The 121896-nt window shown below is 39.2% G+C and overlaps 3 protein-coding genes across 3 annotated transcripts; 2 read left to right on the plus strand and 1 right to left on the minus strand.

The window, feature by feature from the left end:
- The first annotated feature begins 13281 nt into the window (after positions 1-13281).
- Positions 13282-45254, plus strand: htr2cl1 (5-hydroxytryptamine (serotonin) receptor 2C, G protein-coupled-like 1). Its single transcript, XM_042512686.1, has 6 exons — positions 13282-13483; positions 27952-28152; positions 40998-41161; positions 41258-41411; positions 42720-42955; positions 44682-45254. The coding sequence occupies exons 1-6, from the start codon at positions 13282-13284 to the stop codon at positions 45252-45254; spliced, it is 1530 nt and encodes a 509-aa protein (XP_042368620.1).
- Positions 45255-53827: 8573 nt separating this feature from the next.
- Positions 53828-99985, plus strand: zgc:109889 (uncharacterized protein LOC553542 homolog). The gene is given in 14 exon segments (XM_042512408.1): positions 53828-53863; positions 55304-55585; positions 78865-79009; positions 81946-82080; positions 89299-89452; positions 90234-90351; positions 92025-92093; positions 92565-92609; positions 93966-94099; positions 95353-95643; positions 96659-96735; positions 96738-96898; positions 96900-97069; positions 98750-99985. Coding segments are annotated over 12 exon segments (1647 nt in total). The 5' UTR covers positions 53828-53863; positions 55304-55585; positions 78865-78876; the 3' UTR covers positions 98910-99985.
- A 17182-nt stretch (positions 99986-117167) lies between these two features.
- gpr185b (G protein-coupled receptor 185 b) lies at positions 117168-121104 on the minus strand. Its single transcript, XM_042512788.1, has 2 exons — positions 121083-121104; positions 117168-118410 (listed from the first exon to the last, which is right to left on the minus strand). Exon 2 carries the CDS (start codon positions 118406-118408, stop codon positions 117338-117340), a length of 1071 nt encoding a protein of 356 aa, XP_042368722.1. The 5' UTR covers positions 118409-118410; positions 121083-121104; the 3' UTR covers positions 117168-117337.
- Positions 121105-121896: the final 792 nt, after the last annotated feature.

A 121896-nucleotide genomic window follows, 5' to 3' on the forward strand; every position in this document is an offset into this window, starting at 1 on the left:
TGCTGTTAACCAAAATCCACCATTTTCCAAACATATTACGCCAACATCTGAAACAGAATTGCATCGTTTAGTCGTAGGTATGGAGAACAGAATGCAAAATAATCTCCATAATTTAATCGTCCAAACAATGTGATATTCTGACATTGTTAGACTGACTGACTTTCATTACAACCAAAATTTGATGAGTCTGGCGATGATTTTTCCAAGGGCCTTTCTTAAGAACAAATTTAAGAGAAAACTTTAGGCCTAATGTTCTTTGACACCCCAGGTTTTAGGTTAAGTTCCTGCAAAGAATAAAAGGCTTACAATAAATGTTAGCATATACTGTAAAATAAATAGGGATGTGGACAGGTACTACACAGGGTACCTGCATTATGAAAATCTAGTTTGAATTTTAGGTTTGGAAAAACATTCATTTAAAGTTAGTGAAAGACGGTCTGCATTATAAAAAAGAAACTAAAGTTGATTGTTACTAGAAAACAGAATATCGAAGTCCAGGCCGCCTCCTTTTTTGTGCCATAAAAACACATAATGCCATTTTGCCAGTGACTGCAAACATATTGTCATTTTTCAGGACGTGAAACTCATTTCTCGCCCAACTGCAGAAGTTCATAAATCCAATAGCTAATTGGAAAATTACCTCCACCAACATTTAAAAAACATCCCTGGGCTTCAATGTGTAATTTGTCCCTGAATCATGATAATAATTGAAATTAGAAAAGCAAGGTGGCAAAAATTTGTGATCCAATTTTCTCAAACACTGCAAAAACAACATTTACATTCACTCTCGGTGCAACTTGTTTTGTCAATGAATAAATTATGTGATAAATGTCGATGGAAGTGCAGCCGTTAGATGAATTATAATGGTTGGGAGCGTGAATAAATCAGACTAATTGTATAACAGCTTAGAATTGGCTGAAATTCCTTCTGAATTATTGGTCATTGACTGCAACCTGCTGTATACCTATTTCACAAAAGCCTTAAGGTAGCAGATTACCATAAAATCTCTAATTTCTTGTCTGTAAATCCATACATCAACTGATCTTTGAGCAATGAAACTAAGTTATGATAACAGATTATTGAATTGTACCTTTTCTTTTGTGTTTGGTAAGTCTGTGTTCATTCCAGCTCGTGGAGACAAACCTGATTTGCATTTTCTTTCTTGACATTTTAAAAGTTCAGGCGTAATCCGTCTTCTGTCTCTTTCTATCTGTGGCCTAATTAATCTCTTTCGGCAGGAAGGTGCCTCTAAGATTCCTATTTCATGCTCACTTAATACCTTCTCCCTTTGTGTTACGTTCACTCCTTACAGTACGTGTCTCTCACGCTCTCTTAGTTGAGTGATACCGGCTGATAAACGTACGGGGGGGTCTGCGTCTGATTAATAGCCGAGAGGCCTTTCAGGAAACATAATGAGTTTCTCCCGCTGATGTGCGCTCGTGTGATGCATGGTTGAGTGGTTATTTTTCCTGTTTGCGAGTGTGTATTTCTTTCTTATTGTACAAGCGGCGCTGATAGCAATGAAAAATGCTCCATTTTCATTACCTCACTTATCGACTCTGAGTGACATTTTCCCATTTCTTCCTCCTTCCCTCCTGTTCTCCCCGTGGTGGTAAGAATTCAAATTGCACAGTGGGACTCCAGCTATATGAACTTAAAGGCACTAATTAAACACCAGCATGTCTTTGTCAAATTTACTTGGGGACCACAGTTGATGTAATGTGTTGCCTGTTTATTCACTTAAGTTGTCCTTTTAATCATTGATTCCTCTCCTAAATTCTTCTCTATTTCCTCTCTAACATCTTATTCTTTCCCTCTCATAAAACATAACCGTAAATCCCTGTTCTACCGATCCATTCTCTCTCTCTCTCCCTCTCTCCGTCTCTCCGGCTTTGTCATCATCTATCATTTGTATCCTTTGAATCTTTGACTTCTCCACTCTTTTCTCTCTGTCTGTTTCCTCTCTCTCTCTCTCTCTCTCTCTCTGCGGCGCCCCGCAGGCTTGTCTTTCTCCTCCTCTTTGGCTTTATGTGTGTGTCTGAGTGTGTACTGTGTATAATCTCAAGTCTCTCGACTGATTTAAGGAACGCTCCGCTCTGTTCTCCATTGTGTCTCAGAGCGAACACGCTGTGATCCGTTATCTGTCTGCCCAGTTTTTACACGCTGCATCGTAATGCCTCTGACGTGTCCACACACACACACACACACACACATTCATAATAAACACGAGAGCAGCATCTCTTTCACTATGCTGCACATTGTCCATCGTCTTTCTTTCTTACTGTCCTTTATAGCAGTTGACAAACTCAGTGTCTTTTAGTTAATGTATCACTCACTTACCCATCCCCTCCTCTTTGTCTCTTACACACACACACGCACACACACACACGCACACAAACGCACACACAGATGGAGGGATTATGTGGTATCACATTAGCAGTGTGGCTTTGTGTTAATGGCCTTTACATCATCCAGCAGAGAATAAACTTTGACTCTTTAAACACATTCGGCTTCCTCTCTCTCTCTCTACAGTTTCTGTTTTTTCCATTAAACTGTTGCACAACAGAAGCAACTGTACCAAAAACTTTAGTTAAATCATTCCACAACCAGGAAATGTGGATTACCGGGACCATCCTGGATCTCAAAAACGCACGCACAGCAGCCAGTCTAGAAACATGGAGGATTATAAAGCAGCAGCATATAATCAAAGAAAATGGCTTAAAAAAGAATAAAATTACAGTGTATAACTTGAGAAAGCTGACAAGGTCACATTTCACTGGAGTTGTCCCTTGTATGATTTCATGTGGCAAATAAAAGATTGATTGAAGCAGGTTTTTGAATATATTTCAGCTCAATGAAACATTAATATTCATATTCAAGACGTGCCAGGATTAACAATAGCATTTCATTGCTGCTCGCCACCGAATATTTTTTGATTGTTCTTAGTTTAAATGAATCAATTTGTCTCTGCTGGGTAAAATGACCCAAAAATGAGATAGATTGTTAAAGTTACTCACCTCCCTCAGCTCTCTGTGATCCCAGACAAAGTATTCCATTGAGCGGAGCTCCTAAAAAAAGTATATCAGTAAACAGACTTTAACAGAGGCCAAACAAAAGGCAGCACAAAAGGTTGTAAAACGTTTGAAAAACTGAAAATTCCAATGCACCAATATCCGAGGAAATCTAAACACAGCTATTTACGCCAGACTTTTGCTTAATAAAGAATTTTCTAGCTCAAAGTCTGTGAAATGCTTCTTTTTTGTCGGGCACTCCACTCTTCTTAACACTGTTAGATAAAAAACATTTTCTGGTGAACTATTCTCATAATACATTGAGAAATTTCACATAAAAAATCTCCTCTTAAAACAATGTCACATTTTGGGAAATACACTTATTTGCTTATAGAGGTGTAGGTTGTCTTGGCTATAGCTTAATATTTAATAATAAGACATTAGAAAGTTAAGAATTTCTTCGTTTTTCTTCATCAGAAAGCAAATGAGTGAATTTTAAACTGTCAAACCAATTATTTTGTGGGTTAATTTAGACTTCCAGCTCCTTCTCCCCAATAATGGCCACTATAGTTAAATCTGCCTTCATCTGGAATCTATACAACATGCCAAAACATCAAACTGCATGAAAAGAGATGATGGTTTTATGTTTTTTGTTGATGTTTTTTACTTTATCTCTATTTTTTCCCAATGTATTTTTGGTCTTTTACTCTGTATTTCTCTTCATAACCCTTTCCTTCTTGATTTAGCAAACATGTTCGTTCGTCTATTCATTGAAGTTGCACAAATAATTTTTAAAAAATCCTTTTGTTTCCTCTCCTCCTACTATGAGCGCAATAAGTCTGCTGTTGACTCTCCCTCCTCACTCTAATGAAAAGTTATGACGCTGCAGCTCCAACATTAACCAGCTTTGTTTCTCAACTCACAATCCCTTTTCTCATTAACTCTGTGTTCGTTTCTCCCCCCTGCCTACTACTCACTTACTCTCATCTTAACACCTCTGTAGTCAACTTTTCAAATTTCCAATAAAGAGATGAGGTGCATGGAGACAAAATTACCTGACGGGTATCTGAGTTAAAGCTTAAAATTAGATTCATTGTTATGAAAAAGTGCAATGCCCTGCTGTCTTGAATAATCATACAACAACTACCAGACTTTAGAGGCTGTTGTAAATACACAAACCGCCCAATTAAACTGCAGCAATTAACTTCACTCGAGGTAGTGTAAGGCCTACAAGCCTCTGAATGCCTGTTTGCAGTTGAATGAATTCAATAAAATAGTAAAATTAACAGTTAGTTTAGGATCTTAGTATTTTGAAAGAATATTTTTACTACTTCTTCTGACGTTCTATAAACTTGAAGCCAAGTAGGTTAATCTGTAAATGCATTTTTATACAGTATGCCTGTTTTGATTCAACCATCCTCCTCCATCAACCACCCCATCCCGCAAACCCCACCTAGTCCATCCCTCTTCTTCCTGTAATGGCACTCCATCTGTGCAGTCCATTAGGTGGCCTCATGGCTAAGTGCCTCCTCTGGTGAAAATGACCCCCGTGACAGAACAACACAATCCATACTCTGAACCTGCTCTTGTGGGCATCGCTTGCCACCAGGCCACAAAGTGTGTGCTTTTTTGTTTTTTTATACCAGACCTGCATCAAATGTTTGTCACACTGACTCACGGGGGCTCTTTCTGTACATGAGTATCACCTTCTGGGGGCTTGTTAAACGATATTGCTCTGAAATCCCTCCTGTCAGTGTGTTTGCATGGCATTTTATGAAAGAAAAGCATGCAGTGGTTGCCCGAGATGAAATTGCTTGAGGTAAACATGTGAACAGGACTGCAGAGCCAGTTCGATGTCACATTAATATAGTTCCTCTGTCAGTCATGTAAGCTGTAATGGGAGACTTTGTGTGATTGAGATTCTAAACCTATTTTTTTATATATATTTAAAAGATGTGTGCAGTGTTCATAAAGTCAGTTTGTGTATTCCTATTATTTATTTTACATTTTTATGCTGTTATGGGTCATTTTTTAATCATTTCTGAAAAAACTCAATGGAAAAAATTAGGAATTTCCTAAGGATTAAAGAGGAAAATGAGGTAACGTTCAAACTGGAACACAGAATTAGTGATACCCATGGTTACCGTGGCAACAAGTGTGATTTAATACTATAGCAAATACTCTTTAAACAGTTACTTTTTCAGAAATACAACAAAATGACTACTATGTCTGTTTACAGTGCAGCCAAACAAACTCATATTTTAGGCATGTGTTAGTGATTTAAAGTCAGGGCAGCAATGGCGGACTCCACCACAAACAATAAAAGGGAATTACACTATATCCAACGTGTAGGATTTAGGGGCATTAATTGGCAGAAATGATATATAATATTCATAACTATGTCTTCATTTGTCTTCTGCAACCTCACCACTAGATGCCATGAAATTCTACTTCTCTGACCTTTAGTGGCTACCATAAATACTGTCAAAAATTGGCTTTAATTCATAATTATCGTAAGGATCATAAAGTTATATCTGAAAATAATTTGTCCATGGGCTAACATACTATGAGGACTAAAGTTTCCAATGGTGCCTGAAATAATACACGAGTATTTAATTCTGTATATATTGAGCTTTACTTTTTACGGTCATTTTAATTTTCTCTATAATTGATATCAAAATATATTAATTTCTGGAAAGTTCATAGGAAATAATTGCCCCAGGCTTCATGGATTTATACTGTAACAATTTATACAATAATACTATAACCATTTAGCACACGTTTGCATATTTCTCATTTATATATTCCACACAACATTAGCTCAATTTGTCATCTTAATACTTTGCTAATTGATTCAGTTTTTCCTGCTGTGTCCTGGTTTGCTGCTACAAATAGGGATCATTTATCTAATCCAACCATATGATGTGGAGTTGTGTTGTTGTTGTTGTTGTGTTGGATGAAAGAACTGAAGATTAATGACACACTCAGTTGTGTTGTTATTGTTGTTGTTCCATGTGTGGGTGTGTGTAGGAGCCACTGTGGTTTCAGGAGGCTTTCAGTCACATTTAACCTCAGTTTGGATCTAAAATGTCGTACAAAGAGCATCAAAAGTCTCTTTTTTTTCTCTTCCTGCTTCTTTCTCTGTAGGCAGATGGATGATGCTGATCCCTCGCTCCGGAGGTGTGGAGTGACAGATGACAGAAGGATTGATACAGCGGGAGAGAGAGCGAAAGAGAGAGGTAACGTCAGAAAGGGTCACCGCCGCCGGTAATGGAAAACAGCAGCAAAGGTCAGGCTCATCGATCGGGAGGCGAGAAGAAGTAAGTGACCAGATTTACTGATACTGAGATGACAGTGTTTCTCACTCACTTTCTCTCTCTATCTTTAATTCTGTGCCTGTTGCTTTCTTCTCTCTTTCTCTTTCTGCACCTTCATCACTTTGTAAAACAGTCACATTTTGTTTGTGACACTTGCAGCGTTCAACCTGCCCGATATATCTCACTAAAGGAGCTTCAAAGTTGCTCTTCCAATGCAGCGCAGCTCTTTCTTTAAAGCTTTTTGTGCCATTTCTCACAGTTTAGTTGTCTTATCTTTAAACCTTACGGCTGAGGAAGATGTGCTTATTGTGCTATATTACCACAACAGGGACTTACCAGCTTTATCTGTTTTAATTCCTTCTATGTGTCTGCTCTTTCTAGGAAAAAAAAAAGCCTCGTCTTCACTTGAGGCAACGTATTTTACTTTTCATTCAGGTGCAACTGTAGTTTATTTAGAGCAGTCAGAAACATAAACTGCTAGCATGAGTGCTAACCAAATCACAAAATCAGATTTTATGTTTCTGTTGTTCTGTAGCGCTACATATATGCAGGGGTTATCAGATTCTTTTTGATAGCCTTGCAAGCTAGCCATGCTAATACTGTAGGAAGGCAATTCGTAGAGGAGTGCAGATTGTAAAAAAGGTTGTAAAACTTGCAGCAATTGAAGTTTTTTTTTAATCAATCTGCTGCATTTTCTGATGTTTTTCATAATTTAAAAACCAAATTTTCTCCCTGATTTAGATTTAATCAATGCAGAATTTTCAAATACAAACACAACAATTATTAAAGTGGAAATAAACCTGTGTCAATAATTGTGCAGATAACTCTGGTTATAACTCGGTCGCTATCCCCAGTTACCAAGGAGTATCAATGCAAGTCATTTGCAGAAATGGCCCACAAACAACGCAAGTGACTATGGAAACTGTTATAGTTCTCTTTAGCTCTGAGAGAAACATAAAGTGATCTGGTTGTCTTTGCAACAGTGGCGCCAACAATAATACCACTTGTTAAAGGTGAGGAAAGTTGAAAAGTTGTCTGCTTCCACTTTAAGGGAGACAGGAACTAAATAAAGACCTGTAGCAAACCAGCATCCCTCCAAAATATAATTTTGATAACACACATTTTACGCTCCTTCAATACAAATATTATTATATGCAACTTCTGTATTGCAGTTTTATTATCAAAGAATTTTCTATCAAATAAATGTCAATAAATGACTTTCACCAACTCTGATCAAGCCTCAAATACAACAACACTACACAAATACAAAAATTCAGTAACCACATTATACTCAAATTTCTCCAGAAAAAATAACTTCAAATGCAGAGCCACTTTGCAATCTCTCCTGTAAAATCCACCAGACTCCATATTAATAAGCATTAATTTTATCATCCCAAAACACATTTCATTCAAAGTCTACAGAAACAAAATGAAACTCACAAAAGTCTTTTTGGTTTGTCTTTCCACTGTTCCAACATTTACCAACTCTGGTTTGGTTGACAGAAAACCTCAATTCAACCAGTTAGATGTGAAAATTTACCGGCTGTATAAACACCTAAATTACTATTTATTTAAAAGGAGTCTGGTGGTTTTGGCAATGGGGACATCAGAACTGTTTCTGGTTAAACAAAAAGGACATTTAAAAAAAATGCCTATGTTGTCAGCCTTTCTCATTCAGTAATCAGACGGTTTTAAATATTGTTGTTCCCAATAGTCACTTTGACATAAAAACATAGAAAATAGGGTCCATTTTGAAAAATACTAAACTTGATCTTTAAAAAAATATATTACTTTGACATGTCTGCAATTATATTGAAAAACTGCTGACCCAAAACGCTGCAAGAGTTCTAAATAAAAGGTTTATTCCACCCAAAAATATTAATGTACCAAAGGGTATCATTATACAGCTTAATTACAATGAATAAATGTTAATATAAGTACTTAGGCAAAGCAATAAAAAATAGCAATTATAATTAAAGTTTCAAAACAAAATAAGCATGTGTATATGAGAAGCAAAATTAAGAAAAAGATCATCTGTTGCCTGAATACAAGGTATTATTTCACAGCAATTGGTATTTAATAATTTACCAACATTTATAGCTAGTGGTGTGTATGGATATGAAATGTAAACTTTTGATTGTTAAGCTTTAAACCAAACATTAAAAAAACACCCAGCTAGTTCAGTTTGCCTTTGTGGGGGCAGTTTAATAAGAGGAAAATCCCTCCATCCCATTTCCCCGCCACCCTCCACTGTTATCTCGCAGAGCAGAAATGGCTTAAACAAACGTAAGTGCGGCAGCAATTTGTCCCCGCGGTGAAAAGCAAAGCGACGGCGGCAACATCTGTGCCTTAACTAGGCTTCTGCTGCGTGATCCTTTGTGAGTCTCCAGCCGTATCCGTGTAACGCTCTCTAAGAAGCGCTTTACAGTCACAACACCAATTATAATCTACAGATGACGTGACTGGTTAGCTGCGTGTGGAGACACTCTGCGGGCCCTGTGTAGTCTTTGGTTTGAAACTAGTGAACTGTTTTCATGCCGAGTTTATAACTATATGATTAAAAGAAGAAAAAAAGATAATTACTGTGAGAAGTTGCTTTCCTGTAGAGTTGAGGGATTTTTTTTGTTTACATCTCTTTCTCTTTCTTTCATCTCTTTCCTCTTTTCTCAATCACTTTTCCTTTATCTCCCCATTCCCACCGTTCCTCCTCCTCCTCCTCTCTCTTCGTCCTCTCTCTCTCTGTGATGTATCGCTGCTTTATCAGACCGGTTAAATGGCTCGCTTGCAGTGCTGTTTAGTTTCCTGTGAACTATGCTGATAGTCTCCCTGAGAGGAGAAGATAGGAAGCAGCCTGTCTATTACACACTGAGCAGTGCAGAGGTGATAAACACAAACACACACACACACTCTTACATGTGCGTACACACACATTATTCCTCATCTTCTGTTCTCATTTAAAGTCATTTACACTGTTTTCTCATGCTTCACTGATCTTCAACCCAGACCTAATTCTATTGTTGTTTACCGTTATTTCGAATCATGTATACAGCGACCTCATCAACGGCTTTACTTTTACAACCACTCTACTGTTTTATTGACTTTATGGTGCACAAAGCCTTGTTTTTTCCAGTGCAGCCAGGACAAATAATCAATAAAACCTGACAGAAAGCGTGGCTTGCAGACTTGTTTTAATCGGCTGAAGATACAGACGCTGACTATACTCTGAGCTTCCTGATTTAAGAAAGATTTATCCTGACCCTGTTGGACTGAGCTCAAGCCCAAAGAGAAGCAGCAGCAGAAGGATAGACTCTTCAGAAACTAAAGTCGTTGGTGAGGCTTGATTACAAATGTTGTGATGGTCAATAAAATTCAAATAATTCAAATAATGATTACCTTGTGATGTGCACACGAAATGATCCGGTTTACATTTGCTGTTTTTTTGCTTTTCGGCGATAATGTCAAGAACAGCATGTACTCGCACCCATGCTCATTGTGTTTTTTCCATCATCGTGACTTTAAATACCTATTTCTAACATCCAGTGTGATGTCATAGACTATAATGCCTAAACTGCCATCTAGTGGTCAAATATTGTAGGCTTTACATACCAAACTATATAAAACAATATAATATCAATAGACATGCTAAATGGCTCCCACAACAAAGGATTGAAATGAAAAAAATAACCATAAGTATATATCAGCCTTCTTATTCTGCAGTAGTTAAATACCGCTGCTTTGTCAGTGATTTCAGCATCATACAAAGACGCCAAACGCCTCTTTTGTGGCAACATCATACACCATCGGACGGTGTCAGTTTGTAACGCGACTGGTTGGAAACTCTTACAGTGTTATGATATGCAGCCTGTTGACTAGAAGGCACCTGGCAATGTTAGGTCATTACGAAGCAAAACGGCACCAGTCACAGCCGTATGATCCATAGCTGGACGGCGTCAGGTTGTAACACTTCCGGTAGCAGCATAATATAAGTAGCTCAAAGGTCCCTATAAAGTTTGTGAGAAGGGCACTGGATAGGTCAAACAAACCCCAGACTGTCACCGGGGGAGCCTGGTTTGTTAATATTTTTTCCACACCTAACCACATATTTTTGTTGCCTAATCCTCACCATGTGCTTTTGGAAATTAAACTTTTTTTGACATGCAAGAATATTCTTAGGAATTAAGTAAGTATAATTTCACATTCAATTAAGTATGATTCCTTTAAAGAGGAGGTTTAACTCTTTTTGTTGTAGTCCTGTATGGCTTCCGTACACCTGTAATAAAAAAAAAAGAGTGCTGCTGTGCTGTTATGTTGGTAAATGAGCAGATGGCAGAAAAACGCTGTTGTTTTACCGTTCCATCTCAATGCAAAAAAGGTCTCCCATCTATCTTACGGACATTGTTATTAACATAAATAAGTGAAGACATGAAAGGAACAAGATGAACCGCAGATGGCCACAGTACGTGCTGTAACTATTCCTTGACAAACAACAGCTGGGCACAGTGACTTCCCAAAGTCTTGTCATCACAGCGATGTTGGGAAATGTTCCCAACATATCAACTATTCCTTTAACCTTCGAGGTTACACATCGGTAAAAAGTCATATGAATCATTTCTGTGAAGGTTATACGGGTCATTTTGGAAAAGGCTGTGAAAAATGTTTTTTATGTTGTCGTTTAGGACTTACAAAGTATCCACCCACACACACACAAATAATCTGAATTGTTTATTCTATTTGCACACAATCCCACCTAGACCTTGAATTTATGCATACGCAGTCATTTAAACAAACAGAAGCACAATCACGCTTTGAGATACAATACATTCACATTAAACAATACAAACGTTAACATGCCCACACAGACTTAAAAAATGCAGAGCAGGGCTTTTATTATTGTGCTTTTAGCAGAGAGTAAAATATATACACACACACTCAGAGAGTCTATTGTATGCTGCTTGATTTTATCGTAGACTCACCGCCCACTAAACTACCTCAGCTGGAGGCCTGGGTCCGTCTGGAGATGTGCCGGTTTTTTATCTCCAACCACACACACACGGACACAGAAAAGGAAACACATACACTTTTCATTCTTAAACATCTGCCCACACATTTCGAAAAATGTCTCATTGGTTTCCACAGTCTTCCATGCTCTGTCCTACTGTTTGTTACATGCAAAGACATTTGTGCGCACATACTTTCTCTCACACGCATACACGCATCCAGAAACTCAGACTCCTCCACATATCCTTGAGGACATTTATGAGGTGCTAAATCATTAAGCCGTCTGAAAGGTAAGGGTAAATAGAGAGGTCAGCCAGTACGTTTGCGCGCACACAGTGATGTGAGGGTGTGAACATCAAAGCTCCCGTTTCATTTTATCTCCTTTTTTGTTTTAAATGGCTGTAGTGTTTGACACTGGTAGGTATTCTCCTCCACCTAACTTGTATTGGAAGTGCAATTATAACTTAGTGTATTAAAGGAAAAAGAAAAATTGAGCAGCCAAGCTGATGACTGATTGAACAGGGATGAAAGAGATGCTAGAAAGGTAGAAGGGAAGGAGCAAAGAAGGGAGTTTAGGGCGTAGGGATGAAGCAAAGCCCCAAAAAATGCAATAAAAAGTGAAAAGGGGATCCAAAAAAGTAACAATGGAATGTGGAAAAAGGACCGAATGACTTATGACCACAAAAAAGGGTAAATAGAAGGAAAGAATTGATGTTGGAAAAATCAATTACTACATCTGAAGATGGACCGACGGTTGGTAACCCTTTGAACCCTGAGCAAATTGGTTTGATTTCTTTTATAAACGTGGAAAAAGGCAATGTGAAACGCAAAAAATGTCCCACAAATTTCAAGAAATTTGTAGATTTAGATGTTTTTTTTAAAGCTATAGGGAAAAAATCCAGAGAACTATATTTATAATATCATAATTACATACTATTATGTAATACTTCAAAATTGGGTGCAGGATCCAAAAATGGAACTAGTTTTCAGTGGGTATGTTGGTGGAAAATAGATAAAAGTGAATATGAATGGTGCAAACAGGAAGCTGAAAAGAAATAACCTTCCCTTTTCTGTCAATGGTTTCTTCCACAGATCAACCTGATCATCAACTTTGACCTGAATGAAGAAACTTGCAACACCTTGGATTCAACAGCAGAGACTCAAAGCTGAATGCAGATATTAAAAGTGATCGACATTCATCTGCAAACGGGCAAAGATTTGGTGACTGGAACAGACAGCCGCCATGGATATGAATAAACCAACTTCCAGCTTTAAATTTGAAACTCTCAAACACTCTCTTCCATCAAGAGGTGGATGTGACTGAGCACCACAAAGCAACAAGGGACATTTGGGCTCAGTGCACACTGTGAGAACTCTTTGCCAATGGTTTATTGGCAAGAAATGGAAGATTCAAAACTCAGGGAACAATTTGAGGCCGTTTGCAGCTAGCAAGACTTTATTGAAATACAATATAAACTCAAGAACGCTTGTAGCTAGGTCCTCCCAATCCCCTCTCTCCTCTTTCCTGTCACTCCCCATCCCCAAAATTGCTCCCTCCCTTTTTTTCCTCTTCCTCCAAAATCTAATTGTGTTTTTTTTGTAGTAAGAATCCATTTTGGCAGGCATACTTAAAACAAGTCTTGATGAATGACGAGCGCATCTTTCTCTTCACCTTCTTCCCTCTGCTGGCGAAGAAGTTGAATTAAAACCAGCCTCCATTAGGGTAAGGGTCTCTCTTCAAGATGGGAGGCCCAGCAAGGACTCTTCTTGGCGGGTTCAGCACCACAACTTCCTCCCTGGAGGTTGGAGGTCGGATGGCTTGGCCAAGCATGAACCCGCTGGACCTGAACCAAACCCTGTCATGGGGGTTAGGGCTTGGTGGCAGTGGTGGAGGCGCCGCAGCCATGAGTGCGGGTCTGGACAATTTCACCCAGGAGTCTGTCAGTAGGTCAGTGATGAAGGAGAAGAACTGGCCTGCGCTGCTCATACTGGTCATCATCGCGCTGACGATCGGTGGCAACATCCTGGTGATCCTGGCAGTGTCGCTGGAGAAGAAGCTCCAAAACGCCACCAACTTCTTCCTGAGGTCACTGGCTGTGGCGGACATGCTCGTAGGCATCCTAGTCATGCCGATATCCCTCATCAACATCCTCTATGGTGAGTTTTGACTATTCTGTTATTTTATAGCAGTATAGCAAGTCATTACTGTGTTTCCATTGGTTTTTTGGGCTCCAAATTTAAATGTTTTTAAGCAACCTATGAGTTGTTTTTTTTCCTCCATCAGCTTTTTAGGCTTCAAACATGGGTGTTTTGTAGCCACCCATTGGTATTTTTTCATCAACTTTAGGCGCTAAACGTGGGTGTTTTGTAGCCGCCCATCAGTACATTTCCATCTGCTTTTAAGGTAAAATAAACTTGAAAGTTTTGTAGTGACCCATAAGCAGATTTCCATTTGTTTTAAAGGCTCCACAGTTGGGAGTTTTGTAGTATTTTTCTATTGACTTTTAGGTTTTAGACATGGGTGGTGTCATTGTTTTTCCTACGACTTCTTAGGCTCCAAATATTGCATTTTGTAGCAAGCAGTCAGCATGGTTAGTGATGTGAAAAGCCATAAACATGTTTTTTTCCTAACGTTAACACAGCATTTTTTGTGCCTAAACATTATCACACATTAACCACAGTGTTTTCCCTAAATAATAATGTGCAAATGTACCATATCCATGGTTTGCAGAAATATTCAATGACAATATTCTCTTGCGATTGGGTTGGAAACATTCAATGGTAAACATAGGAAGCATTTACATTCTGCCCCTGAGTTTGCTCTGTCAGAAACAAGTTTTAAGTAGACAGAAACACAGATATGCATCATTCAGGGACACACTTTTACCCACACAATTGCTGTTCAGTTCAGTAAGAAAACAGACCTGTTACAGGTGCTTTTAAGTTGTGATTTTGTTAATTACAGCTTCCTCCTGAAAAGACAGGTACGTGGCTGCAAATCTCACCCAATATTTAAACAATCTTTGCTGAAGATTTCTACCCCTAGTCTCGGTCACCCACCCAATCACCAGCTGTTGCCAGCACACTGTGACATGTGCCCTGTCATTATTTCAAAACATTTTCCAGTGCAATTGTTGAAATGATTATTACCTCTCTGAGACATCGCTCACTGTTACATTGCAAATGATTTGAGAGCCGGAGAATGCCATCCTGATAATTGCAATATCATACCAGCTATCAGCTGCTGTTCTTGCTTACAATATCTGTGCCAGGATTCTGCATGAACGCCCACATTAGCTTAATAGGATGCCGGGTTGTTATACGGTGGGCTGCCTGTTGAATATCTTTTCCAATGTTGAGTAAAAACATTAAATCAAAGGAAGACTGTTTCATACTGTGTACCTGTAAATATCGCATTTACAGAACTGATCACAGAGCTGATAGTGAGTAAGCAAATCTTTTGTGAATCTGCAGACAAACATGAGCTGGGTCGAGCAGTTTTTGGGTCTAGTAGCTTTGTGGAAAACAAACGTTTTCCACAAAGCTTATTTTCTGCAATAATCCAAAATCCAATCCCGTAGGCTTTTTGACGAGGGAACCAGGGTGAACACACTGTCATCCCTGTACCACTCTATTCTCTGTGGGTGAAAGTGACACCTCTCATACTACATACCTAGTAATTAGATTCATTATGCATATAATACTCATATTACTCATATTCATAAAGTCATCAAAAGTACTGATAAGTGCAGTTTTAAGTGGTCAAAACATCATGGTCCAAACAATGCTTTGCATACAGGACAATCATTTTTATCAATAAGGTCATGTCCCAACATTTTTAGACAAGTATGCATCCAAACTTTCATATTACACATCGTCATTTGACCCATAAATGTTATAAAAATGTTGAGTATAGCAGCTATGACAAACTATTTTAAAGTCTATCTACATTTGAATCTAAATTGAATGCTTATGTCAAAAATATCATTTATTTTCAGCCACCATCATGAGTAGTTAATTTGATGCAGTATTTTTCTATATTCTCTGGGAGTGCACAGGAGCGAGGACATCAGGGCAGAGGATGACAGAGCACACACTGTTCAGCCAAATTTGAATATGTTGACACAGCCATTATCATGACAGGCCGACAAATATGGAAAATAGACGTTTTGGCTCGGTTGGTGCCAAATGATCCGTGATTTGATTTAGATTTTTGTGCATCTGACAGTGACGGTGATGTGAGAAGTCTCCGTGGTTATCAGCCCGTGACACCTGTGGTCATTTTTCCATCTCTCTGAGAAAAGTTTAATTAATTAACTGAGTTTGGGTGCAAACGGTTTGGGCAAATGAGCCAAACTGTGTTGCCTGGAAGGAAAGTGTGTGCCATTTTAACAGTGTGACAGCAGACAAAGACAGATTCAGAAAAGTCAGCACAGATGATATCTTGACAGGCCAAAAATGTATTCAATTTTGGGGGTTTTGAGCACATTGGTTACACTAGTCAGGATTTCCAGACAATGTGCCTTATTTGTGAAGGCTTATCAACACAATGAATTTTACCTGGACCTTTTGCTAAGAGTGGACATCATATTAAATTGCTTGCAAGTATAAAAAGTATTAACACAGCTCTGAACACAAGATGCTCCTGGGGCTTCTTGTCTAACAACATTTATTGGCAATATTTTTCTGAGAATGGTAGAAATAAGATTTAAGGATAAGAAGACAAATGACAACCAAATGGCATTATGTAAAAACTGTGCTGGGTTGCATCATTGGAAATGCAGTAGTGCAAGATTTCGAGCTTAACAGATTTTATGATGTCTCTGTATCTTGATGGCAAAAAGAAATATTTTTACTTATATCTTTAGTGGTATTTATCACTCTGTTTTGGTGTGAGTTGCCGAGTGTGATGTGCCTTCTCTCAAAAATATTGGTATAAGATGACATTCGGCTTGTAGTGCTCCAATTGACAATGAATACTTTTGAAAAACTCAACGTGTCTTTCCACAAATAATGACCAGGTTACTTACAGTAACCCACAGACCATATTGAAACCAGTTAAATATCAGAACTTTTTTCTTTCTACCAAACGACGCCCACCAACAGTATCACTGCACAGAAGGAAGAGTGCATCTACTTACGCTGTAACATTAGCTAGCTCATTTGTGCTCGGTAAGATAGCAGTAGATGCGGCTTCCTCCTGCACAGTGATACAGTTGGTTGGTGTAATTCGGTCAAAGAAAATAGTTCCGACATGAAACTGCTCCCAACAAGCTCTGTGGATTATCTTAAGTAGCCAGGTCATGATTTCTGGAAAGAGACATCGCTGTTGAGTTTTTCAAATAGATTTTTTTTTGCCGCTTTGAGCACCACAAACTGCATACCATCTAGTTCCTTTATATTGGAGAGAAAGCAGACATCTTTACAGCTTTACAATCTAGACTGATCAAAAGTGCTACAGTTAAGAGGGGAAATATGTATTTTTGATTTTGGGGTGAATGAGAGAACGGAAGAAAAACATAATAATGAACAGATTAAGAGATGCTAAAATAAATCTTCCCAAGCTTGAAAGATACAGGTATTGATCTACACGTATGGAAAGAGTACCTACATCAAACATCTATATTCCCTCTTCTTTCTTCTTCTATTTTGCCTTGCAGCTCTTTTGTATCCTCGGCACAACTTGGACAAAGTTACTATATTCATGTCTCTGCTTTGTAGCTGGAATCCTTCAGGAATACTAAACAGGACAGGCAAGGTTGATTGCTGCTTAATGGGCCACGTATGGTCAATGGACACACTCGCACGCTCTCTCTGTGTCTGTCTGTTGGTTCGAGCTGCTGATTGCTCACTGCAGTAATCAATGTCTCGCACAAACAAACAGCAAAACAAAAAAACTGACAAGTCCATCTTTTCTTTTCTCGGTTTCACAAACAGATGCACACACACACACACACACACACACCAGGGAAGATAGACAGTGTGTAATTTAGATACACACCTTCAAAAGAACACTCGTTCCCTGCATACGCACACGGCCTGGATCTATACTTGCAGTGTTATCCATCAGACTGCTACTTGACTGCATTGATCGCCATGGCTGGCTGAGTGATAGACCAGACCCACACACACACACACACACACACACACACACACACACACACATATACACACAGGCACGTCACAGAATGTTCTCACACCATTTAACTTGACGATGATTATGGTGATGATGATGAGGACAATCGTGATAAAACATGATGTGGATGGTAATTTAGCAACTTTTTTTTATCAGTTGTGCACACACACTCGCGTGCACACACATATACACACAGAATCTGCTGTCGCACACACACACACACACACACAGACAGAGCTTTTGGCAAATAAGTTTGAGTTTCTTTAATTGGAATTACCAGAATGATGATTAAATATAATTGGCGGAGTCGAAGCTTCCAAAATAACCAACAGACACACACACACACGCACACACACAGAGGCTGGCTATTTATAATGGCTCCAGAACAAAACAATAATGAAATAAATGTTCTTTGGACATGAAAAATTATTCCAATCATCCCAAACAAATCATGCTTGTCTAATAAATCTCTGCAAATGTCACAATTCCAGTCGACCTCAGCCGAGTTCACGCTGCCATACTGACCTGACTGTGTCTTGCGTTGCATGTCATGTAACACAATGTAATGTCTGTGTGCAGCGTGTAAATGACAGGGGCAGATGATGCTAGAGTGCGAGAAAGATAATAAACCAACTTGTCATTCCCAGGTCGTCAAATACAGATGCTTTGTCACGCATCTCGGATACCTCTGATACCGACGCTCAAGGCGCACTCTTTAGTGCCAATATGAGATGCATCTGGTTTTCTGCTATTTCCAATGTAAACCCATCAGCGGCAATGTTTGACACTCAGGGTAACAGATATAGTATGAAGAGCAAAAAGTCTATGTAGGGAGAAGGTCAGATAGTGGAAGGGTCAAACAAACCGTGACCTTTCACACAGGAGACTGCTGGTTGTGTTCTGTGTTAGCGTCAGCGTCACTTAAATCTCACTGGGTAAGTTTTTTCTTTGCAGAAACATGCATTTTCTATAAACACAAAAGATTATTTTGTAAAATGACACTTAAAGCATATAATCAATTAAAACTATATGTTTCCTATGAACACAGGACTTTCACACAGGAGACTGCTGTTTGTCTCCTTTGTTTAACCAAGAGTCAATGTTACTTTAATTTAACTAAGTAGTTTTGGTGCAGAAACCTATATGTTTCCTGTGACCACAGAAAGTTATTTTTTAAAGATTATTTTTCACAAGGATTTTTTCCCTTTATTGATAGGATAGCTGTAGAATGACAGGAAATGTGGGAGAGAGAAGGGGGAATTAGACGCAGCAAAGGGCCACAGGCTGGAATCGAAACGAGGCCTCTGCATATGAGGCACACACTTTAGCAGGTGAGCTAGAGGCCGCCCCACAAAGAAATATTTTGAAAAGACAGTGTATGCATTTGACACATCCAAAACTGATGCTTGAGGGATATGTAGATTTTTAAAGCATAGGACCACAGACAAAGCTGCTGCATTTGAAGAGATGGAAGTAAAAATGTGTTAAACAAACACAAACATGCACAACACCCCCCCCCCCCCAACTTTGTTACTGTGTAACAACATGACCTGAATTCTTTGCTCCATAATTACCATGGCTGGTGGAGGGCCTTGTCAAGTGGATGTACATTTATTGTTTTTAGGCTATTGCTGAAAGGACTTATGTTGTTGCTTTGGGAGGACAGTTTCTTTAAACTAAATGAAGCCAGGAAGTCTTTCCTTTTGAGGGTGTTCATACAGCATGTAGCTTAATTTCAAATGCAGACTGTATTCTAAGAGACAGGGCATGTGGGCAAGGTGTTAGCTTTAAAATATTCAGCTCATTAAGTGGATTTCTGCTGCTTCACTTCGCAGAAAAACTAACTTGTAAAACCCAATTCATTTTGAATCCTGCATGAAGATTCTGCTGCTGCAAAGTGGTATTTTCCTTTGCGACACTCCAGCATTTCTCTCTCACAGACAAAAAAAGAAAAATTGCAGTTTGATCTCCCATAATAACGAGGTGTCTAGAAAATAAGTTTTATTGTGCGGCAATGTCTTAACTTTCCATATCTGTTTGTATTATTCACACTAATCTGACATCTTCCATTCATTCAATATGTGGCCATAAAGGGAGAGGGATTAGATAACATTTTCAAATGAAAGAAATTATATTTATTTGGCTTCTTTCCTCCCTTGGCTTTTTGTTCTCATGGCGATAAAACAAAGAAGTGGTAATTAAACACTGGTAATATATGAGGAGAGTGAGGAAAACAGTAGATTTTTGACATTAAAAAAAAACTGGACAAAAAATATATATATCACCTTGAGTCTTACCACCAAATATAAAGTAAACAAATATCTATGAATATTTAATATAAAGGGAAAAAAACAGAAGAGAAAAGGACAATATGGAAAAGTGAAGAAGAAAATGAGGTGCAACAATAGCTGCAGAGAGGGAGATGAGATCTCATAGACTCAATTAGACCTGGAGTAGATCTCACACACACAGGAACACAGCCTTAAAGTATACGACCTTCAAGGCCAACTCAATCAAAGTTATCGCTTACGGCTATCTCTTTGCATGGGGCTCAAATTGGAAACACTCGCTGACAATGCGCACATGTAAAAAAAACATCCACACACATTGAAGCTGGACTTCTTTCCTTTGACAGCAAATTAATATGAGTTGTGTCATCGCTGCTTTAATGAATTAGAAAGAGGAATGAGAGAGGCTTTAATATGAAATACAACGAGAGAGAAATGGATCATTTAGTGGGAATAGTGCAGTAAATTGAACATTGCTCAGGTCGGTGGCTCGCTGCCACTTACCCTCGAACATATTAGAGCAACCTGGACTCATATAACATCACAGAGGACACCTTTTATAATGTAAAATCAAGGTTAAAGTTGCTCACCTGGCATTGATTAAAGCTCTAAAACTCACCTTTGTTAATCAAAATGATATATTTAGAGGATTTTTTATGCCTCCCCACCTTGATAGCCGAGGCTGGAGTTGTTTTCAGGTTATCAGTTTGAAGTTTGGCACAAACATCGACTTGCAGTCAAGTATGAACCGAATTGATTTTGGTGATCACAGGTCAAGGTCACTGTGACCTTGTCTGTCTTATTCTTGTGAGTGGGATATCTCAGCAACACCTTAAGGATTTTTTTTTTAAATTTGGCACAAACATCCATCTTGAGTCAAGAATGAACTGATTAGAATTTGGCAGGCAAAGGTCAAGGTCTCTGTGACCTTGCATCTGTGTTATTCTCTTGAGCACAATGAATCAAGAGAACCTTAGGGATTTCTCCAAATTTGGCACAATCGTCCACTTGAACTTAAGGGTGGACTGATTAGATTTTGGTGGTCAAAGGTCAAAGTCACTGTGACCTCATCTGTCACATTCTTGTGAATGTGATATCTGAGAAACTTCTCTGATATTTGTTTTACAAGATGACAGATTGCTTCCTTAGATATGTGACCTATGAAACCCTGGCTGTCTGAATCCGTATTTTTGAGACTGTCTTAGTAAATCATATTTCCAAAGTGGTAATGCTAAGCCATGATGTTGACTGCTTATTTTGCTCATGTTATGTCTTCTGGGGCGGCTGTAGCTCAGTCCATGGGGACTTGGCTTTGGAACTGGAGGGTCGCAGGTTTAAGTCCCCATATGGGCCAAGCTGGGGAGCTGCCAGTTCACCTCATAGGCACTGATGAGGTGCCAAACCCCTAAACTGCTCAATCCATTCACGGCATACCCTGCATTAACTCCTCTTTGCATGTGTGTACTGTATGTGAAGGGAAGAATTCTTAAAAGGATACATTTCCACTGCCAATTGCCTGAATAGCTGTGTATATAAAAAATAATAATAAATTGATTTAACTTATAGAAACACCATATGGACTTGTTAACAAGGTTTAAATCTGATTTGTATTTGAGGGAGTCTTTAATAATCCTCCATGATTCATAAAACTCTACATTACAGTGTGAAGTTTCCTGCAAGGATTTCCTCATCGTGCTCTGGCTTATTAGCATTTCCAGCTGCTGCATTATGCATCAAATTCATATTTTTTGCAGTCCAGTCTCCCTCGGAATTACATTCATATTAGAGAAGTCAGACAGCGTACATTCAGTGGTAACATTCAGGGCCAGAACAGGATGTGGTGTGCCGTCATGTAGCTATGTGCAGGAGGCCATTAAAGGAGGGGATGAGGGAGGCACATTTAAATGACTTAAATGTGCCCACTTAACCTGCCATCCCGCTCTATCTCCACCAGTCATCACCAAAAGTCGGACTGTGGTCCACGTCTGAACCCAGGCAGTTATCCCAGACCTTGACCTGTGACTGATTAATTATTGGGAATTACTATATTTTCACGGAGCGCCTCTATTTAAATTGGCATTTGTAGTTCTGGTTTAGCGAACATGAAACTAACAGCTTATTTGCATGTGTAAAATCGTCCCACGTGATGCTCCTTAGCCAATCAGATCTTTGCATTCTGAGAGGCAGATTGAGTCAGTGAGTGAAAAACATATATAGAGAGATTTTGGCGTCAAAATGGGCATTGATTTTAAACGTGATAAACAGAAGAAATTTGCTTTTTAATGTAGTTTTTATTAGCGGAGGCTTTTATCCAAGGTTAAGTTTAATCTTGTAATGATTTGGAGCGCCCCGTTCATGCATGTGTCACAACCTGTTTGGATTACTGTAATGCACTTTAGATTGGCGTCAGCCAGGCCTCTCTCTCACGCTGACAGTTGGTCCAAAATGCTGCCGCTTGTCTTTAAACAGGAAACAGGGACACGTAAGCGAAAGCACATTTCCCTCATTCTGACCTCCCTCCACTGGCTCCCTTGTACATTTTAGGATTCATTTTAAGATTTTATTGTTTCCTCTTAAAGCTTTAACTGGGTTAGCTCCACCAAACATCTCTGACCTTCAACAAACTTATGCCCCTTTGAGGCCATCAGGGTCCACTGACCAGTTGCATCTTTTCATCCTTAAGACAAGTCTGAAGACAAAGGGCAACTGAGCTTTCTCAGGTAGAGCCCTCAAACTTATGTTAGGATGGCCCCCACAATGTCTGTTTTTAAATTATGTCATCAAACTCATTTACACTCCTTTGCTTTTAACCCAGAATAGGAGTTGGCATTATTGTTTCTTTTTTGTGAGTTTGTGACTTTGCTATTTATTGACAGTCTGACAAATTAGTCAGAAAAAAAGGAATTTCACATGACTTGTTCTAGTGAGAGAAAAGCAGTATGTCTTATATCAGTAGGCGATTTGAGGGGAGATGACGGGGGATACCATCCCCTTGTTAGCAGAATGATCAAAATGCATGACCCTTGTTAACCTGCCATTCCCCCTCTCCATCCCCTTCGAGCAGGGAGTGTGCAAGGGCCGAAGGTTGTCTAGTTGAATATATTAGTCTGGTCTGCCTGACTAATCAATGTTTTATTTGACTGAGGTTTGTGCCGGTCAGAGTGTTTGGCCTCGATCATGTCTCTGAAATATCAGTTTCCTAATACTGATAAATCCATGGTGCTGTCCATGGTGCTGAAATAGCCAACGGATTTGTAATTCAAATCCCTCCAGCTTTCTTCATACACAAAAGCCTAGTTTACTGATCATAACTGCAGTCTTTCCTTAGCTTTATCTATAGTGATGTTACAATGCACAGATATTGTAAAGAAAAATGTAAAAAGTAATTCTAAAAAACCTGGCCTTAAGTATAATCTGTGGTTTCCAGAATGACTTTAAATTTTATCATCTTTTTGGATACTGCTGTTCACTTTGTGAACATAGAGATTGTTAAAGTTGTCCATGAGCTACAACGACAATTTTGATAGCAATTCAGTTTAAATAGCAGAAAGCATGAAAATATCTTCTCAAAACCAAAAAATCAAAGTAAAAATGTTTAAAAATTACAAAATCAACAAGTGTAAATTGCGGTCCATATACATGTAGGAATATAGTTTTGTTTTATATGTATTTTTGTTTGTTTTTATGTTTTGTTCTGGGTGGGCCTTTTTAGAATTATTTATTATTGTTTTATCTTATGATTTTTTTATCTCTCTCTATATTTACATGAGACATTTGATTTGATGACCATAGGTGACATTTTGTGGAAAAAAGTGTTTTTTTAAATATTGAGAAAAAAAATGACAAAATCTTCTAGAACAGTTCTTTTCTCCTGTCTCTAAGATATTCTCTCTCGAGGTTACCCTGTCCACATTCATAACGAAATGAAATATGATAAAGAACATCATTAGAAAGTGATCGCACCCCTCCTATTTCCAGCTGTGTCAGCTTTCTAAAGAGGGCATATACTGCGATGTCTGTCTCTCTGTGTCTTTCAACGCCTGCAGCTATTTATATGAACAGTCCTTTCTTCACAGAGGACAAGACCTGCAGCCACATACATACACACACACACACACACACACTCTCCTTAATTTCATCTCTGATTTGCAGGTTGAGCAGCACGTATGTGATGCATGCAGAGTGAATCACGCGCTTGCTTGTGTGTGTGCGCTGAGTGGGAGGCAGCTTGCATAACTTTTCAGAGGTCAAACACTTATTGGGGGCACTGCATGACACACACTCACACACAAGGTGTTACTCAGCTGGCTCGCGGGTGTGTTGGATTTTGTGGTAAATACACTGAAAGACTCAAGTCTGCAGTTAAACACTGTTTATGAAATACTTGACAGCATTTTGAGGTCATTTTGTTTCTTTATGAAGATGTGTTTTCAGTTCAACCAGTGTGATATTAGGATTCAAACATACAAACAAATCAGATATTAAAGGTCCACTGTGTAGGATTTAGGGGCATCTATTGGGAGGAATGGAATAAAATGTTCCTTGCTATGTTTTTTCATTAGTCTAAAATCATCTGAAACTCAATTTTTTGGATACCTTGGAATGAGGTGTTTGTATCTACATTTGGAGCAGTTTGTCTTTCAAGGAATTGCCCATGTTGTTTCTACAATAGCCCAGATGGACAATCCAAACATTATCTCCGGAAAGGGTCAGTTGTGTTTTTATGTCGGCCACCATCATTTTCCTACATGCTTGGCACACAGGAGAAGTTTTTTCGTTCTCCAACCTCAATGCTAGATGCCACTAAATGCTTCTCGCTGGACCATGTCTCCAAGTTTGGAGTAACACTGCTCTTAAATCTATAAATAGCAGGGATTGTTTTGAATAGACTTTTTTTCATGTTATATACTATTAAAGCTGAATTGCTTGGTCCCTCCAGGATTTTACGGGCTGTTTTTGTGACTGTTGCAGCCTGAAGTGCCTGATTTTGCAGCAGCTTTTCTAAAAAGTTGTGATGAAAGTTACAATATTTTTAGGCATCGTTTTATATAAAGAGTTGGGGTTTTTTATTACAATTACATAGGATGCACATCATGCTACAGTGCATTATCAGAGCCAGTATTGGTGTAAAACGAAGCAGATAATTTAAAAAATTTTACCTTGTCCAAGGTTTTCTTTGACACAGCCTGTAAGTCAGAGCAGTCAGAAAGATTTAGAAACAGGGAAGTCGATGATTGTAAAGACAGTGATCTTACAGGGAGGCGACATTACAGATGAGCGAGTGAGAGCGCTGTGCGCCTCACAGCTTCATCATCAGGTGAGAGAGAGTCCAGTGTGCCTCCAACAGCTTGACAGCAGTTGTGACATTAACAGTTTGTAAAGTTGTAAAGTTCCAACAGTTAGTCACTACAATAAAATGTGTCAAGTGTTCTAAAGTGGTCTCACACGTTTGCGTTTGACACCGAGATGGCTCAGTTCAGTGGTTAAACCTGCTAATAATCATTGTGTAAAATTTGCCTCGTGCTGCTTACGGTTCTCCCTGTCAGTGTGTGTGTGACAGGCACAGCAGTGTCATGATAAACAAAGAGAGGTCGAGAAAGAGAGGAGCTGAGCAATCAGTGCGCTGTGCGCAGCTGTTCAATGAAATGAATCAAATTTGTTGTAAAGTTGTCCTGATAAAAACTGCAAGGCTGTGGATAACGCAAAATCGGGAGACTGATTGCTTTTAAAATTACCTTTCTATCTCCTTGAGATATTGCTCTTGGACCACTTTAGCAATCTCTATGTTCAGAGAACAAATAGATCCAAAACGGTAAAATTTGAAGCCATTCTTGAAAAACAGAAAAAATTCAAGGCTGAGCTTTTAGAATTTTTTTTTTTTCTGTTTTATCTGTGCATGGCAACTTTTCTATGGATCAGACTACAGAAATATTTTGAATCATACTCCTGCTGCAACATTTCCAGCTGTCTTGTGAAGCTTTAATTTGTCATGGTAGAAAGTGTCGCTTTTCTTTCTTTACTGTCATTCGCAGCTGCAATGATGGTTAAAGGTCAAACAGAGGGTGGATGTAGTTACGGCACAGACAGTATGAGGAAAAAGGTGTATTTTGAACAATAAATAAAAATGTTGTTGTGGAAACCTTAAAATTAGCATAAGAGGTTCCCTTTAAATATGCTCTTCTCCTTCGATTACCTTTCCCTCTGGTGGGTAAAATAATATCATTTTAGCCTGCTTAGCGGCCAACTCTCCAAGCAAGCTCTTTAATTTACCCAGTTTAAGGAAAGGTTAACCTGTTGATTTAATTCTCTGCCAAAATGCTCCCAGTTGTATTTCTGTTAGTTACATCAGCTTCTGTACCATCGTCCCAGTCGGCACACTGGCCGAGCGCTGAGATAATTGAGGCTGATTTTATTCCCCATGACCAAAACTGTTCCCCCTGCAGAGCAGTGAGCCAAGATGCTGACTCACTACCAGCTCAACACGGTATCACAGTATGTCTGGCTGTGACCTTTGACCTCCATGTAGAGGGGCAGGGAAAAGAGGTATTGCGCCGTCGGGTACCAACAGAGAGTCACCAAAAAATGACAAATCTTTGTTAGCTTCACAAACTGTGAAATTTATTTAATAACATTTCTCTTAAAGCTGATGAACAAGTATGACACTCACTGCGGTTCCTGAACTGAGTCAACAGATCTAAATTTGACTCAGTTCAGGAACCGCAGTGAGTGTCGTACTTGTTCATCAGCTTTAAGAAAAATGTTATCTTTTAACCTGAAAGGGACAGTTCAGTCACAAAAAATACACATTTTTCCTCTTACCAGTAGTGCTTTTTATCAATGTTGATTGTTGTGTTGTGAGTTCTCTTCGGCCGATCTCTTCAGCACTCTGCAACTCACGTCAAAACAATTTAAATTTATAAATATTACTACAGGTAAGGGAAAAAAACATCTATTTCTGATTTTTTGGGGAAACTATTGCTTTAAGTCTTTGGTTGACAACTGAAAAACATGTACAGACTGATTTAATGACTCCCATTTTCCCAGTGTGGGTGCAGACTTGTGCCACATTAATCTTTATCATTATAATCAGCCTCAATCAGCATTGTGTTTCATTATTTCCATTTTACTCTTTTGAAAGAATCAGCAGGTTGCACCAAAATTTGAGACTTTCAAAAAGAGCAAACTTTAAGCAACTTCACACAAACACACACAAACCTTCCAAACAGCCCTCCCTTGAAAAACGTCTGTATAAGTTGTGTGTGAAAGCTGCTTATGACCCATTTGTGCTATTAAGTTAACTCTTGTGGCCATAGCAATTATGACAGAAGCAAAACCAGGGAAGTCAGGTGACATAGTATAAAGAGCAACACAGTCTATTTAGGTTGGAAGTCAGGATGGATCGATGGATTGGTCAAAAAGCACAAGACTTTCACCCAGGAGGCCGCTGATTGTATCTAATGCAAAAACAAAAGTTAACACTGAGTTGTTTCTACCTTTGAAACCTGGAGTGACATAACTTTTCTTGTGCTGCATTCAGACACCTTTCACAAGAGTTTAAACCTTTGAACCCTGAGCAAATTGGTTTGTTTTCATTTGAAAACATGAGAGAAAGGCACAAAGTAACTTACCAGGAAATGTTTTTCATATTTAGTAGATTTAGAAAATAGTTTTTTAAAAAGCTTGAGAAAAATATTCAGAAAACTGTATTTATAATTACATGTAAAATTATGTTGCAATCATTATTATTTATAAGCACTATTTTCAAATCATTTCCTTGTTCGTTTTTACCTTTTCTTTTTTTTTTTTTTTTTACTTTTTTGCAGATTTTTACTAATTTCTTTCTTGCTATTTCTTATGGGGGTCTAATGATCTTAATCATGATTATCAGAGTAATACTTGTAAATGTTATAATCAAACTATTGCTTTACCCTGATTACTCATGGGAGCTGGGGAATTTAGTGCCTGTAAAGTGTGCTACACTTTGATGAACTCTAATTAATTAAGTTTAGTCGACCTGCATCTTAAGCCTTCACACTCGGCTGACCGTGATGACTTTCACTTAGCGTGGCCCTCCAAACAGATTAAACACATCTGCATCACTGCTTATCAGCTGCGTATCAAAAGAGATATATCATCAGCAATAAAACATTGTCCCTCAACCCTTAATTTTTTGCCTTTTGTCACCTCTTTACTCCCTCCAGACTACGCCTGGCCTCTCCCCAGCGCCCTGTGTCCGATCTGGATCTACCTGGACGTTCTGTTCTCCACCGCCTCCATCATGCACCTGTGTGCCATCTCTCTGGACCGGTACGTCGCCATCCGCAACCCAATAGAGCACAGCCGCTTCAACTCCAGAACCAAAGCCATGATGAAGATCGCCGCCGTCTGGACCATTTCTATAGGTCAGAATACATTTTATTTTACTGTTTCATGTGTTAAAAGATTTTGCCGGTTCTATCTGCATTTGGAGCAGTTTTGAAACATTTAGCTTCAAAGTTTTGCATTCCAAATAAGAATAATGATATGAACCTTTTTTTTCTACATAAAAAGTCCAAAACTGAATATATCTTAAAGTAACACCTTGCATAATGTTAATAAGATATCACAGAATAAGACTGCACATAAGCATACTCAACTAGTTTACACTGAATCCATTATGGCCAGATTTGCAGAGACACTTTCAAGAGAAAGAAGCATATTGATTTCAGAGGTAGTCATGACCTTTTCTCTGACAGTCACATCGTGCCACATTGTCACTAAAAATGTCCTCTATTTTTAAATTTGCAGTAATTCATAAAATCAGCTAAAAATAGACACAAACACCTGATTTTTTGTCTATTTGAAACATGATGGAGGCTTAAAGAGTCAGTTCATCCAAATCACAAAAAGACATTTCTTGTTTGTTTGATTTTTTCAACTATTTTGGAATCTAGCTATGCAGATGATGCTTTTCTTAAAGGTTGTTGGTAACTATAACTTAAAAATGTGTCACCTAAAAACATTTCCATTTTTATTCTGGATAATCTAGCAACTACTTTTTGAACTACTACTATATTTTTTCTTTTACCAGTAAACCTGTGTTCGGAAAATTGGAGTACTGAAGAACAGCTTTAATTTACTTCTTTTAAAAGATCAAATTTGTATTTTTTGAGCACTTTTTTACCTCTACTAATAACTTCATGGCCAGTTGCTCTCAGTTGGAATTTATTAGTCTCTGGGCAGTTTTTTTAATTAATTAAGGCAATGAGAATGGGTCTCATTCATGCAAAGCTTTTGAATTGAGATACCTGTGAAGATGTTTTATCGTCAGATTTGAAGCTTTTACAGACTTTTTCTTAGTAACTTAAAGAACAGAAAAGAGATTGAAGTTGTTCACAGTGAGGTTTTAGGATTGTTCAGATTGACCAGCATATTATTTTGGAAAGCTGATCAATTTTTATCTGTAAATTTTGTTGTTTTTAAGCAAAGATGATTTTGGGAGGGGCAAAGATGACACATTGCCATAGATATTTATAACATTTGCATTTGTTCCCCCCAATAAAAACACGAAAGTAGCAGAGGACTTTTATTTTGACAGAATTGAAGACATTTACACAATGATTTGAGGCAGAAAATGCAATCATTGGTGCATAAAAATCACCAGAATGTGCAGTATTAAGTGTTTGATGCTTAAAATTTTCTGGCAGTTGACCCCCAAACCCCCTTTTCATTTATGTTCACCCAGTATAAAAATGGAATTACGCCCTTGTTTTGTTTTGGGGTTTTTTTGTTTTTTTTTAGCACCACATCATTCCATTTACTGCCACTGTATTGGATTGGGGTTTTTTTGTATTTTGTGTGAATTCACTCTAGTATGGGACCTCTGTTTCTCGTGTCAGAGACGATTTGATTGATCTTTATGGTCATTTCTGACAGTGGATTTGAGATGTTTTATTGGATTTCCTTTTTGTGTACAGTGTTGCTGTTAATTTGTCCACCTCTATAGACCCACACAGAGAGCTGGCAGATTGATGGCTGTTATTAAATTTAATGACTTTTTGAGGATCCCTTGGCAGTTTCTCCGAAGGTCCGCCCAGCACACCTACTGACTCTGTGAATCACTGGGAAAACAGTCGGCTTGTTGACGCTCAGAGCGTCTGACAGCTCACTGTTACAGTTGGAAATGATTTGCATCACATACCTCTAAAATCCCCAAAGGTGATCGCAGCACTTTCCATATTCATCTTTATCACTTACAGAAACAGTTATGCAAATTAATGAATTATATTATCTTGAAATTAATGGCAACTATTAGCAATAGCCAAGAGATAAAATGCTGCACACACAGACACTAAACAACATATATACTGCAGCCTATACATTTAATGTTAATGTGACTTTTTGTTGAGTAACTAATGTTGTGAATTGGACAGGAAACTCAGATTAATGAGGCTGAATGAAAAATCTTAAACTAGGATTTTGGCTTCATATTTAAGTTAAATATTATAGGAAATCATGTAAAATGCACTGGCACTGCCCTGCAGGGCTTCATGTATATGCAGAAGTATATCAACCTCTGTTTTATGATTGTTTTCATAGTTTCATGTTAATATTTTAAGATTATTTAAGGGAAAACTTTGGTCATTTTTACCCTTGACCACATTTAACCATGTTTTTATTTCTGAGTGACTAATTGGAACAAAAACATTTTGAGATTATATGTGACAAGTGCACCATCAATATAAGTCCATTAAAAGTGCTTGTTTTGGATAAAGGAGAAGTCTTGTTGTATATTCATCTTATCTAATCATGTTGTTGCAGACTTTTCTACATAGTCGAAATCAGCTAGTCTTTTAGGTAAGAGTAACATACATTGTCTGTATTCCATTACAACAAACTCTTCCCAGCATTCCTCGCTCCAACTCCCACTAATGTTTCAAACAATTTTCATTTTCACCTCATGCAAGATTGCAGAACGAGACGTTCTGAAGAAGTGTTAAAGTGCTGAAGACACTTAATGTACATGATAATTATCTGAGCCTGTCGGTGGTAAAAATAAGCACTTTTAATGGAAGTACTTAAAGGGGCGCACCTGTCCAGAGTAGTTACATCGTAGCCTGTTTTGCAGGCTGGCTGTTTTCATGAATCACTTAGATACAAAAACATGGCAAAATAGGGTCCATGTTCAAAAAATACAGAAATTTCCATTTATTTAAGTTTACAATAAGAATGAAACTGGTTGTAAGACTTGATAATAGCTGAACCATCAATCAGAAGTCTTAGGGAAAAAAATTTCACCTTAAGGTCCATTCATTTGATGTGGTGGAGCTTTCAGTCATATCATATGATCTTCATCATTTCATGCAATTAGATGAGTTGTCATGGGAAAATACTTTCTTTTTTTTTAACACTTTAAGGACATCTTGTTCAGAAGTTTAGACTTTCTTGTTTTTAGGACCATGTCCATGGAAATTGCATACAAGGTCCTAACAATTCTTTCATAATCTTATAGTATCCGTCATTTTAATTTTCATGTCTAATAACATTTAATTTTGATTAATTAGTTTTCTACTTTAAATTAATATTCAGAGCAAGCATATAAATTATGAGAAATAGAGAAAAAGAGAGAGAAAAAACGAACCAGCCATGCAAAGAAACTCGCTGCTGTGACATTTTACAGTGGTATGTAGACAATGAGGTAATTTAAATGAGATTAAAGACAAGACTAGACAATTAATAATTACTATCAGCACAGCATCAGCTGAACAGGGATGTTAAGTAATTGCTTTCAGATCTTTCCATCAAAAAATGTCATTCAGGTCTGGAAAATATTCAGTAAACATGAAACCGGATACTGTCCATGTTTTCTCAATCTTGAGGTTTATTCTTGACATTCAAATAATCGCTTACATCATAATCCCAGCCATCGATCCTAGAGAGCAAAAGTTACTTCACTATAATTTCCTTTATGTCCTGTTTCTAACCTCCCTGATCACTTGTCACTGGAGTCCCTTCCTCCCCTTCCTCCCTTGTTAGAGCAATCTTTTCAGCCGTATAATAGCCTGGGGTAATCAGTGTGTTGAGTGTGTGTGTGTGTGTGTGTGTGTGTGTGTGTGTGTGTTCTGGAGGGAGAATGGTGCCTCCCTCTGAGGAAAGTGTTGAGGGATCAGATGACTTTTAAAACTTTCCTCTCAGACCTTCTTCTGACTGTCTGACCTCCGGCTCCTGTTGATGTTGTTTCATGCCCTTTAACACCCAGGAGGGCCCCCATGTCTTGATTCACACACACACACACACACACACACACACACACACACACACCAGCAGACTTGTGCATACACATACAGAGCCTGAGCTATATCATTAGTGTAACATCCTCTGACTCTGCAGTAAGTACTCCAAGTCATTGCATTAGCACATAAACCCCTCAGGAAATCTCCCAGGAAAATTCCTATATTTAGGATATGTATTTCTTTAATCTGACCCCTACTGTAAAAGGGATTTACTGTTAACTCACCGCCCCAACTGTAAATAATCTCACTGTAAAGAGCTGGCAGCACAGATGCCAGCAATATACCATAATTTCACAGTATTCATACTGTAAAATGACTTGACAACCCATTACTGTAAAACAGAATATGGTATATTTCTGTATTTCTGCAATAAGATTGGCTGTAAATTAATAGCAACTGCTTACGCTGTACATTTGGTAAATATCTGGATTATTGCTGAACAGAATAAAAGCTCACTTATTGTAAAGTTAGGTATCATATGTTGGTTGAGATCAAAATAGCCAAAAATTTGCAAACAGTTTGCGAACAATGGGCTATAGATGCTAGCAGAGTCATATTTGCGCAGAATTCTGTATTTCTGTATGTTGGCAGTCGACATGGCTCTTTGGCCTCTCACAGCATCTTTGCCAGCTCAAAGATCTTCATTCGGCACCAAAGCACACTGAACCGAATAGCTAAATTATGTGGATTTAATCTGTTGCATTTATAAACTCAAAATTTTGACTTTGGACAGGTCATTACAGTTTGAATATTGAAATTATTCCCACATTCAGATGAGGTTCAAATTTGGAATCAAAAGCGACTCATTCAGTGTCATTAGTCAATTTCCATTCCGTTATGCTATCGGTTTTAGATCGAAACTTTTCTGCTTGCTTGCTAAAAATGTGGTTTTCAAGAAAGCTAAAGCGCACACGGACACTTGGCTTTAAGCTATAACTAACTCAGGTTGGAGAGAAAGACAGTAAATATACTGTAAATATAAGACAGTAAATATACTGTAAAATCAGCCTCACACCGATAAGCTGAGCTAACTTTTCCAAGTACCCCCTGGTGATTGCAGATGTACCTCCTGGGGCACAATTATAATGAAAATCTGCAGCATTTCTTCTTTGCGCTTTTTCCTAAACAATGAATGCACCGTCATCCAACTCACCGACACTGTGAGATTTTCCTTAGAAGTCCATTTTCTCCATCTGTTGTTAACTTGTTTTTCTGCAAGAGATTACTTCTTGAAAGCACCACTGACAGATGGAGATGATTGACACCTCAACATACCACAGCTCACACTACCGGCTGCTTTTAAGTCGTAAGAAATCCCTATTTTCCTGCTGGCATTTCCTTGACCCCTCAATACCACAACATTCGGCAATGATTGAGGTCTGAGAGGGCTTACAGTGATCAATGCTAAAGGATTAGCGAGGGAAACATCCAACAGAAGATGTGCTGCACAGTATTAACATACCATGAAGAGATTTCCAGCCTCTTTTTAGTATCTAGTTGGTTTCCTCCCTTTTCCTCTTCAGACCACTTAGAAGTGATGCATCTGCTCTTGACTCAACTCAAGTACCAATACAGGCACAACAGTTTCCTCTTTGGTGACAAATTTGAAATGCAGAGTGGCGATCATGCTCAAATTACCTCGGCGTGTTTTGGCCGCACTTTTACAGGCCTATGTTGTACTTGCCAGTGGAGCTGCTTTTAAGTCTTTTGGGATGAGTCAAAGTCAGGGTTCATCTTTTAGAAATGTGCAGCTGAATCAGGATTCTCAGATCAAGGACGAAAAATACTGGAGCACAGCATACTGACTGCTTTGCAGTCATTAGATATTCAAGGGCATCTGTTATGCTTTCCTTATTATCCATATTTTCTGTCAGTTATATAATGTTACAGTGTTGGGTGGTTACATTGAACGTGAAGTTTCAAATAACGAGTTAAATGTAGGTAAAAGTCATCCTGTGAGCAAAAACCTCAGGCTTCAGACTTTTCTTAAAACTCTCTTTCTAAAGTTTTTTTCTAATTCACAGATTCCTGTATATGGTCATGTGCCACAGGCATATTACTGCAAATGTTTGAATTACTTAGCATTCACTGCTACATGTAAGTAAGTAATCTTTGTTGGTGGTTGTGTTAAATTTTCCATGATTTTAGATCATAGTCCTGCTGGAACATGTCCAGGTGTGAAGATTTTGTCAAGATGCTTTTATTGCTGATTTCTCATGGTTAATAGGGCCACTAAACTCGGGTACAGTCATTTCCCAGCCACAAGTACACTGCTATATGTAGCATGTTCATTTTCCCCCAATTTCCAACCACATTCCTGTTGAACATATCAGTGTATCCACATGTCCATGTATAGAAGCTTTTATTGGCAACTTTTTTATTGGTAGAAAGTGGCGCTATACTTACCCAGCTTCAAGTGCACTGCTACATGTAGCTACATGCAGCTACATGCTAACAGCAGGGAAACATGCAAACGTTTGGATCATATTCCTGCTGGAACATGTCCAGTTATGAAGATTTGGGTTTAGAGGCGTTTGTTTTTTTGTTGTTGTTATTTTTACAGTAGAAAGTGCAGCAATGCTGCAGGTACATTGCTACTTGTGGCTACATGCTAATGCACTGAAACATGAAATCTTGCTTTCCAATGTTGTATTTTTTCTTGATTTTGGGTAATATTCTTGTTAGAACATGACAGAATGTGAAGATTTTGGTTTCAAGTTTTTTACTGGTAAAGTGCCTTTATACTCTGGTGGACATTCAGCGGCTGCAAGTACACTGCTACATGTAGCTATATGTTAACATCAGGAAAATGTGTAATTTTGTTTCCAAGATATTGCAGATTCCTGAAGATTTAAGCTGGTTTAAAAGCTTTGTGAGTTTTTACAGTAAAACACGCCGCTATACTCTGTTTTAGTCATTTCCCAACTGCAATGATGCTGCAGAGTTGCAGAGAGGACAGATACGGAAGACATCGACCAATAAAAATGAGCACAATAGTTCGCCTTAAATCTTCCTTCATCAGAGTCAAAATTTGTCGAAACGGGACACTTGAATATCTTTGCTGTCAAGAAATCTTAAGTGAGACAAGTTACACAGCATTCAAGTAAAGTCTCAATTCTTAATTTGATTTATTTCTGACTCAAGTTTTAATTATGAGTTCTACAGTTCTGTTCATCAGCGTCTGAATTAACCACAGTGACACTTGGCAGGCCCTGTGTGCCCACGCCATGTCTCAGTGGAGTCAGTGCTGGAAATAATCTTAAATTCCTCACTTTTCCACTGATTCATTCATACCTCCCCTTTACAAGCCAAACGGCTTTAAGGGGATGAAATCAGTGATGTGGATCGTAGCTTTCATTTAGATTCACCTGGCTGGGCTAAACTTGAAAAACAGCAGATGGATGTCATTATTTATTCTCTTTGTGTTATGCATTTTAAAGTATACAATTACTCTCTTCATCAACATCACACCCTGCAGACGTGTTTATTAGCTTGAGAACATCTGTCAGCAAACCTTTGTGAAACTGCCGTAAAGAAATTATGAAACTTCAGAGAGGTAATAACACAGACTTCCGCTTACAAATAAAAAGTTGAATTTACATGTAATTAAACACATTATTGCTCATTTCTATACATTAAGGTGTTTTGCAACTACTTGGTCTGGCATGACCAGTTCCTAAAGCAAAATTAAGATGCAAACTTGAGATGCTACTGCTTTGTAGCTGACACTTTTTGTGCTACATTGTTTTAGCATTTACCATTTTCCTGTAACTGTTACCTGTGGCTGCAGTGGCCACTGTGTAAAAGTTGCATAGTCCAACTTTTAAGTATGATATGTAACCTTTCTGCATTAAAATGTCTAAAAACCACGAGACCAATGTTACATATTTTTTGAGTTGTATACCTATCTTATCCCGAACTTTGTTCAAACCCAGAGAAATTTATCATTTTAATCAAAGACACAGTCTGTCCCTTAGTTGCTGTTGCCTGTCAGTGGTGTCATATCCCCATTGCATTGTTTGCTAAAGCTGTCATAAATTTACATTTAAATTAGCACATTTAAATAAATATGCATGAAATGTGAATTGGAAGACGAATACTGTTTGTTAGAGGTGCCAGGCGATAGATACATTTATTGTCAGAAAAGCACCCAATTAATCTTTTAATGGCAAGGCAGAATAACTATATGTAAAATCATCACATCGTGACTAATCTAGATTCAACGTGTTTGCCTAAATAAAAAATCTGCTGCACACTTTGGTAACTTTTCATCCCACAGAAAGTTACATTTTAAAACTCTGGCATTTGAGCTGCCAAGGGATTGTGTGAAAATTATTTAGGTGGGAAGTAGACTTAAAACTTATATTTCACTTTTTAAAATTGCCAGACTTATTAATATTTTATTTGGATCCTAACATTGACTTTCAAAACCTGACTTGGACCCTCCCCAGCATATGAATATTTTATGTGTATCCTAACCTTGACTTAAAAAAAAAAAAAATGCAGTCCAATACATGCCCCCTTTTCTGAGCTCCACTCCCCTGGACTAATTTGTGTACAGTCCCTACCCTGCACCTCTAAATTAATATTTACAGTCACTATCTCTCCTCAAGATCACATTCACTCTGTTGACCATGTATAATAAGCATACAGGAATTTATTTTGGTGTTATCAGTGCGGGAAAAAACATAAAATGTGTGCAGGGAAGCAAGAACAAGCGGTGCTGATATATATCACTAAAAAAACACATACAGTTTTTGAATTGAACTAAAACAACAGAGTACTTGAATGTTGTTTTGCAGTGACACTTTGGATCAGTACTGACGGATAAAGTTAATCAACACTTTCAGAAACCAGGTGAAGTTTAGCATTCGTTCTTCTCCCTCTGCAGGCCTTCACAACCAGCAGCTTTTGAATTGTAAGAAATCCCGTGTTTTCCTGCTGACGTTTCCTTGACCCCTTTAAAGGCTCTGCATGGCTACATGCTGCTGTGATTGAGGTCTGAGAGGGCTTACGGCGATCAATGCAAAAGGATTAGCAACAAAACATCCAGCAGAAGATCCTTGCAGGCGTTCCCTCTGGTGTGATAACACTCTGTTTGACGTAGAGGTGTTTTCAATCAGATCCCATACCACTGCAGCTTAAATAACAGGACATTATATATCTTTTTGTACATTGTAAACACTATACTTTTGGATTTTGTTTACCCAAATCTCTCTGCAATGGTCACTGTTGATCTTTTGAAATTTAGCTTTAACCCAGACACCTCAGACACCTTTGATAAGCATTTAAAGCCTCTGACACCTGAAAGAACTGGTTTGATTTTTTTTTAAAGCACAGGAAAAACATTGTGACCAACTTGGCATGAAATGTCCCATTGATTGCAAAAGAATTACCTGAAAATTAGCAGAGGGGTATTCATTAGATATAATCAAAAACTAAAATGTCCAGGGATAAAGGAAACTGGAAGGGATGGAAGGAAACAGAGTGAGTGAATGAAAAAAGGAGGGAGAAAATAAGGAAGCTAAACGAGGTAGTCTCAATCAGAGAAATTAATGACAAAATGTGCGTTAGATTTTTTTGAGTGATCATGTTATTTTGTGGCACAGTATGCCAATTCTCTGTTTTATCTAAAGCAATCAAAACCTCTTTTTTATATTCTCGTTATTACTTTTCCTATTCCCTCCATTATTTTTCATGACCTATGAGGCGTGTAAAGTAACTTCCTTGATCATGTCTCTGGTGGCGGCTCTTGGGTTCACAGAGGTGTGCAGCGCTCACGAGGGAGTGACATTTTTAGAGTAGCTCACACCCTGATGATTCTGCAGATCCCTCTCTGCTGGTACAATATCTTCCTCCAGCAGCAGCGGCCCTGCAGCCGAGCCACGCTGCGTCCCGCCACAGAGTGAGCGTGTCTGCGCTCTACGGTTTTGTGTCTGTTGTGGGAGAGCAGCTTTGGCTTCAGCAGATAACTCTTATGACCAGGGGCAGTGAAATCTGCTGCATTTTAAAACTTAAACTGATAAGTGTGACGTAGAAGCTGTGTGTGGCTGCCAAAAGACACACTGTAAATTATGTCACAAAAAGTTACCCATAAGGCACTGCTCTACCTCAAGGGTTGGTCCATGATAACTACAAAAACACATTTTATCTCACTTTTCAATAGTGGCATCCAGCCAGCCAGATTATTTATTATTTCTGCTTCGGTCATACTAGCTGAGTGTTCATTAAAAAATGTCAACTTAAAAAAATCAACAGCAACATCTTTCATCTGCTGGAACTTGTGTGTCTCAAATCACATACTTTTGAACATAAGTTTGCTATTTTGAGTGCATGAGTGCGTTCACACCATATATAAAGATGGTCAACGCGTCTCCACAGTACAGAGATGAAGCTAAAATATCCCGGGTGAGACAGCTGCAGTCTTGCTCTGGTGACGTCACTCGGAGCCTGAGTCTGCACGGTAGCGATCTTCACGGTATCATATTTCCCGGCCATACACCCATCTGATCAATCGCAGGCAGCGCGGCTGTATGTGAGCACACCACCCACTTTCGTCGCCCATTTTGAGTTCAGATGCAGAGACAGATAACGGTCTCCTCACTCATCTTTAGTGTTTATGCATGTTGAATCATAGTCTTCTCTGTAGAAAATTGGAGTATTTGATTTGTGATCATTGTACAGCCACTGTATAGCACGTATATATTTTGGAGCAACACCGCCAGAATGCGAATTATACAGTGACAATTTGTTCTCGGGGGCCTCACAGGAAGTCAGTGCAGAGCAGGCGCGTGCTTCGGTGAAAAGAAGTCTTACAGTCCTTACAGTAACTGTGATTGTTCAACATAATGTCTGCAGGCTGTAGATGACGTCAAATCAAAACCAGTACACCAGTTCACAGGGAAAGTACCACACAACAACTTCTGTAGTCAGGGGTCACTAACAAAGTATTCTGGACCAAAACTGATAGCAAGACCATCATCTCCACTCGAACACAAACCTACACAATGGTGTACCAAAAGCAAAGAATCAGTCACCATGCCAAAGAGGTAGACAAGTCACAGCCATGTTAAATTTGAGATAATACTACCTTGTCGAAATTCATGCATGATACCACTGAGTACATTGTGCACGCATGGTTCTACATATAACTGTGCTAACAGAAGTATCCAATTTGAGACGCAGCACTGTACTTCCTGCAGTGTGCGTGAACCAGCCCTTTAAAGTCTCCTCCATGCACTGTTTGAAACAGTATGAATGAATCATGACTCGATCCAGACCCCCGGACAGTCTCATTAGTCACAACGGTTTGCACATCACAGGTTATTTAGACATCCACAGAGGTAAAATGTTTACAATCTATGCAAACAAATTCATCCTCCTGGGCAGCGTCTGTGCAGTCGATTGCAACGATTGCATTAAGGGAGCTGCCACTGCTCCAAATTGTGTTTTGATGTTAGCCTGGGCACCAGCTGCGCAGGAGAAAATGATGTACCTTTGCACTTAAATGAATTACGGCAGCCCACACTGTGGGCATGACACAGCTCAGAGATGTCCCGACTGTGAAACACTCCTGCTGCCAGGAGCTTGAGAGCTGTGAAAACCTGGAGTCGCTTTTCTCCTCAGTGTCTGCTGCGCTGAAACAGATCCCAGGTCAGCGGACACTTTGAACAGAAAAGCTTTTTGAAATGAGACGCAGCATGTTAGTCGGTGTTATTATCACAGGCCAGAAAATCAGCTCGGCCTCGAAAGGCTCCCTCTCACCTCAGTCTTTTGTCGGTCAGCGTCCTCTAACAGCACCGAAGCAATATCATAACACCGCGAGCATCCTTTACACACCGATAGATTTTAACAATTAGGATTCATAACAGCTGTTGCTCTCATTTCCCGTCTAGTATGTGTTATTCCACCAATAATTATTTACTCTGATGATAATAAAAAAAAAGATTAAGTCTTCACAGGATGCACACCTATTCCCATTTGTTAAAAATTGGTGGATAATGGAGTGTTTGTGAAATGTGTTTGGGATCAGTCATGAGGAAATGATTAAGCATTTTCCAACCATGATTTTCTGACTATTACACTAAAATGACCCTCTTTGTTCTCAGGAATTTAACCATAAAATTATGTAGAAACAGGTGGTTTTCCCCTCCCTGATTCATGGTTATTACCTTCATGGTGCATGGTTAAATCAATCTGTTTCCAGGCAAGAAATGGCACTATTTGAAGCAATATTACAACAGCAAAAGATGGGATGTTTGGGATGGTGACAGAAGGATTTCTTGTCATTTTTGATGGCGTTTTGTTGCTGTGGTGAATTGTTGTGATAGTGAAATGAAAATGGAATTACACCAATATTATGCCAGGAAACCATAACAATAACTCATCATTACCTCATCATTTTTGGCATGTTGCCCTATTATAAAGACATTATTCTACCTTTTTTCTTAGTAAACTTTCAGCATTTTTATATTGCCCCCTTGAATTAAGTACGACATGCAATAGAGGTCCCTGGTCAGTTACGATGCAAATTTAAAGTGATTATTTTGAGCTGATTCAGCGAAATAAGCAGTCTGTGCTTAGGTCCCCCTCGTCTCTGGGGCACCCTACAATTTTATCTTTTATTTTTTAATGAGCAAGAGACAATAAGCAATTTAACAACTTTACAACTTTGTAAAGAAGAACTGACAAGGCAATAAACTGGCAAATCAGGTAGGCTAAGTAATTAGTGTCCCTTACAAAGCAGGCACCCTAAGGATTGCCCCATTATTATCCTATATATTTCTGTATTTTTTGGAATATAACCTGGATCATCTTGTGTTTGCATTACCATGCGAATCAACATCAGTTTATCAAAAGAAATTCAAAATTAAACGTGGCATAAAATTTTTTTTTTTAAAAATGGTCCAAAAGCAAGTTCTCAACAAAATACTAAAAATGACATTGATTCATTTTGGCCCTCCCTCTCCCTCAAGGTGTGTCGATGCCGATCCCAGTGATCGGCCTCCACAACGAGGACAAGGTCTTCGTCAACGGCAGCTGTGTCCTCAACGAGGAGCGCTTCATGCTGATTGGCTCCTTCGTGGCCTTCTTCATCCCACTGGTCATTATGGTGGTGACATACTGCCTCACCATACAGGTAGTCGTGTCAGTGTGTGCCTTCCAAACTCTGTCTATGCTCCACAGCTCCCTGCCTCTTTTTCTTCATCCTTTATTCTCTCCCTGTCCACGCCAGGTGCTCCAGAGGCAGGCCACTGTCTTCCTGTACGAGGCAAAGACTTCCTCCCAGCAGCCTTTGCACACACCAGCAATGACAAACACGCTGCAGCCTCCACCCAGCACCTTCCACATCCCTCAGATCAACACGCTCTCCCCTTCAAACTCACAAGGTAAAAAACGCTCAGCTGCTGAATTTGAGTTCATTTTAACAGAAAAATCACCCTGAAAATCAATGAATTTATGTGAATTCATTCAAAGTCATAAACTATCAGCAATACCCATATGTTTTTAATACTGTTAAACGAAGGTTGAAAACAACCGTTGAGAGTGGTTTTTATAACCCTTCTGATGTGCCTTATGTTGGTATTTTATCTTGTTTTCCTTCGCTGGGGATTTTAATCACTCCACAAGCCTTAAAAATTCCCAAATTAAACCATGAGAAGCACAAAATAGCCTTTGCTGTTTGTGTATTTTTGACTCTTGCAGTCCAAAAACTGTTGCATATTTGCATTTTCAATAATAAAAGATGGTTCCACCACAACCCATTACCAACAGTCTGCTCCATGCATACATCATATCAGCTCATTCAGCAGCAGTATATGATGGTGCTGAGTGAGCACACAGAAGCTATCTGTCCCATCAGTGTGACGGCTGGTTCCTGATTTCAAGTTGAGCCTTAGCTTCTCCAGTGGAGATCAAATTACATGATGTGGTACCTGCTTACCAAACTTACAACCTTGTGCACCACCACATAGCTTGGCTGTATCAGTGGTGGCCCTGTAAATCCAAAAGCCACAATTAAATTTAAGGAATGCTATGTGCCTGAAAGATACACTTGAGTAAAAGTACAACTTTCTTTATTTTAACATATATTTACTGGTTTTTGAAAGCATAAACAGAAAGACAGTAGTAGTATGAAATGAACATATACCCACATGTGTACATAAACACATGTTGACACACACACATACAGAAACGTTTTGTTTTTTTTGAAAGATTTCTTACCAAAAATGCTTGTGGTAGAAGTTTAGGTCACCTATTATAATATTAACAGTTAGTTCTAGCAGTTTGTATATTAACCGTTTTTGAGGCCACCTTTGGCCTGCGGGTCACACTTTGAGCAGCTATGCTCTGGTGTCTGAATCAGGGAAAAGTGTGAATGAAACATTCTTGTGTTTAGGCCTCGTGCCTACAAAATGTCAGCAGCCTTGTTAACACACAACATCTGACACATTCACTGGTTTGCTGTTCTAAATGAAATCTGCAGCAGTTTTCTTTGGAACTCCTGGTGAAAATCCAATCTTTCACTTTTGCAGCTGACACACTTTATAGAAAAAAAGGTGCATTTATACACAACATCTTTTTTGTATGATGTTAGAGAATCATTTTTTTAATCTCTTTTTGGTGCAGTTTCATTTGTTTAACCATGATCCATTTTTGGTAATGCAGATCATTGACTCCTCTTCCCCTTCCTGCAGAGTTGAAGCCCCCGCCTCCTCAGAGCAGACGGAACACGTTGAGCTGTCTGAAAGGAGCAGAGCCCAGCATACTGCTCAGCGCCTCCACGCCAGACAGCATAAGCATCATTCCCAGCTCGGAGGTGGCGTCTCAGCTCAGCTCTCCGGCCGCGGGGCCGGGGCGGAGCGACACGTCAGGTTGCCATGGGCGACGGGGGATGATGCAGGCCATAAAGAACGAGAGGCGGGCCTCCAAGGTGAGAGCAAACAGTGGAGCTGAGTGCTTGTCGGGTGATTTAAGGTGCACTTCATCCAGGGCTGCTAGAAATAACAGCTGCAAGATAAACAGATAAATACACTTAGAGGTAGGGCTGGGTATCTAAACTCACAACTTATGTGGTGTTTTTAAATTAGATTTCTTAAGTGGCCACTTGTGCTCACACAAAAAACAACTTAACAGTGGCTGAAATACTTATTTTTTTCCAAACTTGAGTGGTTTAATGGCTCACCTTGCTGCCCCAGGTCATTGCGTTGTGACATCACTGGTGGGTGCAATCACAGGCTCAACAAAAAACACATCTGACTACCCAACCACACCCAGCAGTCATGTTGGGTGTCGTCAGAGGTGCAACACCCTTTAGACTATCAACCAGAGAGGGCAAGGAAACACTGCTTTTTAACCTTGTGATACGTTTTGTTTTATTTTATTTGGGGTTTTTTTTTGTTTCGTAAGGTTTTATACAAAAATATATTTATAGTAGGAACTAAAAACATTCTTGGTTTCACTTTCAAATATGGTTTTACTAAGGTATCATAGCATCGGGTATCAAAATAATGTTGATGATAATGATTCTCAGCCTTTCTTGAGGGAGGTGCAAAGATGGTAATGTCTAAGACACAGATTGGATGGCAACATTACCAATGCTAGTGTGTATCAGACAGCATAAGCATCATTCCCAGCTTATTCCCACATCAGTGGTTAAATCCGCCAAAGGTAAAATTAAAGTATAATCAAGTAAAACAAACCAATCACAACTCTCAAAACAGTCACATACAGTTGTTGGCACCTAGCTATTGCAAGATTGTGATCTTGTATCCTGATGTTCATGTCAAAGGCTTACACTGATATTTAATTCTCTGCGTGCAGCATCATTATCACTAAATGTATTGAATTTCTCCTTTGAAGACCAAGAAATATGTTACCACACAGAAACTTTTACGTCTGCTCTGAAATGGTTAGAAGAGCTCATGTTATCAAATCCAGCCAGACGCTTAAAGCAATGTCAAAAACCCTGAAGCGTTGCCAGAGTCAGAGTGCTCAGAGGTTGCTCTGTGGTGGCTTTACTGAATTCAAATTCATGTTGGATGAAGACCAAAGCACTTTTACACTGTATCAAAAATTACAATCCCAGTAGAAGAGCCACACTGAAAGTGATATTAAAGGTGAACCATTGATGCTCAATTTCATACTTTTATTTTGGGTTTCTGCGAGACTATGTTTGCATGCTTTATTGCTCAAAAACACTTTATTTTCCCGATTTTTGTTGTTTTTTCTTACCCCAGAATGAGCAAAGCCATTTATATCTACCAACAGAGCCGGTCCTTTTTCACAGAGTCCACCATGATATTTCTACGGTGGCCCAGAAGGGAAAGAGCCATTTGCATTTTTGTGTTTTCTCCTACATGTTTGGCACAGGAGAGAAGTTTCACTTGGTTGCAGTTCGCACCTGCACAGCTAGATGCAAATAAATATCTCACCCAAGCCACTGTTTTTTTCCACTGAAAGAAACCTTTTATGTTAAGGGATTTCAAACCTCTTCCCCTATTTTTTTTCTTTTCTTTTCCTTGTTTCTCCTACATAATATTGCACATTTTCTTTTTTCTCTTTCATTCAATTTCTATGCTGACTCTCTCCTTTATTGTTCAATTTTTCTCCTCCTATGTCACTTTTACATCTTATTTCTATCATCTCTCTTTCTTTAGGTCCTAGGTATTGTCTTCTTTCTCTTCCTCATCATGTGGTGTCCCTTCTTCATCACCAATGTCACCTTCGTCCTGTGCCGGGGCTCCTGCAATGAGTCCTTGCTTAATGATCTCCTCAATGTCTTCGTCTGGGTGGGCTACATCTCCTCTGGAGTGAACCCTCTGGTCTACACCCTCTTCAATAAGACCTACAGGAGAGCGTTCTCCAGCTACATCAGGTGCCAGTACAAAGTGGGGGCCAACGCAGCTGGACAGAGTTGCAAAACCCTCCTGGTCCCCCCACCGTGCCCATCGCACGCCGTAACGCCTCTTCTCATGGGCAGTCACGGTAAAGATGGCATGGACCGCAATAGTAACTGTCGCAACGGTGGCAGGGGGGATAACGGGAGGCTGACGGTGGACCCGGACGACATGACTGACGACGAGACACAAATCGGAATAGTGTCGCAGAGCCTCTCCGAATGCCACAACATCGGCATGCTTTCGGAGACGGAGCCGGAAACAGAGGTGGAGCAGGAGCTGTCACTCATCAGCTACAGCCCCGCCTCCAGAGAACACACCAGCAGCGTGTGATTGCGTGCTTTTTTTTTTGTCGTCTTCTTTTTTTAACCTGCAGACGCTGGGCCGTTTCGGCAAGCTGGTGCTGGAAGCCTACCTTTGCAGCCTTTTATTGGCTGCAAACCTGCAGTGGGTAATTTTATTGTGAAAGGACTAGTCTTGGTTGAAGAGCCTTATCCCCCACACTGAAGTGCACTACTTACAGCAATGTGTGAAAGAAATCAGAGAGAAGTTAACCTCTAAGATGAAAAAGTTTTGGAATGAAAGCCAATATTTCAGATGTGTTTATTTTTTATTTGGTGTGAAAATGTTGGTTTTCAGACCACAAATGGAGGACAAAAGCGTGAAGATGTGCTCTGCAGTCACAAAATGTGGTGTACTTCATGGGGACTAAGGTACCAGACAGGGACAAAGTGGGTGTGACAAGAAGCAATGATGAGCTTACTCTCGTTGTTAAGCTTGTATGAAGTCAGGCGGCCCTCGACGGAGTCCCACTGATACAGGTTACAGAGTCGAGCGCCGTCCGCTGAGGTCAAATGACGACTTCAAGCCTTCAAAGAGTCCAAATGCAGTCCGAGCTCTGGTTCTCTCTACACCAAGCAAACTAAACCAAATCTATTTTTGTGCCGATCAAGCTTGACAACAGTCATAGAATATACCCCAATGAACCTTTCCAGCATGTATAATCAAACCATTCAGCCAACAGAAATGGGATTTTTCTGCAAAGGAAACTTTCTGGAGGCTACAGCAGTCAAAGTTTGTCTTCGAGGACCAAGATGAAGGAATGTACAATGGCCACTGGTCTCTGGTGGACTCACAGTGCCATCTGGTGGTCAAACGACACAGAGAGGGCACTTCCCTTGGATTGAACAAGGGGATAAAAGAGCTAAATAACATGGCGCAGGCCTTTGGTCCAACACAACAGTCAGGCTCTTGCTTCTGTTGACCAATCACTTTAAAAAGTCCCAACTTCTAAAAGTTTTTACTAAAATCAGTCAACAAAATTTAGAATAAAAAGGGAGCAATTTAAAATTGTAAATGTGATTTTTTTAATACAAGAGTGCACAAATGTTCCACAGATGTCATTCTTAAAAGGAACAACATATAGAGATTTTATTTATCAGCTACAGCTTACTATCATTACTTTCATTTGCCACCCTCATAAATCTTATAAAATAATTTCAAACTTACTTTCCAAGATCTCACTAACCCTAACCCCTGATTGCAAACAACAGTGGAATTTCATGGATCCAATGTCACATTAATTAAGAAAAACTAGCTATATTTCCCTACGTCTAATAATGCAAATTCAGCATATGCATCTTTGTGATTGTTGCAATGCGTCGAGCCAACAATCAGCAATCTGCTTAATATTTATATCATATTATCAGAATACATATCAAAGTATCAACCTCATCCATGGGCATAAATCTGGGCTTGAGATTCAGAGCACATTATGAAGGACACATTATTGAATGAAAAGGAAGTTTATGTTTTGTGAAGGATTTTTATTCAGCCATTGCGTCAGGCTTTTTCTCTCCAAAAGCCAAACCAGCCAAAATCTGCTCAGACAGCCCAGTGAAAGCCAGAGAGGACAGAGGGAACATTTACAATTACATTTAGGCAATAAGCTTTGCGTTTGACTAAGCTGCTACTTAGCATTGCGGTCGTATGTATGCTCCGATGATTGGTTCTAAGGTGAAAAGCTTACCAATATCTCTAAGAATTGCAGTTTTGACCTCTACCTCGATGGTCACAAACGTTAAAATCAGACTCCTTGATCTCTGACTGCTTTACAGTCTGTTCGGCCCGAGTCACCAGAGTGTGACTCAAGGACCAAATAGCTTTAGATTTCATCTGTCGCATAAAACGGACAGAAAGTCAATACGCTAAGAGACAGACCCCTGACTCTATCAAGACAGGTCACCAACCCTCACAGCTCTGTCACGCTGATTTTCTCGCCCTCCCTCCTCCCACGTTTTATCGACATCTGAAAGGCGGCACGATTCCTCCACTTCCATCAGCTGAAATGTCTGCAATATACTGCCTTAGAAAATGATTCAGTGTTGTGTGGATTTTAAAAGGTGGCAAATTTAGAATTCTTAGCAACAGGACCTAATGTAGGAGATATAACCTGAAACTCGTGCGCATATTGTTATTAGTTCAATAGAGCTTAATGGTTGTGTTGTAAAGGACATACATTAAGAAAAGTAATGCTTTAAGGCATCCTTTAAAGGGACACTCCAGCATTTTTACACATCAAGTTCAGTTTACTCATCTAATGTCTTCGGTAGTTCTGAATAAGCTTTCCAGTGTCATGGAAATTAACTTGATGATGTAATAGTGATGTCCAACATGGTCACACAGAAATATGTGAAATGGCCTCACCCTTTTACACTGATTTATGTAGTGATGTCACATATTGTGTTGGAATTACGTGAAAATGGTTGGTCAGATATCTAATGAAAGTACGCCACCAGTGATGTTTCATACTATCGTAAATGTATGTACTTAACAGAAAATGATATACTTGCAGTGAAGTTATGTAGGTCAGGTTTAGGAAAACAAACATGGTGATGTCGTACCTTAAAATAACTTGAAGTTGACTCGGTTTTACATGTTTCTGAACACCAGTCTCCTGTCATAATGATGCCCAACATGATCTCACAGAAGACTGTGAGATGACCACAGCTGAATCACATTTTGTGTTGGAGTTACATGGTGGTTGGGTTTAGGCAACAAAACTCTATGTTTGTTATGTACGGAACATAAGTACAACATAAGAGGAAACTAAGTGATACAACTATTTAAAAGATGTAAGTAGGTTAAGTTTAACAAAGTCAATATTGACTTTGAGTTTCTCAAGTGACACACAGGTGGAAGTCTGGTGTTTGTTTGATCCATCCACCATCCCAAACTCCTTCGACACAGACTTTTGTGCTCTTTATACTACATAGGCGCGTAAAATTACCCACGGCCCAATGTGTACATTGTTGAGGTCACTGTCATTTCACATGTTTTTGTAAGACCAGGTTGTGATGTCATCTTGGTTATCTCGCTTTGGGCTTGAGAATAAATATGTTTACAGAAAGCCTTTCTTAAAGGTGGATGTCTGAGGATTGAATATGTGGTCATTTTGGCGACAGGAACATGCATTGCATTGTGGGAATTGTAGTGTTTGTGGAGACTGAGACTAAAAGTCAGGGTATCTCAGCCTCTGTTGCTACAGTTTGTGCCAGTCTTTGTTTAATCTGTCTTTTTTTTAGTTTCTTGATATTTTGGGAAAGCAATACTAATTTGCTGGAGTACCCCTTTAAATGCAAAAAAATACTGATAGCTACAGATTTAATTACTGCGTTTCCTTACAGCCTAGCTATTATCTTATCAAAATAGATGTCACTTTACTCAGTGATCAATATTTCATTTTGGTAATACTCCCTTCAGCCCCAGGACAGCCAAAATTACAAACATTTGAATGTAAACCCCCTTTATATTACCCATAATCCCTTTGTCAAGGTCAAAGAGCAAAGGCGAAGCCTGTAGTGGACCAATCAAATCCAGAGCCTGAGGTCTGCAGCCACCTCTGCATACAATTAGAATGAAACATAAGAACTGGGAGTCGCTTCATTCTAATTCTGTGCATCTCTGTATAATTTATCCACTATTTGTATGCTACAGACTTACACAGTGGTCACTTGCCACTTTTCTCTCCACGAGGAGAGGTCTACATGAGCTAATGTTGGCAAGCCGGCAAAAACCGAGGCTCGGCCCACAAATATCGTGCATGTTTGAAGTGATGTTCAAAAGGTCCTCTCTGCCTCACTCTGTTATTTTTTTTCTCTCTTTAATATTCGGAAGGAGCGAAACGGCACAGGAAGGATAGAAGGAACAAACAAAGAGCAATCGACAAAATGCAAATTAGAAACTGCTTGCAATTCCTGCAGGCATTTCATTTTTATCAAAATGCAAAATAACCAACAATAAAAACAAAACGGAGAAGAGAGGACTCTCTGAACGAAGTTGAATGGGTCATGTTTGATCCGTCCAGGTGTGAGCAAACAAAGAGCTACAGCCAGGCCAGCCAACTCAGTATGTCGCAATGTAATAACTATATGTTTCCCGTGTACCTGTGTGTGTACCAGACCTGGCTGAAATTGCTATCTGAGATTGATTCAGTAACTTTTCTGGGTTTTTATCGATTGTGTCAGGCACAACGGATTGAATTGGGTTGTCCCCGCAGATGCCAATCCTGTCCGACTCGGGGTCCAGACAGATGAAAGCAATCACTCTGTGAAAGTATCTGGAGGGATTTCAACTAATAATTCGCTCCAGGTCTGGTGTGTATAGAAATAGTAGGAGTCGTTTATTGACAGAGTTTCACACTAATACATTCAAAGAGGGCTGATTTGGGCTTTTTGCCTCTCCAGGCCTTCAGGCAGCAATGTTTTGTGCAACTGCTTTAGAAAATTCATTAGTGTATTGGTGTATATGCACTAGCTTAAAGGAAAAATCCATCCAGAAATGCTTCAGCGCAATATTTAAGCTCGTGCTAAGAGATGGTTAGCCTATCTTAGCATGAACACTAAAAGCAGGGGGAACGGCTAGCCTGGCTCTGTCCAAGGCTAAACAAAAACTTACAGATAGAAATTACCAAACACTTTCTGTGTTAATTTTTAAACCACAAAACAACAGACAATTTGAAGTTTTGAATTTTTTGCTGGAACTATTTTTCTTTGCCATGACTTGTGGCTTCCTTTTAAAACCACAACTTGTCAACAAGATATAACCATGCAGTTTGAGCTTTAAGGTCGGAGGTTCACAAAAAATAAAAAGGGAAATGTAATGTGTACAACAGAAGCTTTGTTTAAACCAAAGTTAATAATCAGGATAGCAGCAGGTGCATTTCATATCCAAAATAATATGCCCAATTACCACAGAAACCGGACTCAATACCTCAACATGCAGATTTCCATAAGGCATGGCAAACTTTTTCATACTGACCAGTGAAACCTATAGTCCAAACTTAACCCCACAAGCTGTCTCACTTATCTTCCCAAACATGTAACTCTGTCACTAAACGTCTCTGAGAATAGCCAGAGCTGCAGGTTGTTCAAGAGTTTGGCAAACCCAACTTCTCCCAACGCTCCTTCCCTGCATTAAACTTTGACTCTTGAACCCAGACGTGTCAGCATCCTCCAATGCTCGTCTGCATTGACACACACCAGTTGTCTGGTTTGTCTCGCTCTTGTATGATCCGGCGCTCATGGGTTAGCTACCTTTTTTATGTGTTGAACCTTCTTCTGTTATGCAGTGGCTGTTTTTTATACCATTTTAATTGTGAATGTTTGTCTACGACACATTTTAAGTTTATACAATGATTATGCCATCATCCACACAATGTATATTTTCTTTTTTTTCTGTGTGATGCTGCTATTTATTTATTAAAATATTATTCTAATGTGTGGACAATTGTCTTATCATTATTACAGTTATAATTATTAATATCATTGTTGTTGTTGTTGTTGTTATTATTACCACTACTACTACTGCTACTACTACTACTATCATGTATTTTATTTGATTTTATTTGATTTTATTTGATTTTATTTTAATTCTAATTTTCTTTTCACCTTGTTCTGCTTAAGTCTCCAGTGGACCAGACTCTCCTGTAAATCCTCTTCTGAATTTACAAACACAAACAAGTTATGGAATCAGTGTTGAGATTTAAAAAACAAATAAGAAACGGAAACAATGACTGCATTCAAATTTGACTGAGCATTTCTTTCAACCCACCACAGAGTAACAGTGCAACAACCCTCCTGTTAAAAGTTCCTGCACTGCTTAGAATTTCTCCCTACTGATGATTAACAGCTACACACCTAGCTGTGAAATTTGGGGAATTTAATAATAACAGTATAGGTCCCAGCTCCCTGCGATGGCTGCCCAGTCTGCTCTACTATTATGTCCTTTTATTCTGCCAATCAGTGGGAGCTTTTATCCCAAAGTGCTTTACAGTGCCATGAAAAGAGCTGAACCTGGAGCTCATTAAACTCTTAGCCTTGGCTGTGTTTCAGTGCCGTGCTCTGCCCATTGAGCCATGCAGAAAACCCTCATGATATGAGTACTATACCCACTTTTTTTTAAATCGTATGAGTCACTCAGTGTGATGCAGGTAGGTAGAGCTTAATTGCACAAGATGACCATGAAATAGGTCTGCACATGGCTTGTTGCAAATGACTAGTTCTGATATTTCTCACAAAATACACTCCATTTGAAACTACACATGGATTTCCAGCTCTTTAGTGATAAATGATGGTACTCTACATGAGATAAGAAGGCCTCAAAGCCCAAAAGGTAATGATTAAATGCACTATTGTTACATTTTTGTGTCATGATACACTGTTAAGTGATACTAGATCTGTGCTCTGATTTGAGTAGCTTATGCTGAAAAAAATCTATACATGCACTTCTACTGTGTGGTGAAAAGTTGACCTCATTCAAAATTGAAATCTGTTTTTATACACTTTTATGCACAAGGAATTTTATATTGGTGTATTGGTGCATAACATAAACATAATAAAAGAAAATCAAATTAAAGATGAAAACAAGTATTGCAAAAATCAGGACACATATGATCGAATAAAGTTAAAATGTATAAATTGTCCAAGGAATGTGAAGACTTTAACAGTGAAAAATATAGAATTCATCAAATTTCGGAGAAATTAGGGACTGTTCCTTATTTATCAGAGAAGGGGGGTGGCTGGGGTGCATCTTCATTTCTTTTAATTGCTTGACCCTCCCTGAAACTACAGATATTTTTCCTTGCGCTTCCCTGAGTGACTCGGGGAACATGCATAGACCTCCCTCCACCATAAATAACTTTATTTTCATGGTTTCTGGCTATGATAAATAGTGTGACTTTTTAGATTTTTAAAGAATAGCATTCTTTTCAAACCCACTAATGTTTTGGGGGGTTCTTAGAATATTAAAAAGAAAATACAAAACATGACCATTTAAAGTTGAATATCCATCTCCTATGCCAAATAATATTTTTTAAAAAACATAACCTCCCTCCCCAATGCTTAAAAAATACATGAAGTGTCTCCAAATTTGTGTCACTCCCTCCCCTCTCAGAAATAAGGAACAGTCCCTTAATCAACAGGCCAGAGAAAGTTGTGCCACAAACTGACTGTTTTGCTGTTGTTTCAATTGGATGTGTGAATAGAGGTTGATAAAGTTAATAAGTTACTTACTGCACCTTTAAAATAAAAGCAGAGATCCTGCAGCCTCACCCAACTGGATAGCCATGTGTGATTGCCACGCAAATCCACAAGGTGGCGCCACAGTAGGCTAAAGCAAATAATCACAGTCTGTAAACTATCAAAGTCAGTAAAACCCACAAAGTGAGACAACAAGAGCCCCAACGTGACAGTTTCTTACAGTGCTTTGCCTCTTATTTTAGGTTTTTTGTGCATGCTTATGTTTTAAAACCAGGTTGTCTCCCTCTCAGCGTTTGTTTGCAGCATCTAAATCAGCACCACGGACAGCAGCCTGCAGGAGGAGAGTCCTGCCTCAAATACAAAGCAACAGCGCCGCTGAGCGGTGGAGCTGCAAAATAGCAGAACTCTGTGACTGCACTACACTGTATGTTGGTCTTATTACACGGGGAAAAAATACGGCTATTATAGACTTACAAGTTGTGCAAATTGTCGGGAAGATATGCATGAAAAATTGGCCTAGATCAAAACCAACAAATACTGTATTTAATGTAAACTAGTCTATTATGTTTTGTTCTACTTAAGAGTTTTTTTTTTCTTTTCTTTTTTTGTAATGTATGATTATGGTTATTTATAGAGGAGGCATCTCCATGAACTATGTTTGGCTTCTAACCTCTCCTGCATAGTATTTACACTTTTTAATTGTCATAGACTTAACTTTTCATGATAAAAATTACGTTACATTTCTACAGATCTGACAGTATCTTAAAATGATCCCATGGGGCTATTTTTAAATGTGTCCAAAAATAGGCTATACAATATAATAAAGAAAAGCAGGTTTTATTCTATTATCTGTATTGGTAAAACGATGCCTGTGAAAATTAACTTGTGTATCTGAATTGTAAAAAAAACCTCTTCAGTTCATTATTCCACGTGTTTACATGTAATCTGTGCGTGTTATATTCCCAGAGGCCCGCAGCAGCACTCACCCATGTTACTCGATGGAGTGGGTGGTGGCCTCGGCTATCATCGGCTGAAGTCGGAGCACTTCGGGTACGCATGCGCCGCCGATTTGCTGCAGCTCCCTGATTTGTTTGAACTGCGTCAAGCTAGCGCGAGGCAGGACCACAAACGCCAGTAGTAAAGACATTTAACTTTCGATATAAAGTCACTTAAAATCATTTTTGCACTACTGAACCATTGTACTTTTATATTAACGTCGACAACGACAGTAATACCATCATTTGGAGTGATATGTTATTGTCGTTTTAGCCTTATGTGCAGCGTTTGCGCTTTGTAGTTTGTTTAGCTAGTTGACGTTACAAACAAATCTGGTTAGCCTCTTCTTCGACAGCATTGCGACAAAATTACAAACATTTTCAAGCAAAAAATGAAGAATTAAGTGAGGTAAGTAACATTTCTTTTTCTTTCTTTTTTTAGTGCTACTTGTGACCAAAACACAGCACTTTTGTAAAACTTACATTGTAAAGTTTATATGTGTTTGACTCGATCAACTATCAACTATCAACAAGGAACATCCATCCTTGTCATCGTCTTTTTGTCCATATTTAATGTTTTACATCGAAAGTTAAACCCCTGGTACACAATGCTTTATAGTATATAAGCAAGGGTAGAGTCAATAATAAAAACACAAGTCAGTATAATGTAATACAATTCAAAAGCACATCAAATACAGCCTGTGGACTTCCAAAATGTTGACGCAACGCCTCCAAAAAAGTTTCCACAAACTTAGAACATTATTACTTTAATGAAAGCGGGCTTTATTGCCGGGCTGGGCTCGTCTATTAAATTGCATTAGGGACTGTTCGTTATTTTCCAGCGGTGCAAATGTGGGGAGGCACTCCAGATAGTTTTTTGAGTATGGTGGAGGGGCTCTGTTTTTGATTCAGCAGCAGGGTGGGACATTTCATTTTAATGGTCGTATCAGAACCACAAAAAGGGTTGAAAAGCATGTTTTCCTCTTAAAAGTCTCCAAAATCACACCATTTATCATTTACAGAAACTGTGAAATTTGGTTATTTATGGTGAAGGGACGGCCATGCGTTTACCCCCAGTCACTCAGGGAGGCTTTCAGGAAATTATATTTAAAGTATATAAGAAAGTATATATTTTTTTAAAACAGTCATACACTAGCCATCTCCCTGTTCCCTAATCCCTTAGTTTTACCTAGTTATACCTAACTAGCAACTAGGTTTATTTTGTAATTAGTAGAATATTTATATGTAGGCTAAACTAAAGTGTATAGTTTAAACACCAATGCATGCATGTGTCACTACACACTAAAACTTTAACCAACAGCTCTTATTTTGTATAATTTTTGAGGATTGTCTGATTCACTTCCCGTTTGAAGGGACATTTGTTGCATACAAATTAAAAAGCGCATCCCATGTTAATTTTACTGCACAAAAAGCGGTAATAAGTAGAAAAAAAGTAGAAATTGCAATTGTGGCAGGAAAGCCTTTGTAATATTAGTATTGTATATTTAATGTATTTACATTTTTAAAAAAATGTTTATTTGACAGACAGTTAAGATGTAATGTAGGTAAAGCATCTAGCTGATACATATTTTGCTGCTATCATCAGTGGTTATACCTTCAAATTCAGGCGAATTAATAACACAAATGTTGGATAAAAACAACTGAAATAATATTTTTTTTAAAAAGTAATCTAAAAAACCATTTTGAAATATCTTTTTTTTTTTTTTTTTTTTTTTTTTTAGAAATCATTTCTCATTTTTAGGTCTATCTTGTGTTTCCCCTTGTTTAGGAAGTTAGCGTAAGGCTTTTATTTTGAAAGTAATGCGGTAGTGGCCTTTCTTTACGACAGGCTGCAACTTGACGCTCGTCAGGACGACGGACGCTGCCTTGGAAACGACATAAATCCAGTCCACGCAGCTGGGTCGCGAGCAGGGACCCAGATTTCCTCACTTCAAAGGCTTCCGCTCCTCTTCCTCCTCCTCCTCTTCCTCCTCCTCCACCACCTCTCTCCATCCATCCATCGAGCTGCGAACATGGGCGACCTGAAATGAAATGCAGAGCAGCAGAGAAGCACCGGAGAGACGCATTTAACTAAACGAGAGAAGGAGGTGACGGCGGAGACCGCAGCCAGGTAAATGTGATTTTAAATCCGCTTTGCATGTGACAGCAACGGTGTGCCTCCTGTGGGAGCACGTACAGGGAGGGAGGGCGCGTTTGTTATTGTTATTGCATCGCGCACACACGCAGAAAACACAATGCGCCCGCACTGATGGAGAGGCAGCAGGTTGAGCTGCATGCGTACTAATTAGCGCCCATTTATCTGCAGCCTTGAATGTCCCTCACTCCATTTTATTCGTGACCGTCCGTCGTTTCCAGCGCTCTGGTCAGGTGTGTCTCCGTTACCGCCCGCAACAAAATGTCACCAGCTGGTTGGATGTGTCATAGGATTTGGCAGGGAACACGCTTGTGGCGGGACTAGAAAGAGAGCAGTAGGGCTTAAATGGGGAGGTGTGTGGAGGATTAGTCTGTGCCAGGGTCTCAACATACTGCTAAAATAGCGTGTTTTTCACGTGGGGTTTGGTGAGGAGATGTGTCTTGAACTACAGGCTGAATAGCCTCAAATGCACCCTATTCTGCGTCAGAAATTCCCATATTTGACATTCAAAATGCATCAAATAAACAGCAAATACTTAAATGCATCATGAAATATATATTAAATGGTTTAATTTAGAGCATAGATATGTAAAAGTCCGCTCTTTTGATTTCTGCACTCATTTTGTTGCTCCTGTTGCTGTTGCTAACCTCTGCTAGTTGATTCCCTGTCCTCAGTCTGTAAAAGGCCAGTTGAAATCTGAATTTGTGCAGATTATAAGAGCCACAGCATTTTATGAAAACAAGGGGCAAAATATTGATATTTCAAACACTTAAATTGTACAGGAAAAACTGTGAGGAATCAATCACTTGTTTGTTTGAATTCCTAAAAGAAGCGATCCAATATTGGGTCGATCCAGCATTATTGTCATATTTTGTGTGGCAATTCTATATTGATACCCGCATGCTATGTATCAATTATTTTAATTGTGTAAATTAAAATTTATAATGAAATATACGTAACATTTTTTATTTTTGATGACATGTATGTGATAGTCAGCTCTTTTTGCACTTATTTTTTCTTATTTTTGCACTTGCCCATCTTTATATTGTGGCCCATTTTGCTGCCCTTGGCGTTGCTCCTGTTGCTTACCTCTGCTTGTTGATTCCCTGTACTCAGTTTGTGAAAGGCCTGCTGAGATCTGAATCTAGGCAACCTTTTCGGGTTTGTGCAGATTATAGTATGTATATGTTGTTTAATGTGAGCAACAGTCAAATGATAATGGTACAAAGACTGAAACTGTGGTGGAAAATTGCTAGAAGTCAAGGATTTGTCTGCTTGAATTCCTAAGGGAAGTAATCCAGAATTGCAAGAAATTATAATTAATTCAGATGTGTCTTATCAAAGTGATCATCAGCAGTACAGGAAGTTTATAGCAGAGCCCACTTGTCAGATTTGATCATTCAGACTCGATTATTCAATCACTATTAAATTACTCAGCAACCATTTTGATAATTGCTTTGAAGTATGAATGTTTAAGCCCTTTATCAAGCAAAAACATCTGATTTCATTTTCAAATGTGTAGTACTATTGCAATATTTTGCATGTCTTAACTGTCAATAAATCAACATTAAATATCTCTTTATTTGATAAATTATTAATATTGCAAATTAAACTTTTGATAGCCTACGAGGATAATATTAATTGCTTTTTCAGTCCAATATATACATTTTGCTGTACTAACAATGACTGAATTAAGATGAACAGACTCAAAACCTATTAGATAAAACAGATGTCAAACTTAATTGAAATAATTTGCAGTTGGGAAAAAGGTAATAATTTGCAATATATGCTATCGTAATACTCAGCATATCGCAAAACGTTTAAATTGCAGAATTTGTATGTTGTGCCTTAAGTATTGTGATAGTATTGTATTGTTGGGGCCTCTTTTGATCCCCACCCCTATTTCATGGTAATGTAAATTGAATATATTTGGGGTTTAAACCACTGATTTGATAAAACAATTTCAAGATGTTCCTTGGGATCATGGGATATTTGGTCCAATATTTCCAGACATTATGTGGACCAAACAATTAATAAGATACCCCAAATTATCAGCAGATTTGCCATTTTTTATTGTTTGTTTCAGCTCAAATTGGAACATCAAAACAGGACAGCAAACAGGGACGTGGGGGTCTTGGTAGTGTTGCACACTAATACTGTAACATACCATATACCTTGGTGAAATTTCAATATCATAAGAAAAATACACATTGCCCAAGCCTAATATAGATGTTTAAGAAAACGTGCACAAACATTCATGACACGAACCAGAGTACAGACAGAACTCTCCGTTCATAGGCTGTATACATGTCTTTTGGTAATCCTACTTGGTTGTTGTTCTTGACCTCTGATAACCCTATTTTTCTCTTAATTTTAACTTTTAAACCAATCATCTGCTTTCAAGGCCCATAAGGGAAAACTGGGGAATAATTGCCAGACTGCTAAAACAGCAAATCCACAGGGCACTCATTAGTCTTTGTATGTTTAATTTCTCAAATTTACTAGGACATACACGCCACAAAGTGAATCTGACACAACAATGTTCTTACTGTATAAACTTGGTAGTAAATGTGAGGGCCCTGCAAATCTAAACAGTTTTTCAACCAGTGAAAATAACCACTCTACCATTAACAAATGTACTGAGTCCAATTCTGTGAACAGCAACTGAGTCCTTTCAAGTCTAGACTCCAGCCCAGGCGAAAAGTGATTAGATAATAGGTTTTCTTTGTGTGTGTGTGTGTGTGTGTGTGTGTGTGTGCTAGAAGCTGCTGTACAGTACAGAGTTGTATTCATGAGAGACAGTGCTCAGACAAGCTTGCGCTGATTCCTTACGTAAGCGAATCATCGAGGAAGGAGGGCAAAGACGGCTGAGCGCTAAACAAGCATAAACGCTCAAACACGCATATGATGCATAACTATACATACACACATTCAGTTACACAGTAACTTAATGTCAGGAAGTGAAGCAAAGACAAAGTGGGGTGATGTGCTGGTAGACAAAGACATGTTTTCTGCTGAGGGCACAAAGGATATTTTTGGGGGCTTTCTAGTGCTTTTTAGATGCACACTTCCCATTTTTTTCCCAGAGGGATTCCTAGTTTGCTGATATTCACAGATTTTTTTTTTCCTGCCTTGTCCACAGTCTCCTCGGACTCGAGTGATAACACATTTTTAATGAGTAAATACACTGAAATAAGGACTTTGTTTTGAGGAAGTTTGTTTCAAAATGAGAATAAATCTGCAGAATACTCGCAGGCATAAATCCCACTGTTGACTCTGGTCCCTCAGCTAACAGTTTTTCCCAATTAATTTTACGAAATTATGTTTATTAACTTGCCTAAGTTGTATGAGAAGATTGACACCCATCTTATGTTTGTATGGTAAATATTAAACTACAGCTAGCATACTAGATTAGCAAAACCACAAGTAGTTTGGTGAAATCCCAATTTCTCTTTTTATAAATCTGTTTGTGTGCAGATTAAACAACCAAGACAGGTTTATTATTAAAGTTTAGAGCTGCATGTAGTTGGAGCTGTAGCCAAGCTATTAGTTTGCTCCCACTTCCCAGTCTTGCAAGGCTAAGCTGATGGCCTGCTGACTTCGTATTTAGCATGTAGACATGAAAATGGCGTCTTTGCATCAAACCTTTAGCAACACAATTCTGTCCTGTAATAATCAGCTTTTTCTTTAAACGATTAAATTTATTTTAAAAAGCGCTGGAAATAATAAGAAAGCTGAGCCAGCAAAACATCTTAAGTTACTTCTATAGACAGACCAAAACCAAAAAAAGATATTAACTAACAATCATTTAAAAAGTGATTTGGCAGTTCCTTTTTTGCTTAACTCTTTCATGCATTTATTATTAAATCACAAAGCAATATTTTTTTTGTTTTACTCTTAAACAAGAGAATAATCCCAATAACAGTGGACACGATGCATCAGTGGCATAAAAAGTGATATGATGGAAAATATAGATTCAAAAAACAAATAGTTTTTTAAATATTCACTTACAGTAAAGGGGAAGCATACACATAAAAACAATAAATAACAAAAACAGAGAGGGCACTCAAAATGATTAACCTTCCTTCACAAATAAAACAGTTAATATAATATTGTTTATTTAAAAAATACACTTACAGCCAACTAACATACTGCATTTTGTTTTTTCAAAAGCTGTTAGCCATAATTGAAACTGAGAGTGCCTCTTAATAAATGACCAATAAACTGGAATCCATATATCATCTGTTGCTCATGTAAAGGAATGAAACTTTCAGATAGCTGTTTTAGAGCTACTTTGGGATATTTAATAGATGTCGTTATACTACAGAGGAGATAGCTGCTTCTAAATACTGACTAACATCAGATAATATCCGTGTTTGTGGTTTTCTATTAATTAGTATGCCCAACGTTGCCAGTCCAATACACCTAAAGTGAGCACCACTTTCTGTATGTATACTATTTTAGAGTATCAAAACAGTCGGATCACTTTGGTCTTCCTCTTTTTGCCTCTGTTCTCTGTTTTTTTTTATGCGTCTTTTCTGACGCAAGATTTGTTTTGAAGCTGTGGTGTAAACAAAACGTATTGCCTTTGTGCTGCACTCTGAAGTCTGAATGTCGCCTCTGAAAGTGAGGGTTGCTGGAATATCAGGGTAATTTTGCTGCCTGTACATGAGGTGTAGGCTCCCAGTTTCATCACTAAAGGAGAAAATACATAAAATGTCCACTGTCTGATTTGAGAAATGGACAGCCGCCAACCCGAAAACAGCCTTCCATCTTGCTTTGTATATTTTTGTGTGCCAGCACCTTGCAGAGTCTTTGCTAGAGATTTAAAGCTGCTGCTTTATCCTGTGCTGTTTCTCTGCTGAAGCACTGAGGATGATTAGGATTCCAGAGGTAAGCGGTGTGTTTTCACAGTAATCTGTATTTCAGGAGTCGTTCGCACTCTGTCCCTGGGTAGAAGGTATATCATGCGTATACGTTTTCCAGATGCATGGACGTTTTCTGCTCTCCCTCCCCGGAGGAGCTTGTTCTGTTACTGAGCCTCCAGTCTGTTCCTCGGCCTCCTCTTTGAACCAGATTTTTTTTTTTCATTTTAAACGGTTCCAGGTGAAAGGAAGTGGGATTCGACTGTGTTATTCAAACAGATCTCTGCCTTCCTTTGGATTTTCCCTGGGACACATGTTCAGTACGTCTCGTTGTGGCTAATGGTTTGAATTAACTCTGAAGATACTCAGCAGCCTCTTCAGGGTGCACTCAGACTGAGTGATGTGGCCACTTAGAGATCCACTCCGGGGCTATTCATAGTTTGAATAACCATCTGACACATTGAATAGGATCTGTCTGTCAGGAGTCTTCCATGCAGGATTTTTCACTTTGTTCCCATTGAAGGATGGGATAGTTATAGAATGATGGTTGCAGTAAAAGCCGCTAAGTATAGAATATGAAATTTGATTAAACTGTGATGAATGGGCTGAAAACAACATACACTTCACCTATGTTCATTAGTGTTCATAGTGCTAATAAAAATTGTGCCATCAGAATAACTTGAAAGATGCTATTAAATGTACACAGTGATTTTAAAGATAAAATATGCTAGCTGGAACATTGTATGCAGATATTTTGCAATTTAAACTCAATTTATAGTGTTTACTTTGAAAGTAAAAAACAAAAACATGAACAATTAGCGATGATCTATTAAATTTGACTAAACTTTAATATAACTTACTTTCTCAGTTGAAAAGAAGCCTATACTAACAGATATGAGCAGAAACCTTGATAATATTATGGTTATTTATAGGTATATGAATAGCCAGGGTTCTCTATAATCCATGTAGAGCTGCAGCTAACCATTATTTTCATTATTATTCCTCTGCCAATGTTTTCATTGATTAATCAGTTAATTGTTTGGTTGATAAAATGTCACAAAATTACAAGAAATGAAATTGACATCAAAGATCAGTTCTTTTTTGTATTGTAAGGTGATGTAGACTGTGGGTATAAATCTTGTCATAAGCTGCCCATTTAAAATCTAGTCTTTCATAGCTGGGCCTTTCTACGCACTTCGTTTAAGAGCTGTATGTGAAACGAAAACAACCATTTCTAAGCTTGCAACTTACAAACAAAAATATCTTTTAATTCTGTGAAACTTGAGCAAATTGGCTTGATTTCTTTCAAAATCATGGGAGGAAGTTACAAGTCACAAACCAAAAAGGAAAAATACAAAAAAGGTAAAGCAAAAGATAAACATATAAAATAATCATAAATAAATATATAGGTTAAAATAGTTGATAAAAATTGTAATAACAATAACATGAATGCAGTTATCTGGACTTTTTCCCAATTTTTTGAATATTATCTCCTTCTGATAGATTGTTTGATCATGTTGGCTAAATGCCACCAAGCAGAATGAAGCAGAATATTTTGTTAGATAAAAACTTTATTAAAAAACTTATTAAAAAATTTGACTTTTGAACTGCTACTGTGGAGTTATTGGAAATATTTTAATCACACAAGTGAGAAACAATCCAATGTGGCCTCCACTGAAATCTAATTTCACAAATAATACTAACATATATCTGCAACTGTGCAGACATACCAGGTGTAAACAGAATTAAAAAAGACATTTTAAAAAGAAGCTAAGTAGCATTTAAATGTTGATTTAGAGTTTGATTTACAGCTTACGAACTCATGTTTGAAGTCTTGACCTATTCAGTACAGTTTTAATTAGGATTAGACTCAAACTTGGGATAATCATACAGTTTCACTGTCATTCAACAGGTCAGGTACAAAAAAAACTGCTTCATAAAACATGCAAACCAAGCTACCTGATGATAACATAGATTAAGTATTGCCATAGCAGAGAAGTGATATTACATTTTCGATTATTTGGATCGTAGTATTTACAGAAATCACTATTATTGCAGTGATGAAAGAGGAGGATCTACACAAGTAATAGTGTCGCAAATATACTGGAGAATACATTTTATAGCAGCAGTTGAGTTGCATGTTTTAGATAAATGATTCCACTAAGATTTAAAATAAATTTATGTAATTTTTTTTCTTAAATCTTTTTGCTAATATTCGAAATGTGTGATTTCTATCATGATTTCCATTACTTCCATGTCTCCTGCTGGCAGTGCATTTATGCATTTGTCATAAAGTTAGTTCTGCATCACAACTCCTCGGGTACAGACAGGAACGGGAAACTGTTCAGCATTATTGCCGTCAGTAAATATACATTTTCTAAAGCATTTAGTCTCCTGCTGCTGGGAACGTTGCCAGGCTGTGTTTCCCCCAGAACTGTGCATCATCGTTCTTCCACCTGGTCGTCTGACCTCGCTGCTTTACCCACGTCGGCTTTTGTTGTCTAATTCTCAGTGGGATGATGCAAAGTGCAAGCAAGGCCAGTCTATTGACGACGCACCGGCGTGGGTGTTACATCGTACAATGACACTGATGGGCTCGCTGTGTACCTCAGTCTGCTGCTGCTGCTGTGTGTGTGCGTTTCCTTTTGTGCCCGTCTGAGCCAAAAAGAATACTTTAGTGCCACTGATTTATTTTAAAAAGGCGCACGCACACTAAATTCTCTGTCTCAACATCCATGTTTTCATCTGTAATTTCTACCCCACCCGAGGAAGTCAGCCTTACTCAGCAATTTCCAGGCTTGTTCATTGCCAAGTTGATCGATAAGGCTGCCTTGCCGTGGCGACGGTTGCTAGGAGCAGTGTTTGGGTGTTCACATGCGAGTGTTGCTGGTGGTTTTTATCCCAAGAAGCTATCGATCCAGTGTCGACCCCAAGCTTCAATCTCTGGCCACAGGCCTCTGGGTGAAAGGGTGATTGAGTGCGTGTGCCACGTGAACTGGTGTGATTAAAATGAATGAAATGTAAGTCATAGCTGTTATGACCACATCTTCTACATGATACTTCTATCAGGTCCTGTGGTGAAAGTAAAATCTCCATCCACAGGGGGGTCAGAGATATGGTTGATGGCTACAGATGTGATGGCTTTAACACTTAAAGGAATACTTAATACCCCCAAATGACCATTAGTTTATAAATTGCTCACCCCATGTTGAATTTGTGAGGAAAACCCAGCTCAGTTTCCCATGGGAAAGGGTTGTGTATTTGGGAAGCACTGAGCTTATCTGGATAAATAAGACTTGGATTATACTGCACAAGTTGTGTGACTTTGTAAAAAGATATTTTGATATAGTTTTGCTGTTGTTAAATATCGCCTGTCACTTAAGTTCCTCAAGAATTTGAAAGTTGGATTTTTTGTTCACCTTTGGGGCATGTGAGAAAAACAAAGTTTTCTTTATAAGTTCACTGTATCACTGAGTAAATAAATGATATGCAAATGATCATTTTTGGGGGTCAGGTATTCCTTTTAAACCCCCTTATAGAGCTTCAAACCTTTTTTTAAGTCTTTTGGTTGAAAGATTGTCTCACTATCTTTGAGTCAGTCTGTGTGTATTTATCTGTATGATGATTATCGAAATGTTTTTTTTTTTACATTATAAAGATCTTAATCCGGTCTCCGACCAGAAATGCTAATTGAAGGAGCACGACACTAATTTTGCACATCAAAGTCTGTTTAATCATCAGTACAAATTTCTGATAGAAAAACCAGTGACGAATCGGATGTGGAGTTTGAAAGATGAGAGATTTTGGTACAAGAAAAAATGCTGAAATGTTTTTGGAAATGTAGGATCCAGTGGGGGTTTTTTTAGGTTGAGTCATACTGGGGACTAGAAGTCCTGATTTCTTGGTCCCTGCTGTTTCTGATTCTGACTATTCTTCTTTTAAATCTCTCTCTTGCAAGATGCTCAGCTTTTGAAAGTACATACTCCAATTTTTACTCCAGCTTTTACAATTTTACCTTCTGAAATGTGAGGATTTGATTTGTTTATTTGTTTTAAATCTTTGTAAAGTTAATATCTTTTGGTTTTGAACTGCTGGAACAGAAGAAGCAATTTGAGGTCATCACCTTCGGTCTTTGGTGCTTGTGATGGGCAGCCAGTTAAAGAAAAATAGATTATTCATGACGAAAATAGTCCTTAAATATACCTGCATTGAATCACGATAGCCTTATTTACCAGAAATCATGTTACATGATGTCAGTAAGCTTGGACAGTCTGTGGTGCTTTATACCACAGGGAAAGGACAAGTGAAAGATATAACTTTGGCGAGTGGAGCTTCCTCTGGACGGAGCCTCCCTCACTGCTGCTCAGCAGACAGCTTGGATTTCACTCAAGTTTCAATTCCTTACTTCCTGTGAGCAGAGGAGTTTGTGCCTACTCTGCAGCAGGATTTCATTTGGACAAAAGGAGCAAATCTGTGGTTGGTTATTTGGGGGAAGGACAGTCTTCTTTGTTGCTGCAGTGATTTTTGACGAAGTGATGAAGTATTTTTAAATACAACTTATTCAGTGCAGATTTAAGTTGCCTCACACAACATGTTGAGGAGGAAATACAAAGTTGTTTGTTGTTGAGCCCGTCACAAAGAACAAAGTGATCGGAAACTTGTTGAGGAAATACCCTTTGGAATAGTCAGAGCTGTGCTCATCTTGTCACCTCAAGGCAAGGCAAACACAAATATAACACACTGCCATACACCTTCTTTGTAATAACTGTCACACTGCTGCAGCTCTGGAGGGTGTAATGAAAAATAGTGTATGAAAAGAGATATTACTGTTAATACTGGCTGAGGAACCTCTGCTTCCCAGCAGCTTCTCGTGTAGATTTTTTTCCTGTCCAGTTGTCACATCCTACACATTTCTTAACATGATGCGCTTGCATTAGTCTTTGCACTATGAAAAACCTCATATTTTCCACACATTTTTTTGCCCACATGTGGATTTCTTTAGCCCCTCACTGCTAAGCATTTACTGCTAAGGTCACTAGAAAATGTTGCTGCATTCAGTGAAATATTGTGAAGCATTTAGCGTATTTATATACCCATCATAAATAGTCGACAAATGTGCCAACATCACTTTTAGACAGCAGGTTTCCTCACATTTTTCTTAAATACATAAATCCAAACCTAGTTCATTTTTTTCTTTTAGTGGCATGCAGATGTTAGCTCGAGCTAGAAAAGATTTATAAAAAAATATCTAAAAATAACCTTTTTTAGGCAAATATTTGTGGATTTTTTCCCAAACTGAAAAGGATTTACTCTGGCATCTTTACCAGCCAACAAGCCAGCTTTTGATCAGATCCAGTGATGTACTCTTTGCGTCTTACTGGTTTCTGTGTCAAGTCTCTGTCCTTATCCGCCTCACCAGTTTTAACTGGGATCAAGGAAACTGGGACAATGTGACACATCATATCACAGACTTACTATGACTTGTCTCTCCATGCCTTCACCCCAGTGCCCAGACCCTACTGTCCACTAACCCCACACCAGTAGATCCAGTTTGAAGTGTATGTGTGTGTGTCAGGTCACATGGTTCTGCCGGATGACTTGTTGCAATCGTGCTGAGGTCGACACATTTAATTGTGAGAGACGGGGTCGCTGAGGGGCACAGGGGAGTTCTCACAACACACACACAGCGTAGAGGGCTGAATGCTGTTCAGAAACATTGCATTCATTCAGTGGCTGACCTGTTTACTAACCACATTAACACAGAACAGAGCAGAGCAGAGTGGAATAGAAGAGATCAAGTTCTTTTTCATTTGCACAACAGAAGCAGCCATTGGCAATTAAAATCTTAAGTCTTCGGCTTAAGTTTGAAATAAGGGGTAAAACAAAACGTAAATAATATGTAAAATATAGTAAAGTAAAAATGATTTTAAACATGAATTTATGTTTATGTATAATGTAATGTATAACAGAATAAAATAGTATAAATGTAAATAGCTATTTTGTGCAGATATTCAAAACATTTAGTTTTGACTTGTTCAATGTTGTGAATAACAATAAAACCCTAGGAATGATTTGTTTTATTTAAGTCACATCTTTGTTAAAAAAAATAACATTTTCTGACCTACCAACAATCATTGATTTCTATTTTTAACAATAACTTATGAAAATCATCCTGCAGACTTACCCTCTTAGCTAGCTTTATAGTCTGTAGGACATTCATCACAGCAAACAGCTCAGCATGTTTATTTTAGGGTAAGTGTTATGTTTTTCTCCAAACACATCAGCTCCAATGTCAGACTGTCCTTGAATGCATCATCAGGGGGAGTTTTTTTCTTTTCTACATTACAATTGCAAAACCATAACATTAAAAAAAGAGAGATAGGAAATGCTCACTGATGGATTACCTGCTGATATTTTGTACTCTGGTGCATTTAATTGAAACAAATGGCTAGGAAAAATAGTTGGCACTGATTATAAAGTACACACACGAGTGTGTAGTTAATGAGCTGAAACAAGGAAAAGTTATGCAGGTTTTAATCCATGTTTTATGGACCAACAGCTTTCAGGCTGTTGAGTAAAAACAGATCCTCACCATTATAATAACATTAGTCTGACACTGACTGTTATTTAATATAAGACCAATACAGAAGCACAAAGGGATTAATATCACTTGAATTAGTTCTTATACATTATGTATTAAGGCCTGAACTGAATGGTTAAAAACAGTTTTTTTTCTATGTCTTTTTGTCTGGATCTCAGTATTTGTGGTAAACCCCACCCGTCTGACACACCGAGTAGTTAAAAACAAATACCACTAATGAATTGCAAATAGCGTTCAACTATCAGGATGGTAACAAAGTTAGTGTGTGTGTGCATGCCATTGTGCCTTTGGCTCTTTTGTCTCACATGTTTTATTCACCGTTCATTAAAGTGGCTGTTTCATAACACTTCATCTGCATTCACCCTCAGTTAAGAGGTACTGTAGACACACATACACACACACATCTGAGACAATGAAGTGACTGAGATCTCTAGCAGAACTTCACTGCCTCGATCTAAACGCTCTTCTGTCTCTCTCCGTCCTACTCTGATCGCTTCATTATCCAGCCAAAAAATGAAAATACTTCCAAAGAAACCATGACAACAACTCCACAGAGCTCGCTAAGACTTCTTCCAAAAAAAAAAGAGCAAGAGAGTGTAAAATCTCTTGTGTCTTCTCTCACTCCATTTTGCATAATTTGTTTTTAGGGAGGATTAGTGCAAAAGGGGGGGGGGGGGGGCATCGTAATTGTGATCATTTTGTACAATGGCTCTTCACCCAAGAGCATCAACAAATACAGACATCAAAGGGAGACGAGCTGGAGTTGGGCGGGGGCATGAGGGAGACGGAGAGTAGTTTAGGATGGAGGTTTAAAAGGAGGCCAGAAGGAAGCAGGAGTCAGCAGCGTGTGGGGGGTTGGGGTGAAGATGAAGCTGTAACTGGAATCGTAGCGCTTTAAATTTGGATTATAAGTCTGGTTCAAGCGGCATCAATCAAAACCAGTTTCAAACAAAGAAAGGCAGATTTTTTTTTAAAAAAATGTGTTTTTCATACAGTTCAGCACTCATTGCTGTTTTTATTTTTTATATCAGCTCTGTTCTGTTCTTCACTTGCTGATGCTTTTGTTAGCTGACATTTGGCGCACGACCAAGCACAGAGCTTCCCAGGCCTGCAGAGCAAAACCAGAGTAATCCTGACTACGAATAAAACATTAGCTCTGTTTCACTGTGTTGGCTCACTCTCCTGTTTTCATAGCTGTGTCCTCACCGACTGTCAGTCAGGTCTGGATTTACACTCTGCTCTTTTATATTACATGGATTTCAAACTGTTTGTTATTAACTCTGCGGGGTGCCAGACAAGTGGGCTTTACCTGATCCAGGAAAGCAGTGATGCATAAAAAGACCTTTAAAATATTCTCCTGTGGCTTTTAGAATGTTTAAGGAGGTTTGGCAAGACTGACATCTGAGAGAAGGAAAACAAACCATGTTTTGCACAATCTTACCCATGGATACACAATATCACCTGAAGCATTGTGAGTTATGGTTAAAATATAATCTGTGCAACTGTGTTTGTTGTAACAATTGTTGTTTTTTCCAAGTTCTTAACTTCTCTTTAAGCAGTAGACAGCCATTACTAGTTTAAATTCTAAATTATCAATATTTTTGAAAACATAAGTCATTACTTTTGCATGCTAGATATTTAAATATTTTAATTAAAGGTGCATTGCAACAATTTTACACATTAAGTTCAGTTTACTCATTACTAGGAGTACTCGCTTCTATTACAGTTGTACAGTTGCATTTTGAAGAAAATAACCCAGATGATGTCATAGAGATGTCATCAGGGTTATCAGGGCCGATAACACAGACGCATTGCTGGAAAAGTGTTGCCAGCAAAACCATGGTCTCCCTATGGTAGAGGTTGTTCCATAAAATTGTATGGTTGAATGTGTGCTCATTCAAAGGTAGTGAAATGGTGAGCTAAATGATTTTAAAATGGTTCATTTTTTTTTATATAATGTGGATTTCTTTCTTTCCCTGGCACAAAATAACACTAAAAAATAGAAACAACAAAAAATCAGAAGTATCTGTTATCAGCCAAATTGTTATTTTATACATTGGTATCACCCCAGAATTTCACAATCTGTGCATCCCTAGTATTTTTAACATAATATGCTGATTTTATGTTCTAAATAGTACAATTTGTTTCACTGGAAAAATACCCTCATATTTCCTGTGCGTACTACCTAACTGCTACACTACGTTGTCTTGAAAGAAGCACAAATGAACAAACTGAACTAATGAGAGATGTGCCTCAAATTATACTCTAATTTTCAGCTTTTATGTAAAACAATAGCCCAATCTTCAGTAGGTGTCACAGCACACGCAGTAGAACCCTCCATTAAGCCTCTATTGTGCTGCTGCTTTTAATTCATTTACTTTAGCAAGTGACCTGATAACCCTTTTAATTATACGTTCTTCTTCCAGTGTTATTCTTAGCATCCGTAAGCTTTACCTCTTCATTCACACATGAGCTGCGCTGCAGTGCTAATGAGCCTGCATGTTTTACACAGCACTGTCAGGGCATTATAGAGAGAACTCAGGACATACAGATGTATCTGTTGGTTGGGGTTTCCTCATGGCTCAGGGGTTAAGATGTCAGCCATGAACTGCAATGCCCTTATCATGTTTTTCTGTTACCTCAATATTTGCAAAAAAAAAAGAAAAAAACCCTACAAAGGCATGAAACTCACCCTAAATTATTTAAAAAATAGTTGTAAAGGTGTAAATTAATAACATAGATAGGACTTATAAAGCACTTTTCTAGGTACTCAAAGACGGTTTACATAAATGCAAAAGAAAAACAAAAAAAGGAGCAGAAAATAGAGAATACAAAACACATGAACAGAACAAATACAAATACAGCAAACTGTATGCAAAATGAAAAAGGTACAGACATGATTTGCACTATGGTACCACCCCAGTGATGACTTATTTTGTACCTTTCAGAAGCATTCAGAGATATTGATTATATGGAATATGGAGAGTATTTTTGGTCATAATCCAAATTAAAAGTCCAAATAGAAAATTAAAAAAAAGAAACAATTAAACAGATTATTAGATTACCACACCACTATGAATAATCAGGCCATAATTAAACTTGAAAAGGAAATTGAAAAAGGTTCAATCTTAGAACAAAGCTGTTTTTCATCTTCCTACTTAAAAGCTTAGACTTTTTCCAGTATCATCTTTGCATTCAAGTTTACTTTAAAACATTTGATCAGTGTCAATTCAACAGACTGTCACTCAGAAAAGCTACTGAACTTTGCAAATGATCTCCTGTAACTGCACATTACCCCTTCAAATGCACATGCTTCCATACAGTGTGTCACATTAGCTTTCATACTCACGCAGCAGACAACACCATCTAGCTGAGGGAATATAATTTGGTCCCTCATGCTGTATATCATCTAATTATATCATCTTAAAGAATCAGTGCTTTTCATTTCCATTAGTTACTGTCGAACGCTAATTAACTGTGATTATACAGGTCCCTCCTATGGAGCAGGAGGGGAGGAGGAGTGTGAGAGGGGCGATGTTGGCGGAGGGATGGTTGCTAACCTTTCTCAAAACAGACGGAGGCCGACTTTGCTCGGCGTAGCACAGTAGGAGAGGTGCATGTGTGCGTACTTAAGTGTATGTGGTTGAGCAGACGGAGCAGTAATAGTATTAGCTGATGCTCCCCTGATGGCCTGCAGGAATGATGAGTTTGGTTAAGGACAGTAATTAATACCCTTGTCATCTGTGTGCCTCTCACAAACACACAGTCCTGTTTGTAACGCAATCCTAGTGGAAATTAAGCAGGAATTATTGTACTTAAACAGGATAAAGCATGCCCCCTCCACCCCACCCCACCCCTCCTTTGGAGACATTTGGGTGCAGCACCCGGTCTGGGGGGATGTTTGGCCTCAGAGGGATCAAGTCGTATCTGATTACAAGTGTTTTTATACCCACAGCCATCAAAACATGATGAGAAGTTGTGGAGGATGTATAAAGGGGGGTAGAGGTGTTCAGTGTCGATACAAAGGAGGGAGAAGTGTGACAAACAGCCATGACCAAAAGGGGAACTTTGGGTAGTTTCCCAGACAAGCTCATTCGTAGTGTTATGTCATAAACTAACTGCAGTGGGTGTTGAACCATCCTTGTGGTTAGGAAGTTGATCCTGTGGTGAAAAAATATACAAGTTTGATCTCCAGTATAACTGTTATGCCTTGTCAGTTTGCAGCTCAGTCATTGCAAGTTTCCAGTTTTACTTAAAACATATTTCTGGTGCAGGACTGTGTATTATGATGTCACTGCCTTGAAAGAAATCTCATTCAAAATTCCTTAAAAACTAATTTTAAGGAACTACAAAATTAATATTTGCATGACGGTCATATAACCTGTGCTGAAGAGAATGTAATTAGTATAAAATTTAGTTTTTATTGGTTATTTTGACACTTTCTCTGTCATGGCTATAACATTAATTTGGCTACAGTAACACCTTTTCAGGCTGTCCGACCTTCATCAGTTGTATAGATGCAACGTGTATATATCCAGTGAAGGTCAGAAAGACCAGTATGTTGTTATTTTTCTTCAGACATGTACAAGAAAGCAGGGTGGAGATTTTTAAAAGAGAAGAATCGCTGCACCCATGGTTGAGTGGTTACAGTGGTTGAGAAAAGCTTGCTGTTTATTCTGGCATCATGTTGGCTGAATAGTTGATGATAATCTTGTGAAAACACAAACAGGGTTTCCCACAGATTTATTTACATATTGATTTTCTATGTTTGGAGCAGGACTGTTCATTAGGAGTGCTGTTGGAATATACACTATATGGACAAAAGTATTGGGCCACCTGCACCTATTAACCATTTATTGCACTGCAATCAACCACCACCGCAACTCGTCCTCCTTGGACTGCTGCTGGGGACAGCCTGTGCTGTATTTACAGACTACGGCAAAAACCTCCAAATCGTTGAGGTCATGTCTATATACTGTACAATAAGTCAATAGCTTTTGTGACAGGTCCAATCATGGACTCTTACCGCTAAGATAAGCTAATTGAATCCTGACTGCAGCTTCATATGTAAGGGATATATATTGTGAGTAATATCTATCTTAGCAACAATTTCTGTAATGATCTGAAACTTTGAACTGCCTTGCACCCCGAAAGACATTCTGAAAAACTGACAAATCAAAATCAAAGCGCTGAGTGGATTATACATTGTGTGACAAAGTTATGTAAAGTGATTAAGATGCAACAAACTCTGAAACTGCAGAATCATTAACCAGATCCATGCTACCTTCTAAAAGTATCCACCTCCTTGTTTTTTAAGATGCGAGCAGCCGACGGCTAACAGCCTCTGACAGGTTGATTCATGCAGCTGTAACTTTTCTCTGCAGTGTCCTTAAACAATTTCATCTCGTCATGAATCTTTGATCTGAAGTGGCCTTTCAGAGTTTGACTCCCCAGACTGTTAGAAAAGATCCTCTGTTGCTATTTCCAGAGCTGCGCCCTAAACTCTTCTGTGTTGTATAAGTGGAGGTGTCAGACTGCAATAAATCCTCCGGAGACCTACTTTAAATTTAAAGTTTCTACTTGTAGTTTCATGGGGGTGTCCACTCCACTCTCCCCTCCTCCCTGCACCTCACCGTTAACTCTCCCCGTTCCCCTTCTCTCAGTCTCTCTTTCATACTATTTTCGGTAGTAGTGCCACTTTTGAGAAGCGGAGCGGATTCCTCAGCGCCGTTGCCATGACAGCGTACCCATGGCTCCACGACACACTTTTTGGCTCCTTTCCTCCCTGTCATCTCGTTAATTTTCTCTATCCCATGGTGTCTTCTGGTCCCAAATATGTCTTACGATGACTAAAATTGTGTAATTCAAACTCAAGGCTGTAAGTGGTGTTTAGCACCCTGAAATCTCACCACTTACAGTAACCTCTCTTTTAGAGCTCCTCAGTATTATGTTTGCTTGTTTTCATTCTCATAGCCCTGCAGTTCTTATATTAACTTTTCATTTAATGTGAAAATTCAGAGTAGTCAGAGGTCACTGTGACCTCATCTGTTTCGTAGAGAAAGTTCTTGAAGTGATTTTCATCAGATGTTCTATTGGACTTAAGGATGAACTGATAAGAATTTGGTCTCATAGGACAAAAGTGATGAAGTGAAGACATTTTTATATCCAAATGGTCAAATGTCAACTTCACTGTGGCAGCTGTTCTAGTTTCTCCTTGATCCTGCTGCATTTGGTGCTATAAATGAGTCATTTAGGTAAATACAGGGAACTGCTCTCAGGTGTTTTACCTGTCAACATAACATAATATGTGATGTCAGCGTGTAAATGGCCCAATCCGACAGACGAGAGGTGTTGGGAATGAAAATAACTACCAGGCAGGACAACTTGAGGCTTGTGGTGTGTCTCACAGCAACTCTGAACTGACTCTGTATGTAAGACGCGGTTATTTTTTGCCTTTTAACCTAATTTCATAACATCTACAGCGTGATTCATGACACAATTACTGTTGTAAAGATTGTGGGAGCTGCCATGTAGATTAGAAAAAAAACATTCATGTGCATGATTTAATAGTTCTGGCTCTCAGTTTAATAACTTGATTTTATAGCATGTTATATATTTTGTCTCTTCCCCAGCAAATGCCTTTTGCCAGGCATATTCAGTCTAATTTTAAACTATCCTTAGGCTGACTTTTTATAATCTGCATGACCTGTGCAGTATCATGACTGGTTTTATGTCTGTTATCCTGCAATGAGTAAAGGCAGAAAGGTGATAAATAATCCCAAATCAAGAGCATTAATTGTTAATTCAAGAGCATGAGTTTTTGCCAGGGGATTTCCCCTCATGACACCTCACGGGTTGTGTACTGCTGACACCTTCGAGTCTTTAAGGTTGTGAAAGACTGCAAACTGATATTGGTCAGGGTACAGCTTGGTCTGGCATAGTGACCATTTGGAAAGACATGACTGTTTATGTAGTCTGGTCCCTTAATAACCACAGAGCTTTTTCAGGATAGAGCTTTGTGTGATGTGCAGGAGATAACCATTCAATCCATTTCATTGACTACTCTCTCTCTATTCACTGGGACCACCTGAATCTCTGTCCGACCAGGATTTTCCATTTCCTTGGGTCCCCCTTGTTAATCCTTTGTCTGCAGTGTGTTTATATCAGGGGTGTAGCACACCAGGCTGATGTCATTTTGCCCTGCAGCTGACCTGAATGGGCTAGTGAGGAGAGTAAGTGCCTTTGGGTCAAAATGCAGTGTGTGTGTCTGCGTGTGTCAGAGAGAGGAAGGATCAAGATCATCTCATGCATGTAGTAAATCTACATCACAAAAGCCAAGACTAATGCCTTGTCCAGACTGTGGCATATCCAGATTAATTTTAGAAAGTCTTTGCAGGTAAAAAAAAAAAGAAAAACAAAAAAAGAGAAATTATATTTTTGCAAATATGATCCAAACCACCTTTGGAGCTTGTTTTTTTTGTACGTGATTCAATTCTTGAGATGTTTCTCAGTCTGGATGCTCGGTTCACTCATTTTGGATTTCAAAGTGTCTTTTGCATCACTTGCACCTTGAGTGACCAAATTCCGACAAATCAAAATGTGGGACAAAGAATATCTTTGTGTGGGACAATACTGGACATATAAGCAATGCTGAAAGATAGTCTAACATTTTTATATAATGTTTATTGAACCAAACACTGTTTATTCTGCTTCACATGTACTGTGTCGCCTCCTGCCGTATGTAGTTTACCAGTCTTTGCTGTTGCTGCATTTCCTTTTCTTTGTGTTTTTTAACCCCCATAATATTTTCCTAAATATGGATATCTTGTGACTTTGTCGTGACTCTCATTTTCCCTGTTGGGTGTAAAATATATGACAGTGACAGGTTCACCTGCACTTGACCCACATGTGTGCTGTTTGATTGACAACAAACACAGCCCCACTATGACAGCCTTCCCTGCTTTCTTCACAACCACTGGATAAAAGCCAGATTTTAGAAAAGCTTCATCCTGCAGTGTTTTGACTTAAAAAAAAAAAGAGCCAATCAAAATGTGGGACATAGTCTCAATATGCAGGATGCGATACAAGGCCAGAATGCTACTACTGACAGGGTGACTTGGCGGACAACATAGAGAAGAATAGTTGGTTGACAGACACTGAAATAAATTGGAATGAATAGCGGTAACTTGACAGCATGATTTTTTTAAAAGGGCGAAATGATGAATCTCAATCATTGGGTTGGTGATGTCTGGATGCTCAAATTTGATGTGATCACTTGCAGATAACGGTGCAGACAGTCTGCCTTAAAGATCTGATTTGAGAAACAAATCAGATTTGTCTGCAGTCTAAATGTAGCTTAGGTGGGCTTTAAAATTGAGTATGCACACCAGCATCCCCTCACACATAATCTCTGTTAACATCTTACTGACAAAAACACACACATCCTCTCAGATCAACACAGAAATGAGGGAATACCCACTCTGTGTTGGACACTGGGGAGTCAGAGGAAGGGATATTCACCCTCACTGATTTATTAATGAAACCAGGCCCAGATGGGGAGAAGATCTAGAGCGAGGGAAAAAAGATGAGAGGGGAGGGGTCGGACAGATGAGACAAATAAGAGATGAAGAGCAGCTATTGAGGCGGCAATGGAGGATGAGGAGGAATGTTTTATTAAACAGCCATGGTGTTAGATTATTTACAACAGCTGGAGCAGGGGGGTCGATATTAGCTCACGTGCACACACACTTTCAGGGAAGCTCGATCTGAGTCTTAAGACAGGTCGGCACAATCTGAGGTGGTTTGTGTAATTGAATGCCAGAAGCTATTAGAGGGAGAGCAGGAGAGCGCACGAGAGAGAGACATAAAGAGGACAAACTAGTCACTTTTTATTAAAGTTGGCATGTGGGGTTCAGTCTGGACAAACAAATTAAAGAACACACACATTTTATGACTTATAAGTGTGCAAATCAGTGGGTATTAGTATGCTTGTCATAAAGATTTAGTTTCTAAGACACACACACATTTTGGCAATACATCTATGTTTTTGTTTACCTCCATTGTCTCAGCTTCTCTCCTCTCGTCCTGCAAATATTAATTGTGCCAAAGATGTTATTAGAAGTGTGGGAGAGAGTGCGAGAATGGCACGTTTCCAGAGTACTGACCTGGGAACACACACACTTCCCACATGCACATATGCACACTCTTTCACGTGCACGCAGTGAGACACACTTTCACACAAAATCACGGCCCAAAAATAACAAGCGTGTCCCACATAGAGAGTTCACTCCAAACTGAGAAGAGTTTCCTCTCACGTGTTCGGCTCTCACTCACTTTTATCCAACTTCTCTTCCTCACTTTCTGTCTCCGTGTCGGTCATGATAATTTACTTAGAGCTTGGTGAAATTACAGGCTTCAGTTGCGGTTAATGCGGAATCTACATTCATTGCTATTTTCTGGTTGGTAATTTGATGAGCGCTTTCCACAAATTACATAACTGGCAACTTTTTCCGTTTCCTGAGTTTCTGTTGAACTGTCACAATTATCCCTGCCCTCCAAGTAATCCAACCTCAACCAAATAGTTTTAACATTTTGACATCAAAATTGTCATAACTCAATAGTTACGTAGTTTAAGCTAAATATTGCACCCTTCAGATTCAATGTTTCAACCTTAAGACTGCATATTCAGCCTGTTAAATGCACAATTCAACCCAGAAGTGGCATATTCGAACCTCTACCCTAAAAACTGCACCCTTCAAAATTAGTATTCAACATTTCAACTTCAAAGCTGCACATTTCACCTAACAAACTGCGCATTTTAACCTAAAAATGTGCAACCTTAACCCAAATATTGCTCACTATAACCTAAAAATTGCACCCTTCAAATTAAATGTTCCACATATCAGCCTAAGGACTATTTCAACCTCTGTATTTTACAATTCAACCCAAAAGTTGCATATTTTAACCAAAAATTGCACCGTTCAAATGAAATGCGCCACATTTCAACATAAGGACTGCACATATAAACCTCTAAATTGTATACTAACCCAAAAGCTGCATATTTGAACCCCAAAAATTCCCACTTCAACCCAAAAGATGCACACCTATACAGTACCAAAACAGATTGTACACTTAAACCAAAAACCAGGGCACTTTGCACAAAAGTTGCACATGTCAACTCAAAGATGCACTCATCAAAAAGGAGATAGCAGAGGAGACAAAAGTAAAAGAGATTCTGTAGTAAAACTGTAGCAAGAAAGATGAAAGGTTCTTTTTCATTATCCTTTGGGCAATTTACGGGTTGATAAAAGAGGCTCAGAATCAGCCATAACATTCCAGTAAAGGTGTCGGTCACTGAACCAAAACAATGACATAAAAATCTCCACGGAGCTGCAGAAGTTAGTGTTAAAGCTGTAGTCAGTAACTTTTCTAAGACAACTTTATTTGCTGAAACATATTATATTCATACAGTAGTACATGAGACCAATAAAGTGTGAAAAAATCATGTTCAGCTGCCTCCTTGTACTGCTTATAACTGCATACCGCACATGAAAGAAAACAACCAGTCAGAGCAGAGGAGTCGCTAATGCAGCTGTCAGTCATCTCAATCACTGTGCACTGCAGTCAAATGGAGTTCTGTTACTGCAATATGCATTTTTCTCCTCAGATGTGTTCAGAAACATATTTTAGTGCACTGTTTATCTGTAAAAACTCTGCAGCCAGTCCAGCAAAAAAAGTGAAGCACCTACCACGGACCAGACCAGCTGTCTCCTTTTGCAGCTAAACAGTACACTAAGTTATTTTTCTGGAAACATTTGAGGTTTGAAATAGGTAATGCAGTTACAAATCATTGATTCCTCTTTGATTAGTACTGCCTAGTTTTACTTTATCAGGCAATTCTTAACATCTAGTTATTTTTCTTTTAGTAACAGTAAATTCTAGCAAATGCATCAGAAGCACTATGAGGAAGAGGAACATGTTTTTTTTATGAAATATGACAGTTATTTCTATAAAAGTTACCAACTGTTGCTTTTATTCCATTTGCGATAACATAGACTTGCCTCAGTATTAAATAAAAACAAATATCAATGCAGCTTTAAACACATCATTCTTTGTTAATTTTTTCCATTTTGTCTTTATTACTCTCATAACTGAGGCTCTTTTTTCCACCCATTACAAGGATGCCTGGCTCACATCATATGACATTCTGCATCTATATGTAGCTCTTCCCCTGTGGCCACTCACACACTATCTTTCTTGTCTCGCACTGTCTCTTAGTCTCTCGTCTACTCTCTCATTCTGTCTATCTATCCTTTACTCTCTCGTCTTCTAACCTTTCACATTGTCTGTCTCTGTCTCCCTCTTCTCTGCCCCCCCGTGGTTTCTCTGGCTACAGTTTCGGCTCGTTAGCACCATTTAGAAACTTCTTTCCGGCTCGTTTGGCTCTTGGCTCATCCCAGCCGCATTGACATTAAGCAGTGTGATGAGCGACTGCGCCCCACGGCGGACATGACACTTCCGTCTCCATCAGGGCTCGCAGCTGAACACCAACCCATTTATTCCTCGGCTTTCTTCCTTCTGTCTTATCTGTCAGTGCTGAGCTGCAATGTTGTTAATGTTCTTATTTTTCCTACGGGGAATTAAAATAATGAGCCACAGCATGTTAACTAATGTCAGCAGTCAAGCAGCTTCCGACACAAATTTGGGGGATGTCAGAACACATTTAGGGTGTTATTTCATAAAACAATACAGGTCACCCTTGAACTAAACTTTCTTTTTGTTCCCCTCAGGCGTAGACCAGCATGCCGTTGGTGAAGAGGAACATTGAGCCCAGGCACCTGTGCCGTGGGGCGTTGCCGGATGGGGTGACCAGTGAACTGGAGTGTGTTACCAACAGCACCTTGGCAGCCATCATCAAACAGCTGGGCAGTCTGAGTGAGTATCCAGTTTACAAGTAATGTTCCTCTGGGTGATTCGCACATTCAGTGCTGTAGCTAAAATCAAGTCTCATGAATGAGATTGTCTCCCTGTTGTGAGTGAATCTGGGTTTTAGCACTTTCTTCTGCTGATGTGTGATTGCATCTGTTGGGAACTGCAACCCAATCATACCAGCATTTAAACTTGTAAAAGTCCACTGTGATTTCAATTCATACCAATCTAATGGCAACAGTTTGTGGATTTTTTTTGAGAAAGCAAAATAAATCAATACTCGCACTACAAACAGAAACCAGAATTCCTCTCATATCAAAATCTCATGCCATTGCCCACAGATTCTGCATATTTAATAGACTGCTGTTTAGAGAGATCAACTACACATAAACTTACTACTCACTGTGTTTACACTAAACCACAGTAGGTCACATGCTCACTTGACATTTTCCCAATTAGTCGTGAGCAATCAGAGATAAAGAGATCCTGATGTGTCATCATCAGCATTTTAAGTGCAATCACACCCAAAAGTAATTAATTCAGAGCTATGATCTTGGAAACATATCACTTGAGACATGTTTAAGTGTTGAGTGTGAACAAGTCTGTCTGCACATGCTGATTAGATATATTTCAGATGTTGTTTGCTGGGAGGATGGAGTCAGCTTTAAGAGCAGCTGCCATGGTGTTTGATGGAGTCAGTTTGAAACACCTTGTTAAAAAAAAAAGATGGATCCAAGGGGGATTTTTATGAAATCCAATATCTCGTAAACATGGTGCCAAAATGCTCTCTGTGGCCTGCAGTAAAAGCCCAATCTGATGAGTCAGCACTCTGTAGTTCAGTGTCCAGATGCATCATAATCAATGTATCTTCCCTTTCACACGGAACAGCTCATTAGAAACCTGTACGCAGGGTTTGTATGGTCATGGAAAACCTGGAAAAGTCCTGGAATTTACAAATAGCAATTCCCAGGCCTGGAAAAGCTTTGGAAAACTAAATATTCCCTGAGAGTTTTCAAAAGTCATGGAATTTTGTTTCACAAACTTGTCTAATAACACATGATGTGTTCAAAGACTGTTGGATATTTGAAAATCCAATTTCTGTTTTTATAGTTTCTGACTGTGATAAATGGTGCATTTTTTCTGTAACTCTTGAAGAAAACAAATCCTTTTTTTCTTAGAAAATGTCCTTTTTTTTCAAAAAAACAAATAGCCTATTTTCATTAAAATTTACAAAAACAAACAAAAAAATCCCAACAAATTTGTAGGGGAAAATATCAACAAAGTGATTTCTTTAAAACTCACCAAACATTTTTAAAAACACAGAAGGCCACAGACAACATTCCTACCAAAACTGCAGGCCTGAGGGGTTTGGAAGGCAAAAATCATCAGTAAAATAATTAAAAATTAAAGTTGTATGCCCTTCCCTTAAGCCAAAATAAATATCATAAGTCCCTCCTCACTACTTAAAAAAATATTTGACATGCCTCCCTCTTTTTTGCACCACAGTCTCAGGCCAATAACGAACAGTCTTAAAGGTAAATTTAAATATTCAGTTCTAATCTTGTTCTGAATTCATTATTTTTTTAATTGTATATTTGAAAAAGCTATTATATAGTAATGAGAAGAACCAATGAGGGAGTATAAATGGTCGTTTCAGAGAATGCATGGTCTTTAATTCTCCCTCAGTGTCATGGTATAGTGATGGAAATGTGTTAGTAAAAATTTGCATTAACCCTGTGTGTAGTTTATATGACAGTCATGATATTCTCTGCTGAAGTAGGGTTGCACAGCACAAAACCTGAGCCAGAACAGAGATCATTTTGTGGAAATGTGGAGGAAAAAAGATCAGTTTAAATTTGATTAACAGTTGGAGACTAAATTAAATTCAGAGACAGCTCAGTGCGAATGACTGAGTGCTCTGCCTCTGCTTCATCTGTCATGTCGTGGGCTGAGAGACGGAAAGAGAGAGCGAGGAGATGGAGAGAGACATTGAGGGTATGCAGCAAGTGGGTGTGTGTGTGCATTTTATTTGGTCTAGAGGTGGCGGTGTTATTGAGGAAGGCATTTCTGCATCTCGGTAAATATATTTGAATATTTGTACATTCTGTCTCACACACACTCTGGCAAACAGAAAGGTCTTTTAAAGTATTCAGTCCGACAGGTGCACAGCAGGAGGGAGTCTGTCCTACCTGGACAGACGGAGGGAGGAGAAATGCCATCGACTGACCTCCATCCCTGCAATATTTTCTTCTAATGCATCTTGTTTTTTAATGCCTCAGCCAATAGCAAAGGCCAGAGGCATTATATTTTCGGGTTGTCGCCCCATTCTTGTGAAGGCGATATGTCAAGACTGGCTTGAGGGAATGTGTTCAAATTTTGCACATACGTCCACTTGGACTCAAATATAAATGTATTAGATTTGGGTGGTCAAGATCACTGTAGTGTCATCTGTATCTCTCTTGTGAACCTGTTACAGGGTTCCCAAGGTCATTAAACACTTGCAAAAGTCATGGAATTTCACAATCACATTTTCCTGCTTTAACTGCAGCTTGACTTGTGCAGTGAGGCATATGACCCTCATGTGGTAATCTACTTTTTCTTTTTTATCTAGGCTGTACCACAGTGAGAAATGTAGAAGTCATTACAGTTTATGTTGCCTACATCAAACCTTAATTCCTGATGCCCAACCTGCAAAAGAGAAAGATTTCAAGTGTTATTCCCTCAATAGCCTGCTGTTAGACCATGTGCATCACTTTGCAAATAAAAGTCAGAGGTCACTTTTTCAAGAAACAAACCTGAATATGGCTTCAGAACCTGGGAGCCTGAGCTCAGCTGGCGAATGTGAACATGTGAATGCACTTTTACTGGGATGAAAGAATTTTAAGCAACTGTTTTAAAAGTAACCAGGTGTCTGTGTGTGTTTGTGTGTCTCTGTATTTCAGGTCGCCATGCAGAGGACATTTTCGGAGAGCTGTTTAATGAAGCCAACAGCTTCTACCTGAGGATGAGCAGCCTGCAGGAGAGAGTGGACCAGCTGGCCGTGAAAGTCACCCAGCTCGACTCCACTGTGGAGGAAGGTAGGGAGGGACAGCGTGTGTGTTTTTGTAGTCATGTTTTTTTTATGCATTAATTGCATTGCAGGACAAAGAGGTTTTTTTGTGAGTATTGGAATCTGCGTGTGTGTGAGTAGGTCCTCTGTCCCTGAGGATTATGATGAGTACTGTCTCAGGTGCGTGTATGTTATCCCTCTTTTTCTGCGCTGTTTTTCCAGTGTTATGGATCATTGCATGTCTTGTGTTAGAGAGCTGGGGTTGTTTGCGTGTGTGTGTGTACTGTACATGCGTGTTTGTTGGTATGATCACATGGTTTGGGCAGGTGTGAAAATTTTCAAACTGGTTTGATTTTAAGGCAAACATCAGAACACATCAGTATGATGTATTTTACCAGGTGTAAAATACATGTGATACCAGTAAAACGTAACGACACCGATTCCCAACAGCAAACAATCATCCATCTATCACGTAGCATCACATAATATCAGAGCTCTCTATCTACAGTGATTCCATTAAATAAGCACATCTGTTTCTTCATGTAAACAAACCACAGCTATCAGCTGTGCGCTTGAGATCAGACTGTAACATAACCACTTAAAACATGAATGAGTAGCTGACTTGCTGTCTTGTATGTTACATGTTTGTAATTTAACTTTTTAAAAAGAAAACATGTTTTTTTGTGATTTTTACTAGAAATGATGTACAATGAAGTCAACAGCACATAGATTGTTTTTAGCGATGGTCATTTACCACAAATTTTCAGCTCCTTTGCAATCTTCTTTTAGCCAATTCCCAACTTTAGTAGTTTTTTTAGGAATGAAATTAAGAAGGTATCGTACACATTATTTCTCATTTCAGCATCATGAATCAGCGATTCTTCCCCATTGAGAGCACTTTCAAAGCCAGTGACAAGAAAAAAATAGAAAAAACAGCAACTGCCAAAGGGTTAGCTCAAAACAGTGTTTGTGCACTCACAACCAGTTAGGATACCTTTTTCATCAGCCTAAAATCCAAAATGTTGTCATCTTGGTGCAGTTTTAATTTTCTCGAGAGACTAACTCTGCCATGTCTCATTTCATCACCCAAAAAAACACATGAACTTTCTAGTAAACAAACACAATGTGCGCCACTCGTCCCCCTCCCACCTCTACTGAAACCTCCCTCCTTACATCCATATGTGGGTGTATCTGTGTGATGAATAGTATGTATTTGAGAACAGTTCATATTTTTAGTTTTTTTCTGTGTCTTTGTCTGTGTGTGTGTGTGTGTGTGTGTGTGTGCGTGCGTGTGCCGGATGTGTGTGTCAGTTCTTTCCTCTGAAGCCAGTGTGCAGCATTTTAATGGCTATGCTGATTATTTATTGACAAAACGTCTCTGGGGCTGTCATATTACTGTGTGTGTGTGTGTGTGTGTGTGTGTGTGTGTGTGTGTGTGTGTTGGGTATCATCTGAGTGTGTTTAGTGAACAGAAAGACACACTCATATTACACTCCTGTTATGTGGTTATGTGTGTGTTTCTGGTTGTGTATACAGTGTGAGTCATGATCATTATCTCCATCATTAAGCTTTTCACTAACTCTGAAGGTCAATTTTGGTAATGCAGTAATTGATAGGCCTGCACAAACACACAAACACACAAACATACACACACACACACGCGCACACGCACACACACACACACACACACACACACACACACACACACACACAAACGCATTAGTGGTCAGACTGGGCTGTGATGATCCAGTCAGCATTTACAGGAGGATTTCAGAGCTGAGTATGGTGTCCTCAGAGGCTCAAAATGAACTTCAGTGTGAGATGTGAGAAAACTAGAGTCTAGGGTTCTTTTCCTTTTTACTCTTTTTCACCCCCCCCCCCCCCCTTTTTTTTTCCAGTCTTTCCTCCTTCTTTGCCTCTTTATTGCTTCCTTCCTCCTTTTCTCTCCTTCCCTTTCTCTGTCATCCTGTCTAATTTTGCTTCTTTATCTCCTCTTTTCTTTTCCCCCTCATTGTTTTTCCCGATTTTCTAACATCCTCTCCTCCCTTTTACCCTTTTTTTTTTACCTTTTTCTGTTCCTCCTTCATTCTCTCTGTCTACCTCCGCTTCCGTTTCTCCTTTTTACATCCCCACCTCTCCCTCCATCACTCCCTAATCATATTTTCCTACATTCTCTGTATTCTTGCTCTTTCTTTCTCTATTTTCTCTCCATTTTTCCATTTATTTCTATTTATTTCTGTCCCAAACCTGCTCTCACTCTTTCTCTGTTGCTCTCTTCTTGTCTTTCTCTCTGTTCTCCTATTCTTTCTTTTCTTTTTTGACTTCTTTTGATCTCTCTTCTTTTTACTTGCATTTGTTATCTTATCTCTTATCTCCCTCTTCTCTCTCTCCCTTCTTTTATCCCTTCTCTTTTTATTTTCAAAACCTGTTTACTCTCCCTTACACACCCCTCTTCTCTCCTTCTTTCATGAGTATTTCTCTCTCTCTCTCTCTCTCTCTCTCTCTCTCTCTCTCTCTCTCTCTCTCTCTCTCTCTCTCTCTCTCTCTCTCTCTCCTTGCTGATACTGCCTAGTCATTCTGCAGCACGGCGGGCTCAGACAGGGAGCATCAGATAGAGCTGCACAGACGGGGATGAAAAGGAAAAGCTCAGCAGTCCTCATGCTTATCCTCCTCCTCTCCTAGTCCTCCACTCCTCCTCCTCTTCCCCCATGCTCACACTCTTTCATCTCCCCTCTCTTCCTCTGTTCATCTCCATGCCTCTTCCTCCCACACACAAGCAATTCGTCGGTCCTTCGTATCCGACCACACATTCACTCTGTCATCTGTTACGCACCCGTCTCTCGTATCGCAGTCACATTTTCTCACTTTTCTGTCTTCATCCCTCACTCCTGTCCTCTTCTCCTTCTGCTATTTTTTCTGTTTTTCAATGTCTCACAACTAGCAAGTGAGACCATAGATTTCTTATGATAAATGGAGAGAAAGACAGGAAGACTTAAATAGAGGGAGAATGAAAGGATGAAGAAAAAAGAAAGGAAGGACTAATAAAATGGAAATGGACAAAGAAAAAAGATTGAAAAGGGGGAAGAAAGAAAGAAAGAATGGGGGAGAAAAGAAAGAAGGGAAGGAAGGAAGATTGAAATAAAAGAAAGGAAGGATGATACTATGAAAGAAGGGAAATTAGAGGCAATTTAAGGAATGAAGGAAAGAAAAAAGGATCAGTGGAAGGAAAATTGAGAAATGAGGAAATGGATGGAGGAAAAAGGATCAGAATTTAAAGGGAGAAAGAAATAATAAGAATAAAATATCAACCTTTTTCCTTGTTTCAAGATTTTTTAATGATTTTTGTTATGCACCCGTAGCTTGAATGTGGAAATAATAACATTAACTCACCAAAAATAAAAAATTAAATATAATGTCAATAATGTTAAAACAGCCAGATTTGCTTGAGAAAAAAACAGTTACAAATTTTAAATTAATGTTTATGGACTAAAAATTATTTGCATTTACTATCACATTAAACAAATAACACATTTGTTTTCTTATATCAACAGTTAAAATATGCATTAAATCCATGTTTTTCATTTACAAACTACATTGTGTTTTTTAATAAACCATAGTGCATTTGTAAAACATGTTTTGTTTAGTTTTGCAAGGATATTAGCTTGATAACTTCTCTTTAAAAACAAAATTCATCAATAGGCTTCTTTTTACTCAGATGGCACCAATAAGTCGCTCTCCTGTCCTCCCAGACATAAAAATTATTGTTAAACCACTGAGATAAATGTAAATGTGGAAGTCAGGCCACAGCAAACCAGATTGTGTAAGACATTAATGTGGTTATTAGCAGCAATCAACATATTCATATGCATGTAAATGTGCAGTAAGGAACATGAACGTTAGATTCAGACTGATTAGACATGGAGCTGGAGGTCATAGTCAGAGAGAGAGAGAGAGAGAGAGTGTGTGTGTGTGTGTGTGTGTGTGTGTGTGTGTGTGTGTGTGTGTGTGTGTGTGTGTGTGTGTGTGTGTGTGTGTGTGTCAAAAAAGAGAGAGAGAAGCTCGAGGTGTCTTTGAAGATGTGTCTGAATGAAAGTTGCATTAGCTGCTAGTTTTGTGGATTATTCATTTGGCCGTGGGGACAGAAGCTTAGGAAAGAATGATCAAACACGGAGCAGACAGGAGAGTGTGCGCTGACTGCTGAATCTGCACACATACACACTCACAGAGACTCGCACAGAGATCAAACAGCCAATCGCCCTTTAGTTTTTGAGGAATTTGTAGTCAGAGGTTAAAGCTGAAACACTCCCACTTTCTGACTTTGTTAGTAATGCTGTTGATAACTTACAAACACACATATGCAGTACAGAAGTCAAGTAAATCACTGGTAAGAACATATGTCGCATTGACACGCTTTAACCTTATTATACAGGGCCGATGTACACTGACGCAGTCAGTGTGTGTGGGGTTAGCCATCTGCTAGATCCTGGATAGCGTTGCAGCACTGTCGCGTTAAATCTCCTCTGGGGGGGTTAAGGGATTGACACACATACATGCAGGGTTTTCTCTGTCTCTCACTCTCCCTTTCTCTGTGTCACACACACATAGACACACACATATTGGCTCCTGTTATATGCAGACAAATCATATTATCACGCAGTCCTACCAGGCATTTGTCAGCAGCAGCAACAACACATTTTGCTTCTGCGCATCCACACACACAATGAGCACAAACCTCTTTTGCAGCTGCAGTGTGTGTGTGTGTGTGTGTGTGTGTGTGTGTGTGTGTGTGTGTGTGTGTGTGTGTGTGTGTGTGTGTGTGTGTGTGTGTGTGTGTGTGTGTGTGTGTGTGTGTGAAAGATACTTGTTAAGCTGGTGCAACAAGCTCAGACTAATCTGTTCCTGCTGTCCTGTTATCACCTTCTGTGTTTGTGTGTATGCATATATATGTGTTTGTGTCAGAATGCATACAGTATGTAAGCTGTTTGTATTACCTATTAGTCTATATACATATGTTGTGTTTGTTATTATAGGGACCTTACAAACGCATAATGGATGATTAAATATGTAAATTAAGTAAGGTTGGTTACCGAAACCTGTTGCCATATACAACTAGTACCTCCCGGACTGAATCACGACACAGATTTTGGTGCATACCGAGTGTTCGGTTGAAAAAGAGACAGAAAGTGCGTGTGTTTGACAGTGACACATGACAGCGAGGCTGCCGCTTATTGGATCCTGTCTAGGCTCATGTGAGGTTGACTGTTAGTAAACCAGCTGCTCTCACTGTATTGACAGTCTCAGCTGCTTCTAAACAGATAATAGAAATATGTTTGGCTGTTCAGTCAGCTGTTAGGGAGAAAATCATTGATCTCAACTCAATATTTTTTTTTGCCGTCATTAGAAGCCTGTACCAGACTCAGAATTATGCCAGCCGAATCGGATTTGGCAGTTGTATTAGAACATTCATTGTTTGGTTTTCCATACAAAGTTTTTAAGTCTGAACAGATGCAGCAGGACATTCGGTGTGACAGCGACGTTCACGTAATATAGTAAACAAAATCTCAGTCGACTCAGGATCTCTGACTCATGATTTTTGTGTCAGACTTCAAGGGGCAGTGCTAGTTATTAATACTTTAACTGTTATTTAGTGTTTAATCATTGTAGGTTTTTTTTGTAGTTTGTATTCACCTGAAAATAAGAATCTCGTCTTTTTTTCTGTTACCCCCAGACTGAGCCGTTTTGTATCTTCATAGACAGTGTGTCCTCGTTCACGGAGTCCACCATATTGCACTGTCATGTTTTTACAGTAGCCCAGAACAGACACACTGGCTCTCGATGGGGCCATCTGCATATTTTGCAGCCCCTTTTGCAACAAGCCACACAGCCTCAGAATAACTGATTTGAAATTAGAAATGTATTTATTTTGTGTTTTTACCCATTTTAAATTATCATTTGTCTAATTATTTTGGAAAGAAGGAGACCTCTTAAGATAATGGGGCCCCTGGTAAAAACCTCCTGGACAATGAACACTGAAGGAATGAAAACCAGAAGTTAATATGTTGTTAAATTTCACATTCAAATTTGCCCTTGCAATTAAACAAAGCTAGTCTTTGATTTTGTTGACTGTGTTTTGTGATTATTTTTTTTTAAGGATTGATTCCAGCACTGTTTAGACAATGTCAATACTTAAGAAGTATCATTTCAGCACCAGTATTGATTAAAAAAAACAAAAGCAGCAATACCCAACCCTTATATTAAGTCTTCTAATTTGGTGTTTTTGTATGATCTTTTAACTTATAATATTTTCTCTCTTGTTTTTCTGCTCCTGTAAGCAATTTCCTACATTCTCAAAATGCCTTTCAACAAAATCCATAAACTAATAAATCTCAGAGTCCAAGCCACAGAGACTTGACAGTGTGACACTGAGTTTTTGGGGCTGTACTTTTGCACCTCATCCTGTTCTGTGTGACTCTATCTACTAAATTGTTAAAATCTAATTTAATATGTTGCGTAGTTTGTAAAGAAGTCAAAGGAAACACAAAACAATGTGTGGTGAATTTATTGCTTTGGAGACCTGGACAAATGAACAATGGGCTCAATAAAAAAGACTTTATATATTTTGTTTACCTGCAGTGAAACAAGAACTGTTTCCTCTACTGCAAATACAAAGAAAATCTAATGAAAATGCATCTTCTTGTATTTTTTCTCAGAATAATCAAATCACACTTTCCTTTTGCAGCTTGATTGTCAATAATATTATATAAAAATATCCAGCTTGGAGTCTCTAAATCTGCACAAATCATTCTTTGACATAACTATGGAATCAACTCAACATTGCCCAGAAATGCAAGTTTTATTTTTTTTTCATCTTTGATTATTTCATCAACTCCAAAGCAAACTGTGGCGGCATAAATCTTTGAAGTTAAGTAGCCATTCCCTGGCTGATTAATAGCGTTACGCCCATTAAGTGCACAAACAAGAGATCATGTTCTCAAATCCTGACTTAATTCACGAATGTAAACTTTGCAGAATTGAGACCAGAGATCAGAGGTCAGTGTTTCACATGCAGGATTTAGCTGCTAAGCCGACACCGGAAGAGTTAAAACAGCTGGTTTGACGGATTATGTTGTCAAATACTGTAGAAGATACACAGCGAATAATTCTGCTTAATATTTCTTCAGCCTAACTGTCAAGTTGTTTACTGTACTGTTTACTGAATCTTCAATCTCTGCCTCTCTCCCTCCAGTCTCCCTGCAGGATATTAACATGAGGAAGGCCTTTAAGAGCAGCACCATCCAGGACCAGCAGGTGGTGTCAAGGACCTCCGTCCCCAACCCTGTGGTAGAGATGTACCACCGCTGCGACAAACCTCCTCCGCTCAACATTCTCAGCCCTTATAGGTTAGTCATTTTGGCAGTTTTCATGAAATTAAAGGGAGTTCATGTAGTGTTAAATCCTATCTACCTGATACCTGTCACCTCTTGCCACCCTGATCCCCATTAATCTAAATGTCTGTTTTTAAACCGCATTGTTTTCAACGTTTCCCTCTCAATCTCGTGAGATATCAAGAACGCCGTAAGGGAATCTTTTCAAACTTGGCACAAACGCCCCATTGGACTCAACGATGAACCAGTTAGATTTTGGTGGTCAAAGGTCAAGTTCAGTGTGACCTTGCTTTTGTCTCATTCTCATGAATGTGACATCTTCAGAACACCCTAAATGAATTTTATTAAAATCTGACACAAAAGTCACTGTGACTGTGAAAAAAATGGCCATAAAACAAGAATTCTCATGACAAAACCACAAACAAATGTCTTATAGGATAAAATGATGAAGCGATTAAATTTTATATTCAAAAGGTCATCTTCACTGTGACATTATAATACTCTGCCTAAAACACTTTTCTGGCTATTATGCAACATAATTTTTGAGGAACTGAAGAGGAGACGTTTGGTCAGATACTGAATTTCTGGCACTGATCTTGAAACTGTGATGATTGTATAGATCTTCTGTGCTGCAGGTGGGAAGATGTGTATGACACATCCATGTTCACAGACACGGATGTAAACTGTGAGAAAAACTTGACTGCTGCATGGAGGCATATAACTGCAGGGCAATAATTAATGCATTGTTGTTATTGTTGCTCTTTTTCAATCACATTCTCTCTATTTCTCCATACAGGGATGACAAGAAGGATGCATTGAAGTTCTACACTGACCCCTCCTACTTCTTCAACCTGTGGAAGGAGAAGATGCTGCAGGCCACCGAGGACAAACGCAAGGAGAAAAGACGGCAGAAGGTACGTGTGTGTTTGTGCACATTAGTGTGTGTCTGAGGAGTTCTGTAAGCTCGGGGCATGTTTGTATGTGTGTCATTGCAGACATGCTGTAGGCTGGATGTGTGTGATTGTGAGACAGAACAAGTAAATAAAATTCATCTTCTGCTTTGATTTGCTAATCTGTTTTTTTCCTTCTTAATTGTGCCTTTTTTATGCTGTTATTTCATTTGAAGCATTCTTATCTGACTGTACTCATCATTTAGCTTTGCTTTGTTGTGTAATCGGTTATTGATACAGCAGCAGCTGGGTGGGCTCATTATCCAGAGACAAACAAATGGCCAAAGGGGAATACAGCTTGAAACAGTTAATATTTAACGCTGTAATCACATAGTTGTACAAATCTGTAGCTCCTGTGTAATAATACAGCTATTTCAGTACAGTTGTGTGTCAGAGTAGGCCTGTTAAGTCATTTTGACTTGTCAGAGTAGGAAAAGGTGTAATTATTAACATTATTGATGGATTAATTTCATTTACCTGCTTCAGTTTCAATGTATTGTGCCTGCTGGCACACACTAGCAAGTTCTCAAGACAGATCATCGATTATGTAAAAATAATTGTAGACACCATGATGTCACCCATTGGTTTGCAGAATTCTATTTGAAGCCTCGAGTTTGGCATTTTGACCGTCGCCATCTTGGATGTTTTGAGCCAGAAGTGCCCATATATATTGGAGAGAGTGGAGCTAACCCAAAGAATAGCTCCATAATTGTCATAAATGAATAAACATGGGGGGCAAAAGTCAATGTTTGGTCAGTTCAAAGAACAGGTAATGTAGAATGTCCATGTAGAATGACCTGGATTAAATGTAAAAATATATAAATATATCAAATATATTTAAAAAATGATATAAATAAACTAGAAACAGCTGTCAGCCTCTTGTTTAAATGCTCTTAGCATTAAAATGCAACCCATCTTCTTTGTAGCTTTCATGTTCCCACTTCGACCTCAAAAGCACATGGACACAACAAAGTCGGAAGAACAACTTCCCAACAAGGCAGCTATGACCTTCCAACATCACATGAATGCAGCATCAGTTGGCACCCTCGTGGGCTATTAAGGCCATCGGCATTTGTTCCATCAATGGGTGAAAAATATGATTGTGGTTATGATCATTATCTGTCTCTTCCTCTTAGTTTTGTGTGAGGCTCTTTTGAACATTTGCTCGGTCTTCACTTGTACCAAAATAATTGGCACAGAGAATTAAATATTTCAGAGCAGAATTTCACTGGTATTCCCCTTTGATCTGTTACTTTTCTCTCCATCAGCTCTCTCGACAATCACTTTTCAAACCCCTGAACAGCTGCTGCTGTATGTGTTGCTGCACTGTGTCAATATTTCTGTTCAATTTAATGCGGCTCACATTTTTTTCTGTTCCCTCCCTTCAACCTGGAAACAGAATAAAATCCCTTTAGACACAAAGTAGTCAAAGTTTTGAGAAACTAACAGGTTTGGATACGAGGGGAAGCTCAGCTGCAGGATGACGGCTCATCTACACGTTCTTCTTCATTCTCTTCCTCCTTCCTCTTTCTAAGTTACCCGGCCTTCCAAGACACACACCCCAACCTTCCTCCTCCTCCTCTTCTTCCTCTGCTCAGTCTAACGCACCAGCTTGTCTTTCTCCCATGTTTCCATAGGGCTGTCCGGCCCACCCTGACAGGCCCCACTCCAGACAGGCCCCACCCAGGAGCCCCCTGTCCATCTCTGTAAGACAACCCAGACCCCTAACCTGCCCTCTCCTGCCCGCCACTTTCCCCCCTGCACACCCCACTAACACACATCACACACTCACATGTTATAGAGGAACTTGGGTAAGACACACACAATAAAAAGACACTTACGCACACACCTTCCCCTCTGTTTGTGTCTGTGTGTGTCACGTTGCGTTAGCTTGCCACCTCACCCTCTCTTTAACCCTCTGTGATTGGTTTGGTTCCCGTCTTGTGTTACCAGAACTTTTGGCTCCGTTGTCCGTCGTCTGCTAGTTCATGTTGGTGTGTTTAATAGTGAGTGGGTGATGATGATTAGATTAGTGTGTGTGGGTGAAATTAACCCCATGGTGATGGAGCTGGTTGATGGGGTCCTGTTCTCTTCCTCTGCGCCAGAGAAATCAGTGATCAGTGACTGAGTTTCTCTCCGCTCTTGTGTCTGTCTGTCTGCGTCTGTCTCTCCTGTAGGAGCAGCAGAAGCAGGTTGAGGACCCAGGCAGAGAGGTGAAGAAGGTCAGTGAGGATTTGCACACATATACTCCAACATGACTTGTAGACTTCTCTCTGTAACAAGCATGAAATGACCAAAACAGCAAGTTTTTTGAAATTATTGCTGTGATCAGCGCGTCCAGCACGTTCTTACTGAATCTAATTGTACACACTAAAGCAGGATTTATGTGTTGAATCTATGCACTCGGTAGCCTGCGCGGTAGCATGACGTGCACCTCCGCAAAAGTTTAACGACATGTCACAGCAACAGAGACCTCCTATTATTTTTTATTACGCTGAAAACTATTTCTCTCAGTGGAAACAAGCTCTTATTTACTTTTATTTCACAGATAAGAAATAATAAATTGTAAAGATGATAAAGCCCGCACAAAAATAGTCTTGTATGTTATTAATCTTGGCTTCACATTAATAAATCCACCAGCCACTAGGATAGTTGTTGCAATGCAAAATGTCATAGGCTTTTGCCAATAACGTTAACATGTAATTATGGTGGAAATCTTTCTGGTGTAACAATGTTCCCGTGGATCCTTAAACAGTCTGAAAAGTTATTGGAAGTAGGGTGTTATAAAATGCTTTTATTCTGACGTTGCATTGTAAAATCACATAATAATTGGTAACATTGGTTTATTGTTTAAATAATTTACTGAATTCCTCTTCTTAATGTCTTTATGATAGGAGTTAAAGCAGTGGAATAATCCCACATACAGAGTAAGGCACACGAAATCAGTATAAAAATAACTAATAAATTGCCTCTATTATCTGTCTCAAGTCTAGAAGTTCAGTTTGACCAATTTTAAGGCTTTAAGTTGAATCTTACTGTTTCAATGGCATCTGCTGATTATACACTGTGTTTATACATGCAACATCATTGCGCCAGTATGAGTTGCAAAATTGAGTGAATTACAAAGGTGCTTAAGAATAATTAAATACTATGCAGTATTAAGACAGCCAATAGTGAACTCGATAAACTCTTTTTATGAGTACATTTTGAGAGCAGAGACTGTTGCCAGTGTGAAGAACACTTCATCACTCCAAAACCATCTTCATAAAAGTATGTTAAAGCAATTTCCTGAAGTAAAGAAGGTGAGACACTCTTCAGTGCCTATTAACACTGTCCCCAGAGAGGTGTTAGAGGGACAGCTGTGCCAGTCCTCCAGACCACAGCAAAGGAATATTAAAGGACACAGCAGCATGTTGCACTTCAGTGACACTTTTACCAGATGTGGTGATGGTTCTTCACCATTACTTGCATTATTAATTACATACAGTAAAAGATGTTATTTGCAGATATGATTTTGTCTTTGTCTTTAGTAAAAAAAAAAAAAAATGCACCTTTTCCCCTTTCTTACTTTATTGAAGGTGCGTAAGGCTCGTAACCGGCGCCAGGAGTGGAACGTCCTGGCCTATGACAAAGAGTTCAGACCAGACGCCAGGCTCACTCCCTCCCCTTACCATGGCATGTCCTCAGAAGGCTCCTTGTCCCCTGACAACAGGTAAACACACACTGAAGATGTCTCTATACATGTTGTTTCTTCTAGGGTCCTTTTTTGTCACAGCACATGCACATCACTGTTTGTGTGTTGAGTCGTCTGTCCCCGGGGACCAGGGATAACAACATATGACATGAGTGGTAGACTGAGAATATATGCACAAAAAAGGGGACAAACACGTCTTGGTCAGATTATTAAAGTTGGTGTTTGAGAGTGATGTCTTTAACACTAGTATGATTAAAAAAAAAACCGTAATTGACTTTCACAATTTTCCCCAGCCTTTAAAATCTGTAAATAGCATTGGTATACTATAAATAGTATATAGTGTAGAGTTTTTTTTGCACAAATGCTCAAAGTCTCACAATTAAACATATTTAAGGACAAACCTGTGATGGAGATTTAAGCGATGCCAACATACCTGCTGCATTTTTTTTAAAGCTCTTTGCTGCCCTCTTCTGGAGAAGGTAAATCAGAGCTTGTGATTCTATATTTCATGTTTTATACAGTTTCACATCCAAATTTTTCCAAGAAAAAATAAGAGCAAAATTTAAGAGGCAATTTGTATCACTGCCACAGCCAAAAAGGGATTCAGTGGGGAATACAAAAACAGGATATAAGGATGTAGGCAGAATATAAATCAAATGTAGAGCAAAATGAAAATATTTATAGTTGGTAAATGTCATTATTTATGTTATTTATTTTTATTTGTTTCTACATTTACCATTATCCCCAAAATTATAAGAATGTTGTGTTTACTTCTTTCCTCTATCTTTAACTGTAAACCCCTTTTGAATATCAGATTGCATTCATTTTTTATTTGGATACAATTGAATTTTGATTAAAGGAATACTTAACCCCCTTGATTGCCATTTGTTTTTGAATTATTCACCTCATGTAACATTTAATTCATAAAGACTTCAATTGTTTTTCTTGCATGGCCCCATGTTAAAGATTCCAAGAACAGAAAAAAATCTTGATAAATTGAAGTCATAGGGGTCCATTTTTGACGACAGCAAAACAATATAAAAACGTGTTTACAAATTCTCACACAACTTGTGCAGAATATCTAAGACTCTTTTATCTAGTTGTATGCTCAGTACTTCCCAAATACAGGCATTTTCACTAAAACCGTAGTATTTAAAACTTCATTGACAAATAAAATAATTTATCAACTTTAACTTTAGAAATCAAGGAGAGAAAAATCCCTTTTTTCTAACATGCCCTTCAACTGACCAACTGCCATTTTCCTCCAACAGATCAATGGCATCTGACTCCTACCCAGCAAGCCCCAACCACCCCTCCACCCAGGCCCCCAGTGCCGTCCACCCTTCCGACCACACCAGGGACCACCTCAGCGCCGCGGCCCAGACTCAGTCACTGGATCGAGTCCTCAGGCCGGCCAACCAGCCCCCAGGGCCCGCAGCAGGAGGGCGACATGCAGCCTCCCTGGGCAGGACCCCATCAGGACACGGAGTCCAGGCTGGTGGAGATCCAACGGTTAACGGGCCGAGGCAGCAGTCGGTTAAGGAGTACCGGGCCGGGCACGGGTGTGTTTGGTCGTTTAGATTAGGTTTCATTACATTTTAATGTGATTGTATTTGGGTTTCAGTTCATTTATTTGATGGTGTTTATTTACTAACATTTATACAATATTTGCTTTTGAACGAACATTGGAGCAACCAGTGTTTCGACATTGTAGTGGTTTCTGGTTAAGCTTCGTGTTTTTTTTCTTCAGTTTCCTAAAATCTTATTTCTGTGGCTGATAACTTTGAATCTTAGTTTGTAAAGGTGTAGTGATGTTGCTGTGTAATGTGGACCCCAGTAGTAACCGGGCAAACCACATCATTTTGCCTCATGGCTTTTACCTTTTTGTAGTCAGATAGCAAAGTGAATTAAGTGAGACATGATGTTTAAACTATAAAGGCCGAGTTAATGTCAACTGACTGCTGCTTTGAATTTTAAAATGGAATAGTTTCACCTTTTTAAAATGTCTTTTCATGGCTTCTCCTGACATTCATACAAAGCAGCCATATAAGACCTTTTGGTCTTCATTTAATTTCATTACAGATTTAGCTGGCAGATTTGCAAAATCAGACATATCAAACAGTTAACAGAATATAAATTAATAGCAGGGTTTCCCGTACATTGATTTATTTGTGGCGGGCCACCACGATCAAAACATCTGCAGTCACGAGTAGATTTTATATTTTTGGAGCTGGACCATATATAACAGTATGGTTCTCGTTGCATCACATCCTCGGAGCACAGAGTGTACTTTGGGCACAGAGGGAGCAGCAGAATGCAGTGAAAGTGGAACTTAATTATTGCGCTTGGTCTAAAAGTCTACATTCACCGCCTTTATAGCGGCTGATCCTCTCATCTGTCAATGTGTTCTGATGAGCTCCGACCGGATCGACCGATAAATTATCCGCATCGTGACTTTAATTCCATAAACTGCTGCTGAGGAAAAAAACATCTTCTTCTAAAGCAGCATAAGCAAAGTAATGTTACTCCAGGTTTCAAAGGGTTAACCTTATCCTCTCCCTCTTGTCCTCTCCTCAGTGGCCAGCCCTCCACCATCCCAGAGTACTATATCCCACCCGCCCCTCCTCCCCCGCCACCCCCCCACCCCCCCAGCCAGCTCTATCCCTAGCCATCACGGCCCCGCCCGCCGGCGCCGCCTCCACTGTCCCCCCCACCTCCTCCGCCCTCTCCCGTCCCTACTCCCCTTCCCCTCCTCCTCCACCGGCCAACTACGTGCCCTCCCCCTCCCACCCTCCTTCGGGTGCACCCCCAGCCGCCCCCTCCTCCTCCGCCGCCTGGAGCCCCTGCCGGCCACCAGGTTCACCCATCGCCACCGCACGTCGCTGTCGGCCAGGCTGTGGATGCAGCGCCAGCGACCAGGAAGTCCACCATGCTGGGGATGATCCCAATGAGCGACGCACGCTCCGACCTGCTGGCCGCCATACGTAGGAGGTAAGTGTGTAACTAATTTTTTTTTTTTTTTCAACAAGATTAAGTTTTAATTATTTTTGAATGACAAGTAGAACATTTTTTTCAATTTTAACTACCTACATATTGCATTACTTATGATAATAGCATCAGGAGCCTGTGATTAACTGATTCAAATCAAGATTATGTCACGTTGTGCTATTTTGAACAAAGGTATGAGACAGTTGCATAGGCTTGGACAGTGTTACAATATAGCAGGTTATTTTGAAATCCCGGCAGTATGATTTTTTTAGTACTTTAAAAACAACATATGCTCCTTTTACTATTAATGTTTCGCTTCAATAATACTTTATTGAAGCAATGTAGTACGCAGCATGCACCACCAGAGGTCAGTCTCTACAGTTGGAACATGCAGCTGAGCTGATAACGATGGCAACTATAAGGGGTGGGGATAAAATTACAGGTCTGTTAAAAAGCTGGTCAGCATATTTTTCAGGGCTCCCGCTGTAAAGGAAAACCAAGAAAAGTCATGGAATTTCACATTTTACAAGCCTGAAAAACTCATGGAATTAGTGGAAATCATTGAAAGTTTTGCAAAAGTTGTGGAATTTAAAGTAATTGTTACACTAATATTAGGTGGATTCCACATAATGTAACATAAAGGCAAATTTACTTTCTGTAGCAGCTGACGTAAAGTACCTCTAATGTGTGTCTGTGTGATAAACTTTTGTATACCATCACGCAAATTTCTTTATTTTCTCCTCTGACTCGCTCTCTCCCTTTGTGTATGGCAGCTAATTATGCTTAAATAGAATTTGAACTGATATGTTTGAGAAACACAGCGAGTGGGCCAATGAAAAAAACATTGTTATGGTCATTGAAGTCATGGAAAAGTTTTGAAATTTTCTCTCTGAAAATCTGTGTGAATCCTGGTTTTCATATCTAACTCTGTGAATTAAGGGTTTATTCTTGTTGAATTTGAATCATGACATGTTTTTGATGAGTGAACAAGGCAGTTAAGCTGGATTTAGTTTGGTGAAAAACAGTTTACTTTGTTTGACATTTTTGGATTTTGATAGACTAAAACACATACGAGAGCTCATGGAATGAAGCAAACCTGAACGGTTGTCTGTTTTTTTTTTTACTCAAATACCGTCCTATAGGATATACCCTGGAGACTTGCCACTAAGTTAAAGAACAGAAAATTAATAAAAACAAAAAAAGACATTTGTACCGCCCAAGCATACAGTTGCATGCATTTTCAGGTACACACTTACGATGATCAAGGTTTCTATTCAGTGAGGAAGTCGTCCTCAAAACGTCTTCACACCCAAAGTTTGTGACTTTTGTGTGGTATTTGATTTCAGTGGCATAAGGTGAGATTACCTTTCCTTTGAGTAAAATGAATATTGCAGGGTAAAGACGAATTAAAACAGTAACTAATAGCTCTTGTCAGGCTGTAGCAAACTTTAATCATTCAAATTAAAACATCTGCACAAAAACTGCAAGAGAGTTATAAATTATTTTATTATATTTATTCCTTAACGATAAGTTGTTTTGTATACAGTTGATACCAACGGATCACAAGACAAATCAATGAACTGTGTATAAGAAACAGAAAACACCACTCTGATGACAGACTAAACACTTCATTCATGCTCCCTCCATTCCTACCCCCGCCATCCTCCCTCCGTCTCCTTCAGGCATCCAGCTGAGGAAGGTGCAGGAGCAGAGGGAGCAGGAGGCCAAGAGGGAGCCCGTCGGCAACGACGTGGCCACCATCCTCTCCCGCCGTATTGCCGTGGAGTACAGCGAGTCCGACGACGACTCCGAGCTGGACGAGAACGAATGGTCTGACTAAACAGTTTTTAAAGTGTGACGGTTGCACGTGGGTGGTGTTCACTGGGAAAAGGAGGGGGTGAAAAGTTGAGACACTGAGGTGGAAATGAAGGGGTTTGGTTAATGTTCATCATTTACATTTTAACAGAAAAAAAATCTATCAATTCAATCAAACATAAATTCACACACATACTGGCAGCCTCTGAACATCGAGCACTTCTGCAGCGACAGGTTGGCAATTTCAGCTTGCTCGGTTGCCCCTGACAACGCCTGTTCTTAAACTGAGGTTTGTGTGTCTAACCATCCAGGGTGTATAGCCAAAAAACATGCTCACATTCACACCATTTCAGCGCCCTCCCGCCCCCGTCCGCTCATTTTAAACCACTAACACTCAGCTGTGAAAAACAAACGCACCATCGTCTCCCTGCCTCCATATTTTGAGTGATAATTATCATCAATATTGCAGGTTGAGAGCCTGTAATAACTGTGGGCCCCCGGTGAGTACGGGGGTAATGTGTTTACAAAGCACATGATATAGCACAAGAAAAACTAATGATAGTGCAATCTTAACTTATCTGCCAAATATCGAGACAGAATTTATGAAAACAAGTCAGGGAAAAAATAGATCCTCAAAGGATGACTCCACCTCGCAGGGCCGTGCCTGTTTACAAAACATGCGCACCCTCCTTAAGTGACCACACTGCCGTTTCGAGAGTTTGGCTTGTAGGTCACTGAAACAAACAGAAGACAAGAGAATCAGCTCTAAAAATGATCTTTGTGTTACGAACATTAACAATTGATTGAAGCATGTAGCTAACTGCATTCTTATCTCGCTGGGTTTTAATGTCTGAACCTGCAGAGTGTTGTTGAAAGATATTTCAAATCAAGGATAAAATTAGTCTTTGGAGCTATTTACAATTTTGTAAGTAGATCTCCTGTGTACGCTGTAGCTTAAACAGGAAACGAGCAAATTTCGTCAAACAGCTGAGGACTTTTAGCTATTGATATAGATTGTTTGTACAGAAATATATTCGCAGTAACACTGAATACCAAGATATCGAGTTTGTTTTGAAAACATAATTTGGATTCTTTAAAACTGCTCGCAAGTCCAATCTGTATCTTTGACTACAGGTTTTCTTTGATGAAAAGTTATCAATTTATGTTTTTCAGCTGATTACAATTCAAAATAAAGGCTTTTTTATGTGAACAAACCTTAAACTGCAACATAAAACAATAAATCAGTTGTTATTGTTGTCTGTTGTTAGTTAATTTAATAAAATATTTAAAAATCAATTAAGGGGTAAAAGCAATTTCCAATGAGTACTAATTTTGTGAGTGGGGCAATGACTCTTTTTACAACATGTTTTGAGTCTATGATGTTTTGCATTAGGGTCTCACGGTATGGAAAAACAAATATTACTTATTTTGACAAACAGAGATAGCGATTGAGCTGCGATTTTAGTGGGAATGACAATTTTTCATTACATTTTCACAGAAATATATAACAATATATTTATGAAATAAAGAACGGATATTTGCTGGGGTCTTTACCCAACAGACAAGTTCCCTTCTGGAACATGAGATGTAGGCCGGAGCATCTCTGAAGCACCAATGCTTAATTTAAAATGGTATATTTTAGCTTTATCAAAAAATTGCAGCTCCTGCGATTTGCATATTGCATTTAGCCATCCTTCGATAATATTTAGATTAGTTATGCAGCCCTGTCTTGCATATTGCATTTCCATTTTCATTTAATTCTCTGTGAAACCCTTTGAAACCTGAAGCGACATCACTCTTCTTTTGTTGCTTTCAGACGCCTTTCAAGGGTGTTTAAACCTTTGAGCCCTAGGCAAATTAGTTTGATTTCTCTCTTAAAAATGGAAAAATAAGGCAATGGGCGAGTTGGAAATAAATGTTTCACAAATTGCAAGAAATAAGTAGATTTTAAAAAGTATTTTTAAAAAGTGAGGGGAAAATGTCCAGGGGAAAAAAGTTAGGAAAAAACTAGATTTACAATGATCATAATAACATGTTTTAATTTATGTTCAAAATGACAGATTTTTGAAGCACATTTTCCAGCTCATTTCCTTTTTTTTGTTTTTTTATTCTTTAAAATCTTATAAATAATTTTCAGAAAATTTTCTTGGACTTTTTACTTATTCTATCTGTCAGAAGCCTTTTATTTAAAAGCAGGTTTGGGTATAATGTTAAATTTAATATAGTAATTCCTGGACATGCATCGGGTAAAAGTATCCACAGAGAGAAATGTGAAGCTGGTTCTCTTGTGATGTTTTCGTTGAAGCGATTCAAAGGCCAAACTCCCGTAAAGTCAGTGTCGTCTTGAACTCATACCTTCAACATTGTGATATACAGAAGTTCTCCCATTGTGTAAAAGCTCAAACTGTGATGAACGATGCCACCCACCCGCGTTTACGCCGGGTTGGGAAAACAAGCAGCACCAGCCTTGTTTAGTGATAACTCATCATTTAGCCTCCATATCACAACATTGACCAATAAAACGAGCGAGCGAGCGAGCTTACGCCGTCATCTTGTTTTATTTTCTTTTTGGTCTTTTGTAGTCATTCATAACTCTAACATTTCAGCCAGTGACTGTGTGCTGTGGTATTGGTCTTATATAAACGCTTCCACACTTTAACCACACACCGGAGTCGCACTCACAAAGCTCGCCATCCTGACCCAGGGTCAAAGGTCACGTCCACTCCTTCATATGACCTTGCTCACAATCAGCGACCCTGGAGCAGCTCGCTGTCCGTGGAGGCTTTGTGAACGCAGCCCCTGGACTATAAATACATAAGTGTAAGAGACTTGCAACAGTAATATACAGTATATTATCTATCTCTTTTCAGTATAGGTTTGGCTAATCCTCAGTATGAGCTGATTGGACTGTAGTGTTTTTATAATGTGGTTTTTCTTTTTGAAATGTGCTGCAGTGAGTTGTTCACTTTGGTTTATTTTAGGGTTTTCTACTTAAGGCCAGGATCGAGATATCAGATAAACCGTTAAAGAAGCCAGTTAAAGAATGAATCCAACTTTTTTTTTTTTAACAGATACACCTGCTCTTCAACTAATTTTGAGCCAAAAAATAAACATTTGCCTCCTTTTTAGTGTGAAATATGTTAACCAAAACTGTCTCAATTTTTGGACTTCTATTTGTCTGTTTAACGTGAACCTCAAGATCCAGGCATCTGTGAGAACACAGTCCCGCAAAAAAGCAAAATTATAAACTAGCACTTTTTTTGCAGGTAAACAACATTTCAGCATGTATTTATAACCTTCAAGGTAAAATGCTGTTGAATCCAGTTTTATGAAATAATTATGCTTATAAAAAAAAACATTTTTAAACAAGATGTCTTATTACCTGCAAATCCCTAAATCAGTGTTCACTGGGTGATACAGCCTACATCATTAGAGAAAACAAAGATTTTAAAGAGGGATACAGCTCAAAAGTACGATATTTGTTGCTGTATGTACAAACCACCACACAGTAGTAGAGGAAACCGCTCACTCAGTAGCTGAACACTGTTGAAGAATACAAATTTAAACTGGATTAAAGACTAAAGGATTCATGAGTTTTGATGGGTTTTTGGTTGTTTTCCCTGATTGTTTGGAAAAGCACTTTGGGACATTATTGTTGAAGCGGTAAAGCACATCGACTTGGGCAAACTTTAACAAGACAAAAAAATTGCAAGAGCCATGGATAAAGTTAGCTCAGACCTGAAATGTAGCCAGCATTTTTGGATCCGAGCAATTCGTGACTTTTCCGCCTCCTAGAATCTAAAGCTGTAACGGTAAAACCCTCCGACACTTTGTCTTACTATAAAACGCCGTTTCTTTTAATATTTCCAAATTAGAAATACTTATCCACAATCAACAGATCTGGAAGAAACAATGCATATGTTTTTTGAGCAGAGGCACAAAAGGCCAAGTTTTCAAATCAACCCTGTGTATCTGTGGCAACTGGCTTGTGAGAATACTTCATTATGTGTTTGAAAATGTGAGAAATGAATCATGTTGTATAGACTTTTGGCGAGGCCGCCTGTAAAGTAAAAAATACATTTGGGGTAATATAACATAGACAATGAAACAAAAATAAAACTGTGTATTGCACACTAAAACCATCTGTAAGCAAGTATGCATGTAACTATAGACAATAAATGGAGAACAAAACTGTTATCCTGTGCTTTTTATTTTTTACATCCGTATTTAATGAATGAGTCATAATGTGTTTCATTTATTGCATCATGTTCTTAAAGGTTGTGACGTTGATGTTGGCACACAGCTGAATCCTCATTTCCTGTCACACTGAGACTGTTGAACAATAGCTGCTGTCCACCCACTAATCTGTGATACATCCCAATGTGAGACATCGATGATGACTACTATATGTGCAACGGTCGTACCGTATTTAGAAAAGATCTTTTTGGAAAATTATATCATGTGACATCAGCTTTAGAAGCTCATCCGACTGGTGCAAAACTCTACTTTGATTTGTTGTTTAATGAAAAAATTCGACACACATCTCGCCCATGTATTTACATCATGTGAACTGATGCCAGGGGAAAATGTATGTTTCTCTTACTAATCGCTAAAAAATAAGAATGAAAGGGTGTTTTTTTTTTTTTTTCAATTTTTATGCCTCCACAACAGCAATAGCTGTGGCCGGAGGCATTATGTATTCAGCTTGTCCCTCTGTGTGTACTTGCCTCCATCCTTCCTTGCCTTGAAGGAATTTGGCACTGACATTCAACATTGCAATATCTCAAGATCACCTAGAGGGAGTTTACTCAAATTTGGCACAAACATCCACTTGGACAGGAGGATGGAGTGATGAGAATTTGGTGGTCAAAGGGCACTGTGACCCTTTTGGTTTGGCTACAACTCAAAATTCAGATGCTAATTAATACAAATTTAACACAAATGTTTAACAAGAAAAAATACATTTTATAGAGATGGTCCGATACTAAATTGGTGACACTAATCTTGGATGTCCACCCCAAATCTGCACTGATGATAGAGATCTTCTCTGCTGCTGGGCGAAGATGAGCGTGAAGCGTTCGTGTTTTCACAGACGTGGATGTAAACTTTAACTGCAATTTCACCACGAGGCAGTTTTTCCTTATTTACACATTTTCAATCCATTAAAAGCCCTGAAAACATATTTTCTCAAGTAGCAAGTTACTATAACAACAAGCCCCTTCAGTAACACACTATTTAAGGACAAAGGTGGAACAGCTGTGGTCATTTAATATACTCACATGGGTGATTTCTATATTTGTGTTTTTGTTTATATGATCCTGACACTGTTTGGAAGTATGCACATGGGAAGTGAGGAAATGGGTGACATCACATACTTCTCTGAAACTAAACTTTAACTTATTGCTCATAATATTATGTGTGTCTGTAGATTTTCTTGGAGGAAAAAAGTCCAGCACTTTACTCAGCATCAGTCACCTCATAATGGTGACGCAAATCCAGCAATCATCACTCCATTTTCTCAGCGATGCGACACGCCTGCCGGTGTCAACATGGTTCGTTCCAGCGCCGTGCTGTTCTGGGCCTTGGCAGTGAGGAGGAGGAACCAGTGGGTGCTATTTGGGAGAGAGAAGTCAATTTTGGGGCACAGATGGTGACACAGCAGAGAGAAAGAGAGAGAGAGGTCAGTGGAAAATACAAGAAACACCACAAACACACATACTGGTGAGAAAATATCCCACCATGTGTATGTCTGAAAAATACATCAGTCAGTTTAAAGAAATGTTTTAGGTAGTGGAGTCCAAAAATTTCTTTTGCATCCTTCTTTCCTGTTTGTGTCTAATTTTAGTCTGGATCTAATGTAGGAATCAAAGGCTTCAGATAAGCCTTAGATGCAGCTGATTCATCTGACGTTGTAAGAAATGCACCAAAATGACTCACAAGTATTTGAGTCCAGATATTCGATTCCTTTTTCTGTGGAGAGAGAAATAAAATATGTCACCTACTTTATATAATGATTTTATGACACATAAAGCCAGTTAATAGCTGTAGCAGTGATATGAGTCACTGTTGGCAGGGTAATTGAGATTTTACAGACTGGATCCAGCGTTTAAGAAACACTGAATAATTATAAGATCAGTGGTTTGACATGTTTTAACTTATTAAATAAAATGTGTTTTTGATTACTGCAGGCCCATTTACAAAGTAGACAAATTGTTCAATTTATTTCCCAGTCATTACCATTAATCAGACAGCTACACTATGAAAATTAAGCTTTAGAGACCTGTAACTAGCTTGTGGTGCATAATCCATCATGGTGAACGTTGATTATTAACACTGTTTGTCAAATCCCCAGTATAGTCCCTTAGCCCTTTGAAAGCGGAGCAAATTGGCTTGATTTTTTAAATTTACCTGAGATCAAGAAAAAAGAAAGAAAGACAATTTATTCATTTTTATATATAATTAATAATTCTCCCAATATATTCTGTATATATCATAGTTAATCATATTAAGGATAATTATAATAATTATAAGTGTAGTTTTCTGGACATTTTCCCCATTTGTTTTTATTTTGTAATAATTTTTCTCTCACTCTCTCCCTTTATTTAAAACTACATTGAGTCCTTTTATTGCCACGTTGCTGGGTGCCTTTTTAGCCGTGTTTTCAAAATGAAAAGGAGGCAGATGTTTAATTGCATGTGAAAGTTGTCTGAGTGCAGCACACGAAAGCTAATGTTTTTCAAGGTTTCAAATGGTTACCTGATGTGTTATTTTACTTTAAAGACATTTTAATTAAAAAATAAACCTTTGGACTCTAACAGTGCTCCTTAACAGTCACATATTGTTGCAATGAATCCTGCAGATACGAAGGACGATGACCTGTTTGAGAGTGATGTGCTGAGTCATAGATGCCATCAAAGGATCCCCATTACAACAAACCTGCTGGAGTGACCCCCTATTGACCTGTATACCCACCTCAAGGACCTATTTTGTAGTGTAAGTAAATCCAATATGACACTTCCCACGAAAGAAGGGATGGTGTAGAACGTGTTGCTAAAGCATCATCTCAATGTACTGTTTCCGGAGGTGAAAGGTTGAGCCAGAAACAACTGCAGACATTTTCAGTATGTGACAACTCAAAGGGAACCAGGATGCTACTTTTATGCAGGTCAACTCAAGATCACAGTGAGGTAAGTCATGAAAGATGACGCTTTAAATCACTGGGCAGATGTTTTTGTCCAAAAGAGAAATTATCAAGATGAGTTACTCTTGATGACATAACAACATGTCATCTGCATAATTGTGATTATAGAGTTCATTCTTTTGCAAAATTTGGCATAGTAGAAGCACATAAAGATTTTTTTTTTTTTAAAAAAAGAGGTCCAAACATTGAGCCGAGGGGAACTCCATGTCATTTTGCTTTACCTGGATACATAAATTAGATAGGAAAGTAACAAATTACATTCTACTGAAAGTACTGAGCACTGAACTGTTACTAAAATCAATTTCTCAACAAATATTCAGCATGATAGTAAGCACTCTCTTTTCAGAGTAACGATTTAATATATTTTACTTAGACACAGAGGGTTCAGTACAGGTCTGGAGTTGCTTATTACAGCTGTTTGTTGAGGCTTGATGGCTGTGCTCTTCAAAACATTAGGCAAATTACATAATGTTAGGAGACATGGTTGACTAATTGCAGCAAGTCTGCGGCCAAACAGCTGAAAATGCTTTTAAGGAAGCTTGTTGGCAGAGCGTCAAGGCAGCAGGTGGATGGCTAAAGATGCCGTTCTCTGAGGTTTGTAGATGTGTATGTCGGTAGTGTTAACCTTGTTGTGCACTAAATACCTTTTTATGTGATAGTAAAGGGGATTTTCTTTGTTTGGCATAGTAGTCACAGGACAGGAATGAATTTCAGCCTTATTTTTGATTTGCACTTCATGAATTTCCCTGCAGGGATCAATAACATATTTTCTATCTATCTATCTAAAAAGGTCAGATTTTAGCTCCCAGTTTTTTCCACCTTGAAAGCTGACAGTCTCTTACAGGTTGTCAAGCATCCTGAGAAATGTAGGTCATCACATTAGTCACAACCTTAAAAAATAACTCCTGAAAAGCTTTGCAAAATGTGTTAATAATGTCCGGTTCACATTAAGTGCACTCGCAGATCATATCCTGGCCACGAGCAGGAACTAATATTGAATTATTAAAATTATAGATCAGAGTGAAGAGGACACAACAGATGCAGGAATATCACCACCTTCTGTGCTCGTTTTTTTTTTTTTTTTGTCTGCACATGCACGTACACGGAGGTGATTTGCAGCATCCTGCAGCAGATGGTGGAGAGAGCCTTCTGACTCATACAGAGAGGGGGGGAGACAGAGAGGAGGGGTGGGGGAGCGATAGAGTATGTGAGGCTGAGAAAGAGACAGTAAGGGTGGAAAAGAGAGGGTCGGTTTCGTGCTTCTTTTGAGCGAGCTGCTGTAATGACGTAAAAAAGAAGTGGTGTGTGTGGGCGGATGCTGCGTCTTTTCCCCTCGTCTCCTGACTCTGCAGCTCTTCCCTCTGGCCACATGGTGGAGCTCTTCACCTCTATGTAGACGCCACATAGAGGTGATTCAAGGAGTCAGACACACACCCATGCAGCGGCGCGCTCATATAGTTCACACTCTCGGCGACACACAAGCAGATTTGATTGATTAAAGGTTAAAATTCTCACACGCACACTCACCTGCGTCATGTAATTGGATGACTGAAATCTCCTGCTGCATTGTTTATTATTTATTTAAAGGCTTTAGTGTCCCAGTGCCACGCCCTCACACACACATACTGTGGCACATGTGTGTGTGTGTGTGTACATACTTGCACATAGACATGGATAACGTGTGTTTTTAGGCTACTTGTAGAAAAACATACATGCTATCCTTCCTTCCTCTGCCATTTTTCTTACACGCCCACCTCCGGGGTTCATCTTTTTCCCTTTATGTGAATGTCATGGATGTGTGTGTTCTCTTGTGTGTGCTGCATCTTTCTGATTGGATTCTCTTTCTCTTCTTCTGTATCTTTCTCCTTCCCTCATCTCATTCTGTCACTTCTGCCGTTATGCAAGCAGGGAGTGGTTTAATAATTCAGCGGCATCTTTCTATACTCACAGGCTTTCCTTAACACTACAGTGACCCACGATACCGACTGACTCACGCACACACACACACTCGTAATAACACCCACACACAGACAATGTCACGCAAACGCCCACAAATGCACACATGCACACATGCTGACGTCACTGCATCGACTCCATTCCAGCACACAGAAAAACAGTCACAACTTTTTGTTGTTCTCGGTTTATTTGGCAAATTATTCTCCACTTTTTTTGCAGTCTTTTTTTTCTCTTCTCGTTTATGTACAATAGTAAAAATAAATCTTTCTCTTCAAGGTTTTACATTCGACATTTACAAGTGCAATGTGTAACATGTCCATCTTATAAAGTGCATTTGTACTTTTTATCGTAACCGACTGTTTCACGACACGAACCTAAAAGAAAAAAAAAAACAGAGTACAAATAAAATTAAAAAATATGATTCAAGGACACCGTATCAGGTCTGTGACATCACATTATCATTACCCAGTAACACCCAGTGATGCTCCGTCATCCAGACCAACAATAACAATGCATAAAACAATGTTTTTTTTCTATGAAGGCCATACTCGGTCCATTAGAAAATTAGCTCTGTATGGTTTTCTTTTTTTTTCTTTTTTTGTTTTTGATTGACAATCTCTGCTTGCCTGAAGTTGCCAGGTTGTAGGTTACAGAGGGAAAACGTAGCCTGACTGACTGACGGTTCGAGGGGGGTTCTGCTTATTCGCCGTCGCCCCAATCCCTGCTTTGTAAAACTCTTGCTTGTGCTCAGGAGAAACAAAAAAACAGAGAAATTCAAAATGGATGGATAAGAAGAGGTGTAAAAATAGATGTGTGCTTTTGCAAAGAAGAAAAGATGAAGGGAAACTTAACAGGAAAAGAGAAATTAAGAACGATGTTTCTGTCTACGGCGCAAAGTCAAGCTTTTGAGCTAAGAGAAAAAAGGTCGATTTCTTTACTACCTCCCTCCTGTTCTCTTTTTCCTTTCCTTTTTTATTCTCTGCTGTTCTTTTTTCGCTCTTATTATCTGCTTTCAGGGTGACTATTTTTAGACGGAGCCTGACTGCAGGCCAAGGATAGCAAAATGTGAGACAAGAGAAAGAGGGGAGAGGAGCTAAAAAGACATAAAGGTGTAGAGGAAAAGATGGACGGAAGGAGAGAGTCAAGCGAGAGACAAGACTGAAGGGGAAAAGAGTAGGATGTGCTCGAGTTGATAGGAAGACTGAGGAGGAACGGGAACGAGACGAGGGGGCACGTCTGAAACAGCAAAGAGGACAAGAGGGGGACATCTGAAAGAATGACGAGAAAAAAAGGGGTGCAGATAAAAGGATGATGGGGGGGGGGGAAAATTGAGGGGGACGTTTGTGAAAGGAGGAAAAGGAGGAGAGGGGGGTGTCTTTGAAACGACCTGCTCTCTTAGACACGACTCAGACAAAATGACGTCACTAGTAACCTGACTCTGTGACGTACAACGCTGCCACGCACACTCCCTCTCTGGCGTTTAGTGCACGTCTTTTTATGTTCCGATTACTGCAATTTAAGTCAAGAAGACATTTGACAGAAACACTGATATCATCTCTGTTGCTGCTGCCCGTCAGATGTTACAGAAGGAAGTTTGGATTGTTGAAATTGTCCTTGTTTGCTCAGTTTAGTGATCAATAACACCAAGGTCAAGTACTTTTACATAACAGCTTTTTTTTCTTTCTTTACCCTGCTGCTCATAGTTGCTGTTTTTGACCATGTTGACCTTTTTTTCTCGTTGTTTACTGATTTACTGACTCCACAATGAGAATCAACCCTCCGATACACACAAAAAAAAAACAACAAAAAAAATAAGACACTAGAAAGTCAAGAAAAATATGGCACTTTTTCAGCATATCCGACACACGATTTCTTTTTTTCCCCAAAGAAACTTTTGACATTTGTTTATAGGAAGAACACAGAAGAAGAGGAAGTAAACACACAAACATACGCACACTCACAACAAACTCATGCTCACAGCAGCGACCATGTCTTGTAACTCATGCCCTGATGAACATTACAAAAATATACATTTCTGTACAGCATTGCATAATAAAAATAACACACACACTCACTTGTACAGTAGTGTACAGTAGTAGTTTTTTTTTAACTGAATTATAGTCCTGTATAGCGGCTGACAAAACCATTCTGCGTGTGTTTGTGTTTACAGTGAGAGTTGGTAGAATTATGGTTCATTACAATTGGCTATGATCCCGGGAGAACACACATTTACACACTCACACTCACACACACACACACACACACACACACACACACACACAGTGAGTGGTCACTCCACTCCTGCCCCAGGAATGGTTGACTGAGTAGTGGCATATTCACAGATGAGTGTTATTAATTGGTAAAACAATCATTAGATGGACATGCCAGATGGGACTGTCAGAGACGATGTTTAAAATACAGCTGTGTGATGCCGCTGGATTTGACGCTCAGGTTCCAGCTGAGCGCTGCCGGATTTAACATTTCAGAAGGCGCACTTGTGGTTTTACTTTGGGGCTCATGATTCCCTTCAGACTTGGATCAAATTGAGTTTGTTTTACTCTGGAAATATGCCAGATAGTTGACATTTTAATGCCCTAAAAGTCCTTCCAAAATGGTCAAAAACTTTCTTAACATTTATTTTAAAGTGAATCCTCAACAGGTTTTGAAATAGAGAATAGAGGGCATACAACTTTCACAACCCATAGATGAATATAATATTCAAGTAGAAACTGACTTTGTCTTAAAAGCTAATTCATACCTGAAATTGTTAGAGCAAAATATTCTGTAAATATATGTAATTTTATATGCTTGGTGAGCTAACTGCCAAAATACAAGATGGCGGCTGGCTAGTATTTAAAGGAATGAGAAACCCTCTAATGACTTAGTATCTTTACATAATGACATAATATCTCAAAATAATGGGAAACTTTCTTAAAATAATAAGTTAGTATCTCAGACAAATTGGGTTAGTGTCTTAAAATAATAAGAATCTTGAATAAGAATAAGAAAATATAATAGAATAAGAAAATTGACCTTGTATCCCAAAGTAATGACTATTTTAAAAAGGAATGAGAAACTTTCTTAAAGTAATGACTCAGCATTGTATATTAAGTAAATATTTTGAGAATTTGATTATTTTAATAAAGTTCCTAATTATTTTGTTGTATACTTATCATTTTTTGAAGAAAATTTCTCTTGAATATGACTTAACCAGATTTTTTTTTTTTACCATTACAGTGGCAGTAATGGGCTTCCATACCTGTGAGAGATTGCACCGATCACATTGCATTGTATTGATTTGGCGCGGAACTTTTTTTGCCATTTAAAGTGTTTTTGTGTCTGAGCTTTAACTGGAGCCAAGACAGTTTCAAACGTCAGAAAGCTGGCAATTCCCAGTGACATTTGTCTTTATGATACTCTGCAAACCATCTGTCACAAACAGAGGCTAAAACAAACCACGAAAACTGATTTCTGTTTAACCCAAGTCTGGTTTAAGATCCTAATTGAATCTGAGTTTGATTCATTTTTAATAGAGAGGTAAATCAGAGGCACAGCTTGAAAGCTGCATCCAGTGTTTTAGCATTAGCCAAGCTGATGCAGATTTTCCATTTTGGCTGTTTTTGAAACGGTGCCGGGTGTGATGCTCACCTAAAATGCAATCTGTGTGTCCCATCTAGCATCTCCAAACACAGATGACTAAGCAAGTCTCACACATCGTTGTGCGTACGGGAGAAGTGTGTGCCAATAGGATCTGCATCATATTCCTATGTGAAACGGATTTCATTATCTCTCTGGGATCGATACACACACACACACACACACACACACACACACACACACACACACACAGTGCTGCAGATCACCACGCTTGCCAAAAGTACCAAACTCCATCCATCTCATGCTTCCAGCTTCGGAGTAATTGAAAGTATTTCACTTAATAATTGATGCAAGTGTTTTACCGTTCGGCAGTTCCATCAATGCAGTGATTGAGCGAAAAAAGAGAACGAGAGAGGGAGGTGGTTGACTTTTTTTTAACTGCTGTGACCTTCACATGAAACGCCTGCAAACATGAAAATAAAGCTAATTTTGGAGAGAGAGAGAAAATAGCATTGCAAGATCTGTGTCTGCAACACAACAGCTATAAATGGAATTAGAGCATTTGCTTCATATTTAGGTTTGTCCTACTTCCATGATTCGCCCCTGCTGAAATTTCGTCTGGAAAACCCCAGCAAGCTAAACCATATTCCTACCAAATACAGTGCAATGTGCTATTTGAAATATTTTATTCAGAGCCCACCACCTCTGTCTCTCGTTCTCTCTGTGGCTCCATTGTGGCTTTTTGTACACAGCAAAATACAGTTATTGCGAAGGAGTGTTTTTTTTTTTTTTTGTTCCAATAAGGCCAAAAAAAGGACACAAGAGATTCTGCCTGTTCAAACAAAGTCATCGACAGAGTAGTGTAGCTGTTGCAAAAACAACTGATTGTTTGCTGCTGCCAAGAAAAAAATAGAAAACACTTCTACTCTAAGATTTAATGTACACTATAGAAAAAAAATCGTAATACCTGCATCTCCTGAGCGCCATTTTCAGAGTGTGTTCTTTGCCGTCGTCTGTTGATGTTTATTTGGTAAAAAGCGTTGAATTTGGAAGTGGCTCCCTGTTGTTACAGAAACATGTTTTTATTTATTCTAGTGGAGAGTTGAGTGAGTTTTATAGCCCATACAGTTTCCATGAACCATTTTCCCAAAGCCAGTACACCTCCCACACATGTATATCAGCAGCATGCCAGCAGCTTAGTCACTGTGCCTCTCTGCGAGGTTGTGCAGAGCAACACGAGTAAAAACTATCTCCGCAGATCATTTAAATGCAGATAGAGGTTGGCAATAAATCCACCGCCCTGCTCGTCCTCACTACATCTTCTGTACATTAGGTCGATTCTTTGCGCCTTTATTACCCAGATGTTATTAACATTAGCTGGATTTAACTTACATGATGCCCTTTCAGTGGGAAATGACTTCATCCTGATTGGTTGTGTGGTGGACGTGACCCCGAGGTTACGTTAAAGCGCGTCTCGCCCGGCGTTTCTATTTCACGCCACGTCACCTCGCCTCTCTCGCTTCTCATTAACCCCGCCGAGCCTTCAGAGGGGCCTCGGGGCAGAGCTGCTCTGCTTCTTAGAGGCGTATGTGTGTGTGTGTGTGTGCGTGCAGCGAATATCCAGCTACTGCTGACAAACTGCAAGTAGGGAAAGTGAAAATGGAAGGTGTAAAGCACAAGCCAGAGGAATTTAGACCATTTTTTTTTACAGCATTATTAGAGATTCTGGTGTGCCTCTTGTTCATATAGGCTTCTGACATTTCCCCTGAATATGCAGTTCCATGGGACTTGGGGTTCATTTATACTCCCCTTACTTGGATACGAAAAAAACGTTAATGTCATTTACTTCAGTGCATTCATTATGATGGCATAGACACAGCCAATAGATGGTGCTAGAGGGCAGTCAAAAGTTTCACATAGCAATAAACGAGGTGACGGTGGATGTGGTCGTAATAATGTACCTTTCAATGGAGGCAGCGTTGGTGGCTGTTAAACACATGGCAACATGTGGATTCTTGTCACTATATTAGTGATTTGTTCCGTTACACAGTTTTCAAAATGTCCTCGTCATAGCTAGGCCCCCAGAAAATGCGACGGACTTTGCAGCTAATTTTCGTAGAGGCCTAAAAGCGTAATTACACTGTCACTTGATGCACTACGGGCCAAAAATACTTTTTAAACCATTGACTAACAGAACGAAAGAGATGTCTGCAAATCAGTGGATGCATTTTTTTGAGTGTCACAAACCCCACAAGGTGTCTCATATTTACTATCAGAGTTTGATCCACTCAGCCCGATGTTGTTTCAAAAGTCTAGAAGAGCTTCACGATAAAATGGTTTCATTCCCATTTAAGTTAGCTGCAGTGCAAAACCGGATATTAGCCATTCAGCCTGCTGAAGTTAGCTGTTCAGCCTCTAGTACACATACTAGTACAAGTCTCTTGCACACATACTATATGTGCCGCACAGTGCGGACGTAGTGCTGATGATCCCTGAATGATTCAGGTAATTTTATACGGGGTACTTAACTTTTTTGGCTTCATGTGCCACTGAGCAACTCTCATATGAATGAACAGTGCCCCCTATAAAATGCTGTATCCAGTTCTTTTAATATGTCCATGGTTTGTGTCATATGGTTATTGGACATTTCGTGTCATATGGTCGTATCTTGCTTGAACTACTCTACACTGACCCCATGATCTCTGGTGCTACTGCTCCGTTTCATCTCTATATATAACGTTTCAGAAAAAGTGCACGAATACGGACGAAATGAATGCAAAGTACGGACAGAGGGCTTTGTCTTACACCTGACCATTAATGAGCCGTAAGAAGAAGCATGGAAAATGTTTTTATGTCATAGCAATTAGATGCAGATTTTTATAAAGATTATAATTGTCAAAAATCTCACAAAGGCAAATCCCTTGCAGGGTGCAGTACAAAATAAGAAATTTGCACATACCGTATTCTCTTATTGTTAGTAATATATTACTTACCATTTGTTAGCCAAGTTGTTTATTTGGGTTTACTTCTGATTAGCTCTTGTTCTTGTTCAGAAAAAATACAATACTTAAAATAAATATAACCATAAAAATATATTCTGTGGGGGTTCACCAGGACACCAAGTGAGCTAGGTCCCGTATTGATCGCAATATTGTAAAAAACATCCTGTCTACTTTCTTAAATAGTTTTTTGCAGAAATATGGTTACAAGTACAACATGAATGTAGTGTAGCCAACCAAAGCCGTCTCCATGAAAAATGACCCGTTCAATATGGATTGTGCTCAGCTCTAGCTAATGGATAATCAATCAGGCAATGGAGTTAGTACGCTGTCTCTAAATTTAGAGCCGACGTGGCGTTTACGGCAATGCAGTTAAATGTCGAGGTCCCCTTTGCCTCCGGAAAACATCAGCTGTTTTCACCTTGTGCGTGTCAGAAGGCGTGCTGTACAGGCACTCGTGGGGGTCATACATTGTTTTTCTCATGCATAATTTCTGCTGCTGAGACACGAGAGAGGTGATGGAACGATGGAGAGTAGAAAGGACGGGGTCATAGTCGCGCTGTACGACCCTCAAGTGGGTTACTAAGGACAATTTTAGCTTGATTTGAGTTTTCTTTAGTTCCACCTTAGTTTTTTTTTACTTCATTGTAGACAGTGGTGCAATGTAACTAAGTACATTTACTCAAGTACTGTACTTTACTTGAGTCTTTTTTTTCATTCCACTTTATACTTCTACTCCACTATATTTCAGAGGGAAATAGTGTACTTTTTCCTTTACAACATTTATCTGAAAGCTTTAGTTACTAGTTAATTTAAAAATTAAGATTTTTGCATAAAAGTATGGTTCTGTACAAAGTGTATTGCAAAGTATTATGCAGGTTTACATATATCTTTGTGTACCTCATTTTGTTATGTTGATACAAATATGTTTGTTTCTCAAAAATCACTAGATAAATGATGTTAAAAAATGTTAAAAAATAAAACTATCAAACAGCTGATTGACAGAAAATTATGTGGCAACTATTTCTGCTAAACATTTAAGATATTTATATATTTAGATATTTTATTAGTCAGCAAATTAAAGCCATGAATGTGTAAAATGAAGCCCTGCCATCTAAAATTTCATATATATGAACTTTTGTTTGGCATTAGGTACTTCTTAAAATTGCTCCTTATGAGCAGAAACTCGAAGTGATTTCAAAATAAAAACTGTTGTCTGAGTCGCAGTATTCTTTACTGGCCAAATTAGACACATAAGTGTTTTTTTTTATTTTTGTCTTTTTATTTTTTGTCTTTTCAATACTAAATCAGGCGAATGACCCTGTAAAAATGATTTAAAAAATACCTCTAGCCATCCTGTATGTATTAAAAAAACACTAAATGTGTTGTAAATGAGCAAACCATCCCCAGGCAAGCTGGAATGGCCCTTTAAAAACCTGTCTCACATCCCCTATCAAGATGGTGCGTAGAGAACAGCGTAGCCTACTTTCCGGCGCTCTCCCCCCCGCAGCAGAGAGCATTCCCAGGGTGGCAGCGCTCTGCAGTGGCGCTGTCCTTGGTGCTGAATTCAGCTCTCTCTGCTTCACAGTCACGGCGCAGGGGCTGGCTGAGAAACCCGTTTTTTTTTTTCTCTCTCGGACTGGGAGCAGATTTGATTTCATCACACCAAGGACGGCACGCGTCGGCCTAAATGTGGAAATCCCTCTCTTGGTTTTTGCAAAGCAGCTGGGTTATCTATGCATTGGAAGCCTGGTAGATTAGATTTTGTTTGAGCAGCGAAGGCATGTGATTAGTTTCTCTCTCAGTCGTGGCACATTTTTCACCAGCTCCATGCGCTGAACTGTGTCTCTGTGTTTGACAAAATGCAGATTGTGCTGTTGGCATTGGGAAAAGTCAAAATGGGCTTGGCAGACTAGCTACGTTAATGATCACGAACACCGTCCAATTTCCAATCTCAGCACATAAGAGTTAATTATTGTTGCGCTCTCCATCTATAAACTCATTAATGACTTAATCTGCATCAGATCAAGGGAACACGGTTGTTAAAATATGTTTCAGGGGAGGAAATATTCTTGTTTTCCCTATCAGGAGAAGACTGCAAAGATAGCTCGGTGAGAATACTCAAGGTCATTCGTTGTATATATTTAGCTCATTGTATTTTTATCCACTTAATTTCAAACACATCAGTGAAAACACATACTGTATTTTAAGACTCCTTCTGATTGCATAACCATGCAGTGCTGCCCAAGCTCGTGTCCTATGGAGATTTTAGGAAACTTTTTCCCTAAATCCCACCTTCACATATATGCTACTCTTGAGAAGTGGGCCTCACTTCTCGCATCTGCAAGGAGGTCAGTTGAAAAAGTCACCTGACGCACCCCCCGCGTCTCCCAAAACCACCATGAGGATACCTTAATAATCAGGTTTTTGCAGTTGGTTTCACACCACCTTCTGTTGATTTTCTCCACATGATCTTTATTAGCTCTCTTTTTTTTTGACCATGCACTGTCCTCACTTCTCCCCATGCCACTTTTACCGCGGCCAGCCATGCCTTCGCCATACCAGCCCTGATATGAAGAGAGGAAATCTCTTTCCTCAGCCGCAACCCTCAACCTTTCCTGATCTTTTGTTCCCCGTTTGCCTTCCGACAACCCTGACTTAGCGTCAAGCATCACGCCAGACAGAAACCAACCTTCCCTGCTACACGTCACTGGAGGTCCTGGGTCTGAGGGAGAGGTTGGACGGGACGCATCCACAACACGCCATCCACAGTGACTTCTGGATGTCTGGGTTTCGGAACGCATAGATGATGGGGTTGATCACAGAGCAGCAGGTGGCCGGGAGGACCGTGGCGTAGGTGTATATTACGGGGTAGCTAGAGTCAGCCACGATGGAGTACATAGCAAACGGCAGCCAGCACGCCCCGAAGGCACACAGGATGGCCGACAGCGTGGAGACACCTTTGGTGGTGGAGATGGCCACGAACTGGTGCTGCACGGCGATCTGCTGCGCGTGGCGGAAGGCGATCTTGCAGATCTGCAGGTAGAGCTGCATCATCAGGGCAAAGACAAGCAGGAAGGTGACGGCGAGCGCCACGGCGTTGTTTTTGGTGACAGGCCGACAGATGCTGCACGTGGACTCGTCCCTCAGACAGTTCCAGCCGAGCGCCGGCAGCATGCCAAGCGTGAGGCACGACAGCCAGATGAAGACCACCATCACATAGGTGAAGGTGACTGTCCGTTCGGTGTGGTAGGTCAGGGCGTTGTACAGCGACAGGTAACGGTCCACTGTGATGGCGAGGATGTTGAGGACGGACGCCGAAAAAGCCGAGATGAGCAGTCCGACCGACAGCAGCGTCACAAACTCCACCGAGCTGTCAACCAAGTACATGAAGACAAAGTTCAAGATGAGGCCCAGCCCGGCGAGAAGATCTGCCACCGCCAGCGATCCTATCAAGATGAACATCGGTGCACGGAGCGTCGGCGTGTAGAACAGAACGGCGATCACCAGAGCGTTCTCACAGGAGATGAGCGTCCCGGTAACGCAAAGAGCGATATCCCAGGGACTGACTTCCTTGACGACTACAGCGGTGGTCGCAGGCTGGAGGTCAGGGGTCAGAGTTCGCACAACAGGTTCGGAGGAAGAGTTGGACGGGTCCTCGGCGAGGCTCCAGGAGGGGGAGGAGTCGAAGGGGTCGAGGGGGGAGGAGGAGTTGAGGCTGCTGCCGCTGCCGCTACTCATGGCTGCTGCTGCGGCCAGGGAGAGAATCATAGCTGGAGAAGCAAGAAAGAAAGGGAGGAAGGAAATGAGGAGAGTGGAAAGAAAGGAGAAGAGCAAAGGGATGAAGTGAGTCAAAAAGGGAAAGTTCAGAGGTTTGAAAGAAATGTGAGAGGAAACATGGAAAAAAGAATAGATGAAAGGAAATTAGAGGGGGAAAGAGCAGCGAGGAGGAAAGGGCAGGAGAAACAAAGGAGGAAGTTGCCGTCGATAATGTGTACGAAAACCGGGACATGTTCAGAGTGATAAAATATGCGCAACAGAGAGCCGAAAGGAAAGAGGAAGGAGAGCGGAGAGAATGAAAAAGATGAAGAAATATCAGTGGGTCAGGAGTTGAGTGAAAAGTGAGGAGGGTAAATAGTTCAGAAAAGGGCAACAGTGAAGAGTTGACAAAATTATGTGATGAAAAAATAAAAACGGGAAGAAAAATACAAGAAAAGGTGAAAAAAGAAGAACAAGTTTGAAGTTGAGAAGAGGAAAAAGAGAAGAGAGGATGAGAAGGTTGTAGAAAGAAAGGATTAAAAAGAAAATGGAGACGAAGAGGACAATGTGCGTAAGAGTGGAGAGGACGAGAGAGAGGGGAGATGGGAGACAAGAGTTGAGGACAAAACAAATAAGGAAAGCATGGAGGAGAAGGACAAGAAAAAGGAGGAAATTAACCATTTGAGACCTGAGCAAATTGGCTGAATGTCTTTCAAAAACATGGAAAGAAGAAATGACCAGAAATTAGCAAGAAATTTTTAAAATCAGAAAATTACACTGTAAAATCTGACGAGTTGATTTTACTTCGAGAAATCTATAAAACCCTTTGCCTTGAAATATTTAAGTAAATATAACTATTAATTTTAATTTAACTGTATATGTAATTGTTATGTTTATTCAAAATTTCGTTTTATGTATTTAATTTTGTGAAGTTGTTGCAACTTAAAAATGACAAGTTTAATTTATCTTTCTAAGTTTTAACAACTACAAAAACCAGGTTAACTGGGCTATATCATTTGCAAAATCATCTTTGTCATGATAAAGTAAAGTCAGACTTACTCAGTTTACTGAAGTTGCTAACACCCTATCCTAAAGAACAAGATTATTTCACTCGACATTTTCAAGTTGCAACAACTTCACAAAATTCTGTAAATACAGCTAAATTTTAAGTAAATTTAACACCTAAATATAAAGTTATATTAACTTTCCTTTTTCAAGGCAAATGGTCTTCAGGATTATTTTAAGATCTGTTTGTCAGATTTTACAGTGTACCTAAAGGATAGTACACAAAAAAGAAAGAAAAACAAACAAACAAGACAATCAAGATTTGGAAAAAGTGCTAAAAAAAATGATCATTCGTTAACATAATTTTAATGATATTTTTATTTCAAAATTTTGTAATTTCTTGCAATTTGTGGAACATTTCTTACCAAGTTGCCTTTTTCCCATGTTTGAAAGAAACTGAATCGTTTGTCAAAGGCGACTGAAAACAGCATAAGAAAAGAGATGTCGCTCCAGGTTTCAAAGAGTTAACATCTATCCCCCTTTTGAAAAAGGGGCAAAAAGACAGTTTTCATGCATCCACCCGCCCATTCATTCATCCATTCATGAAAACAACTATGCTCTTGACCCCAAGCACGCACGTCACCAGCAGCTCCCACGCACCACGCTGACAGGTAATTAGCAGCAGCACAATAACAGGTGTGGACACAAAGAGGGAGAAAGTAATCCATAAATGACAGTAATATTCCTTCCATTTTGACTCCAGAGCAACGTGACAGCGCGAGCATCCCACTCAAAATAAACAATAAATAATCAAACAAACAAAGCTTCAATGCGGTGCATCCCTACCTAAAAGATGCCCAGTACAGAAGAAGACGTTCAATTTCCTACCAGTCAAAACCATCATCAACAAATTCTATTTTTAGAGCATCTCTAAAAATGGTGCATGACGTCCTGGGGCACGGCGCGGTGGTAGCTGCTGTCCTATTCACTGGTGGCGTGTATAAGCGCGTGCCCAGACGTGCGTGCGTGAGTGCGCCCGCGTTTGCATCTTTTTCGTCGTTAATTCGGATCCACATATGCCGCACGCAGACAGGAGGGGGCTAAAAAACCGGCACGAGGCTAATTTTAGCTCAGCCAGCCGAGCTGCCAGCGCGCGCGCTCGCGCCAAAAAGGATGTGGAGCTCCATTCACAAAAAAATCTCTCTCTCACACACACACACACCTCCCACCTCAACCTCCCCACACACACACACGCACACACACACACCCATCTTTGCACCCCCGCCCCTTTTTTATTTTTCATCTCTCTCTTTCATGTCCGCGTGCACGCACTGACACGCACGCGCGCCCGTCAGTGACTGCAAACGGCCGGGGAAGGTCACCACCACCACCACCAGTACCACCAGCACCACCACCACCAAAAGCCCCGCAGCTGAGGGCTCTCACATCCCTGCGGTAACGGGAGCTCGTGCAGCATCTTCAAACAGCGCGTTCAGCTTGTCACGCGCTCTTAAACCGCCGCAGAGTGCTTTTAGCAATAGATAGAACAATAAATACCTGGATCTGTTTCATTCAGCTGCAGCAGTGCAGTCCCTGAGCCAGCGCGCGAGAGAGAGAGAGCGAGAGAAAGGGGGAGGGAGGGAGACCACGCCACAGAGACAAAAAAAGGAGAGAAAATTACCAGCTTTGTCTTCTTCTTCCCCCCTGCAGGAAACCAGGACACCTCTCTCGTGCTCTATCCTTCACTTTTGTGTGTGTATATGTTTTTGATTATTTTCTTCTTCTAGGGTTTCCCCCCCTCTCAGTCAGCGGTGCGCGCTATATTCCTCGGTTGGCATGGTTATTAGCCTTCTGTCGGCAGCTCCGTCCTCGCGCTGCACATCCTCGGCCGCTCATTGGACGCGCGTGTCATTCTCCTCGTCTGACGTAAGAAGTCTCCGCTCCGCCAGGCACCGTCATCATGGTCGGTGTGTGAATCACGGAGAGAGGGAGAATTAATTAATAAATTCAGCTTCAGTACAGAAAACTTATTTTTATTATTTTTTATTTCATGTCGTTTGTATTATTATTGTTTTTATCTCTATTATTGATTGTGAGGTTATACACTGTAAAATCTGACACCATTTTACTTAATATAAGCTTGGAAACCGATTGCCAGGAAAAAAGAAATATAATATAACTTTAAATCTTAATTTATGTTTACCTTATATCTAGTGTTAAGTTTGCATCAAACTGAATTGCATTTACTTAATTTTGTGAAGTTGTTGCAACTTAAAAATGACAAGTGAAATTACCTTGTTCTTTCTAAGTGTTAGCAGTTTCAGTGAACTAAGTTAGTCTGACTTGATCAGGATAAAGATGATTTTCCGATGATTAAGTTAGATCTGCGAGTTCTGTTTCATTAACATGTTTGTGAATATGATTGACTAGTTTGCAACAAGCAGAATACAGATCTATATAGCTTAGTAAACCTTGTTTACTGAAGTTGCTAAATT

The sequence above is a fragment of the Plectropomus leopardus genome, chromosome 23 (genome assembly GCF_008729295.1).
Source record: "Plectropomus leopardus isolate mb chromosome 23, YSFRI_Pleo_2.0, whole genome shotgun sequence".
Lineage (NCBI taxonomy): Eukaryota > Metazoa > Chordata > Actinopteri > Perciformes > Serranidae > Plectropomus > Plectropomus leopardus.

Coding starts and splice junctions, on each gene's coding strand:
- htr2cl1 (XM_042512686.1), top strand. CDS start 13,282: ATGAAGGAGAAGAACTGGCCTGCGCTGCTCATACTGGTCATCATCGCG. Junction 28,153..40,997: donor CGTCTGGACCATTTCTATAG/GTCAGAATACAT, acceptor CTCTCCCTCAAG/GTGTGTCGATGCCGATCCCA. Junction 41,162..41,257: donor CATACTGCCTCACCATACAG/GTAGTCGTGTCA, acceptor TGTCCACGCCAG/GTGCTCCAGAGGCAGGCCAC.
- gpr185b (XM_042512788.1), bottom strand. CDS start 118,408: ATGATTCTCTCCCTGGCCGCAGCAGCAGCCATGAGTAGCGGCAGCGGC.